The sequence below is a fragment of the Pinus tabuliformis genome, chromosome 7, assembly GCF_031772625.1.
Source record: "Pinus tabuliformis cultivar Carrire ecotype Pingquan chromosome 7, CPIR1, whole genome shotgun sequence".
Lineage (NCBI taxonomy): Eukaryota > Viridiplantae > Streptophyta > Pinopsida > Pinales > Pinaceae > Pinus > Pinus tabuliformis.
In genome coordinates, this window is record NC_142293.1 from 115,049,438 (window position 1) to 115,193,616 (window position 144,179).

Here is a 144,179-nt window from a genome sequence, read left to right on the forward strand (position 1 = left end):
GACACCGCCGAGCCACGGGGCCCTCGATCCGAAACGGTTCGGCGCAGGGGCTCGCCCTCTTCCCCGACTCGACGGCGCCTCCCGCCCCGCGGGGAGCCAGCGGAAGAACGGACGAGCGAAAATGAAAAGAAGAGAGAGAAGGGAAAGGCGTAAGTTCCGCGACCACCGGCGGCGCTCCGTGGAGCGCGCGCGGCCTTTCCGCGAACGATCCGCGGTTCTTCCAGAATTCGAATTCCTACGGAAGTGCATATGATCCACACCTCTTACCCCACTCTCCTCGTGTCATATCCGCAGCGGCGATGCGAACGGTCCTAGATTCATCGCCCACTGCCGCAAAATGCGTCGCCGCCGTTGCACTGTGATCCCGCCCCTGACTCCCGACCAGGGAAAAGACCCCGTTCTCGAATTTCCCTCGGAGCAGTCTTAAAGCGAGTCGCCGTTTCCCTCAGCTACGCTCCCCCCTGCCCCCCCTAATGCTCCGGCGATCTCTTCGCTCTCGGGCTCCCATTATAAATCGATATACAAGTAGCCCCACGTCGCAAAACGCCGCGCAAAAGAGGGGGGAGGGTGCAACACTAGGACTTCCCGGGAGGTCACCCATCCCAGTACTACTCTAGCCCAAGCGCGCTTAACTGCGGAGTTCTGATGGGATCCGGTGCATTAACGCTGGTATGATCGCACCCGCAAAGATCTCGCCCCCTCCCCCTCTTCAACGGACACCGCCGAGCCACGGGGCCCTCGATCCGAAACGGTTCGGCGCAGGGGCTCGCCCTCTTCCCCGACTCGACGGCGCCTCCCGCCCCGCGGGGAGCCAGCGGAAGAACGGACGAGCGAAAATGAAAAGAAGAGAGAGAAGGGAAAGGCGTAAGTTCCGCGACCACCGGCGGCGCTCCGTGGAGCGCGCGCGGCCTTTCCGCGAACGATCCGCGGTTCTTCCAGAATTCGAATTCCTACGGAAGTGCATATGATCCACACCTCTTACCCCACTCTCCTCGTGTCATATCCGCAGCGGCGATGCGAACGGTCCTAGATTCATCGCCCACTGCCGCAAAATGCGTCGCCGCCGTTGCACTGTGATCCCGCCCCTGACTCCCGACCAGGGAAAAGACCCCGTTCTCGAATTTCCCTCGGAGCAGTCTTAAAGCGAGTCGCCGTTTCCCTCAGCTACGCTCCCCCCTGCAAAGGATCAGACCTTGAGTGTTGTGGACTTTTTGATTGTTTGACACAAAGACATAAGCCAACAGGAGCCAGACATGAAAGGAAATGACTAGTATGACCTTCTCCATCATATTATGGCATGCCCATAGTGGAATGCAGCTGAGTGAATGGAGCGGGACACCTAAAAATGAAATGCATAAAGAGTTTTGATCTCTAACGAAGGACTGACCAGACCGACTCTAACAGAATGGTTGAGCCAAATCTCTCTTCATCCATTCAGCCCCATGCCATATTCCAAGCATGAATGTGGGATCTCATAGAACACATCAATCCAAAACCATCTACGGCTTCCAAAGGCCAACCACCTAAACCCATAAAACAGTGATTCCACCTCATAGTCGGACATCACGAAACCATCATCAGATTGGTCTCTACCCAAGCCTTCCAGAGCGTTTGTTCTAACCAAAGCTTCCAAGACTAGTAACTCAACCCATAGCTGTCACCTCAAACCACCAAGGGCTTCCAGAGTGTTTTTCCAACCAAGGCTTCCAAGACTAGTAACTCAACCCAAGTTGTTATAGGGCTTCCAAAGCGTTTGTCCAACCAGGGCTTCCAGGAATTAAAAATCAACCCAAGCTAAAGGAAAAATGAGAAGCAACCAAAACAAAACAAGGAAATAAACCCACAATCTCCATGGTTATCCAGGAAATGGCAAGGCTAGGCAATCATCCATGCTAGCGATAGATCATGACAAATAATCCACATGCATATGCCACGCATGCCAAAACTAGTGGGGAAAACATACATGCAACTCAGTACCTACAAGCCAAATCCATTGTAGTTGTTTATTCTGATGTCCTCTTACGCTTTCCTTCTCTTCCTTTGCCTTCTTGTTCCAAAACTCCAATCATGCCACACTCTCTAATAGTGCTCCAAGAAAATCTAAGTATCCAAGAATGAGAGAGAGAGAGAATAATGAGGGAGCTCTAAAACTGAACTGACAAAAGTCTGTTTACTGATCCTCGAAAGCCTTTTTATGAATGAAGCCTCTATTTTCCATTATTTTCCTTTATTTTCCTCGTCACATGCAACATGTGACCTTTCACCTCCCTTTTCTCCTAATTTCCATTATTTCCATAAATAAAATGCCAAAATGCCACTTTGCCACTCCAAAGCCTTTATCGTTGCCTTTGCCAATTTCTTTAGTGATAATAACCAAATGAAAACCCACACTAGGATGTCTTGCCCAACATTCAACTTGGAATAAGTGTCCCATCAACCGTGGTTATTATTTTGTCTTTATTAACTTTTATTACATGGAATTTTCACAAGGGTTGTTACAGAAACCTCCCCCTTGGGGGAACACCATCCTCGATGTTCAACAACACCTATAACCACAAGACTGTTGTAATTAAAACATATTATCGATGGAGCTTTATAACTTAGCTCATTGTAGTATTTACAATGATCAACCTGTTGAGAAACAAACCAACATGAAAACATAACAAACATAACATCATAATGACGTCATACCCATAACACTTATTGGAGCTTTATAACATAGCTCATGGTAGTATTTACATCCATATACATATGTACATATACCAAACATCACCAAAGAATGTACCAAAACATATACCAAAACTACTTTGCCTCAACCAGAAAACAAAGAAGGATACATAGGCCGCATTTGATCTGCCATCTCCCACGTAGCTTCATCAAGCCCAAAATGCTTCCATTGCACCTTAACTTTCTCGATTGCTCGGTTTCAGAACATGAGAACATTTTTCTGCAAAATACACTGAGGCTTCGACTGGAATTCTCCATCTGGTTCCACCTGTAATACAAACCAATCAATCACATGATCAAGATATTTAACATACTTCTTAAGTAATGACACATGGAAAACATCATGGACTTTCACTGTCAGAGGTAGTGCAAGTCGATAGGCTACTAGCCCAATCCTCTCAATAATAGTGAAGGACCCACAACACTATGGTGCCATCTTGGCACATGATCCAATCCATAAGGAACTCTTATTTGGTTTGATGCATAAGTACACCTATTCCCCAACCTGGAACTCCTTGAACAACCTATTCTAATCTGCATAGCATTTTTGCCTATCCTGTGTTGCCTTTAGATTCTTCTTTATAACCTGCATTTCTTATTCCATGTCTGCCAACATGTCCGATTCAATTAACACCTTGTTAATAGACCACTCCAAATGATATGAGTATTGCAACTTCGCCCATACAATGCCTCAAACAGACTCATCCTGAAAGATTCTTGATACCCATTGTCGTAATCGAACTCTACCAGTGGAAGATACTCTTCCCACTTTCGTTGTTGATGCATCACTTACATCCTCAACATGTCCTCCAATATCTTGTTGACCCTCTCAATATGTCCATTTGTCTGCAGATGATAAATTGTACTGAAGGCCAACTCTGTGTCCAAACCTGCAAACAGCTCTTTCCAAAACTTGGAAGTGAACTTTGCATCCATGTATGACACAATATTCTTCGTAAAAACATGCATTCTAACCACATCTCTGATGAATACCTATGCTACATTGCTAGTTGAGAGAGTAGACTTCACTGGAATGAAGTGTGCAACCTTTGTCAACCTCTCCAAAACAACCATGATGGAATCTTATTTTCTCAGTGTCCTCGGCAAACCTGTGATGAAGTCCATGGAAATGAACTCCCATTTCCATTATGGAATCTCAACCGGTTGTAGCAGTCCACCTGGATACTTACACTCTGCCTTCACACGCTGACAACCACAAACTCTGCTACATCCTTCTTTAGATTCGACCAATAATAAAATTTCTTCACTATTGTCAGTGTCTTCTGATAACCTAGGTAACCTGAATATGGTTTCGCATGAAACTCTCTCAAGATCACCTTCTTGAGCTCACTGCTATCCGACACATATATCATGTCTTTGAATCTAACTATTCCATCTGTTGTAAGGCATTAGTCCACATCCTATGCACCTGCACTTGTACCTGTACCACTACTTGTACTACTACATGTACTTGGACCTGTACTAGTACTACTACATGTACATGTACTTGTACCACCACATTGTTGGACATTGGATAAACCAACACTCCCCGTGTGTTTCACAACATGGACTAACCACCTCTCGTGGATCCTTATCTCTAGTGATGTGATCATTGAGTAACACCTGTGGGTTTTGGTCTAACGACAATAGTGATTCCCAACAAGTGGTATCAGAGCGTAGGTCATGAGTTCGATACACACGGACTCGCGTTGGGGGGGAGATTCTTGGACATTGGATAAACCAACGCTCCTCATGTGTTTCACGACATGGACTAACCGCCTCTCATGGATCCTTATCTCTGGCGATGCAATCGTTGACTAACACTTGTGGGTTTTTGTCTAATAGAAATTGTGATTCCCAACACACATGTACATGTGATCTGCTGCAACCTGTACATAATATCCATATACCTGACATCCTGTTGACCTGCCTGCAAGATCCTAACCTGTAAGTCTATCCCATAGGAGCTCATAACTGCTAAGTGATTTACCTGTATCCGCCTGCTAAGAACATCTACCAACCTGTTCTCTTTACCTTTGATATATTTGATCTCGAAATCGAACTCATTGGTCATGGCCAACCACCGAGCCTGCCAACCATTTAGGTTCAATTGATCTAATAGATACCACAACCCACTGTGATCACTCATGAATGTAAACCTCTTGCCCAAAAGATAGTGCTCCCACATCTTCAATGCATGTATGATCACTGCCAACTCAACATCATGTGTGGGGTAGTTCTGCTCGTGCTCATTCAGTTTTTGTGATTCATAGCATACCACCTGTCCATCCTGCATAAGGGATCCACCAAGTCCCTTCTTGCAAGCATTTGTGCATACTAAAAACTCTTTTATCCAGATCTGCAATATTTAACACTGGTGTATGTGTTAACAATTGCTTAAGTTTCTCAAAACTAGCCTCACAATCCTCTTTCCATCAAAATTCTTGCATTTTCTATGCAATGATGTGATAGGATAAGAAATCTGTGAGAAGTTCATGATGAACCTCCTATAATAGCCTGTCAACCCCATGAAAGATCTTACCTAATATACATTCCTACGAGCTACCCACTCCATGATGGCCCTTATCTTTTCTGGATCTACTGTAATGCCCTCCTTGGAGATAACATGTCCCATGTAATGTACCTCATTCTGGAAGAAACTGCACTTGCTAAGCTTAGCATACAATTGATGCTCTCTCAACAACCTCAACACTGCTGCTAAATGCTCGACATGCTCTTCCTCATTTTTAAAATATACCAATATGTAATCAATGAAAATATTAACAAACTTACCCAAGTACGGATGCAACACACTATTCATCAAGCACATAAAAGTAGTTGAAGCATTAGTCAAACTGAATGGAACTACAACAAACTCATAATGCCCATACCTGGTCCGAAAGGTTATCTTGTAAATTTCCTCCTCTTTGATGCAGACCTGATGATATCTGAATCTCAAATCAATCTTCGAGAACACTTTTGCTCCCTTCAATTGATCAAACAAGTCACCAATCCTCAGTAATGGATACCTTTTCTTGGTGGTCACTTTGTTCAACTACCTGTAGTTAATGTATAATCTAAGAGTACCATCTTTCTTCTTCATAAACATTATCAGTGCACCCCAAGGCGATATACTTGGCCTAATGTATCCCTTGTCAAGCATCTCTTTCAGCTGCAACTTTAACTCTAACAACTCAGGTGTGCTCATCCTGCAAGGTGCTTTTGATGTCGGAGCTGCCCCTGGCGCCAACTCAATAGAAAATTCTACTTCCCTATCAGGTGGAAACTCTAAAATATCCTCAGGAAATAAATCTTGGAACTGTTATAAAACTAGGTACCTGCTCAAAACATCTGCATCCTCAACTTCCTTACCTTTATCACTAGAAATGTGCACTACAAATATCACAAACCCTTTCCTACGACTACGCTTTGTCTGTGTAGTCATCACCATCCTAACTGATGTGGCTTTCTTCTTTCCCTATAAGACTCTGGGTTCTACATTGTCATCTAAGCACTCAATAGTTTTTTCATAACCTTGGTTCTATGAAGGTACAACCAATCCATGCCCAACAACATATTGTATGATCCCAACGGTAATACATTCAAATGTGTTGTGATAGGCATACCATTCAAATAAAATGCACAAGCTATCACCCAATGATGAACTCACTTCTTTGTATCTATAGCCAACTACACTAACCAAGATTATGCATGCAATTTCTTTCTCAAACCACACTTATCCACCAAGTTATGACTAACATAGCCACAATTAGATCTAGAGTTAATCAAAATAGAAATAACTTAATCACAAAGATTACCATCCATCTCAATGATAGATGCTTGATGGTTTGCCTATTTGTTATCCAATGCTAGATAGATACAAGGAACACTCTGACAAACATCCCCAACAGTTTGTGCCTCCTGCGCACTATATATCTGAGGCCTACCACCCTAATTTTGTGGATAATCTCTCCTGCTATGATCTTTGCCACAAGTCCAACACTCTATAGGCTTCCACCTCGAATCCTTATTCTGTTCTTCTGATCAAAATCCCTGTCCTCTGTCAGATGCATTGAACTTCTTTGATGGCGCTGCATTCTCTTTATTACCTGTGCCCTGAGGTCTTACTTGCTTCTTGTCCCATTTTCCTTTGTTCTTTGCATTACCTTTCCAGTCTGGTTTAGTCTTGGATCTGTGCTTCAATTGTTCATAGCAATGCTTTAGCTTTCAGATGACCTCCTCCAATGATCCAAGCTCATCGAACTCAATTATGTCTTTGAATGCCATCGGTGTTGGTAAGGTAAATCCCCTCTGCGGACAGAGGCGATCCCACTAGCCTATCACAGAACTAGCCACAAACAAACCACGCTGCTACGCAAGTTCCTAGTTATGCATCAAAGGTGAATCAAGAAGACTAACCTGGAGTCCAATGCTATGATTGAAGCAGAGTTGATATCCTCGATCCCTTGCTCCAACAGATCATAACGAATACCTGCACATGCAAAGGAAGAGACGGATACCAACATAAAAACTACCAAGGCACAACTATATTTCAGTCAGAAAGGAAATAAATCAACATATCATCATGACAGATAATGAGATTGGAACTATAATAGCAGTCGCTCATCAATTAATAAACAGGAAAAGTTACAACCATTGTTCTGACGTCGACCCTTCTCCTAGCTGGGTGAGTAACTATATGTGTCTTGACATGCATCTCCTCTCCAGCAGCATAACCTCTCTAGCACTCATTAGCATTCTCTCCATGACCAATAATCATCACTACTATAACTCAATTACCAAATCACTAGCATAACACTAACACCAACACTCTCGCACTAGCTTGTCCAATGCATAATGACAAGCTTATATAGATGGAGAAGGGAGGAGGATGCGATGAACCGGGACACCTTTCGCGGATTTAGCAAAAGCCATAAAGATGGATAAAGCTCGACAAAAGACTGATTTTCTCTCCTCAGAAAAGCTCCATGTAATGAAGGAAACAACAGTCGGACGTGCATTAAGGCAAAAAGCATGACTAAATTTGGTTGGCGCGACCGTTGCTCTGAGACAGAGCGCCAATGGTCGCGCCCCCTTTTGAGGATCTCCATCATTGGCACGGGTAAGATATTGTGGACTTGCGCCAATGGAAAAAGAGCACTTTTTAGGGATGATCTGCAGAAGGTGTCTTCAGGGAACATGGAGTACATACTCAGGGGAACATAATGCAAGTGTTTTTAGACTTTGTCACTTCTTATAACTCCCAGGATGGGTCCTCCAAGGTACAACAAGAGAAGTAACAGAGATGGTGACAAATTACTGTGTAACAGATGCCCCCTAAAGCATGAAGTCCGAGAGGTGGAGAGGGGTGAAATGCTTTACAAGAACACACACAGAAGAGCACACAAGAGCACATATAGTTACTGCCGCCGAGGAGCTGTATTAAGAGACATGACTGATAGTTCAATTACAAGATGTACGTGGTATGGTCGCAGCCATCCATAAGAGAGTACATAAATAATCTGGATCCATAGTATGGACGCAGCCATCTGGTTAGGATCAATGAACTGACTCAGGTATGGTCGTAGCCATCCAGTGAATGAGTCAAGTACCAAGAATCACGCCTGGATTACAACAGACACAATCCAGGGTCTTGCGCTCCATCTCGACCCGAACAAGAGTACAAGTCCAAGCATGTGAATATATGAGCTGAAGTCGAACATGCATGAACATCGCCTGATTACCAGTCAATGATGGAAACTGTTAACAGACGCGAGAGGTACCACCAATAATGACAATGGCCCTCAAGGTACTATAGGTACAATCTACGGCGTGTGAATCAATGAGCTGAAGTCGAACACCCGTAGAATCATTCAATCGGAGGCCAATGATGAAAACCTCACGTCGAATACGAAGAACCTGCCATTGAGGCATGCAGGCTCCAAGGCACCGGAAGGGAATCTCTAGGTCAACTTCCTGGATAATGAGCTGAAGTCGACAGGGAGTGACCTCGATCGAAGGTGGGCCATAATGTTTCCCACATCATCGACACGAGACAGAGAGATAATGTCGTGAATCAAGATCGTGCGAACTATCAGAGGGAGGTTGTTTATTTGCAGAGGTCAACTTCTCTTGAACATATCGGCGGCACATTAACGGAATTGGCAGTATTCGACATCAATGTATCAAAGGTCATTATGACGAGGCAATGAGTGAATGAGAGGTCAAATAGGGTACCCAAATCCATGGAAGCAAGTGAAAGATATGAGATGAAATATCCCCACCCTGGACACGAAAGCAAAAAGTGCCATGTTCAAGAGCGACATACTGCCGTTACGGTAACAATTATGGTTCAAAAAAATTTATTTTCCCCCACCATTTCTGGCGAGTACCCCAGTTATTTTTAACAAGCTTGATGGGGATAGCATATGCTTGTGTTGTGACAAAATCCGATGTCATTAAGTTTTAACGAGTCTGACAAAGGAAGAACTCGGCGTCTTTTCTTGTTTAGAGAGTTTGAAAAGACAGCAGAAAAGGAAACTCCAGGGATGTCCTTTTTCGTAAAGTTGTGTCTCTCGGGCCCGAAAAAGTATAAAATAATACCCGAAAGAACCGCCCGATCATTACGATCGAGGAGTACTTTTCATGATTAGTGACTTCGACCTGAAAAAGTAAAAAAGTGGTCAAAACCACGTCGTTTCGTAACCACTAACGAGTTTGAAATGACAAAAACCCGGTAATCTTTTTATGTTTTAACGGTCGACAAAAAGAACTTAAAACGACCGCCCCTTATCACCATTTAACGAGTCAAGAGGAGGGACTCGGCAATCTTTTCCTCTTTAAATGGTCAGAAAAGAGCTGAAAGCGGACCTCCATTTTTATTTTCTTTAACGAGTCAAAAAGGGAAAAATACTCGGCAATCTTTTCATATTTTACGAGTCATAAAAGAGCGTAAAGGCGACTCGTCCTAGAGGAACGAGTGGTATAAAGGGTAGCAACTGGTTCCGGTAATGGTGGAACTGCTCAAAACATGTAATGGTCAAGAGGCTGGCTAATAAAACCACTCATCGCTGCGGTTCCTCAGGAAAGGATAAACAACCAAGTGAAAGCATATGATCGGCCAAAGAGATGGTGGCGATGGAACGAAACAACCAAGGCTCATCTAGCAGAATTTAGCGGATAAACGGCAACCACGAGATGTAAATCGGGTATGGGTTCATTTTTACACAAGCTTGAACCATGGAGAACTCTGCTTGGATTCGGTTTCATGTTTACACAAGCTTGAAACGAAAAAACTATGCTTGTTATAAACTTGCATGTCCCCAGCATGATAATGCAAATCGAGGTACATGCCCCCCAAGCTTCATGGCATTCACGGAGTGGATGGAATGAAGGTTCACTCTCGAGATCTGTGAAAGACTCGACTTGTATTGTACGAGATCTTAATCAAAAGACTCGATTTGGAAAGGGAGTTGTTTCATTTTTTAATGAGGTTGACACAGTAAAAGAACTATCCTCATAACCCTTGTTTCATTTTTTAACGAGCTTGACACAAGACAAGGAACTATGCTCTGCTAGACCTAGTTTCATTTTTTAAGGAGCTTGACATAGGAAAACGAACTATGCTCCGCCACCTAATTTCATTTTTTAAGGAGCTTGACACAAGAAAATGAACTGTGCTCCGACCGACCTTCATCATAATGAACAGGAAGTCGGGGCTTCCAAGAGTGCCTCTCCCGGTGGGAGGTCAACAACTCGGAAGTCAGGACCCAATGCCCCCAGGACACTATGCACGGTAGCGGCATTGCTGGATACAGGCACGGGATAGGTGGCCACGTAGTTGATCTGCGGTGGGGCAGATGCAACTGGTGGATAAACACCAGGAGGGGATGACGATTGCGCAGGGGGGACCCGTGGACTAACGAACGATAATTGATCGATAGTCACAATTCTTCCATTGTGTGGAAAGCAAACCACACGGAAAAGTGAAGAAATGAGGGCCCCCATGGCATAAACATAGTCACGACCAAGGAGAAGATTGAAATCTAAAGCACCTTGGGTAACCGATACGTCTATATAGACGGTCTTGCCTCCCAAAGTAATAGGGAACTTTGGAAGGATCCCTAATGGTTGGCTAGTTCCTCCGTCAAAAGCAGTCAGATTCGATGCTACGGGCACAAGCTGTGGGGAACCCAAAGCTTGCCAAGTAGTAGCAGACATAAGACTAACAGATGCACCCTCATCCAAAACAGTGCCAGGTATTGCCTTGTCATAGGCGTGTATCGTGACCCAAAAAGGCACATGAGACGGGAGGCGGAAGGTAGTCAAACGTCTCCAGTCGAAGGAAGCGACTGAACTAATTGGTGGGGGAATCGTATGATTGCCCCCCTGCTCGGGGGAGAGCGCAGTAGGACTCTCAGATGTAGGGGTATTTCCAGATGTAGGAGAATCTGAGGAGACGAGAAGAACATGAGTTTGATGCTCTTCCGAAATAGAGTGGTCGGCGGGTGGTGAACTCGAGTCGACGCTCTTTCCGACCAATGGTTGGTCTGGAACAGGCTTGGCAGAGCCAGATTCAGGAAGAGGAGGCTGGACAAGAGAGGAATCTTGGTTGATTGCGAAACCAGAGATTCTGGGTTCGATCCCCAGCGGAGTCGCCAATTTGTTGGTAAGGTAAATCCCCTCTGCGGACAGAGGTGATCCCACTAGCGTATCACAAAACTAGCCACAAACAAACCACGCTGCTACGCAAGTTCCTAGTTATGCATCAAAGGTGAATCAAGAAGACTAACCTGGAGTCCAACGCTATGATTGAAGCAGAGTTGATATCCTCGATCCCTTGCTCCAACAGATCATAACGAATACCTGCACATGCAAAGGAAGAGACGGATACCAACATAAAAACTACCAAGGCACAACTATATTTCAGTCAGAAAGGAAATAAATCAACATATCATCATGACAGATAATGAGATTGGAACTATAATAGCAGTCGCTCATCAATTAATAAACAGGAAAAGTTACAACCATTGTTCTGACGTCGACCCTTCTCCTGGCTGGGTGAGTAACTATATGTGTCTTGACATGCATCTCCTCTCCGGCAGCATAACCTCTCTAGCACTCATTAGCATTCTCTCCATGACCAATAATCATCACTACTATAACTCAATTACCAAATCACTAGCATAACACTAACACCAACACTCTCACCCTAGCTTGTCCAATGCATAATGACAAGCTTATATAGATGGAGAAGGGAGGAGGATGCGATGAACCGGGACACCTTTCGCGGATTTAGAAAAAGCCATAAAGATGGATAAAGCTCGACAAAAGACTGATTTTCTCTCCTCAGAAAAGCTCCATGTAATGAAGGAAACAACAGTCGGACGTGCATTAAGGCAAAAAGCATGACTAAATTTGGTTGGCGCGACCGTTGCTCTGAGACAGAGCGCCAATGGTCGCGCCCCCTTTTGAGGATCTCCATCATTGGCGCGGGTAAGATATTGTGGACTTGCGCCAATGGAAAAAGAGCACTTTTTAGGGATGATCTGCAGAAGGTGTCTTCAGGGAACATGGAGTACATACTCAGGGGAACATAATGCAAGTGTTTTTAGACTTTGTCACTTCTTATAACTCCCAGGATGGGTCCTCCAAGGTACGACAAGAGGAGTAACAGGGATGGTGACAAATTACTGTGTAACAATCGGTAACCCACTAGTGAATCTCTGAATCTTGGCCTTCTTTTCCTTGAGGTAAGGCACATACCTCAGTAGCTCCAAGAACTTGCTAGTGTACTCATCATCTGTCATAGATCCCATCTTTAGCTCATAGAATTAATTTTCCTTGTCATCAAAGTATCTCTCCAATAGATACTTCTTCTTGAATAGCTTCTCAAACTCACTCCAAGTCAAGTCTTCCTCATCTATACCTCTGACATTCTTCACATATTCCCACCAAATGCCTGCTTTACATTTGAGACTGAATGTAACTACTTTGGCTTTCATGTTCTCTAAATAATCATGTAACCAGAATAACTTCCTCATGCCAAGTAACCATGCCTCTCCATCCTGTGGTTTCTTCGTCTCTCCATCCAAAAATAGGTGGCTTTGCTTTCTTAAACTCATCTGGAAAGTATCCCCTATCACTCCTCCGGTAAGGATGATAACAATGACGATCATAATGCCTATCTGAACCAGAACTAGAATAGTGCTTGTGTCTATCCCCTCTCCTATCAGGAGTGTCCAACAATCTTCCATCTCTCACTATGTCATCTCTATCTGACTTATGACCACCACATGACCTACTACCATATGCCCCATTAGTTATTTCCTCCTGCTCATGGTTGATCCGACGTGGAACCTGTCATTGCAAATTTGACAAACTATGAAGTATCATTGCATTTACCTCTGCTTGTTTCTCCTGTGACTGTATGATTCTGTCATTTTCTGGCTTATAACTCCTTATTTCTTCCTTTAAGATTCTCAATGTGTCTGCTAGATCAGAATAATGCCCAACACCATGTTGCTCATTTGATCCGTAGGGAGACTCTCGGGAACTGTAGTCTACCATCTTCGTAGTCATCTTTTTTATTCTTCCTGCAAGGTACATCATGTTAGCTAAACCAAAGTATCTTACCATAGTTCGGGGAGGATATCTCATCTACAAGATCAACCAATCAGCTTAATGCATGTATAACATAGTCACAACAGCATATAGAAATATAACTCGTAAGCATATAACCCTATAGCCATCATTCTTGTTAGAGTCCAATAACTGTTGCATGACCATGTCAGCCACACATACCATGACCTCATGCATGACGACATAATCACACCAACGTATGTGGACAATGCACAACCATAAACTTAGGCGATACACCAACACATATATGAACAACACACAAACATAACCATGGACAACACACACACATAAACACATATGATCAAGCATAAACGAGAAATACTTGTAACAACATGTAGCAACATCTAACCAAGCATAAAATAATGATACATGTAAGAGACATATAACGACATGTAATCAGTCATACATTCATGACAATGCACTCCACAATAACAACATCAACTTTCACATGGCAACATCACTACAAACATGATCAACACCATGCTAATGCAACAAGCACATGGTCTCACAACACAAGACACACTCACGCAACTGACATGCATGCATGACCAACACCCTGCCCATCCAGTCTGAGGGGTGAACTTGGCTCTGATACCACTTTTTAACACCCTCCTACCACATCTACCCAAGTAACCATACAACTAGGGTAAACATGTGACGAGAGCCCACTATGATATGATTCAACCTCCTAAGTCACATCAAGGAAGTGGAATCAACAAAAACACACCATACAAACCTTCAACATCAACATTAGGACCCTCAAGAACCATCCCAACCTTTCTTCAAATCAGTCCCTGGGTCCCACTGAGATTTTAGACCACTTGTCCCTCGGATGCTCCCATGTTATAGGCATGTCAGCGTTTACGAGGCCCTAGGCGCTCTAATGACAAGGCATGCCAATGTCTAAGGAATATTTTGCTTAGTGTTGTGCCAACGTCCCTGGGATTTGAGCCACTTTTTCAGGCCCAGAACTGAAGGACACCTTCAGAACAGAAATATAACAAGGAGACAATGAGGCAAAAGAAAATACTTGAACAAGCCCTTGACAGGACCCCTACTAGCCATGACATGCATTTCGTCAAACATATCACGAATATGTAATCTACAAGTGTAAATAACATATTTAAGCATAAGGGTCTCATACTTAGCTGAGAATCGCTAAGAAGCATTGATGCCTCAACACATTAGCTGCCATTTCATCCATTAGGTCATAGATACATTGTTCATCCATTTACAAGTAAAAACATGATGAGATCCATACATATATATTTTCATAAAAACATATGCATAACCAACATAATAGCAACAAAAATACCAAGGAAATCACAACCATATAATCCACATATAAACCAGTGTAATACTCATAGAAATACAAGGAAAAATAACCTCATATTATTAATGATGCAAAATCCAAACCCGGGATGGGACTTCCACATTCCACCCTACCGTAGAATGGCTGAGCCAAATCTCTCTTCATCCATTCACTCCCGTGCCATATTCCTATGAAAAATCCTCAAACCGGGAATACCTACTACAACAACTGATGATATTTCTCCTACTTGTTAGATTTACATGAACAAGTTATTTGTAGTTTCCTACAGCAAACATCGAAATACATACACTATAGCCTACACCATTAAAATAATATGCCGAAACAAGAAACTGAACAATAGAGAAAGATACAACACAAATGACAGTTGTTTTTGGACAAACGTCTCTAGAAAAAACCCAATGCGAGAAAACCCGTGCAGTAGATCTGAGGATTTTTTATTATTATGCTGAAGTTATTTTTGAATACAATCTCTAGATGCCTTGCTGGCAATCCAATACAAAGAATATCACTCGGCATAAGAAATTAGTGAGATTACCTCACTTTACACTACAAGTCCTGGCTGATCCGGCATCTGAACCAACGACTCCCCGACTACTTCTGCGCTGCCCCTGCTTGGGCCTGCGTCAACCTTTAAGGCAATGTGTCACCTTTGTTGGGAATTGATTTTCCTTCTGGAGCTGATTCTAGCTCTCTTGGCTAAAAAACGCCAGCCCCCTCAGCAAATTCGAACTTCCACATGGGGCATGCGTGAGCCCTTCCTGGCTCTACGTCACCCTCTCTGGCCTCTGCACTGCCTCTTATGTGTGTCTCTCTACCTCTCTACTGAGTATTCTTGGCTTCATAGAAGATACTTCAGCCAAAACTCCCTCTACCCCTCTCTGTGCGATCACTACAAATCATTGTGTTGCCTCTAGCTTCAAAAATTCAATCTGACTGATCAATTCTCTGTGTGTTTTCCAAATGACCCTCAAGCCTCCTTAAATAATCTTCTCATTGACATTCAACGACTCAGATTAGAATCCGATCAATGGATAAGATCATTTATGCTTGATCCTCATCTTATTTTAGAGTTACACCCATAGTTAGATTAATTATTTTTATTTCCTAAGTTTAGACTTAGGGACCCATTAAAAATAATTAACTAATTTATAAAACTGTCTCCGGGTGGAATTTCCCAAAACTCTTTCTTAGTTCTTTGGAATACATGTGCCTAAGCCTCCTTACAAAATTTGAGACTTAGAGCACATCCGGTGCTACCAAAAATCAACACCCCCTCTTAGCGAGGAATGTGCTCTAGTAATGCCTCATACTGAAGCATCACCCCAACTTCATAACATCATCCTCTACGCTGCTTATGCTGCCCACCAACTACTATGCTGCTGCTGCAACTGTACTGTTGTTGACACTGCCACTGTCAACACTGCATCCGTACTACAACCCCCTCTTAAGTGCTGCATCTGTGTTGTTGCTAGCACTGTCACTGCTAACACTTCATCTGCACTGCAATTGAAAAAACATCCCAAAATTTGAACAAGTGCTCAGCATAGATGCATCTCGATGTTGAAGATATGAATGTTGCTAGTCCCATGTTATCCCTCTGAAGCCAATGTGCTGCTGCTACTACTGCTTTGTGCTTCCTTGCACTGCTGCAACTCTGCACTACACTGCTCAGACTTGGCATTCTAGCCACTCCATCTGTCTCTCCAACACTCCTCTCCACCAACTAACACTGGTCCATTCTTCTACTTCTGATCTGGGCTCCTCTAGCAAGTAATTCATCCGAGAGGTGGGCTCCTCAAGGATCCTGCCCATCTATAGCTCTTTCAAACTACAACTCTAAATCATCCCACCTCCCTCGTGGAGGTATCTCAACTTTCATGGAAAACTCCTCCTCCTCGATCTTTGTAGGTGCAACCTTCAAATCATGCTTCTCATCTTTGTCCTTATTCCTGAGAGGACACTGTGTTGCATAATGACCCATTTCACCACACCTTAAGCATTTGATCTTCGAGACATCCTTCTTCTGCCTCCGCTGCTCCTTCTGCCCCTTAGATGCAAGGGCTGCATTTTATTTCTCCTCCTTGGGCTTCGACCCATTATTGTTGCTTCCTTCAAGCTTACACTTTGCCAAGTCTCTCCTGAGATCCTTTTGCTTAAGAGTTTCCCACATATCATCCCAATTTGGCAAAGTCACCCTGCCCAGGATACTCTAGACAAAGACTTTCCACTCATCTAAGACTGAATTGAGGGCCAATCTAACCAACTCAAACCCTAAGGGTGTAGACCCCATGGCTGCTAACTCGTCCCGAGTCTCTTGAAGCTTCATGATGAACGAATCTATGTGCTTCCCATTCTACATCTATGCAGATCTTAATTTTTTCTCTAAGTACATCTTCCACTGCTCAAAAGATCCTTGATATAGCATTGCCAAGGCATCCCACATCTCTTTAGCAGTCCCTCTGCTAGCGATGTGATAAACTACATGATCCTTTACTCCATCCAGGATCATCCTCTTTGCCTTCTCCATTTCTGCTTGGTACTTCTTCAGCAGATCTTGATCTGTAGGCACAGCCGGCACGATGTCGACATAGGTCTTGAGAGAATGCTCATTTAGAAGGAATGACATCCTTGCCTTCTAAATGACATAGTTGTATGCTCCATCCAACTTGTCCTGATCTCTTAGCCCACTAGTTGCCATCTCTGCCACGAAAATGTCGAATTGCTCCTCTCTTCTCTTACTATTGTTGCTCAACCAATAAGAAAACAAACTTCTTGGCGGGAAGTCTACTGAGGAAAATTTCCCTCGTTATGCTTCTCTTTTCTCTTCTGATGTCTTTCTACCTAGAAAAATGACCTGCAGAAAAACTACGTCCCACCAGCTCTTCCTGATGCTGAGGCTCAGTGCTGCTCCCTCTGCCATGACAAAATTTCGATTTGGAAGCCCTTCCTCTTTGTCAATTCACTCAGAGATAGGTTGCCTCGAAAATTTAGCCCTCCTGCCTTAGACTGCACAAACCACTATGGGGATTGGAACTGTTGCCTCCTACACCTATTTCAATCTCCTTTTTTACTCAACGTTGGGTTCTCTGGCACTGTTCTTCTTGCTTCACATGAACTGTTCTGATACCAAGTGAAAATTCCTCAAATCGGGAATCCCTATTGTAGCAACTGATGATATTTCTCCTACTTGTTAGATTTACATGAATAATTTATTTGTAGTTTCCTACGACAAACATTGAAATAAATACACTGCAACTTAAACCATTAAAATAATATGCTGAAACAAGAAATTGAACAATAGAGAAAGATACAACACAAATGACACAGTTGTTTTTGGACAAACATTCCTTGAAAAACCCAATGCGAGAAAACCGGTGCAACAGATCTGAGGGTTTTTTATTATTAAGCTAAAGTTATTTCTGAATACAATCTCTGGATGCCTTACTAGCAATCTAGTACAGAGAACATTACTCGATAGAAGAAATTAATGAGATTACCTCACTCTACACTGCAAATCCTTGTTGATCCGGCAACTGAACCAACGAGTCCCCGATTACTTCTGCGTTTCCCCTGCGCGGGCCCGCGTCAGCCTCTAAGGAATTGTGTCACCTCTGTTGGGAATCGATTTGCCTTCTGGAGCTGATTCCAACCCTCTTGGCTCAGAAACATCAGCCCCCTCAACAAATTTGGACTTTCGTGTGAAGGCTTTTGCACTGCTCTACGTGGCGCCTGCGTGAGCCCTTCCCGGATCTGCGTCACCCTCTCTGGCCTCTACACTGCCTCTTCTGTGTGTCTCTCTGCCTCTCTGCTGAGTATTCTTGGCTTTGGAGAATATCCTCGAGTCAATCTGCCCCTCTCTACGTGATCACTACAAATCATTGTGCTGCCTCTAGCTCCAGCAATTCGATCTGACTAATCAACTCTCAATGCGTTTTGCAAATGACCCTTAAACCTCCTTAAATAATCTTCTTATTGACATTCAATGACCCATATTAGAATCTAATCAATGGATAAGATCATTTATGCTTGATCCTCATCTTCTTCTAGAAGTTACACCCACAGTTAGATTAATACCCATTAATTATTTTAATTTCCTAAGTTTAGACTTAGGGACCCATTAAAAATAATTAATTATTTTAATAAAACTGTGTTTGGGTGGAATTTCCAAAAACGCTTTCTGGTTTCTTTGGAATACATGTGCCCAAGCCTCCCTGCAAAATTTGAGACTGAGAGCACATTCGATGCTACTAGAAATCAACAATTCCAAGCATGAATGTGGGATCTCATAGAACACATCAATCCAAAACCATCAAGGGCTTCCAGAGGCAACCACATCAACCCATCAAACAATGATTTCACCTCACAGCCGGACAACACAAAAAATCATCATATTAGTCTCTACCCAAGGCTTCCAGGGCTCTAGAGCGTTTGTTCAAACCAAGGCTTCGAGGACTAGTAACTCAACCCACAACTGGCGCAAGGCTTCCAGAGCGTTTATTCAACCAGGGCTTCTAGGACTAGTATCTCAACCCACCAAGGGCTTCCAAATCATTTTTCCAACCAAGGTTTTTAGGACTAGTAACTCAACCCAATCTGTTACAGGGATTGCAAAGAATTTTTCCAACCAAGGCTTCCAAGACTACTAACTCAACCCAAGCTGTTACAGGGCTTCTAGAGCATTTGTCCAACCAGGGTTTCCAAGAACTAATAACTCAACGCAAGCTAAAGGAAACATGAGAACCAACCAACAAAAAAACAAGGAAATAAACCCACAATCTCCATGGCTATCCAGAAAATGGCAAGGCTAGGCAATCCACTGTCAATCAAGGCAATCCTCCATGCCAGTGACATATCATGACCAATAGTCCACATGCATATGCCATGCATGCCAAAACTAGTGAGGAAAACATACATGCAACTCGGTACTTGCAATCCAAATTCGTTGTAGCTATTGATCCCGATGTCCTCTTGCGCTTTCCTACTCTTCCTTTGCCTTCTTGTTCCAAAACTCCAAGTATGCCACACTCTCCAAGAATGCTCCAAGAAACTCATAAGTATCCAAGAATGTGTGTGTGAGAGAGAGAGAGATAGAATAATGAGAGAGTTCCAAAACTGAATTACAAAAGTTTGTGTACTGATCCTCAGAAGCCTTTTTATGAATGAGGCCTCTATTTTCTTCATTTTCCATTATTTTCCTTCATTTTCCTCCTCACATGCAACCTGTGACCTTTCACCTTAATTTTCTCCTAATTTCCATTATTTCCATAAATAAAATGCCAAAATTCCACTTTTCCTCTCCAAAGTCTTTACCATTGCCTTTGTTAATTTTGTTAGCCATAATAACCAAATGAACACCCACACTAGGATGTCTTGCCTAACATTCAGCTTGGAAAAAGTGTCCCATCAACCGTGGTTATTATTTTGCCTTTATTAACTTTTATTACATGGAATTTTAACGAGGGTTGTTACACATTCGTATTATGTATATATATTGCAACAATAGAGACTAACTTAAAATTGACTAAGAGTCATCTTCTTTAAATATAAAGAGATAGATTAATAACTCAAAAATCTTAAAAACCCTTATACATAACCAATTAATCAGTTTTTGATGATTTTTTTAAAATAAAAATAACAAGCAATTATACTAAGAGAAAATACTCAATAATAATGATCTTTATTACTAATTAAAGATAAAATCCAATAATGTTTAATAGTCTTAATAACAATGTTTAATACTCTTAATACTAATGTTTACTAAGAGTAGCACAAAATGCTAAGAAGTTAATAAAATGTAGGCATAATCCCTAACCGAAATGAGGTCATAAAGCAAGTTTGCCACTAATTCCTATAAAAATGAAACCTTGAACTAAAATACCAATCACATATGAACAATTTATGGTTATATATGATTATATTTTAGCTCAGATATGGTACTCCAAGAACCACCCTAAATCAGTTGCCATTTACTGCGACACAATTATTGACCTTTAAACAAAAATAAATCAAAACAATATTTATTATTATTATCTAGTGGTTGACCTTTCAACAAAGATATGCAAGTTGATAAAAGAATAATCATCGTGAATGCTCGATTCATTTATTCTTCTTTCACAAATAAAACAAGTAGTACAAGTAGTGCTCTCAGGAGGTTTACCAATTATTTGTCTCCCTCTTAGTGAGGGAGACTAAGAAGAAAGTTTGAATACTTACGCAATCATTTTTCCTAATTCTTCAAGAAGCTATATTCCTGCATAAGCGAAAGAAGAAATGATGGAGTTTCAAATTCCAACCTCCGTAATCCTTATTAGTAGGGTCAACATATGAATCTGGTAGTACAAAACATACTCGAGGCAACCCTGTTAAAGATAGATAACAAATAAATCACATGTAAGTCAAATATGCAGCAAAATTAAAATTCAAGGGATACTGAATTTGCAGAAAAACACTATATAAAAGGTTTCTCAATTACAAGTACAAACATCTGAAACTTCAATGACCATCAAAGAACAGTTACATGTTGCAATTGGGCTGTGATAAATTGTGCTCTTCTAATGAAATACACTTAAAAATGAGCTTGCACATTATACATCTCTTTATGATTGTAAGTTTTTTTTTTTTTGTTTTTTGTTTTTGTTTTTTTGTTTTTGTTGTTGTTGTTGTTGTTGTTGTTGTTGTTTTTTTTTTTTTTTTTTTTAGAGGGAAAAGAGATTCATATTACAAAAAAAAGACATAGTTTCAAGTTATTTAATAGTTATTGAACTAATTAATCCTTAAACAAAATCTTGAGAATGACAAAAATTTCCATGAAGTAACAGACTTTTAGCCTTCAATATTAATATAATGGTACACCATTAAATGGTAAAAATAACCTAGAAACCAAATAACTCTCTATGCAGCCATATATCTATATGAAGTTTCGATACTATGTGATATGCCTCGGACATGTGTAAAGAGTAGCAAACCAGGAAGAGCGAGAGTAAGTCTTTCAATCTAGCACATAGATGAGAAATGTTGAAGACATATGAACCTGGAGCAAAGACACTCAATATATTGAGTCATACTTATGGAAAAAAAAAAACTCAGACTGAATTAGAGAAATGAGGGGTTCAAAGTATAAATTGGATATATAGATACAAGGAAAAGAAAAAAAATCAGAGAATGAAGTAATGGTTACCTGAACTTGAAGAACACATCTCCTTCAGTGCTATCATCCTGTAGAAATCACAAAAGAAACCCAAGTAATTATAAGGGATAAAAGAGATAATTAAATAGTGCCAGAGAACAATTTGGCGAAATGCCACAAACCACTGCTAGCGTAGAGGGTAATAAAAGTTAGGGTTGATATCAAAACCATAGGTACCATCTTGAAATCAAAAGAATACTCTTTTATAGCCTTCAAGACATGACTACGAGTAACGAAAAAGTCCACGAAAAAAAGAGAGGAGAAGATTCAATCTACTGGCTAGAATTAAAAGCAAAATCTTCTCACAACCTTGAATGACGCATGAGGGAAAAAAACTCCATAATTGGATATGACCTCCATTCTGTAGGAAAATGATAAAATAACAGTGACATTAACTTACCCAATATGCCCTTAATAAAAAAATACTTGAGAGAGCAAAAGTAGGTATCGCACTAATACTTGTTCACAATGAACAAGACACATTATAAAAACCCTTGGAATTCAATGAGATACATAAAGTAGAGAGAAAGTAAAATCTTGAGCTAAAAATATGTTGGATGGAGAATTTACCCCTTTGTGCTGGAATGGAGAATTTCCCCCTTTTTGGAAGTGCTCGTCAAGAAGGATTCAAGAACCTCTTATCATCATCCTTCATTTGCTTGCAATACCCTTGGAAAATTTGCAGAAATAGGTATGAAATGGTTTAAAAAAAAGAATCACAATATAAAATAAACAAGGAAGAGCTATTGTGAAATTTCCATTCGATTAAGTATTGATAGTTGTATACATTCCTCTGTGTAAGAAAATCAATAGATGCCCATAAATCGATTTAACATTTGTAACAAAACAAGCAATGGCACTGAGGGAGATATGGCGAACATAGCAGAGGAGAGCGACGCCTATCTACAAGAACAAATGCCAAATGCACAAATGAGATAGAAGTTAGGGTTTTCTGTCCTTTGGTAAACTCAGGAAAATCTCCTCTGTTCGATTGCAGTTACAAATCTAGGCTGCCCATAGTGCTTGGAGTAATGGTGCCATGTGAAGACACACGTTATCTATTATGTGGCTTATTCTAATTGGGACATGTATATTCATAAGAACTTTACCATACATGGGTGCGCATATTAATAATAACGAATAATATTAGTTTAAAATTAATAATAAAAAAAAATAGTGTGGGAAGATGTTCATATCTCAAATACGAGTACTAATTTTGGATGAAATCATATGAAATCAGTGCACGGAAGTATATTTGATGACCTGTCCATTCTACTACATACCAACGACTCAAATTTACGAAACAAATTTTAAGAGCACCTACAGATCTAGACGGTTCATATTTTATAACTCACTGGGGGAGATTAGGCGATCACATGTCATGAAATTAAAGCATAATCTCTCTGTGTCAGGATCTTGTCATGTCACATGTTGTTATCTTTGTTTGCTAATTGGCCACGAACCTATTTCCGACCATGTAATTTATTTTATTTGTTATATAAAACAAGAACCGAAATACTTTGATGGCACATAACAAAAAAAAAGAATGTAGAATGTAATCATGGCAAAATAAGGGGTGAACCAATCATATTTGAAATAAATATATTAAAGCAATATCTAAAAACAATAAAATTCAATATCTAATGTTAAACTATAGAGAAAAGTGCAATTTTTTTGGTCAAAGCAAACTAATAGTTGGTCAAGCAAAAAACTCAACACAGTATATCCTGCCTACAACACGGATAATAATAATATGGACTTATCATTGTTTAATGGTTTGTTTACAACTTATAAATCATGCTTAGTACTCCATGCTTTTCATCCATATGATATGCTTATTTTTCCATGTTTTTAGGTGCATGAACTCTAAAAAAAAATAAAAAAATTAGCTAGCTCATTATATTATGTTGTCTTTGCTTGTGCAATGTAATTTTTTGCATTGTCTTAATCTTCTATCAAATTTTCAAATCCTATGATTGGTTGAACAAATTGTAACATAGTTTTTTTTTTCCTCTTATCGAATTTCAAAACAAAATTACAAATCCTGGTATAAAGGTAGGGACTACCTTCTTTGCAGCTATTTCCCTTGTTTATATATTAATCTCTACGCTAAACCAAAATAATATAATGAGACTTCATGAGATGTATAATATTTGAAAGAATTGCAAGTTTTAGATGGAATTTCATAATAGTTTTTTGTTTTTCTTTTTTATGATATGTAAACTATTAATAAGAAAAAAAAATTGATTGATTCTCAAGTGATAATAACTTGTAGGAATTTACAGGGTAAGTTCCTCAGACAGAACACCAAAAGGACACCGCTCACAACCAGATCGCTGATCAATACACCAATATTTTGACGTGGTTAAAACCCTCAAAGAGGGAAACAGTCCATGGCCTGAGCCAACGCGGCCACTTCAGGCAATTTATTAATAAAAGAATGAAAATTTACATATGTTTCTCTCATGCACGGATTACCCTACAAATGACCCTCCATGCGCTTTAAATAGAATTCATGGACCAATCGGGTGTCAAGCCACGGATCAAGTGTCGGTAATACCGAGGAGAGAATGAACCGTCGGATCACTACATATCGTGACCGTCGGATTGTAAGTTACAAAATGTACAACGGTAAAGAAACACACTTTACCTAACTCTATACCTAACTCTACACTAGACCAAGTTGTACTTAACTATTTCCTATGTATCGGAATATCCTAACATCCCCCCTTAAGAACAACTTGGGATAGGATTGAAGGATTTACAAATATGACACAATAGGAGAAGGAAGGAGGCACTAGAGCCTATCCCCCCTTAGTGACAACTTCCTGAACTCCAACCATAAATCGAAGTTTAGTGAACTTCGCCTCTGTGAGAGCCTTTGTGAAGATGTCTGCAACTTGATCATCTGTTGAACAATATTGCACTTCAAGAACATGGTCGTGAATGAGCTTTCTGATGAAGTGCATGTGCAGTTCAATGTGTTTGCTGCGCTGATGTTGGACTGGATCTTTGCATAGTTGAATGGCACTTTGATTATCACATCAAAGTGTAGTCGGATGCTGCTGCTGAAATCCAAACTCTGACAGGATCTGACGAAGCCATAAGGCTTCCTTACTAGCTTCTACGGCACCACGATACTCTGCTTCTGCTGATGAAAGAGAAATGGTAGCTTGTTTCTTACAAGCCCATGTAATAGGTCCTGAACCAAGAGTGAACACATAACGGCAGTAGACTTCCGATCATCAGGGTCACCAGCCCAATCGGAATCAGTGAAACCAACCAATAGAGGAGCTGCTTCGGCACTGTAATGAATCCCAAACTGAACTGTACCTCGAACATAACGAAGTATTCTTTTAGCTGCTTTCCAATGACATTCACGGGGGTTTTGCATGAACCGAGCAACAAGGCCAACAGCAAAGGAAAGGTCAGGACGAGTATGGGTTAGATACAAAAGTTTTCCTACAAGTTGACGGTATAAGGTAGCATCAACTTCAGGAGAATTACAAGTGACTGAAAGTTTGACTCCAGACTAAAAGGGAGAAGGGGCTGGCTTACAGTCTTCCATGTGAAAATGACGTAGAATATCACAAGCATACTTGGACTGGGAAAGGGAAATACCCTCCTTGGATTGCAAGACTTGAAGACCGAGAAAATAGTGTAAGTGTCCTAAGTCTGTCATTTCAAATTTCCTTTTAAGGCTAGACTTCACATGGTTTATAAGGTTGGGATCACTACCAGTAAGGATAAGATCATCAACATAAAGAACAAGGATGATAAGAGAGTTGCCCACTTTCTTGGTGTAGACAGTATTGTCAGAATGACACCTAGAAAAGCCAGATTCTAAAAGAAAGCTATCCATTTTGGCATACCAAGCCCGAGGAGCTTGCTTGAGACCATAAAGGGATTTCTTAAGTCGACATACAAGGCTGGAGTCTGTTTGTATGAAGCCAATGGGTTGTTCCATATAGATTTCTTCATGCAAGTCCCCATGCAAGAAGGCAGATTTAACATCCATCTGATGGACTTCCAATTTGAAAGAGGCAGCAAGGGAAAGAACAAGGCGGATAGAGTTCATTTTGGCAACAGGGGAGAAGGTTTCAGTGTAGTCAATGCCTTCAACCTGTGAAAAACCTTTAGCAACAAGACGAGCTTTATGTTTATCAACTTTCCCATCTGGTCCATACTTGGTTCTGTAAACCCATTTGCATCTAACAAGTTTTCGTCCCTTTGGTAGAGGAACAAGATCCCATGTATCATTTGCCAATAATGAATGATATTCTTCATTCATAGCTGCTTCCCAATCTGGATGGCCTGAAGCTTCTGCAAAGGTGTCAGGATCATAATTTACTGGAGCTTGAGCCAGTAAAGAAGAGGCTCTCTCGAACTGAGAACGTGTGCGTCGCTGATCTGTAGGATCACCAGCAAGATCACCTGCTGCATCTCGAGTAGCACGAACCCATTTTGGAAGCTCAGGAGCTGAAGGAGGATCCTGAGATGGTGGGGGAGGAATGTCATCCTCACTTTCATCATCTGAAGAAGAAATGTTTTCAAAAGTAGAAGAGATAGGGAGAGGTGGCACAACCGTCGGACTAGGCTCGCAGGCCGATATATTTTCATCAAATTTTACATCTCTTCTAATGATAACATTTTTGGACTTAAATGGAATAAGTCTATAGCCTTTGACATCTTCAGAATATCCAACAAAAGTACATTTTTCACTCTTAGGTTCTAAAGCTTTATGCTTTTCATCTGGAATATGGGCCCACGCTTCACTTCCAAAAACACGAAAGTGACTTACATCTGGTTTGATTGAGCTCCATGCTTCTTCTGGAGTGATATTCTTTAAAGCCTTAGTAGGAGTGCGATTTATTATGTAATTTGCACAGTTAATTGCTTCTGCCCAAAAACTAAGACCAAGTCCTTTAGATTGTAGCATACAATTAGCCATTTCCTTTAAGGTGCGATTCTTCCTTTCAGCTACACCATTTTGTTGTGGAGTATATGGAACAGTATGTTGCATTTGAATTCCATTCTCAGTGCAATAGTTGATGAATGTGTTTTTAACATATTCTTCGCCATTATCAGATCTTAACTTAAGAATTTGATGTCCAGATTGTTTTTCAACAAAGGCCTTGAAGGCCAAAAAAGTGTTAAATACTTCACTCTTGACTTTTAAGAAGTATACCCAAGTGTGTCTGGAGAAATCATCAATGAAGGTTAAGAAATACTTGCAGCCAGAGAATGACACAACTGGAAGTGGACCACATAAATCACTATGCACAAGCTGTAAAGGGGCTGAGGCGTGCCAAGAGGCACGTTTTTCAAAACTGTCTCGATGATGTTTTCCGAGTACACATCCGGAACAAACACCATCTCTGCAAGATACCATAGGAAGACCTGTCACCATATTTTCTTTACATAGATGCTGAAGGGAGCGATAGTTTAAGTGACCAAATCGCTCATGCCAAAGTTTGCTCACTTCATCGTTATGAGCAACAAATACTGAGGGAAGATTTGATGACCCAAAGTTGTGAAACTTATACAACCTTGTAGAATCATCAGCAATGCCAGTAGCCAAAATCTGTTTAGGATCTCTTAAGTCCTTGATTACAACATCATGAGGTGAAAATTCAACGATTTTACCTTCACCTGAATGAGTTATCTGATATACAGATAGAAGGTTGCAGGATAAGGTTGGAACACATAATACATCATTAAACTGACCATTGTCTAGATGAATAGTTCCAGTCCCTACAACATTAAGAGATCTATCATCACCAACATATATATTTTTGGTGTTACAATCATTTAAAGAAGAGAACATGGCTTTGTTTTTGGCCATGTGATAAGAAGCTCCAGAATCAATGAGCCACTCATAAGAATGAGAAGAAGAAGATACATTTAATGCATAGCCAGACCGAGATGCTTGACAACCACATGCAGAAAGTGCCATTCCTGAAGATGAAGTTGAAGTTGAAGATTGCCCCAAATGGATGTTATGCTTCTTCATTGCTGCTTCCAAGGCTTCCATCTTCTTAAAGCATTTTGATTCTAAGTGGCCATCTCGATTACATGCAATGTCTATCAGTCTTCTTCCCTTTGTTTTTATTTGTCTTATCATTTTGTTGAAATGATTTTTCATTTTGGGGCTGAAATTGCTTAGGACCCTTGTTTGGTTTAGGACCATTCTTTTTAGGATATGACTTCTTAGGATTCTTTGAATTTGGTTGCTGCTGGGCGGCTAACGCTTTCTTGGAAGAGTTTCCAAGATTAAGAAGACCAAGGTGTAAGAGTTTTTCTTGTTCTCTTATTAAAGAATCACAAAAAGAGTCAAAGGAAGGGGGCTTGTAGTCTGTTCCTTGAGAAATGAAGGCTTCTCTTGTAGAATGGAAGGTGGAAACAAACACAGAGTAGGCTGGTCCCAACTTTGTAAGAATGGAATAGATAAGGTTACTATCTTCTTTCTTAACTTTAACACCTTCCAAAAGATATCTAAGAGTCTTGAACTTGGACAAGAAATCTTCAATGGAAGAAAAATTATTATGGTCCAATGTAAGCAACTCATTTTCAAGTTGATGGGCTCTAATTTCATTTTTAATCCCAAAAACTTTATTGATTTGTTTCATTGCTTCATCAGGAGTATCAATTTCTGTAATATGGAATCTAAGATCTGGAGAAATAGACATCCCTATCAATCCACGTGCTTGATCTTGCCTATTTTTCCATTTAGCAGTCTTATCTTCATCCTTCGGTTTCTTTTCTTGGCCTAAGGCTATTCTGTAGAGACCTTTACTTCTAAGTAAATCTTCAATGTAAGCCAACCATTGGAAGTAGTTGGTGCTGTCAAGGGTAACTTGGTATTGACTTTCCATTTCAATGGAAACTGAAGCTAAAGATGCTGAAAATAAGTGTTCCAATGGATAGATCTCGAAAAATTAGGCTGGTTTAAAAAAACGGCTCTGAAAACGGCTTCCGGATGAAGAAGTTATGGCTTTTTGAAAAAAAGTTGTTGAAGTTGCCGACGAAGTGCGGGAATGTGCGGAAATGAAAAAGTCCGCCCCCACAAAATGGAGACTTGAACCCAAGACCTCTACTCTCTTAAAATAGTTTTGAACCAATTTATCTATACAAAAAATTTGAGAGAGAGAGAGAGAGGGGGGGCTTTGGGTTGCGTGCTTGCTTTGAGAAAGCTCTTTTTCCCTACAAAACAAAAAACACAAAACCCAACACGGACATGCAAAGAAAACGAACCTTATGGCTCGAAGTTAGCTTTAGCTGAAAAACTAAATATTTTCAAAAATGAACCTTGCGGCTCAAAGTTAGCTTTGGCCGGAAACTAAATATTTTCCTCAATGTTTTTGATTTTCCGAGATCACCCTAAGGCGCAGGGAAAAGAGCATACGCATGAGAAAAATCCTTCCTTTTTGTTTCTGATTTGCCCAGATCGCACAGAGTCGCAGGGCAAAGAGCATACGCAGAAATGAAAGGTATAGATCCGGTAATAAAAAGGCTAAATAAACCGAAACCGAAATAAACAGAGAGAAAATAACAGTAAACTGCAAATAAACACTGTATACCTCCAGATCTTAAAAATGACACAGCTAGGGCTACCGGAAACCTTTTCGTGTGAAACGAAAGGGGTTCCTCACTGGAACAGATGCTCCCAACACAACAGAGCAGTCCTCTCGGCCCGAAAGCAATCAGAAACACCAGATCTAGGAAACGATAGTCGGATGCAGTTCTACCGGCTTCAGATTTGGATCACCAACGGACGCGGCCCTCAAATAACTCTGATACCATGTAGGAATTTACAGGGTAAGTTCCTCAGACAGAACACCAAAAGGACACCGCTCACAACCAGATCGCAGATCAATACACCAGTATTTTAACGTGGTTAAAACCCTCAAAGAGGGAAACAGTCCACGGCCTGAGCCAACGCGACCACTTCAGGCAATTAATTAATAAAAGAATGAAAATTTACATATGTTTCTCTCATGCACGGATTACCCTACAAATGACCCTCCATGCGCTTTAAATAGAATTCATGGAACAATCGGGTGTCAAGCCATGGATCAAGTGTCGGTAATACCCAGGAGAGAATGAACCGTCGGATCACTACATATCATGACCGTCGGATTGTAAGTTACAAAATGTACAACGGTAAAGAAACACATTTTACCTAACTCTATACCTAACTCTACACTAGACCAAGTTGTACTTAACTATTTCCTATGTGTCGGAATATCCTAACAAATAACTCACGTGGTGGGGAGGTAAGTTTTGCATTTTATATTTGAGTTCAATTTCCAAGTAAATTTATCTTATTATAATAAGATTAAAAGTATCCATGAGGTGTAGATTAGTAGGTTTGTGTGGTTTAGTTCTTGCTAGGTCTCAGGTTCAAACCTCATTAAAAGGGATTGTGGATGGAAACCACTTTGGAGGAATTAAAACTATTCCAAAAAACATTCATGGGTTTTCATGGTTTAAAAATAGATGTTTGAGAAATCACTTTAAATTCCTTTACTCAAATATTGATATATTTAATATATGAACAATCAAATATTTAATAAATTATAATTTAAATCTTTTAAATATCTCAATCATACAAAGTGTGGATTATCATGATTTATAAATCACTTCAAATTCCTTAGCTCAAATTTTGATATTTTTTAAATACATGAACACTCTAATTATGAATTTTCATGATTAAAAAAAAAGGTTTTGCGCCAATAAAACAAAATTAAAAATAATAAAAGCACATTAAATTCCTTTGCTCAACTAACTTCAATACACCTATAGGCATTTCTATTTCAACTCATTGTGGATGTGGGCTTGTAGATTTTTTTTATTTTTTTTAAATGGATGGAAAGGATTTGATTTTTTGTTTTTTGTAAGTCGAAGAGTTTCTATTAATAAAAAACATATACAGAGATGACAAAATGCATGTGGTCTCACCCCAACTAGGTTTGTTGACCAATATGATAACCGTACAACATACAAAAAGTGAAATGCCCAGCTGAGAGGTCCATAGCCTTAGAGGCCTAACATACCAGAAAACTAGAAGAACAAGAAAGACACCAGTGATCATAATCAATTGCCTAAGGTAATTGAAGCAGGATTATCTGGCCCTGTACTTGGAGGAGGAGGAGGGCAATACATGCAATTGACATGATGCTCAAAGTCAGCAAGCCAAGTTTTCAATTTTTCAACTTTCTCCGTCAACAGATTTTGCCCACGCCAGACAACCACAACCCTTTCACGAACATGGCACTGGAAGTATTGGAATTGTTCAAGTTTTGCCATGACAAACTCACGCTCCTCCCTTCGGGCTCTATCGAGAGCTTCTAACCGCGAAATGACAGATTGAACCAGCTCCTGAATCACCATGGAAGTCCTAGAATTCCTGGAAGGAACACGACCTGCTGACCTTAGACGACCTTGACTGTTGCACTGACCTTGAGAGGCCATAGCACGACTGCGACCCTATCCTCTGCCACCTACACCAGTGCCACGACCACCCTGAATTAACATACTGTTGCTTCTGCTCATCATGGAGACGGTCAAAGATCTGCACCCCCCAAAGGTTCCATGACCCTGATCTGAATAAGAAAATTAGTTTTATTGTGCTAAATTCCTCTTCAGAATATGTAAAAGTGTTTAACGATTCATGGGGTTAATTGCAAGTTTTAACATGAGTTTTTGAGTGCTTTTATGTAAATTTCATGTATAAATTAACATAAACAAATGATTGAACAACAACATATAACATACATGAACATCACCAAAACAATATCACAACAACACATGATGAAGGAGTTCACTCGCCTAGGCTACGTCTCCTTGGTCCAACTTCCAATGGCTTGGCCCTCTCTATTATGCTCAAAAGTGTGAATACATCAGTTTACAATGCTCAAATAGCTCTAAAACCCGTTCCAATGGCTCCAAATGCCCAAAAATGCTTGTTTAGCCTCTTTTTGCTCCTGATTTGATAAAAAACTGAAGAAGTTATGACTTCCTCAAGTGTTTATGCTAATCGCACCTTAATTTCCCCAAAATCTGGCACCATCCTACAAATTTGCCTCCAATTTCACTAATCGAGCATTGATTTCGCCTAATTCCGAGCAAAATTGTTGAACACATTAAATGTCCTATAAGGCCTAAAATCCGAAAATTTTGGACATGTGGGGGGCCACGTGCCTAGGGCTAAGGCCAACGGCCCACCCCCACTAGACAAGCCCCCACTCCACTCCATTATGGTCCCGTGGGGTGGCACGCACCCAAGGTTGGCCCTTTCCCCGGAATGCGCCAAGTTTAAACATTAAATATGTGCCGCCAACCATATATAATAAGAACTAATGTATGACATGTTGGTAGGAGGCTTGGAATTATTGCTTGGAGGTCGCGGGTTTGACCCCCGATCGCTGCTGCTTGGACCTTAACCTGATTTTTGGTGGCCCTCGGGCTACCATGTGGCAGCCCCTGGCTGGGCCACGTGGTAGCCTATGATTGGCCACCAACCAAACAATGAAACTCATCCAAATTGCACCAATAATATTGTGCCACTTGGCACCACACCATTCATCAGAGGTCAACAATCACTTACATAATCACCCTGCCATGTAGGCATGCCTAGTTAGCACCACGTCAGCAATACAAACTGCTAACTGGGTTGTCTGCATTTTTTTTAAATTCGCGTGTTTAGGAAAACGAATAGAACATGTTTATGGGAGCATACAAAGTCTGTTTCACGCGAAACGAGTTGCGCCAAATTCAAGTTGATGAGCACTACACAGTCGTTCAGGTTCCACACTGATCCGACAACTTTGAATTTTGAGCAAAATTTTTGACCACCTGATTAGACCCGCATGCCCAACACCACGTACTAAACTTGCGCCCCGCTTTGAGCTTTCACCTCCCACATTCGGTGTGCCACCCTGAGCACCTGCTGGAGAAGATGAGCCTTCCACCTTTGCTTGGGCCAGGGCACGCGATGAGGGAGGACTAGGCTTCATGATGTAGTCCAGAAGGAAGCCCAGACCCCAGAGGCAATATCCAAACTGAACCAAAGGCCACCAAAATGAACCCAACACCTCACATACAAGAATTAGGAGCTCCAAAAAACAACCACCTTCCACCAGAGGCCAAGCAAACCCTGCCGCAGACTAAGAGGGGAAGATAATCCAACACAACAATTTACCCCACGAGAATTAACCACGAGACAAGAATTGAGTTAGACTAGAACAAGCGAATAAATCGAGGACATAAAAGACTAGAAGGTGAATAACAAGCAGCTCACGAGAATAATTGGAAAAGAGGGTTCCCAGAATCCAGACCGACACCAAAGCCGCAAGGCAATTCCGAAAGGGGGTTTGAAACTGGTAACCCCAAAAGGGAAGAACCACAGGACAATAATGCTCAAAGACCAACACCACCCATGAGCCAATTCTGCCACTCAAAAGGAAACAACACCATTAGGCGACTCGAACCCAATTAAACAAGCGAAAGACACCAAACACAGAAAACCCGAGAGGCACCCACTGAAAGACCAAGGCGAGAAGCCAAGAGAACGCAAAGTGACTAAACACAAAACTAACCAAAACCGCAAGCAACACGCCATCTGACTTAGGAAGGAGAGAGAAACTTTCACAATTTGTAGGAGGGAAAGAAAGTTTGTTGTATTAGGCCCATAGGAGGAGCAAAAGACAAACAACCAGCACCGATCTTTTCGAAAGAGATAGGGGCACAAAGGAGTGCACATCCCTCGGTGAACTAGAGAACAACCAAATAATTTTATGAATCATGCAATTTAACTGAGGGTGCGACGACACCATTGAAACACGAATCATAATAAATTTGTTGCACGCAGACAAGGGAGAGTTTTTCTCAGAAATGAGCCGAGAGACATTAACTACCGCGTGGTAGAGGCGCTAATGTCTTGTCATTCCCGCTTTAACCAAGAATCATCTGTCACATGACGGGTGGGTTCCATAACCTAAAACCCCATCGGGGAATGGAAAAGATTTGATTTCAACGAAATTTTCTTCGTTTGATAAATCCTTCTATGAGGGTGATTTCATTTACCGATTTCATCTTGAGCGTTCCATTTGATTTAATAATAATATTTTTTATTGAATTGATCAATCCACAGTTTTTGTGTTTTAATGGAGTTCCTTGGGTTTTCCATCTATAATATGTATTATAAGGTTTTATTTTTTCGCTCTTAATGGTTTTGAATCATAAGATGTATCCTAGAGTTTTGTTTTGCATAGCCAAGGTTAATTGTGCTATTTTTTAGGTTTATCACTGGTTTCTTCAGGTGATGTGTTAAGGCGAAGATCTAGGATAAGGAGCAATGTCTCATATTTGTTGGCAATCAGTTAGAAGATGGACGCACTCACCACGTAAACAAACCCTGACGAATTAATTATCCACGAAGCAACCACGCATTTAATTATCAATACATCTGTTAAAATAATCCAATTAAAATCTTCTACATTACTATGTATATAGCATTGCGCGTACATGTGCTCTCCAATGTTCATTTTATTATCAATATAGTTGTGTATTGGATCTTAGGTTTATAATAATATCAATAATAATCTTAATAATAATACATTCCTCTTTGAAATTGTATAGTGTTTCTGTGTGCATGTAATTAGGCCGATAGGCCTTCCTTTGAAAGGGACCTTTCGTCGTCCTTTTCATTCTGACGCTGACACCTGGCGAACTGACAATTAGCTTCATCTTTGTGCAGGATTGATTCTCATGTGACACGCGGCGTCAAGAATATCGCGGGCATAACCGCAGAGTTCTGAAATATCGCGGGCATAACCGCAGAATTCTGAAATATCGTCGTGTGTTCATGGATAGTCATGAACGCGGTTCTGCGGCGATATTCAAGTTTATATTTACTTTCCCATTAAGATATTTGGCTTTGCGTGTAACTGTCTATATCGCATATGTAAGCTGTAAGGAATCAGAATCAATGGTGGCCTCTTCATGCATTTTTATTTGAGAAATTACAGCATCCCGAATTTGTTTCTCCAGTGGAAGATTATCATCTTTTCCCTGCCTCTTAATTCTTGTATGCTATTGTTTAAAAAATACGCCTTGTGTGAAATTTTCTCTTTTGCAAGCGGCCTGCTTGTAGCTTTGTGTATGGGTGTTTAAAAAAAGCTTTGCATTATTGCATCTGCTCTCTGTGCATAATCCATTCCAATTTAAGGAGGGTTCTTTCTGTTCTTTTTCCATGCTTTTTAGACCACCATGAAATGCATGTTTTAGAACCTTGTTCTTTTTCTGTTTTGGAGTCTCAGTTTTCAATTAAATATTTGTTTCTTACAACTTCCCTGTATTTCAAATATAACATGTGATGCTCTTTCTGTCGTTCTTTCGAGGTCTATGATTTGAAAACTAAACTGCTTGGGTTTGCTGCGATGCAGGTTTAAGTGAAGTTTACCATAAAATTCAAGCTACACTGCTGCATATGGTCTTTCCTGTAACAGGGGAGATAGGCGCAGGTTCTGTTTTTTGATATTGACCTGCCTTTTCCCACGAATTCCTGAGTTTGCATTGGTGTATGGTAGTGCCCAATTGCTCAAACCATGTATAACCTCCCCTGCTGTATTTATTTCTCCTGAATTCACTGAAAGAAGCGAAGGCGCAATAACTTGAGGCTTTTCCACTGAATCCAAGCTCATCCTCGTACCCAAAGAGTAGTGCCCATTTCCAACAGGTTGAGGGTCCTCCAGTAACATGGCTCTTTCCTGAAATAAGCTTCCTTGTGATGTCAGAGGGAGACCTACAGAGGTAGCACAGGAAGATGTCTGGATGGAATGATCAAATATAGGTCTTTGCAAAAATCCAGAACTTTGAGGCATTGAAAGAGGCCCCTCATTTAAGTTTCTCAAACTTGGCATTGAAACTCCTTCATTTTCAGCTCTCATTTCAGAAGATATGATAGGTTTGTTAGCAGAATAAGTATCATTAGATATTAAAGTAACTCTGATACCATCTGTGTTCAAGGCATTAATTTCATTTGAAATTGTAGGTGCCTCGGGAGTTTTGAAGTGATGAACAGTAGAGTGGCTCTCAAAAGACTTGGACGCCGTTGAACAAATATTAGTTTTATCTGTGATATGGTCTGTTGAATCTGATCCAGGATTCTTATTAAATGGCTTCAATGTTGCAGCAGCACCATTCTCAGAATCAGCACAGGATATGTCCATTTGCATAGATAAGTTGTGCCTCAGATTTTCTAAAGGTATGGATGATACTCTCTCCTTTAATGCATCCTTCACAGAAATAGGTTGTGCCTGTGAATTGCTTTGAGACCCAGTTCTTTTTCCCAGACAATCATCTGCATATATATCTGCATGTTCCCCTGAAAAACATGGATTTAATTCATATTTAATAGCTCCACAGAATTCAGTTGAACATTTATTTTGGCCAAGTGATTGATTGACAATAACTTCGTTGCCTATACCTTCAATTACAGCATCTTGTTGATCTAATGGTTGGTTACTCATAGATTCTAATGAACGTGAGGCAGCACCTATTAAATCAACAGTTGTATGTTTAAGCATGCAATGTTGCATATTTTCATCAATGGCAACTGCTCCACCTGCACAGGACATCTGTGAAGCTTCACAAATAGTGGAAACTGTGGAATCAAGCTGAGCTTGAATTTCATTTGGCAGTTCATCTCCGTCAGTCTTTGAAGAGGTTCCTAAACGGTTTGGCACATATTCACTGGCTGACATTGCTACTGACTGTAAATCAGGGCTTGCCCTTGGTTCCCCATCCAGAGAAGAGATTTCTGTTGCACAAAACTGTTGAGCTTTAAAGCTCACGCAATCCCCAAGCTTTATGCTATAAGCTCGATTGCTGGTGGATCCAGCATCATAAATAAACTCGTGAGATTCCCTGCTAGAATCGGGATTATGAGCTGTCTTCCAAACATCATCCTTAGTATCATCTTCAACGTTCATTGAGTCATGCATTATATATGCAACTTTTTTCATTTTCTGTGAACTAAGGCTACCTTTAAAATGTCTCAGTCGTTTCAGTTCCATATTGGAAAACCCCAAGCCAGACCTTTTCAAAGATAATCCTGCAGCTGATTGTGTTGATTTTGATAGTTTTAAGGTCTTCATATTTGAGAAACGTCTTTCTTGTGAAAAGTGCTCTTTTGATTTTATCCTTCTACCATGACTGTGCACTGATGATTGTGTTACATGTACAGATGAACCTGCCTTATTCTCCAAAAGCTTTGACGCTGCAACACTCCCAGATTTTTGAGAAATTAATGTTTTATCGACAGACAGCTGATGTGAGTCAGATGGATCCTGTCGTACTTTCTCAATTGAACTCTGATACAAAAAACTTACCTCTTGTTCACCTTGGCCCTTTTCTGAGGTAGGTGACTTTCTCAGGCTGACTGATGATTGGCCTCTTGTATCTGTGCATGCTGCCATCTTTTGGAAATTCAAGCTTGACAAGTTCTTCATCCTTTTAAAAGTATAAAACTCCTCAACTTCCACAGATGGAGTACAATTAATTCCCTGAACTTTTGTTGTCTGTTTTGCTCTATTTCTTTTTGATGGAATAATAAAAGGCGAATCATGTTCCTTATCAGATAAATGAGATATAGATCTTCGAGGTGACTCCTTCGATTCAACAACAGGTCCTTGAGAAAGTGTTAACCCCTCTAAATGACTCTTATCCTTGAGTTCCAACATATCCATTGGCACACCATGTTGCTCATTGCAATGCCGTTTTCCAAATCCTGCTAAACTCAATCTGACCAGCTTCTGCTTGAATTTCTTTGTTCTCAAACTTCCCTGTTTGTTTAAGCAAGTCCATGCAGATGCATTCACATAACTGCTGGGGTATGCATTCATTTAGGCGATTAGCTGGTGAAGCTTTTGGAACCTGAAAAGACAAAAACTAACATCGTTTTAAATAAAATTAACTATTCTCGCCAACAACATGGTGAACTCTTATACATGGATGCTCTGGATTCAGCCAAGCAAACATGATACCCTTGTCAGCGGTAGCATTTTGGAAGAGGCAACGATCTAGAAGAAGGTTCACGTAGCTTTGCCCAATGGCCATGTCCATTAAATGGTTCCCCTGTTTGCTTCTCACAAGACTCTCTGCAAATCACATCTGCACTAATTCCTGCACATAGATTTTTTCATTTTCCGCATACATGGCACAATATAGGAAGCAATTTTTGATGTCTGAATTGGATAATGCATCATAACACCATCTTAATAGTGGATAGAGTTGTGGTTCAATGCGAGGATGCAGAGTATCTGCAGAAGAAGAAGAATCTGCATTTTAATGGAAGATAAAGAAGTCTCCCATTCATCTACTCTGCTTTTTCCCCTCATTGCTGCGGCCACTAAGGTTATGGCCAAACCAAAACCTTTACACTTGTCTGCAATATTCTTAGCACACTCCTGTATATCCATAGGAGGAGCAGGGTTGTCTTTGAAAGCAATTCTTCTGAATAACATCCATGCTTCATCGTTAGAGAGTGGTTGTTCTAGCTGTTCTGCTTCATTTGTACACCCTTCTCTTTCATCCCTAGAGGCTTCTGCTTCATCCATAGACGCTTTTGCTTTGAAATTACAGATCTCTTTGTTGCTCTCCATTTCCATTTTCGCGTCTCAATATTGCAATTTCTGCAATTCCAAAATTTAGGCAAAATTCTTGTCCGTTTTATATAAAAAAATCAGCAGAAAGGCTTCCATTTGCTATGCGATTAGCTTATTCCCTCAGCGGGTCTGAGTTCGACCCATGAAGACCTGCAGGGCAACCTCGTTCCCGGAAAATCGTCATTGAACTGTTTTAGCTGTTTGCCAGGTCCGAGCCCCGAGTTTATGTCAAACAAGGCAATTCCCGTAACGCTGGTTTAAATATGGTAAGCAAGATAAATAATAATTTTCACATTTTTATTTTAGTAGCCAAACAAATGCAGACACAGAGACATGAAAATCTCCCTGTAGAGCACACGTGACTTCTCTGAGTGAGAGTAATTTTAGTTGAAAGACGTGACGATACAGAGAAGGGGTTGAAGGTTGTATGGGATAATAGAAGTCCGAGGTTGCCTCCTTATATCACTGTCATTCCATTTAAAACTATCCAACTCTAAGGGATTAGCATCATCCAAGGCCAACTGTTCTGCAGTACTGTGTTCCAAATCCTCCAGTGTGCGAGTAGGAGCGACAACACATATATCTGCCATTGAACGCTTCTTCCTTGCCTTCATTTTATGTTTTGTAAACTTGGAACTTACAGTTTTCTCCTTATTTGGTTCGACAGCAAGACAGTGGTCCATGTGAGCATTTAACGCCGTGTTAGAAGTTGAGGAAAATGTTCTGCAGACTGAAAGCTTGTCTGGTATTAAATTCAGCAAGAAAACTGATCATTCTGTACATAATTTGCTATATGATCTACCTATTTACAATGCTACACATATCCTTTCATCCCCCACTGAACGTAAAAGCACCAGATGCATTTCACAGACACAAAGGCCAAAACATGTCAAACTCAAACCAGAGAACTGATCCTTCAATCTATAAAAGGTCCTTTCTATTTATTTACATGGCTGGAACGTAATAGATCTCTGACATTTTCCAGATTAGGCCTGCATGCATGCACGTTGAGAACATTATTTACTGTACAAATTGTAGATACCCATCATATCACATTTTGACAGTTACAGCCAGTCAAGCAAACGATGGGTTTTCCTGCATATATTCTCCTCTTAGTCCACATCAATAGTGCAGAGATCTGCCATAGAGAGGTCCCAGGTTCGCCTCAAGCAGTTTGATAGACATTACAAAGTTACAGATGCCCGAAGTATCACTCACCAAATAGTTGATCATCTCTTTAGAACAGAGGAGCAGTAAGTATAAATGGACATGAGAAGCCCAGCACTGAACATCTCTACCTTGAAGATCTAGCCTCAAAAAGGGAAATAAAAACCCTCTGTTTATTCTTTTTTACCTGTCCACCACAATCAATTTCTTGCCTGACAACTTAGAATCCGAACCAGAGATGCAGCAAAGCAGCTTTACAACGTTGGTATGCCTAATCTTTCCTAGAAGCTCTATCTCTGCTTGAAATCTCTTTTCTTGGACAGATCGTGGGTTCTCGTTATTCCAGATCCTTTTCACAGCAACAATATTACCATTTTCCAGTGCCACCTTGTAGACTTTGCCAGCATGTCCACTTCCAATAACATGATACTCTGTCAATCCATTCAGAATGTCTGACACTTCATGGCTTGAGAAACAGTAGTACCTGTTGCCCTTTGTTTAGAGTTGGAGTGGCTTTGCTTGGGGCATAAAAGCCAACTCCACTTTGGTAGCATTTCATTTGCCATTTTAGGAGATATTGGAAGAAAATTAACATATATTGATGGACTGAAAAGTAAAATATATTTCTCATTTTATCATCTGAGATATCGATCACCTTAGGAATCTAGATTATGCACCATTTCTAAATTTCTGTCTTTAGTGAAATCTTTTGACTTTACTATGCTCTAGTCTAAATGTGCTATGAAATGGTCCTTTTCTGGCTGCTTAAAGTAGCAAGAAGGGAAACCAGTATTTTTATCCCAAAATCCAGCAAGAATCGTTTTGGTTTTGATGGAATTGCACATATCAGATGTTAATTTTTACAATCTGTTTGCAGTAGAAGTGTTAAATTTTTACAATCTGTTTGCAGTAGAAGTGTTAAAGGGTGCCAAATCCATTTCTGCATTAAAACGAACAATTTTATTGATTCAAACTTGCAATTTTGACAAAGATTGACTGGCTCGATTTGGCTGATGGCAAACTGGAAAAGGATAAAAACATAGTGTTTAGCCTTCTTCCTTTGATATTCCCCTCAAAACCACTTTTGTGCATAACAACAATAGAGAATGACAAATGTTACTTTTGTTTTGTTTAAGTTAGTCGATTGTGAAGTGCATTTCCATGTGTGGGTTTTCGTTCTACAACTAATGCTTTTGCATGGTAACTTTGGAAGATTGTAAGTGATTTGTTTTAATATTTGCAAATCACAAATTTCGCCACTTCTCAATTACCATGTAAAACGCTGTAATTTACTTTTTATTTAAATATGAATGGTTTGGTTTTGGTTTTGTTCTTTTAATATCAAATCTACTGGTACGGGATAGTCATCGTGGTTATTGCCTTCGTCACTAGTGAGCTTTATATATGCTTGCCTATCTATAGAGATTTCTTCCTTTTAATAATCCTATCGGCCTCTCTTTGTACCTTTTGGGACAATTGCTAGTTAGGACCATATTCATTGTATTGTAGTTTAGAGAAATAAACATTTTTTGTTTTTTTCTTGGGATGTATATAGTGTAAGTTAAAAAATAGTAAGGTTATGGGTTTTAACATTGAATTAACGTCCACGTAATGTTGGTTTTCTTTTCAACAATTTTTGCTTTAATTTGAAATTTAAAAGAATGATTATAATGATGAATGTTAAAAGAATTGTTGTAATGATGAATGTTATTTAAATTAATTTAAAAAAAATAATGGTTTTGATTATTTTAAGTTTTAAGAATGTTGAGAATAAGACAATTAGTTTTTTAATTTTTTTTTTTTTTTTTTTTTTTTCTTTTTTTTTTTTTTTTTTTTTTTTCTTTTTTCTCTTTTTTATTTTTTCTTTCTTCTCTCTTTTTTTTTTTTTTTTTTTTTTAACTGCGGTGGCATCATACTCGCGTTACACGGGGTCGAATCTCACCGGTTGCTACCATAACTTCTAGAAAGAAGCGCCAAACTCGCAAGAACGGCCATCGGTTAAGACGAGACTCGAACTCTTGACCTGCACAACGGCACAGATGACTTAACAGATCGTCCGCTAGCCACGAGACAAAACCTCTGCGGGCCTACTTCATATTTTTCAACTGCTAATATAATAATTAAAAAAAAATACGTCTATTAGCTTATATCAACCACATTTTATTAATGTGATTGTGCTATTGTACAATTTAAAAAAAAATAACTGTAGTATAAATAACAACCACTAACAAGTCTAATATGCAATGTTGTTGCTTAGTACGTGCCTCTTATGCAAAAAGTAGTTGATAACAAAAGTATAAAAATTCCCTTATGCCCATGCATAAAGATCTTATATTTTTTTAATTATTAAAACTTATGATTTACAAGGTTCCATTTTGTAAACGACATTATAATAGTTTAGATCTTCTTCAACTTTGAATTTGTGTTTCTACTTTATAATATTAAAACACATTTTCAAAAAATTCTACTTTATAATATTAAAAGGCATTTTCAAAATATTAAAACAAATAAAATTGTTAAAGTTTTTAAGTTGGGAGATTTTTATAGTTGAATTCACAATATTAAGATTCAGTGAGTGTTTAGTTAAGACAATAAAATTTATATTTTGCATTAAAATAATTTATAACAAAAATTTACACAACAAATTATATCAATTGGCTTTTGTTTGTTGTCTATATTCTTAAATAACTAATGCATTTACAAATGCTTATAAGTCTTTACTTTGCTTTATTTGACAACTTGATATTTGAAGGCCTTATATGGCTCCTACACAAGTTGCTCACAAAAATCAGCATAGATCCATCTTAAATATAGATTTAACATGAGCCGAGAGGGATCCAATTTCTTCAGGTGTAATTTTTTTTATGAACCGACATTATTTAAATGTTTTGTATAGTTATTTAATTTTTTAATTTTTAGATTTTTCATAATTTTTATTTTGGCGGACATGAGCAAAATTTCAATTCATTTTTGATGACAGAGAGACAACGTTACACATCATACTAGGCTGTAGAATGAGCCTTTCGGCTCAATCGAGCTAGCTATTAAAGGTAAGTAAAAATGTTTAAAAGAAAATTATTGAATATCATAAAAATCAAGCTAGCTATTAAAGGTAGATAAAAATGTTTGAAAGAAAAAACATTATATAATATTAAATGAACACATAATTAATTATGAAAAGACATGTTGACTTAGGGGCATACCAAAGAGCTATAAAGATTTATAATGGAGGGGACATTGTTTTTTCTTATCAATACATTATATTATTTTGAAATATGTTGTTAGTAAATGAATAATTAAGTTTTAGACATTTTATATTTTTATGAAAAAACAATAGAAAAATATTTATAAGTATTGAGAGACTTTAAGTTATTAATAGATTAGATAGACAATAAATGTAAAATTGAGACTATAATATCAGTTCCAATTAGAAATCAATTTATGAAGGTAAAAAACAATTTCAATAATTTTTTTCATCTATATATATATATATATATAATTCAACTCAAATGTTGATCATCTATCTAAAGAAGTTGTATTAATGTAGGAAGGGACTCAAATGCAACGAGCATTTAGAAGAAGAACTTAGATTGCATTTTTAAAAATAATACAAAATCGCAAATGTGTTTGTTGGATGTTTTTGTAGTTGTTGCATTTTTAAAAATAATACAGCTTGAGTGGGCCTAATGGTTAAGAGCATGTGTTTCCTCCTAAGAGGTCACAGGTTCAAAACCAGAGGGGGGAGCATCTGTATGCCTTCGTAGACTTAGCAGTCAAATCGCTGCCCGGAGGTGGGTCCCTTGTCCCACAAACAAGGGGGTCTCATACACCAATTTGGTGTCTGGCTTCGCTATGACCTTAAAAATGGATATTATTATTATTAATAATAGTATTGGAGTTCTAGTAGTAAGACTTAAAAGATGACCTTAAAAATGGATATTATTATTATTATTAATAGTATTGGAGTTCTAGTAGTAAGACTTAAAAGAGATTTCGTTGAAAATGTTCTATTAAACTTAAAAAAATATTTTATTAAATAGTGACATAATAATTTTGGATGTTTTTATTATTATATTAAGTAGATTATATATGTTAATATTATATATAAAAATAAATCTCTATATAAAGTAATTTCACATTTAAAATATCATATATATATATATGAAACCACAAATTTTTTTTATAAAATAAAATGTGATTGTTAATTTTTTTCAAAAATTTGAGTAAGCTTTATATGAAACCACTAAAAAAGAATATTATAAAATAAAATGTAATTGTTAAATTTTTTCAAAAATTTGAGTAAGTTTTGTAAATTAGTTTCAAAAGTTATACATTAATTTTTTTTTTTTTGCTTGTTAAGACTAACCTAAGTATCCACGAGGGATTTGAACGGGTGACCTATAGCAAGGAGTGCCTTAACAGCGCACCCATTCACCTTCAATCCAAAGCCCCGTGGGCAAAAGTTATACATTAATTAGAAGACAAATATTTAGAAATAAATTTTTCATAAATATTGAGATTTGATATGTGTATTATTTTTCATAAATATTGAGATTTGATGTGTATACTATTATGAAACTTTTTTTGTTTATTTTGATTTTTATAAATAATGAAATTTTCATAAATATTGAGATTTGATATGTTCCATAAACGCTGAGATTTAATGTGTGTACTATTATGACATTTGATGGGATATATAATTTTTTTGATTTTTGATTTTTAAAATAACTGTGATTTTATATAAATTTTTATTTTTAAAATTCTATTCATAACCCCATAAAATTAGCCATTTCATATATATAAATCAATAAGAAAATAGAAATTTAAATTTCAAAAATTATTTTTTTATTTTCAAAATATCCAATTTAATAGTTAATTTTTTTTCAAAACTTTCCAATTTGGAAAAATATTGTTTATTTTCAAAATATTCAATTTAATAGTTAATTTTTTTAAAACGTTAATAAACTTTCTAAAATTTTCAAAGCTAATTGAATGAATGATTTTAATGACGTCCACCAGGGTAAGAGACCTAAATAATAAAAACTTTAAGTCATTTTCATATTCCTTTCAATGTCGGATCTTCGGCTATGAGTCTTGACTAGAAGGCTAGCAATCTGATTGATCTTATCTTTGTCAAATAGATAGTGCATGTTCTTAACCTTTAGATTGTTTTCATATTGAATGTGGATATCCTTATACGTTGCACACTCCATGACAAAGTGCCATTCCGTCTCCACCACACCCTTATCACAGAAAATGCAAGTTCTTTCTTTCCAAATTTCCTTAGGGATCTTCCACCCGACCATTTCCTCAAATGTGCCATTAGCACCCTTGCTTTTCCTTAATAACTACTCCTAAATATGTTTTCTCACCATAGTCACAAGTTGAATTGAACTCTTTAATCTAGTATGCTTTTTTACGCCCTTTGTGATAGGTCCACATGACAATGCTAAATTTTTCCATCACAATTTTTTTTATTTCTTCATTAGTCTAGGACATTTATGCAATATTCCATTCACTCGACGACTTTTTGTTTTGCTTAATCCAAATTTTCTTCTTATTATCTAATCCTTTTTCCATGGCTATCTTGAGCCAATGGTTATCCATTTTTCTAATATTATTTAAATAGCTGAACTCCGATGAAAAAATGCCTGCTTCCGCCAAAATGAAAAATGATTACAAAAGTATATTAAGCACGACGCTTTTCCACGTGCCAGCACATTGCCTCCAGTGGTGCAGTTCGTTAAGAGCACAAGCGGCGATACTATAAAAATTCGAGCTGAGTTATTCGTGTCATAATACCATACACCTTTCGCTTGAAAATGCCAGATCTTCCCAATTATACCCGGAGTCCAAAGAGATAAAAAAATCACAGAGGAAACCGGAGGATTATTCGATTGGTCCGTCCAGGGATTACGAAGAACGTACAAAATCAATACGTTAATGGGGGACCAGGACACCAGTTCATCCGGGTAAGATTCTTCATATTATTTTTACTTTCAATCTCTCTGAAAAGACTCAGATGCCCTCTATTTCCATGAGTTACAATGCTAATGTACCCAGTAGCAGACCAGCCCATACTAATAGCATCCTAATTACATAACCTTAATATCTTGATTTTTGTTCGTTATTCTGGGTGGGCAATATTTTTCGACTCAGAATTTTAGGGCACGGAGAATGATGTTTAGGTTTTATCTGTCTTGAAGTTGCCATTGCCTAGTAAACAATATACAATATGACCAAGATCATAAGCCTAACTATAACTTTAATTGCTACTATATTACATGAAACTGTAAATGAGATGAGAGATGGGGCGAACCAAAATATGTGGGTCGCCGGTTTCGCTGACAAGAGAGGTTTTGAAGTTTTCGCTCCAAGGTATGGGGTTTCAGGTTCTACGAGGGCCCAAGACATGAGACATATGCAAGGATAATTTGTTTTTTTCACCGAGAATAGCAAGGTGCACTCTACATTGCAGGTGGAAGATACACATTTAAGGATTATTTAATTTTTGAACCGTGAGAAGCAAGGTGCACTCAGCAGTGCAAGTGGAAGAAATGACCTTCTAAACACAGAGGTTTATGCCGGGTTTTTTTTTGGATTCTTCATTTCACTTATTAGATCCAAGATTATGGATCTATGACCATACAAAAAAGTATAGTTACTCTCGTCGAATCTGAGAGTTTTGTTGGCCCACAGCTAAAGTTAAAGAAATTTATTAAAAATGAATCATATAATATCCAATAGTCTTAGTCTAATAGAACACATACAGATGGCTATCTTTGCTTAATACTGCGTAGAGGCAATGTCGATAATATTGGCACCATATTGTGCTCATTCAAAGAACTTCGAAAATAATAAAACCAAATCCTTGCGCATCAGTTTGTCGGTGATTATTGATCCTCGTAGTTAACATCCCCATTATTTTTTTCAACATCCACATTATTTTTCTCCCCTGATGATGAACCACAGTTGTCTACCTATGTGATGGATTTGGAAGAAATTTCTCATCTGAAATAATTCCCAACTACTGAAATTCTCAGATCTTTAATAAGCAACTAAAGCCTGACCCATTGCGTGGTTCTACTAAACGAGAAACGCTTAGGCCTCGGCAAAGAGGAAGACAGTTAACGTTGTGGGCCTTAACAGGCCTGAAACAGGAATTGTATTTTCACTGGTGGAAAATGGGATAGCCCTCTCTAGAATGGCCATTTCTGTTGCGATCCTGTTTCTGGGCAGTTTATCCCAGAAATGAGGCAGGGCTGCCATGTTTCTGGCAACCATGATTGTTGAAACTTTCCTTATTTTTTTAAAGCGTTTATTTGTTTAAAATGGAGGAATATTCCCAAGCATGGTTTCCATATAATGCCTAAAATTTGTGGTATTTTATATTTGTGTTTGATGAGTCACGTATGCCATGGACAGTCTTGGCTGTTTTGCTACAATGGCGAGGGCATCCTTTGTATTGCCACTTATTTTGTTGAGGTATCAATGCAATAAAATTGGTTTTTGGGTAAGTTTAGTTCCTTTGTTCTTCAATTGCCCTGGTTTTATTTGTATATAGAGGCCTGGTTTTCCAACATTTCCTATAATTGTAATCATAGTTACCAGCTGCGGCCGGGCCTGGCTCAGGTTTGGCCATATCCAAAATCCAAAATTTGGCCAAACTGAACCTCTGAACATTCCACACCAAAAATGGCAAAATTTAAAATAAAATAACCCACTTTTGTGTATGTTTTTGCGTTTTCTGTGATATTATAAACCTTACCCCTTTACATTACCCCCATCCCACTCTCCCTCCCTTCCACACCTCTAGAATGGAAGGTTGTGTCACTTTTATGGGCAGGAGGAGTACCTTGCCACCCCATGTATTTGCATTATGCATTCATCTACCCAGGCTGGCAAACTAGACTATCTTCCCAATAGCAGACATTCGCCTGGTCCCATTATCTTTCTGCTTGCCTTGAAGTCAATTATAAGGAGAACTATGGAAGAGAGAACACAGAGCTTAAGGAGGGAAAGAAGACAACCCACCTGTAATCACACTTAACCAGCAGGACGAAAACAGAGTAGTAGCTGGGAGAAGTTGGCCCTGGGTTAGAAGCTATTGAATTCCTGTCAGGACAAAACAAGGACACCGTAGAAGATGGCTTGGAACCAATGAAGGAGAAGATGCTCTAAATCGTAAATGATGCTAGTCCTGCAGAACCTGGATCTTAAAGGGAACAGACCTAAACAAACTTGTCAAGAAGAATTCTGAAAATATGAACGAGTGAATCTCAGAAAATTGGAAGTCAGTGTCCAAAATGAAGCCATTCTCATCAACAGCAGGTTTCATAGGATTTTGACTGATCAAGAAATTTGTGAGTCGTGGATAAAATAAATATCTGGGGACCTGGCAGATCTGAAAGCTATCACTTCAAATGATGGCGGGACTACCAGTGAAGACTATCTTTGATGGCACTTCTCTGCTCTTCACATGGAGAAAGGCTCGAGAGGAAAAGTTGATCCTCAATTGTCTATCAACTGCCTCACCTACCTCCAGATAAGTTTGCACGTCAGTCCGTTCTGAACCTATCTATTCTCTCTGTTAATATCAATCCTAAAGGTCAAGATTTTTGTGTCTATGTTATCCCCTGGGCCTCCAGGTTATCCTTGGCTGGTTTGTTAAATGGAAACTGAACAGAGGCTTATCAGTCTCCTGTCTGTTTCCTGGACTCATATCTGTGATGGGGATAATGAATAATGTGTAAATCCCTATCCTTGCTTTGTACTCGATATCACCTCTACAGGTGAATATACAAAGATGATTTTTTTTCTATGTTTATTTTACCAAAATAAAAAGGGTATATTTTTGAGATATTTTAAACTTCTAAGCAATGTGTTTACAGTTTATTTTCAAGTGTACTGCTCCGTATTTTTGAACCTGTCTCCACTGCGGTCTGTTATTGGCCTATCTGTTCTCTCTGTTAACATCAATCCTAAAGGTCAAGGTATTTTATGTGTATCTAAGCCAGCAAGACTGGTATTAAGAAACTTTAAAAGTCAGTTTTTGGTTTCTGGTAGCAATGGGACTCCAGGTTGTCCTTTGGCTGGTATGTTAAGTAGAAAATAAACTGAGGCTCATCAGTCTCCTGTTTGTTTCCCGGACTCATATCTGTGAAGGGGATAATGAATAGTCTGTCAATCCCTATTCTTGGATTGTGCTGGATGTCACCTTTACAAGTGAATATATAAAAATAATTCTTTTATATTCACAAAACAAAGTATCTTTCTGTGATATTTTGAATTTCTAAGCAATATATTTACAGTTTATTTTTAAGTGTAATGTTCCATATGTATGAACCTGTCCCCACCTGAACTTTTTTGAACCTGCAGTGTTCCCGAACTTTTCAAACTGGGTAACTATGATTATAATTCTGGTCAAGAAGCTGGGTGATTCTGTTCAAATCTAGGGAACCTCCTAGTGGCTTTCATCAATAAATTGCAGCAAAATGGTCTTTCATGGTGGGCCTGTTGAAAAAATATAATTAACACATGCCTTGCATTCTATGCAAGAACTTTAAAGGTCATTTTTCTCTTGCAAGGAATTCGTTGCATAAGCATTCAACAGAATATTTTGTAGTTGAGACTAATTTCTTTACACTATATTATCACAACCGTAAAATTGATCATATAAGCCTTTACTCGAGGCATGAAGATGTTTATCTTCACTAGTGCTGCACTGTTTCATCTGCCTTTAGATTGTTGCCTATTTGAAATGGGAAGTTTTCACATCCAGCTTATTTTGTTTCAGCTGATGACCTGGTTTAATCTGTGGTGGACTAGGAGAATGAATATAATTTATTTTTTGTTACATCAGGCTCAAGGTTGCGAACAAACTCTAAAGTCAAGTTCACTCTTTCTATGCAGTCATTACCTTTGGATCTGTCTGTTTAGCATCAGCTATGGCTTGTCATATCCAGGCCATTGACAAGAGACCTGTTGCTATATATTGGCCTGGTTGTTATGATATATCTATGATGTAAAATGAGCTCATGTTGGGAGAAAGTGATCATCACAATTCTCCCAGGTTTCCCTTTTATTCCTTTGAGCACTATATAGGGTTGACAACTGTTCATCGCTCTCAAGGATGGCTCTGATCAATACGTGGTCTTCAGGTTAGGGCCTTGCCATCTTATTTTGAGTTTTAGGAAGTTGGCAGTTTACTGAGTGACAATTGATATTAGATGTGAAGGTAGGCTTTATTTTGTGAGTTCAAATTTAATTGTATTAAGATGTGAAGACACAAAATGACTTGATTGTACTAGAGCTCAACACTTGGAGTCACAAATAGAGGTTTGTACTTGTAGTCATCACATTTTGTGGGTGACTCTTTCAATAATAAATTTGTTCAAAAGGTTGGACACTGTTGATTTGGGGTAGCATTGGATGTGCTCTAGCCATGAAAATTGGTGTAGAGGCTAAAGCACATGAGATCTCCAAGACCCAAAAATGGTTTGCGCAGATTCTACTCAGTTAAGGAGATATTAAAACAATTAATATTTTTAATGGAGTTTCTATGTCCAAATTTAAGAAAAATAAAATATTAATGGGTATTAATATAAAACCGGGTTAGAAGGTTCTAAATGACATGGATCAAGCCAAATATAATCTTTAGCCGTTGAAGAACCAACATAAAAAGTATAAGAGGAGGCTTGAGGGTCAGTTGGAGAATACACCAAGTTGATCAAGATTTTGATTTTTTGGGGCAGCGTTTGCTGAGGAAGTCGAAAGAGTGATCAGAATTGCAGCTGAGGGGCAGTGAATACAGAAGTAGAGAGACAGAGATAGTACTAGTAGGATCAGCCCAGAAGCCGGGAGAGAGGGGCGCAGAGCCAGCTAGGGCTCACACAGAGGCAAGTAGGAGTTGCGCAGTGCCTCAGAGAGCCAGCGTGGGTGACGCAAAGGCTCTAAGGGCTGACGTAGTGCCTCTAGAGGCTGACGCAGGGCGAGCTAGGGTGACGCTGGGCAGACGCTGGGCCAGAAAGGGCTGACACAGTCCCTAGAGGCTGATGTTGGGGTTTTCGTGGGGTAGATTGGAGCTAGGAGCTGTCAGAGTGTTTATTTAGGGTTTCAGCCGGAACATCTGTCTCCGACTAAGAGGTACTACTTTCGAGATTATTCTCTGTTGGGTGAGCCAGTTTTGGTACCCAGATTGTATTTTGAAACTGCTTAATAATTAAAACCATCAGATAGCTGCATCGGTTTTCCCGCATTGGGTTTTTCAGGGGACATTGGTCAAAAAACAACGGCGTCACTTGTGTGCTTGTTTTGTTTCCTTCAATTGATGATTTGTAATGTGTTGAACATGTACTTGTATTTATTTTTAGTATTTACATGGTAAATAACTTGTTAATTAATCAGAACAAGTAGGCAAAAATAAATCAGAAAAGTACATGAAGGGTTTCTAACAGTTAGACTTAGAAATTCCAACAGAAACTGTCAAATCCCCTTGAGCATTGCCTCATTCTATAAAATGGTACAGGTCCATTTTTACATGGTGCCAAGGATGAACTTTGAAACGAAGGTTGTTCAAGAATATGAATAGTTTCCCTAAATAAAATAATCCTCAAGGGGATATGACAGTTACATAAAGAATCTTTTAATCAAAGAAAGTAACTTCATGAAATTCAGGATTATTCTACCCCAAGGTCAATGAGCACTTACCAAACTGACATGCCATCGACGTAAATGTTTATGTTTTAACCAGCTGGTCCTTTTCTTGTTTTTCCTTCTCAATTGATGGTCTTTTTCTAACTTTTATTCATAACAACTCTTATTGTAAATGTTCGTGTTTGTACCAGCGGGCTCATCTTTGAAACTTAAATGGTTGAATCTTTACCTTTTACATGGTTTATTGAATGTTGTTGACGTGTAAGAGTTAGTTCAGGATAAGTTGAAGAGCACTTTTATTCAGCAAAATACCTTTTATTATTCTTCATTTTCAATGGATTGTCCTTACCTACCTAAAGGCGATCATACAAATAACACAAGTCACATTATTAATTGTATGAGTGGGACAATTCATATGTATATAGGCAATTCCATTTTTTTGGTTCAGTTGTAGCTCTAGTAGACATAACTATATTTGTTGTCATCTTAAGGCTAATGCTTATATTCACAATAAGTTTCATACTTCTAACATTATGTTGTCTAGCGAAACCATAATTTAATACAACCTATAATAACCCCTACGAGCCCATGAAACACAAATATCAGCCCAATGATACATAAACAAAGTTACAAACACAAATGTGAAATGGTAGTGTGCGTATTTGATTCCATTAATAGACACTATGGACCCATTGTTAGTTTTTGTAGCTCGGACAGGTGTTCTAGTCTCAGTAGGTGTCAATGAGGCTAAGAGCACAAGAAAATTAATCATCTCCAAGCCCAGTAATTGTTTCTAAGGGAAAATGTCTTTAATTAGATTATTAACCAGTTTTTAATTATTTTCCTATGTCTAACTTAGGGTAAAAGGTTAATTAATTAGTATTAATTGAGTCAAGTTGATTTCTCTCTAGTGACTACTAGAAAAGATGTTTGATGGAGTTAAGATGATCTTTGCCATCAATCGGGATTAGATCTTGGCCTTTGAATTCTCAATGAGAATTATAAGAGGAAGTTGATGGGCATTTTGGAGATTATTCGATTGAGTTGAGGTGCAATGATAGCGTGTGGTTGACACTAGCGAGGGTTTCAACAATGATTTAGGAAAGATTTGCTGGACAAATTTCTTCACAGTGATTTCCACTTCAGAGAAACAAAAGGAGGTCGAATTATTTCTACAGAGGGAGGCCGACTTTGCTAGTGCGAGTTGCTAGAGAAAATTGCTAGAGGCAGTGTGAGTGGCTCGTGCGAGTTTTTGGAGCTAGTATAACTTGCAGGATCGATTTATTGGAGGCAGTGTGAGTTGCTGGGAAGGACAATTTGCGTTTCCAGTTGGTTAGTGCGAGCACAAGGAGGAAGTGCGAATTCCTAGTGTGAGGCCAAGTTCATTTGCAGAGGAAGATCTTGGATTTTCCAGATTGATTTGGTCAGTGAAGATCAATTGTGCTAGAGCTTTGCCATTTTATGGCAAGAAGTTTATGTAATTTTCAATTTCAGATTTGCTGAAGAAATGATAAAACCCTCGTCTGCAGAACTGGTTTTCCCCACATTGGGTTATTTCTAGGGACATTCCTCCAAAAATCTCGATGTTTATTTTATGTGTGGTTTTCTCAGTTCCTTTTAAATTCTATAATTGGTGAATATTGTGGTAGTGTTTTTATTCATTATTTGTAGTAAATTTTTGCTGAGACAAATAATATTTAAAAGATAGGAGAATAATAACTAGATAACTGCAACAAGTCCAGTTCAAAGCTAGATTTGGGAATTTTCACATGGTATCAGTGCAGATTTGAAGCGTAGAAGATTATTTGAGTAGCTTAGTGTAGGGTGAAGGAGAGGAAATCGAGGGTTTGTAAAATCCAGTCCAAGTTGTTCTAGATTTACTTGGAGATTGCTTATTTTATTATGAGAAATTCAGAGAAATGGCTTCAGTTGGTTTATAGGGTTAGGTGAATTTAGAGGGAGCATCCAATCTTAGCATATGGAAATCCAAAATCCCATTAATCTTGGAGAACGGTTTTAAGGAGTATGTGACTAGTGTTGTAGCCGTATTGGCAAGTGCAACGCAACTCCTCACCTAGAAAAAGGCAATGTTCCACCAAGACTCCGGGATGGGGAGACGCGGGTGCGGGAAGGTGCACAGGGGGGACGTGTGGGAGTACCATCACATTTTAGGGAAGTTTAAGGGGGACGTGGAGGCGATGGTGTGCACACACACACACACACAAAATTCACATTCATATTCAATAATGAAAGCATAAACATATTGATCCATACATAATTGAATTAAATAACGAAATACACAGATCCATATTCATCGTTCATATTGGTACATACATCATTTATACTCATCATTGATCCGTACACCACGAGAGTCAATAATGAAATAAATTGACCCATATTCATCATTAATCATTCTAGAATCAAATTAGTACTTGAGTGAAATAGACTATAGTTGATACCAATGTTATCGGAATCGAACTGATGATCAAACTAAAAAACCCTCTGAATCGAGAACTGGTCGAAACCAGACCAAACCTGGTAAAAAAACTGGACCAAAATACTTGCTGACCAAAAACACATAAAATATTCAAATTTTAAAGAAAAACATATATATAATATATTCACATGCATCCATATGAATCCAAACCATTTATACACAAATAAGAAAAAGTTCTCATTTATATAACATGTAAGGGTGCAAATGACCAAAATAACATCAAGTGCAATCCATCTCTGAATCGGAAATACATAACAGGCTCTAGATGGCCTCTAACATCCAAAACAAATCATGCTACAAGAAATACCTACATATCATCAAAATCGTTACCTATATCGGGATTTTCGTCACCAGTAACTCCCTCTAAGCATTAAAATAAGATAGAAAAAACAATAACAATAGCATGTCAAGTCAAGATTTTGTTTAAGTGATTGGTACACTTTTAGTAGGGTAATTATAGAGGAGTTTGATAACCAATGCCACTAACATCAAGGTACATAGAGGGCTTGGTGCTCTTGATTAAATACCATTTCCTTACCCTCATACATGACAAAATCCAATGGAAACATTGCAATCCACTCGGTCCTGAAAAACTGTTAAGTCTGTTGGGTTTTGAGTGAGGTCTAAAGTCTACTTTCTCTATATGAAATCCAACGAGGTTGAAACCACTCTCAAACATCCCGAGTCATTTCATGGTAATGTTAAAAATTTAAGTAAAATGATGAAAATAAAAGATAAAGGAGAATGTCACTTTAATTTAAGAATTTGGCTTACCATGAATTACCTAGCAATAGTAGGGCCATAGGCTTGAATATTAGGCTTCCACACACATAAATTCTTGAAACTCAAAAGGGGTGCATCTGGGCATCCCCCTTTTCAAGGGGTGCACCCAAAAGCATCCCTTTTGGGAAGACGCATCCCCCACACTGGGGAAATGTTTCCCTAGGCGTCCTCCCATCCCAAGTGCGTGGGAAGTGTTGTCGCCTAAGATGCACACCTCAATGTGGGCAAAGTCCTCAACCCCACCAGGTGTGGTCTTTAAAGCACAACGCTCGGATAAGGGGTTGTCACCTATTCACAACTCTTTCCGTAAGCTCTCTCCTAGCTAAGCTAAGGGGGGTGGTCCCTAAAGATGATGATAAAAGAAAAACTTGTTGAAGACCACAAGCTCTAGGAGATAAAGGGCAAGGAAATTACCATTCAATGTAACTTGATTATAGATTAATGATTGATTTAGCAAGTATGAATATTATTGAGCATGTAAATATTATTGAGAGAAATCTAATGGAATCAACAAGATACCTAGCAAGATAAAATATGAGAGATCAGTGCCTTTAGATAATGAAAAAAAATAAAGTTACAATAGTTGCAAAATAAGGAAATGATGCTTCAAGTTACAAGATAGGCAATCCTGCAAGACAAGAGATGAGGTACAATATTGAGATATGAGCGATAGAAAGACTTGCAAGATAAATAGAACCTATACTTGCGAAATTAAGAGAAATGCTCCAATGCGAATAAAATGCTATTAAAGGACAATGAGCATGTAATTAAGATGACAGTATAAGAGCAATAGGAAACAATGCTTACACGTAAAATGAAATGCTTACAATTCAACTTGTACAATGAACAAATGCAAGATGAGACAATGTTATGTGAGTGTGTGAGATAAAGTGGTCTTGGTAAATTTTAATTATATGCCTAATCTATGGTGAGACTTCCCCTCAATTTCTCAAAACTTGGTAAGGATTGAGGTGAATTGCAAGAAGGCTAGGATGAGGAGGTGCTGAATCTGTGATTAACAATACTTGCCTAGATTTCAAGACAATCCATGTGCCTTCGTTCCTACAAGGGCTCGATCACAAGAGAACTGTGAGGTCACGTGTTTTAACCTTTGCTCCAAACTCAAATTTATCAAATTGAATGAAAGTTAGGGAAGTATCCTAAAATTTCTATCAACCAAGCTTATGCTTGGAGGTAAATTTTAAAAGACGCAAACTAGATCCAAAATGCAAATTAGGAATGAGATCTAAACAAATGCTTTAATGAGATTAACACTTAGAGTGAAATGCTTCAAAAGTGAAATGTATTAAAATTCACCAATAGCAAGTACCATTTCACTTATATGATTTAACTAGCAACTAGCACTTTAAGTACAATTTATTACATTATGCCAATTACTAGTGAAGCAAATGAAAAATTAATCAATGAAGCAAATGCGAATTGGATCTGTGACGAAATCAAACAATTCCAATGGAGATACCAATTAGCAAATTAGATCTAATTATTGAAATGCAAATCTAATAAAATAGCTAGTGACTTCAAGGTATGAGATTTAAAACTAACAAATTAGATGTTACGAACTATTAAGTGCAAAATGAACAAGTTAGTAATGAGATCTAATTACTAAGTAAGTTAGTGATCAAATAGAGACCCTCGTACCAAAATTGGAGATGGGATACCATGGGGAAAAGGTCCCAAGCTCCCCCAAGGAAAAAATATTTTATTAAGATTACAAAGATAACCCTCTTAGGCAAATGTGAGGGTTTTAAAATTCTTAAGAAGGGCTTACAAATGAAATAGAACCTTGAAGGTTAAGACCCTTTCCTTATGTGAGGAATTTCACAAAGGTTGTAGTAATAATTTACAAATGAAGTATTCCTCAATAAATAATTTAACTCCAAAGATATGAATCGATTTTCCTCCAAATAAATTTCTTTCAAACAATTTAATTGTTCAAACTCCAAGAGGAAAAATGCAAGGGTTTAATGTAAAACCCTCTTATGCTTGTGGCTAAGAGGTAGGAATGCAAATTTTAATTTGTCAAACGTCCAAAAATTTTCGATTTCCCCTTCCAAAGATTTTCGCTTAAGCTCTTTGACTTCCAAGGGAGAAGAAATTTGTGCATTAGATGAAGGAAAAATCTTGCGGCTAGGAGGTGGAAGCCTCAAAATTAAATTTTAAGGTCTCAAGCCTCAAAATGCTTGATTTCTTCAAATTGAACGAGGATAACACTCAAAATTTTTGTTGAACTTTCCACAACTCTTCGCTCAAGGAAAAGGACGAAAATATTTTGTGTATGCAGCTAAAGGGAAAATAAATCACAAAATGTAGACAGTTTCCAAAAATATTAAATCTGAAACTTTCCTAGCCTCAAGTGATAAATCGATTTGAATTTCTCCTTGGAAAAATTTAATTTGTTCAAACTCTTGAGGGATTTATGCCCAAGAAAAAGAAAAGGCCTCTCATAAGCTTGCGGCTTAGAGATATAGGCTCCAAATGTAAATGACCTCCGAAGGAATTCGATCCTGAATTGATAGGCTTCCAATGATAGATCTTTGCAAAACTAGACTTGAAATGGCCTTTCAGACCCTATGCGTTTAGGATTTGAAGGTAGATCTGCGAAAATCAAGGGTTTTATCCATGAGTAAGGTAGATTTTAGCTTCCAAAAAATATTTTCCTTAGTTTTCAGAGCATCCACCTGCAAAAATTATATTTATGGAGAAATCCAAAGATAAAAACCTTCCTCTTCAGCTAGATTTGCAAGAAAGAAAAGAGAAAATCCAAGAAATCTCTCTCTCTCTCTCTACACACACACACACACACAAGAGGGTTGCAAAAAATACACAAAATTATTTACAAAATTTACAAGAGTTGATCTTGATCTTGATCTTCGCCCCTTAGAAAGCAAAAATAAGCTATTAAAAATAACAGATCTATTCAGTAAAGCACATTAGAAGAGAGATAAATATTGAAGGGAATAGTTTTCACAAGCCATGGCCAAGAAACCCTTGCAAAATTCTTCTTTATACAAGTCTTTAAAAGAGAATAAAGTAGGTTCTTCCACTTCTATGCCTAAGAGTTGGCTGGTTTAACTGAAAACGTCCCCCAACGTTTGAGTTTTGATTTAATAAAATAATTTCTACACAATTCCAAAATAGATTGTTAGATCCATAAGTGGTTAGAGAAAACAATGAAAAGGAAGTTCTAAGGGTTCAACCGAAAACCCACTAGGATGTCCAGATCTAGAGTATTTCTCTAGGCCAAATACCAATGCAAGATAAACTATACACAATAAATCTACAATAGCAAATGGAAATAACAATTAAATTATTACCAGTAGAATATTAAGCACAAAATAAAAAAAAATCATCACCATAGTAATGGAAGAAGAACACCACCAAAAATTACCCCTCTCAGTTTTCTTTCTATTCGGGTGGGACTAAGATGGACTAGAGCTTTCAGCGAGTCTAGGTACCATTAGGCTTACTAACTACCCATCAACCCAGGGAGCTAGGTGCGTATCTAAGGTCAAAACTCCAAGACCAATGACACCCTCCCTCTTCGGGATCTAGACATCAACACATAGGTTGACCCCATTATATGCTTCATCTCTCCCTAATAAACTAGATATATCCCTTTATCCAAGCATGCTTCTCGAGCATTCATCCTTCTTTATGGAGATATTTACCTGTTCAAACACAAACCCCAATCAACAATAAACTTTCAAATATACATATATAAGTAAACACAAACCTTCGGGGTCCTCAATCATCCTGATGCCACTTATATCAAGTTATTCATATGCAACTAGTCGGAAGCTTTTCTTCTTTCATTTCTTCAGCAACATCAAGACATCCTCAATACATTGTAGTACTTTCATTCATTCTCCAATTTCTTCTTCAAGGTATCATGACTATCGTAATATGCCCTCCCTCTTAATTGGGGAGATGTACTCTTTTCTACTAACCATGCTTCCTCTTAACTTGGGGAGATCAACATCGGAGAACCTATCATGGCTTCATTCCTTTTTACAACAAGGTTATCTTGATCATCTTCATGCTCATCATTATCATCTTCAACTTATGAATATCTTGAAGATTATGTACCTGCAAATCTTCAACAACAAGTACAACCAAATACATATACAGAGGCATGAAGTTAACTATATCAAATTTATGTCAATATAATGGAAGCATCAAAATAATCAAATACTTTAGACATCAAATACCTAAACTTAGTTAGGTTTATAATCAACAAAAGTTACATACTCAACTTCTAGACTACATCATCAAAACTTAAAGCAATTCAATCAAGATATCAGTCTCATTATATCTAGGGCCTCAATATTATTTTCAAAGATAGATGATAAACTCTACCATGATTTATTGCAAACCCTAGATTCCATCTTCGAGACACAAAGCCTTAGATATCAGTAGTTAGTAACAATCCTACCATGCATCTAAGGTTTCAACAATGTTAGACTCTACTAGGGTTTGTTTGCAAACCATAGATTTTATTATCAAAACTAAATCATATCAAAAAACAATATTATTATATCCTAGAATATCAATTACTAGGGCTTTGTTACAAACCCAAAATTCACAATCTATGAGCATCAATAATTAGGTTAGCATACTTGCAAATAGATATCTAGGATTTCATGCACTAGCAATACACCCCAATATCAATATATCAGAGTTAGACATATAACAATTTTGTTCAGGCTAGGGTTTTGATTAGATAGACGAACAAATACCTAGGGATTCATGCATAGGACCTTGTTATAGATATTATACATGTTTAGTTCATAAACCCTAAATTACCAAACCCTAAATATCTAGGGTTTCAATACAATTCCAAAACATCAAAAGAATAGGAATTCTAGAATCCATCAACAACCCTAAGTAGACTAGGGTTTCAATATTAACATCGACATACCCTTAGGTTAGGGTTTTTACAATGAACCTTTTAGGATTTCACAAAATGATAATTAACGAGGGTAGATTCAATCTAATGATTAATCACCTTAACAAGAATCTTTGTGATTCAAAACCCTAGACATAACGATGTCAGTAATGTAAATAAAATTTAAATAGAATGAACATACCATTTATGAAGAGAACTTTATAACAAAGTTTATAGTTTAAGACATACCTCAAGTTGTTCCTTAACAAACCTTGTATGACATCAATTCTTGAATGGCTTCCTTTGCAACATAACTTCTTTCATGCTTCAAGTTTATCCTCTGGAGTTTCCTCCACAACTTGTGTGTATTCTGTAGGCTCTCCTGACCAAGGAAAATATAAAGAAAAGGTTATACAATACAAACACATATTGATAAGAGAGGGAAACCAAACATAAAAGACAAGGAGTAAGATACTTATCTTTGATAAAATGGTGAGGGCTCCCTTTTAATCCAATCTTGAGGGATACCTAGAACTTTATCAAAATAAAAGGTGTTCTAACATGACCTGTTAGACCTAGAAATTCTAGAGATCAAAACATAAAGGAAAACAATTCAAAAATTAGAATAGAAGGATATGCAAGGGATAGTGTCCCTAAGAATCCCTAGCAAATAAGTTTTTGACTTCAGATTCTTCCATCTTGTTCTTCTTTGGTGGTCCTTCATCAGCAACATTCAAATGTTCCCTTTCTCTCTTCTTATTACTTGGATTTTCTGGACAATGGCTTTTGTAGTGACCCATCTTGTGACAATTGTAATATTCAATCTTGGATATGTCAACTTTCTTCTTTGGTCCTTCGAACTTCTTGAAGGTTCCTTTCTTCTTGTGATGAGCGGAATAGGCATTGAGATGTTGTCTTTTTCATCCTCCTCCTTCTTGCTTACTAACGATATTTTGACTTCTTTTTGACTGCATGCATTCCACATTTGTTCGGATGTTGGAGTATCCTTCCAACTGTTAATTCCTGATGCAAAAGCACTCCAAGATTTTAGTAGACCTAGAAGAGCAGTGATTACAAACTCATTTTCTGGAACAATTCCATCTATTGTTTGCAGTTCATCTTTGATTCTAGATATCTTTATAAAGAAGGATGTCACATTATTGTCCTTTGTCATCTTAATAGTTCTTAATTCATTGTTAAGGCTTGCAATTTGACCAATGTTCTTGATTGTGAATAACTTGGAGAGAGCCTCATACATTTCTTGAGCGGAATTTATGTTGGATATGTATGGAATTAGGTTATCCTTAACTCCATCCACTATAAGGTTCATAGCCAAGATTTCAATTTCTCTAAACTTTGCTTTTTCTGCTTCACTTGATTCATCTGTAGGCTTCTTGATTTTTCCTTGAACGAGATCCAAAACTTTGTTCTTTTCGAGAATGAGGTCTATTCTCTTTTTCTAGGCCCTGTAGTTGGAGGCCCCTTCTAATTTGTTTTCTCCCTTCATTGAGTTTGACATAGTTCCTATAGATAGTAGGCTTTTCACTATATATGATCCCCTTGAACTTTCCTTGATCTCTTTTTCCTCAATAGATCTTTAACTTGCCTTTTTCTTCCTTCTTTACCTTAGCTCTGATACCATGTTAGAAAATCGAAAAGGCAGAAAGATTTTCTCTGGTTGATAATTACTTGTGATTTCTTTGAATTATTATTATAATATTTCTTATGTTCTTCTTTTATCTTAGTTCATCAAGCAATTATCATAAACAAAACATGAAGATCAAGGACACCAGATGTAGGTGCATAGCCAGGGAAAAACCCCTATATAGGGGAAAACCCAGTTAAGAACTCTTCCTTCAGTAATTCAAATGAGATAGACCAAGACCCTAGACCAAAAGACCTTCCTCCTCCACCAAGTCAACTCTTCCTTCTAATAGATGATCTCTTCCAAAGTTACCAAGTGCCAACTTCTTAAATGCAGCTTCAACCCAAAATTTTGACCCTCAGCTTCAGAACTTCGACCCAGCTTTAGGACTGCAGTTTTGATCTAGCAACTTCAATAGCTCCAACCTAGTAGCTTCACACCTTCGACCTTGATGCAACTTCACAGCTTCGTTGCAGCGTTACAACGTTGATGCAGTTTCCCAGCTTCGATGTAGCTTCACAACTTTGATGTAGTTTCTCAGCTTCGATGCAACTTCAGAATTTCGTTGCACATGAGAGAGAGAGAGAGACCCAAAAACTTCGATTCCAACTTCCTTCTTGAACTTCACAATTTTTCTGCTCCCAACTATTGCAATTCGAACTTGTGTGGGATGTGCTACCAAATGAGTTGAGTTGCTCCAATATATAGTGAGTTTGTGAGGTCGAATTTCCTTGTTGAGGCCGACTTGGTGGAGGAGGCTTAATTGACCTATTTTACAATAAAATAAATTTCTTCTTTGACAAATAAATCCCAAGAAGGGTTCTTTACAATATGACATGGACAATGACACTTAACATAAACCCTAAAAGCCTTCAATGGAGGCTTTCACCTAAAAACAATTGACCCAAGCAACGTTACAACGTTGATGCAGTTTCCCAGCTTCGATGTAGCTTCACAACTTTGATGCAGTTTCTCAGCTTCGATGCAACTTCAGAATTTCGTTGCACATGAGAGAGAGAGAGAGAGAGAGAGAGAGAGAGAGACCCAAAAACTTCGATTCCAACTTCCTTCTTGGACTTCACACTTTTTCTGCTCCCAACTATTGCAATTCGAACTTGTGTGGGATGTGCTATCAAATGAGTTGAGTTGCTCCAATATATAGTGAGTTTGTGAGGTCGAATTTCCTTGTTGAGGCCGACTTGGTGGAGGAGGCTTAATTGACCTATTTTACAATAAAATAAATTTATTCTTTGACAAATAAATCCCAAGAAGGGTTCTTTACAATATGACATGGACAATGACACTTAACATAAACCCTAAAAGCCTTTAATGGAGGCTTTCACCTAAAAACAATTGACCCAAGCATAAAACCCATGCTTTAATAAGTCAATTTATTTAATAATAAAATTTCTTTTTCTTTCTTTTGATAAATACATTTCATTATGACTCATGTACAATTATGAAGATTGACACTAGTTAGATTCTTCAACAGTACGCACCAACCAGAGAAGGTGATATGCACATGCCTTTACACGTCTATTAGGAGGATTTATCACAATACTTAAGTGCAGATTTGGAGGGACTTTGCCTCCATTCATCTCATCCATCTATACACTTGGCAAGCCTGTGACTTACATCAACCAACAATGAGTAGGTGAAGAAGGTAGTACATTGGGCAATTAGCTAATCCTCATTGCCACGTACAACAACCTTACAACAATCATCTTGCCACTTGGAAATTCATTGGAGCATTGAGATCTCCACCACATCTCCACTTGTCATTGGGATTTTCCTTCGGATCATCTCCCATTTTCTTATTTACTTGAGCCTTTTGCTCTCATTTTGATCATTGTTATGAGCTATTGTGCTTGGGGAAGCTCTACTCTTATATACACTTGTTCTCAATTCCAGTAAAAGACTTTGGGGTTCATTCATGAGTTGTTGTTCCATTGGAGTAAGATGATTGACTCACCATTGGTATAATTTCTTTTGCTCATGCTTATGTTATTTCTATATGCTCTTGTAGTTTTGTTAATGTAAATCTATCTTGCATTGACAATTGGTTTAGGAATATGCTCTTGGTGTAGAAATCTTTAGCGATTTTCCAATAAATTTCTAGAGTATTTTTATCGTTGCTTATTTGCTAGATCTATATGGGACCAATGTTTGATTGAAGTTTTGTAGAGGAAAATCTTGTTGGATCAAATATCAAGAGTGAGGGGAAGTCTTTGGAGAGGCCAACCTACCCTTGAAACATTCTCCAAGGAGCTCTGATTGGTTCTTTGAATTCCATAGTTCATCTTACGAAGTGATTTTGTGCAAGGGCTCTTTTTGGACATAGCTTGTATACAAACAAATACTTCTAAAATTTAAATCTCTTTAAAAAATTGTGCTTTCATTGATTTATTTAGCTATTTAAAAGCATTTCCAAACTAGGCAAGTGATGGGAGTGAACCCCATCACTTGATTTGGTTTTGTACACTATTTTGTATCATACTTGTTCATCTTACATGCTCTCTTTTTACCCTAATTTTGTCTCGGTTTTGTAGCCCATAGTTGAATTTTTGACACGTGCCTTGAGGAAAGATTATTGAAACTCTAACTAGTTTTATTGTAGGATCTCTCGAGCATTCAAGATCCATTCTAAGGAGTCCGTGGACACTAGAAGGAGTTGCAAAGAAGGATAGGCCGTGAGCACTTGGGGAGATTGTAATTTTTTGATTTTAGAAAGACTTCATTGCCTTTTGAGGTTGCTATAGTTTAGAGGGATATTTTAGCTATTCCTAGCTCAATCCCCTTCATCTTTTGGGCAGCCCTTTAAGAGACTTTTACACCATTGTAATATCTTAATAAAATATCTCTTTTTTCTTGTGGGAGCTTGGGTTTACCCAAGGCATCATTTTTTCTCATTTAGAAGGAGGATTTTGTGTGGGTGGATTAATTTTGGCATCTGATCTTTTCTAACTTCCCCCTTTTAGCTCATTTTGCATGCTTTAAAATTAACACAACCTCACCATCACATTTCGATTTCCAAGTTAAATCTTGCTACAAGTTTCATTTGATGCTTTGCATTTCATTTTGTTTTGAATTACAAGTTGATATTTTGATTTAGAGCAACTCACTCTTTACATGCAAGTATTTGGAGTTAGTCGCTGAACAGCTCGCATTCTTTGGGATAAAATTTCCTCACTATAGACTCATTTGTTATTTTGCTCACTTATTTTCCAAACATAATTTACATGCAAACATTGTATTCTTGACCCCATATCATTTAAAACTTGCTAAATATTATTGGTCATTAGCTGAAGCATTTAGTTGGAGCAAACTTGTAATTTTATTTACTTATGAAGTTTATGATTATATGTCTTGAGTGAAAATTTTCAAGTTATATCATTGTGAGCATTTCCATTAATTTGAGGCAATTCCTCTTTTGCAAAGCAAACTTACTTGCATCAATTTAATTCGCTTATAAGCTAATTTATTTTATCCGATTGAAGTTACTTTTGCAATTTACTTTGAGCATTATCTCATTTCCATTATTTTGAAACATTGCAAATCTTTTTGAGAAAACTTACTTGCATTACATTTAGGCATTTTAGCATAGTTTGCATTTTAACTCAATTAATCTCCAAACATAAGCTTGGTTGATAAACATAATAGGGAAAAGACTTTCTTGGAAAATTCTTCCAATTGGTACGATGTAATGTAAAGAGTGTGTGACCTTGTAATTATGAAGGTGGTTTGTCCCTTTGTAGAAACAAAGGCACAGGCTGGCTCGTAAGACTGAGGGGAAGGGTATCATTGACGACACCATCTTGTCCTCAAACTCTCTTTCTTACAGTCACCCCAATTTTTACCCTTAGACAAGAGTTCAAGAGGAAGGTCTCTCACTTAGAGTAGGCATTTAATTTGAAATTAACCAAGATAATTGCGTCTAACCTTAGTTAAGTGCATTACATGTTAATTCATTTTACTTTTCAAGCTTGCAATTTATTTATATACTTGTCATGATGAAAATGTTTTGAATTGATTATCTCATTTTAGCAAGTACCATATGTTTCATTTTGTAAGTAAAGTTTTAGCTTATCTTCATTTTGCAAGTTGTTTTATATTTTGCTTCTTTACATGCTTATAATTGTGAATGGTTATACTTTGAAAACATTTCTTTGAGAGCAATTTTAAATCTTGCAAGGGATATCATCTTTTCTAACATCCTATTTGATTGACAGGGTTACTAGTGAAATATTTCATTTTTAAAAAAAAATGTTATTTACTTTGAAGCAATATTTAAGGCACTGGTTTTGTATGTTTATCTTTGATTTATGTGTTGATGGTTATTGAAGTATATTTCATTTCATATTGCTTATCATATTTGTTGAAACTTGCTCGTAATCTCAAAGTATCCCATTGACTTTAACATTTCCTAGAAACCTCACATCACCTTTTGACTTTGTTTTTCATTTAGGGACCATCCCCCTTAGCTTGCCTAGAAGAGAGCTTAAACAGAGAGAGTTGGGAATAGGTGACAACCCCATCTCTTGATTTTGCCACCAACCACACCTTGTGGGGTTAAGGGATTTTATCACTAACTTAGGTATGTGTGCAAAGAGACAACATCCTTTGGCGCTATTCACCACTATGTGTCAACGACCCATAGCAGTACAACCTTTTTTTTCGTAAAATGAATAGCGTTTGATTGACGTGCTCGTGTCGTTCAGCTATCATCATCAGCCTGATCATCATGTTATAATGTAAACCAATTCTGCATGTGTATAATGTAAATAATCTCAGCAGATCCGTATCGTGTATGTAATTGCCTAGGTAAACCTACTTTTCTGGTGATTATCTACATTCCGGGAGGTTTTTTGTCTTACCGATCCATTCTCGAATGGTCGACAAAGTTTTCCTTCAGCTTTACTCCAAAGCTGAAATGGATTTTGTCATTGGGAACTTAGGCGAGTCCTAGTGTTCTAAATCGACTCTATGTAAAAGTGATTTGGGAATAATCTTAACTATTTGGTTAGGTTATTTTATTACAAATTGCTTGGTCTGCTGGATTATATTTGTGTCGCATAAATAGGTAGTCTGTGAAAGTCTTTTTCAAATGGGTTTTCCCTCTTATGATGTAAAAATATGAAAATTATGATATAAAGTGTGTTGAGGGTTGGAAAAAATAATTTATTCTCTCATAGGTTAATTAATTAAATTTTCTGGCCAAAAAATTAAATCCTAAGCCATAAATTTAATTAATTCTAGGTCCTAGGTAAATTTAAATTCTCCAAAGGCAAAATTCGTTGGTCCTTGAAATTCAAATTTTAAAGGGTCCTGGGACTAAGGTAAATTAATTATTTTTCTAAATTTTAAGCCTTTGATCCTTGGGGTTAAGTCAAAGTTAAAATTTTGAGGAAATTAATTCAAAAATTTAATTTTTGAAATTATTAAATGCATTTAATTGAAAAATTCAAATTTCCTCAAGAATTTAAAATTTCGACGGATGAGATTAAAAGAGATTTTGATCCTCATCAACGGTCAAGATTGTTTTGACAAGGATCACTCGAATTAGCCGTTGGAGGATTTATATTTAAATAGGAAGTCATTTGCCAGTGAATTGATCCGATCTCTGAGTCGTGTGCTAAGTGAAAAGCTCACTTGTAATATTTTCTATGAATAATAAACAGAAATGGGTAGTCTGTGAGGGTTTTTTTCAAATGGGTTTTCTCCCTTATGATGTAAAAATATGAAAATTATGATGTAAAGTGTCTTGAGGGTTGGAAAAAATAATTTATCTCCTCATAGGTTAATTAATTAAATTTTCTAGCCAAAAAATTAAACCTTAAGCCAAAAAATTAATTAATTCTAGGTCCTAGGTAAATTTAAATTCTCTAAAGACAAAATTCGTTGGTCTTTAAAATTCAAATTTTAAAAGGTCCCGGGACTAAGGTAAATTAATTATTTTTCTAAATTTTAAGCCTTTGGTCCCTAGGGTTAAGTCAAAGTCAAAAATTTAATTTTTGAAATTATTAAAATGCATTTAATTGAAAATTTTGAATTTCTTTAAGAATTTAAAATTTCGACGGATGAGATTAAAAGAAATTTTGATTCTCATCAATGGTCAAGATTGTTTTGAGAAGGATCACTCGAACTAGCTGTTGGAGGATTTATATTTAAATAGGAAGTCATTTGTTAGTCAATTGATCCGATCTCTGAGTTGTGTGCTAAGTGAAAATTTTTCTTGTAATATTTTTTATGAACAATAAAGAAAGACTTTGGGGTTAATTTTCACCGGTGTTACTTTTCATGGAAATACTGTAAGATGTATCATTTTTCATGCATAAATTTATTTTTAGCCATTGATGATAGCTTCTGAAAAGTGATTTCAGTATAAGTATCTTGCTCAGTCGCTGGGGTTTAAATGATAATTTAAGTTTTGAATATAATAGCAGGTATTTCTATTTATCTGAATTTTATTATCGTTTTCGCGCTATATTTTGATAGTTGAATTGACTTTTATAGGAAAGTCTTGATTTTTTTTAGATCATCGGGCGTTTGCGGAAGCTTTCAGTTGAACTAGTCAACTCCCGATTCATATTTTCTGAAGAGCCTAGCTTGATTTGATCCCGGGCTTATCATAAAATTTTTATTGGTGATGCATAAAGGGTTTTGGGCTAAACATCTCCTTTGAATTTTGTTTGTTTGTGTTAAATTGATAAATTTGATTGTTAAGAGCTTTAGATTATCAGATCTAGGAGCGGAGTTGGACTCACACTCGCCAGATCTGGTAGATCTGCTATTCCTGCGCATAGATCTGTAAATTTTTTAATTTTTCTGACTTGGGTTTTCGGGGTTTTATTTTTTTTTGTATATCTGGGTTTTGGGTGTTTTTATTTTTAGGTACAGGTTGCAGATTTGAAGGTAAGGTTTGATTTTAAAGCTAGATCTAGGCCCTGGAGGGTAAGATCTGGTCTCGAAATCATTTTCGCAGGGATACTATCCATATTTTTTGCAGTCCAAAGGTTTAAATTTTTATTTTAAATTTGGAAAAAAATCTAATAAGTGTTTTATGATTTGAAGGGTTTAAAATTTCCTAAAAAATTCACAAGTTTTGGAAAGAAAGTTTTAAACAGAACTTCTTTTGGGAAATTTTTGGGTTTTTTCTACTGCGTGGGGTTTTTGTTTTGCAGTCTTGCTGAAGAAATTTCGAATATTTTTAGGAGAAGGCCACAACTACAGATCTGTAGTCCTCCATTCCTCCTACGTTGCCTTATTCTTCAGATCCGCAGCCCTTGTTGCCCTTACAACTGCCTCACTCTTTAACCTGTAGCCTTTTCATCACTCCTCCAGATCTGTTGTCTAACCTGCTCATCGAACATTGCTTCCCTTACTCTGTCAACCTGCACAGCAACACCCTTCGCGCGTTAACCCTCTGTCCCTTCTCGCAGTTTGCTGTCGTAGCTCCCTTTCCCATTGCTCACCCACGATCTTGCTACCTCCCATTCGCGTCCATCCCTTAACTCGTTGCACGCATTCCTGTCCACTGCCATAGTTCCCCTGTCCCAACCCTTCGTTGACCTGTTCTTCCTCCTCGCCGTCGAAACTGTTCCACACTGCCGCCAGACCTGCAAACAAATTGCGATTTCATTTTTTTTTTTTATTCTTTAACTTTGTATATTCGGGGTTAGGTTAGGTTTGATATTTTTTTAGGTTTATGATTTTTGTTTTGTTGTGATTCATTTTGATTTTGTTTATTAATCTAAAACATAAAAAAAAGACAAAAGTTCGATTTTGGTTTTATTTGATTTCTTCCTTTTTTTTAAATTTTATTTTACGTTGTTTCATTTTGACTTTGATTTTTTATTAAAATTCAAATAAAATTTAAAAAATCTAAAACAAAAAAATTAAAATCTAATTTTTTAAAAAAGTTCTAAACATTTAAAAAAACCTAAAAAGTTTATTTTGTGTGACTAGAAAATAAATCGAAATTAATTTTCACATTTAAAGATTTTAAATTTTTTATGTGGCCTCTGGCCCATTAAAAAATTTAAAAAACATTATTAAATCAGTTTGATTTGTTTTGGTCACATTTAAAAGAAAGATCTTGATTAATCATTTACCACATTAAGTCTTGTTTCATAAAACTTAGCACATTGAAAAAGTTTTCCTAAGGACTAATTAAATTTGTCAATCTTTAGTTCCTTCTTGGTGTTCTTTTTGTGTGTTAAGGGTAAAATCTAAAAGAGAACTTTTGTGGTATTAAGCATTTTTCATTTCTCTATAGTTAAACAAGCTTGAAATTTTTTATCTATGTTGCAGGAAACGTGGGGTAAGAGGGCGTTTCCGTACGGAAACGAGTACGAAACGCTGAAACGCGTTTGGTACGGCCCTGAAACGCGTTTCAGGCCGTACTGCCACGTTTCACGAAACTGAAACGTGGCCAGTACGGCCTGAAACGCATTTCAGGGCCGTACAACCCACGTTTCAGCATTTACTTGTGTTTTTTTTAATTTTTTTTATTTGTTTTCTAATCTATTCTTACGTTAGCCTAGTGACTTCTAGTTGCTTCCAGATGCCTGTCTAAAGTTATAAAAATGAACTTTTGCCCTAGTGTTGATATGCAGTTCATGGTAATGTTAAATTCTTAAAGTAAAATTTCATCCTTTTACTTAAATTTTTAACATTACCATGAAATGACTCAGGATGTTTGAGAGTGGTTTCGCCTTCATTGGATTTCATATGGAGAAAGTAGAATTTTAGATCTCACTGAAAATCCAGCAGACTTATCTGTTTTTCAGGATTTCAGGATTGGGGGGATTGCAATGTTTCCATTGGATTTTATCATGTACTAGGGTATGGAACTTGTATTTAATTGAGAGAACTAAGCCCTCTATGCAGGGGAGACTCCCAATAATCAAGAGAATGTAGGGTACTAGGATATGAAACTTGTATTTAATCAAGAGCACTAAGGTCATTCGACTATGTAGGAGGAGACTCCCAATCAAGCACGAGACAAAAAATTAGAAATTTCTGGTGGCTGATTTTGGATATTTCTATTTTCATTATGTGATTTTTCATGAGTAAATGTGATGTAAATTTAGATATTTATAGTTTATGCATTGACAATTCACAATTTTATCATAATGTAATAAATTAGAATGTATCATTAATGCTTTATGATTGCACATATTTCTTAAATGTCTTAATATATATATATATATATATATATATTCGCGTTTTCCCGTTTCCAAAATTTGGGGAGGTCGCGTTTCGTATCGCTTCCCGTTTCGGAAACTCGTACCCGTTTCCCCGTTTCGTGCAACCTTGTTTTTTATCCAAAGGTTAACTATAGGAAAGTGGTACATTTTCCTAGATTTGGGTCACAAAGCATAAATCATTTTAATTCTAGAATTGAAATTGATTAGCATTTAAATTTCATGGTTGTTTAAAGTATTTAGATCTTTAGAAATTTAATTGCTAGAATATCTTGCGTCTATTGAAATTGATCATCATTGCTTGAATGGTTTGATGTGTATTACATGTTAGATATATTGCGAATATTTTCAAGTAATTGTTAAAGTGCCCTGTCATGGAATTATAATAGGTCGCATATCTTTGTGTCTTAAGCTGAGTATTTTTTTGAGCATCTGTTGACATGGATATTAATTACAAAGAAGTTTTTGTTCTCTTTGAGCTATAATTGTATCAGAAAGATTTGAAATAAGCTTGTGTTTTAATTGTAATATCTTCAGGGGTTTACTTTTAAGTCTTCATCCATAAAGTGAACATTTAATTTTGGTGATTGAGGGCTTCTGCGACATAAAGTGTTTCTAATCCTCGAGTCTAACTTCATCCCATCATCTGGTGCATTCGCATATAAGTTAGCTTTGCATAAATAAAATTTACTTCCAAGCATAAGCTTGGTCGATAGAGAGATAGGTATCCATCTATCTTTGCTTGAGAAACCTGCTTTTAATAGTACTAAAAACGGTGACTTTGCATTCGTCGAAGCCACAACTCTCTGCAGCGCCGGAGGCACCGGGTATGTTAGATTTTCAGGAGAGGTATCGTTAATCACACCTTAGTGTGCTTCCCCTTATCTTCTCTCTACCAATTACTACGAAATCAGGCTCAACACATAAAGGATTGAAGGATTCACATTTAAGTAGACATTTAACTAAAATTAACCAAGATTCTTGCATCTCACATTAGTTTTAGGATCTACATTTCATATAAGATAGTCATTCATCTAAGCAGCAGTCGCTAATCGATTACTTGGTCTTAAATTTCCCTAGCAAGATCATTGACTCCATAAGGCACTAATATCAATTGTTTAAAATCTAATCAAATCTTCTAAGTTTTGCTAAATCTTAATCAAGTACTTGATCGCTTCACTGTATCTCCCGAACTAGTTGGTTCCCAACAAGTTCTTCTTCATTCCATTTTTCCATAAGTCTACCCCCCTTAGCCTGCTGTAGGGAGACAACTTAAATGAAAATATTGGGGATCAAGGTGACAGCCCCTGATTTGAGCTGTTGTCGTGGTGCTTAGACATTCTGTGCGACAACAGGCGCCATTGCCAGGGACAAGTCTTCTTGTACCTGGAACACGACTAAATTTTGGTTTTTGCATGTTGGATTTTAGAGTTAGATCCCTGGTCAAGTGGTGACTCCACTTATTTCATTTTCTGCAAGGATTTTTGCTTGAAGCCTTCTTCTTGTAGACTTCTTACTAATCTTGGACAAGAGCCTCTCTCTGGTATCCATTTGCTCTTTCAGGGTCAAGTGAGCATGACATCATGAATGATTTGTTCACCCCTTGTGATTTTACTAACATTTCAAGCTATCTGAATTTTATTCCTAATGAAGCCATTGAGGCTATTGAAGAGTTGCCTAGTTTTGTAGGTAACAATGCCATTAGTACTGAAATTCACCTTAGGAATTTCCACCTTTGTGTGAGAAAATGGTGCCATGATATTAATCATGAGGACGTTAAAATGAGACTTTTCATGTTTTCATTAGATGACGATGCTTTGGATTGGTTCATAGACTTATCTACTAACAATTTTGATTCTCTAGAATGAATCATTGATGCCTTTGAAGAAAAATATGGACATGGAAGAAAGATCAAAGTGAAAGCTCAAGCAAATGAAAATGATAAGGATCTCATCAAGGAGTTGACTCAAATGATTAAGGATATGCAACTCAACCAAACTCAACTCATTAAGGCCATAAAAGTCAATCATTCTGATCAGATGACCTCTATTCAAAATCATTTGATTAGAATCAAAGCAGACCATGCTCAAGTAGTTAAGAACATGGAACTCAATCAAACAAGATTAATAGCAGATCATGCAAAGGAAATGAGTACCATGGAGGTTAATCATTCTAGTCAAATGGCCGCTCTTCAAAACAGGTTGCTCGCCATGGAAGAAAAACAAGTACAGTTAATCAACACCAAGCAAACAAATCATGCCAAGAAAATAAGTGTTATGAAGGCTAATCAAATCACTTTTTAGAATAGGTGGGAGGAAATGGAAAGCTTACAGGTACAAAAATTCCAACTTAGGTCAGATGACGAATGGGAGGAGAACAAAGAAACATATCATAAGCCTCCCAATCCACTGAAGCAAGCTTCATCTTATTATGAGGAAAGCATTTATTCCATTGGAAAATGGCTAATTGAAGGCAACCTGGATAGAAAGGAAACTGAGGGGAATCAAGTTAATACTTATGAGAGTGATCCATCACCCATGTCAGAGCAGATGCAAAATGGAGAAAGGTGGGTCATGGAAGTCTTGGATACTTCAAATTTTCTATCTGAGCATTTTCAAGATCGGGCAGAAACGTATACTTTGATTGCATCAACATCAACATCGGTCTATTAAGAAAAAAAGAAAATAGCGAAAAGGATTTGATAAATCTGATGGCCATATACAACACAGTGTTGGGACAGATCAAAGTCCTAAGATATTCAAAATTGGACAGGGCACATCAAAAAAGCAGCCCATGGATCTTCTTGAAAGTAAGCAAGTTCTCAGCATGAACTTCATCGAAGACATCTGATGCCATGAGGCATCTCTATATTGTATTTCTAACTTTATTCTTTGCTATTCCTATTAAGTAGTTTTCATTTCCTAAATAATTTTGTTGTTTATGCTTCTAGAATAAAATTTCCATTTATGTACTTCATGTGTGTATTTGATTTCATATGATGATATTTTGAACGAACGCTGTTGATATATGTCTTTTGTCTGTGAATGCAGATTCTAGGTTCTTGCATGCTATCACTTCCTATGTAGCACGCATCTCCATGTGGAGCCAAATGTTGACCACTGAAGTGTACCTAAAATATTTTTTGAAGACTCCATGCCCGAGGATGTGTCAAAGGCTTCATGTACCATCACCATGTAATAGACTTAGGGTGTTGGGACTCTATCAACATGTGATTACACCTTGGAGTGTTTTTTTTACTTGGTTAATTATTTTTGCTTTTTAGCGACAAATAGTTTTCTAGGTTTTTTCACTCACCATATACCCCAAATCCGGGGTGACAGCTTGAAGGTTGAGCCCCTAACGCATCTTAGTGTCTAAAGTCAAGGTAAATTACCATCCTAGGTCATCTCTGAAATTTCACGGAATTTGACTAAGTCTAAGTAAGATTTGTAACAATTAAAAATTCCCTGCAAAATGAGATTTTTCAATTAATTTCTATGTAAGGATGTAAATAAGTGGCCTTAGGAAATGTCTAGAGTGTGCGACTACTCAAAATTCATCCTTAGAGCCCCAACATTATCTTAGGACTCACTTTGAGGGTCAAAAAACGAATATTAGTCCTTCAAAATCCAAATTTTTTAATGTTAGTGGCAAAAGTGAAGAAAAAAATATTCAATAATTGGAAAAATTTTAAAACTTTTCCAAAGTCAAAGAAAGTCAAACAAGTGACATGGCATTTCCAATGAAAGTAAAAAATGATGTGGGAACTGTTGACCCCTACTGGTCAACTACCCATGCAGTGCACCCCGTTTTTCTTGACAGAAAGAAGCAGCACCTGATCAGCATGTCCGTGCCATCCTGCCATGATCAGCAGTTTGATCTTTTTGATTGTAAACCCAGTCTGCATGTATTAACTGTAAATAATCTTAGCAGACATGAAGTCATGTATGTAATTTGCCTAGGTGGACCTAACTTTCTGATGATAATCTACGTCCCGGAAGGTTTTTTGTCTCACCGATCCACGGATCGGCAGAGTTTTCCTTCAAACCTGACCCCAAAGCCGGGATTGATTTTGTCATTAGAACTTTAGGAGAATCCTAGTGTGTTGATCTGCTAGATTATCGTTGTGTCGCAGAGATGGGTGTTTTGTGAGGGTCTGTATTAAATGGGTTTGTCCCTTGAGATGTAATTTTGTAAAAGTCATGATGTAATGTGTCCTGAGGGTCGAGAAATGTTTTAAATCCCCTCATGAGTCCTAAGTCCTAGGTCCTAGGTGATGTTTCCGAAGGTTTAGTTCAGTGATCCATTTTAAAATGAATTAAAAAATTAAAAAATGAATAAAAATAATAAAATAATGAAAAATAATAAAAAAATTAAAAAATCAAGCAAAAACCCTAACTAATAAAATAATAATATTTTAAGTTAATAAATCGACGGATGAGATCAAGAGATGTCTTGATCCTCATCAACGGTCGAGATCATTTCTACATGGATCACTTGAACTAGCCGTTAGGATCATTTCCTTTATATAGGGTCTTAGGGGGTCATTTCAAGTCATCTGATCTGTGAGTCTGTACTGAAAGCTCTCTTGTAATCTGATTTCTGATTAATAAAGAAGACTTTGGGGTTCAAATCGTGTTGGTGTTGCTCTCTTGAATTGCTGTGAGATCTTTAATTTTCTTTATATTTCAGTTTTCAGCCATTAATCATAGCTTGTTTTTAGAGTAGTGTGAGCACAGGTATCTTGTTCACCTGCTAGGGTTTGAGGGCTGCTAGGGTTTCTGAAATAATGGCAGGTATCTCCATTATTTCTTGAGATCTAGCAGCTTTCTCTCTCTCTTTGCTGATGGTTGCTTGAGATGTGCAGGAAAACATTTTTTGAAGGAAATTTTGTGGGCGTTCGGGGAAGTTCTCGGCTGAACCAGCCAACTCCCGCAAGCACTTTCTGTGCAGAGCCCAGCTGATTGTTCCCTAGGTTAATCATTTAAAGTTTCTTTTCTGTTTTACATTGAGAGATTTTCTTTATGTTCACAGTGAAGTTCAAATTCCTGATATTTCGAAAATATTACTGCTGTTATTGCTAAATCTGGCATTTCAGGGGCCAAATCTGTACATTAATAAACTGTTCTAGGGTTTTTCTGATCTAGGGTTTTCCAAGATTCTGCTTTTTTTTTACAATTTTTTCATTAGGGTTTTAAATTTTTGTTTATGTATAATATAGGGTTTTGTCCTTTTTCTTCAACAGGTTGCAGGATATTCTCTAAAATTTCGAAGGGTTTTACTTTGAATTTTCCGCATATATCTGCAAAGGCCATAAGATCACGATTCTTTTATTATCCATTTGATACGGCCTGGAGGAAAAGTGCAATCGTTTTGATCTCAGAATACATGGTGCAAGATGAGATAGAAGGTGAAGTTGGAACGTGTGGTGGTTGGATCATTGGTGTGCAGCTCGATCCCTTCAGGCAACGATTCTCTGCATTCTAAAAAAAAGAATCATGCCGTCCTGTCTGGAGATGTAACACATACAGTGAGCGTTTCTGGGCTCCATTCACATGTCAGTATGTTGGATGAGCAATTTCTATGCTAAAGCCGTCAGCAGAGGAAGGTTTTCTCTGCATATGCATGAGAAATCGTTTTTTTTATTTCTTTTCTAAACGTGACTGCAAATATAAGCCGTCCGTCCTCTTCCTATCACCGCAAATACACCTGCAAAATGCTCAGAAATTCACCGCCGAATACGTTAAGGAAAAGCACAGATCAGTTGTCATACGTAATCCGTTTCCAGAAATCGCATATTTTTTTTTTTTTGTGAACCGACGCGCAGTCACATTTTTGTGGTCTCAGCGTGATCCTGTCATGAATTTCTCCCTTCAGTTCACGTGGGCTGACACGAGTTTTCTGTGAAGAGATTTTTGGATGTGCATTGTTCCCCATCGAATGCAAAAGGTATTGCCTTCGGAACCTTTGCATATTGTTTCCAGCGTGAAACCCTCCAGACGGAAATAGCTTCCCTAACGCAGACAAATCGACCATATATTATCTCGGGGTACTGCCATTCTCATGCCGCAGGTATCGTTTCAGTCAAACGCATATCATTTACATAACTGCGGCTAGGCTTCGATTTTTTTTCAGCGTAAGTTTAAAATTCGATTTTGTTTTATTTAGTTTAGAAATTAGCTTTAAATTTTCGATTTATGTTTGTTTAATTTAGTTTAATTTTAATCTTAGACTTTAAATTTTGTTTTATATTTTAATTGATGTTTAGATTTAGCATTTGTTTTTTTTTAAGTTTAGTCTAGGGTTATGCGTAGTTTTAATGTTAGACTTACATTTTGATTTTTATTTTAATTAGATTTTTAATTTACTTTCAGTTTAGGATTTTAGACCTTTTTTTTGATTTTTTGCTTTTAAAAAAAAATAAAATATAAAAAATAAAAATGTTTTTGTTAGATTTTTAAATTTTAAATTTAATTTCTTGTTTAGTTTAGTTTTAAAATTAAATTAGTTCCAGAATTTTAATTTTTTTTTTTAGATTTATTTTTAATTTCCATAACATTGAAAAATAAAAATTGAAAAAAAATAAAAAAAAAAAAATAAATTTAAAAAATAAAAATATTGCGGAAATTTTATTTTGCCAAGTTTCAGTGGTTTTTATGCTATATCTTTTATGCTGAAGATCTAAATTTTTTATCCGAGATGCGAACCTGATATCTGGTTAATGGTTTATGATTCGTGGTGTTTTAAAGCATTCATCTTTTCAAATTTTCAGTTGCCGGGTATCGTTTTGGTCATATGATTTAGCTGATGATAGATGGTTGCTATTCATGGTCCATGTTTCTATATCATTTAAAAAGTAATCATTTAAACATTAACTCCACAAGGCACTGGTCTGCTAAATTAACCAAATCATCGCGTGCTTTTTTACATCGTGTCTCGTGTCTCCCAACCAACTGGTCGACAGTTGGTCTCATCATATCAGAGGGTCTACCCCCCTTAGCCGCGGGAGACAGGCTTAAACGGAGAGACCGGGGATTAGAGTGACAGCCCCCGGTCCGAGCGTTGTCGTGTCAGTTTGCGCGACAACATTTTTGGCGCCGTTGCCGGGGACAGAGTTTTTCTGTTCCTGGAGTTTCATCGACATTCATCTTCTCATCTTCTCATCTCTCATTGGAGCTGGCAGATTCAATATTTTGGCATCTTTTCATCACATATCAGCAGCATCTCTTCGGTGTGTTTCTTGTTTGGGTGGCGACTCCATTTTTTATTTTTTCCCAGACAAGAAGCCTCCCGCATATCTGTTTGTTGGTTACTTCTTGGATCTTAGAATCAGTTTTATTGTTCAAGTGGCGACTCCACTTCTTTCATCTTTTGATTTTCTTGAGCAAAGAGCTAGTTCTATCATCCATCTGATCCCTTATTGTTCATCATGGATTATTCATTTAAACCATGTCATTTTACTGATAATCTCCATGATCTTCCGAAAGAGGCCATTGGTAAATTACTTAAGTTCTCGGGTGATGATTCGGTCGCTGTTAAAAGGCATTTAAACATGTTTACTTGTGTAATGATCTTATACTGTAGATTTCCTCAATATAATAATGAAGATTTCAAGATGCGTCTATTTGTCCGTTCTTTAGAGGGTGGTGCCTTGAATTGGTTTAATAACTTTCCTAATGATTTTTTCACTTCTTTACAAGACATTCTCAATGCTTTTAAAGATAGATATGATAGTCCAAACAGCTTGCCTTCTACTTCTAAAATTGTTGTACAGAAAGAAAGTAATTCAGCTGTTGAAGAAAGATTTCAAGGTCAGAATGTGTCATCCACCGGAAATATTGCAGATCATCATAGTGAAAAATCAGGGATAAATGACAATGAAAAGGAGGAGCAAAAGCAAATAATACAAGATTTAAAGATGCTGGTGAAAAATCTGGAAAGCAACCAAACTAATCTTATCAATGATGTTAAAACTTTACGCACCCATCTGGAAAAACGTAATAAGGAGATTGAGGACACGCAAAATCAGCATGCTAAGGAAATTGAGGCCATGAAAACTAAACATGAAACGGAAATTGGAAACATGCAAGCGAATCATGAAGAAGAAATAAATTCCATGCAGCATTGCTTGATGAACATAAAGGAAGAAAATGTTAAAGTAATAAAAGACATGGAAGAACATCATGCCAGACAAATTAGTGCTATAAAGGTTGAACACTCTAGACAGATGGATGCCATTAGAATACAAGTTCAAAAGATTCAACAATGGTCAGATGATAAGAGAAACCAGGAGCCTTCTCATTTGCCGCAACAAGTTCCATCTTACTATGAGGAGGTCATTAGGTGGATAATTGAAGGTGATCCAGATAAGCTTAAAAACGATAAAAATCAGATGCAAGACACAAAGGGACTTAGCATGCATATCTTACACACTTCATCTGATAGTTTCGAAACAGAAAGTTCCAGATCATCAGTAACTCATCCTGCCAGAAAGAAGAAGCGCAGGAGGAAGAAGATTAGACGAAGATTTGATGCATCAGACGGCCGCGAGCTGCTTGATTTTCGGATAGGAAAAAGTCCTACCATATGCAAAATTGGACGTGGCACATCCGACAAGCAGCCGACAGATTTGCCTGAAAGCAGGCAAATGCTCAGTATGCACTATATTGAAAACATCTGATGCCGTAGGGCATCCTTTGTATCGTATTTCTAACCCTACTCCTTGTTTTTTCCGCATTTTCGTTTCTGTTTTAGATAGTTAATAAATGAAGAGCTTTTATCTTTATTGTGCTTAACGTATATGCTGATTTTTGGATGGACGCTACTTATTTTTGTGTTGTATGGATGCAGATTCTGGATTCTCACATTCCTGCAAGCAGCAACGTGTCCCCAAGTAGAGCCAGATGTTGACCCCTACTGGTCAACTACCCATGCAGTGCACCCCGTTTTTCTTGACAGAAAGAAGCAGCACCTGATCAGCATGTCCGTGCCATCCTGCCATCATCAGCAGTTTGATCTTTTTGATTGTAAACCCAGTCTGCATGTATTAACTGTAAATAATCTTAGCAGACATGAAGTCATGTATGTAATTTGCCTAGGTGGACCTAACTTTCTGATGATAATCTACGTCCCGGAAGGTTTTTTGTCTCACCGATCCACGGATCGGCAGAGTTTTCCTTCAAACCTGACCCCAAAGCCGGGATTGATTTTGTCATTAGAACTTTAGGAGAATCCTAGTGTGTTGATCTGCTAGATTATCATTGTGTCGCAGAGCTGGGTGTTTTGTGAGGGTCTGTATTAAATGGGTTTGTCCCTTAAGATGTAATTTTGTAAAAGTCATGATGTAATGTGTCCTGAGGGTCGAGAAATGTTTTAAATCCCCTCATGAGTCCTAAGTCCTAGGTCCTAGGTGATGTTTCCGAAGGTTTAGTTCAGTGATCCATTTTAAAATGAATTAAAAAATTAAAAAATGAATAAAAATAATAAAATAATGAAAAATAATAAAAAAATTAAAAAATCAAGCAAAAACCCTAACTAATAAAATAATAATATTTTAAGTTAATAAATCGACGGATGAGATCAAGAGATGTCTTGATCCTCATCAACGGTCGAGATCATTTCTACATGGATCACTTGAACTAGCCGTTAGGATCATTTCCTTTATATAGGGTCTTAGGGGGTCATTTCAAGTCATCTGATCTGTGAGTCTGTACTGAAAGCTCTCTTGTAATCTGATTTCTGATTAATAAAGAAGACTTTGGGGTTCAAATCGTGTTGGTGTTGCTCTCTTGAATTGCTGTGAGATCTTTAATTTTCTTTATATTTCAGTTTTCAGCCATTAATCATAGCTTGTTTTTAGAGTAGTGTGAGCACAGGTATCTTGTTCACCTGCTAGGGTTTGAGGGCTGCTAGGGTTTCTGAAATAATGGCAGGTATCTCCATTATTTCCTGAGATCTAGCAGCTTTCTCTCTCTCTTTGCTGATGGTTGCTTGAGATGTGCAGGAAAACATTTTTTGAAGGAAATTTTGTGGGCGTTCGGGGAAGTTCTCGGCTGAACCAGCCAACTCCCGCAAGCACTTTCTGTGCAGAGCCCAGCTGATTGTTCCCTGGGTTAATCATTTAAAGTTTCTTTTCTGTTTTACATTGAGAGATTTTCTTTATGTTCACAGTGAAGTTCAAATTTCTGATATTTCGAAAGTATTACTGCTGTTATTGCTAAATCTGGCATTTCAGGGGCCAAATCTGTACATTAATAAACTGTTCTAGGGTTTTTCTGATCTAGGGTTTTCCAAGATTCTGCTTTTTTTTTACAATTTTTTCATTAGGGTTTTAAATTTTTGTTTATGTATAATATAGGGTTTTGTCCTTTTTCTTCAACAGGTTGCAGGGTATTCTCTAAAATTTCGAAGGGTTTTACTTTGAATTTTCCGCATATATCTGCAAAGGCCATAAGATCACGATTCTTTTATTATCCATTTGATACGGCCTGGAGGAAAAGTGCAATCGTTTTGATCTCAGAATACATGGTGCAAGATGAGATAGAAGGTGAAGTTGGAACGTGTGGTGGCTGGATCATTGGTGTGCAGCTCGATCCCTTCAGGCAACGATTCTCTGCATTCTAAAAAAAAGCATCATGCCGTCCTGTCTGGAGATGTAACACATACAGTGAGCGTTTCTGGGCTCCATTCACATGTCAGTATGTTGGATGAGCAATTTCTATGCTAAATCCGTCAGCAGAGGAAGGTTTTCTCTGCATATGCATGAGAAATCGTTTTTTTTATTTCTTTTCTAAACGTGACTGCAAATATAAGCCGTCCGTCCTCTTCCTATCACCGCAAATACACCTGCAAAATGCTCAGAAATTCACCGCCGAATATGTTAAGGAAAAGCACAGATCAGTTGTCATACGTAATCCGTTTCCAGAAATCGCATATTTTTTTTTTTGTGAACCGACGCGCAGTCACATTTTTGTGGTCTCAGCGTGATCCTGTCATGAATTTCTCCCTTCAGTTCACGTGGGCTGACACGAGTTTTCTGTGAAGAGATTTTTGGATGTGCATTGTTCCCCATCGAATGCAAAAGGTATTGCCTTCGGAACCTTTGCATATTGTTTCCAGCGTGAAACCCTCCAGACGGAAATAGCTTCCCTAGCGCAGACAAATCGACCATATATTATCTCGGGGTACTGCCATTCTCATGCCGCAGGTATCGTTTCAGTCAAACGCATATCATTTACATAACTGCGGCTAGGCTTCGATTTTTTTTCAGCGTAAGTTTAAAATTCGATTTTGTTTTATTTAGTTTAGAAATTAGCTTTAAATTTTCGATTTATGTTTGTTTAATTTAGTTTAATTTTAATCTTAGACTTTAAATTTTGTTTTATATTTTAATTGATGTTTAGATTTAGCATTTGTTTTTTTTTAAGTTTAGTCTAGGGTTATGCGTAGTTTTAATGTTAGACTTACATTTTGATTTTGATTTTAATTAGATTTTTAATTTACTTTCAGTTTAGGATTTTAGACCTTTTTTTTGATTTTTTGCTTTTAAAAAAAAATAAAATATAAAAAATAAAAATGTTTTTGTTAGATTTTTAAATTTTTAATTTAATTTCTTGTTTAGTTTAGTTTTAAAATTAAATTAGTTCCAGAATTTTAAATTTTTTTTTTAGATTTATTTTTAATTTCCATAACATTGAAAAATAAAAATTGAAAAAAAATTAAAAAAAAAAAAAAATTTAAAAAATAAAAATATTGCGGAAATTTTATTTTGCCAAGTTTCAGTGGTTTTTATGCTATATCTTTTATGCTGAAGATCTAAATTTTTTATCCGAGATGCGAACCTGATATCTGGTTAATGGTTTATGATTCGTGGTGTTTTAAAGCATTCATCTTTTCAAATTTTCAGTTGCCGGGTATCGTTTTGGTCATATGATTTAGCTGATGATAGATGGTTGCTATTCATGGTCCATGTTTCTATATCATTTAAAAAGTAATCATTTAAACATTAACTCCACAAGGCACTGGTCTGCTAAATTAACCAAATCATCGCGTGCTTTTTTACATCGTGTCTCGTGTCTCCCAACCAACTGGTCGACAGTTGGTCTCATCATATCAGAGGGTCTACCCCCCTTAGCCGCGGGAGACAGGCTTAAACGGAGAGACCGGGGATTAGAGTGACAGCCCCCGGTCCGAGCGTTGTCGTGTCAGTTTGCGCGACAACAGGAACCATGTGGGGCACACGACATGAAATACAACTCAGGTCAAAGCAAGTCAAAGGGTAGTCAACGACAGTCAACAAAGTTCCATGTTGAAGTTCATGAGACGCATCAAATTGTTAAAGTTCACCTTTGATTTAATTTAAATCAAGTTTGTGATTCAAGTGTAAAGGTAAACTAAGTGAGTGGGAAGGGACCCCACCTCACTATCTTTGATCTACATATAGCCAACAAAGGGGATATGCACATGTAAATTAAAAAGACCACGCATGCCCAATCAAAGTCTACACGCAATTTTCAAAGGAATGTTAGCATAGATTTTATGATTTAGTTAATGCATAAAAATTACAAAAGGTAGCAAAAAATCCACGTAGGCAGCAAGACTCCACACACATGCCAAAAGGAACCTCCACACAGATTGGTGGACAGACAATGAAGATTTTTTAAGGCAGAAAATCAAGGAATTAGCCCCACCTTTACGTTGGCATATCACAATAAATCTTAACACATTTCCTTAAGTCATATCTAGCTACACACAAAGTTAATTAGAAGCAAGATTTAGTTGATAGTTCGATTGGAATTTGCATAGCAGATTTGTTGAAGATTTGACATTTCATTTCCATAACATGTGACAGAACACAGAGAAGTACGCACCAGCCAAAGAAGGTGATATGCACAGGCCTGTACATGTCTATTAGGAGGATTTATCACAACAATTAAGTGCAGATTTGGAGGGAGTTTGCCTCCATTCACCTCAACCAACTATACACTTTGCAAGCCTGTGACTTACATCAACCAACAATGAACAGGTGAAGAAGGCAGTATGTTGGACAATTAGCTACTCCTCATTGCCACTTACAACAACCTTACAACAATCATCTTGCCACTTGGAAGTTCATTAGAGCATTGAGATCTCCACCACATCTCCACTTGTCATTGGGATTTTCCTTGGGATCATCTCCCATTTTCTTATTTATATGAGTCTTTGGCTCTCATTTTGATCATTGTTATGAGCTATTGTGCTTGGGGGAGCTCTGCTCTTATGTACAATTGTAATAAAAGACTTCGGAGTTCATTCATGAGTTGTTGTTCCATTAAAGTATGATGATTGGATCACTGTTGGTATAATTTCCTTTGCTCATGCTTTGATTTATGTTATTCCCATATGCTGATGTAGATTTGTTAATATAAAACTATTTTGCATTGACAATTGAATTAGGAGTATGCTCTAGGTGTAGAAATTTCTAGCTATCTTCCAACAAATTTCTAGAGTTTTCTGATCATTGCTTATTTGCTAGATTTACATGGACTAATGTTTGATTGAAGTTTTGTAGAGAAAAATTTTGTTGTATCAAATATCAAGCGTGAGGGGAGGAAGTCTTTGGAGAGACCAACCCATTCTTGACACATTCTCCAAGGAGCTCCCATTGGTTCTTTGAATTCCATAGTTCATCTTACGAAGTGATTTTGTGTAGGGGCTCTTTTTGGACATAACTTGTATATAAACAAATACTTCTAAAATTTAAATCTTTTTAAAAAATTGTGCTTTCATCGATTTATTTAGCTATTTAAGAGCATTTTCCAAACTAGGCAAGTGATGGGGTTCACTCTCATCACTTGATTTAGTTTTGTACACTATTTTGTATCATACTTGTTCATTTTACATGCTCTCTTTCTACACTGGTTTTGTCTCGGTTCTGCAGCCCATAGTTGAAGTTTTGACACATGCGCCTTGAGGAAAGATCATTAAAACTCTAATTAGTTTTCTTGTAGGACCTCTTAAACATTCAAGATCCATTCTAAGGAAGTCGTCGACACTAGGAGCTGCAAAGAAGGATAAGCCTTGGGCCTTTGGGGAGATTGTAATTTTCTGATTTTTGAAAGACTTCATTGCCCTTTGAGGTTGCTATAGTTTGGAGAGATATTTTAGCTATTTCTAGCTCTCATCTTGTACAAATCCCCTTCATCTTTTAGGCAACCCTTAAAGAGGCTTTTACACCATTGTAATATCTTAATAAAAGATCTCATTTTTCTTGTGGGAGCTTGGGTTTACCTAAGACATCTTTTCTCCTCGTTTAGAAGGAGGACTTTGTTTGAGTGGATTAATTTTGGCATCTCATCTTTTCTAAGTTTCCATTTTTTAGTTCATTTTGCATGCTTTAAAATTAACACAACCCCACCATCACATTTCGATTTCTAAGTTAGATCTTAGTACAAGTTTTATTTGATGCTTTGCATTTCATTTTGCTTTGATGTACAAGATATTTTGCTTTAGAGCAACTCACATTTTACATGCAAGTATTTGGAGTTATGTGGCAAGTTTGATTTAGTTGCTTAACAATTTGTTTTCTTTGGGATACAATTGCCTCACTAGAGGCTCATTTGTTATTTTGATCACTTATTTTCCAATCATACTTTACATGCAACAATTGTATTCTTGGCTCCATATCATTTAAAGCTTGCTTAAGTTTATTGTTCATTGGCTAAAGCATTTACTTGGAGAAAACTTGCAATTTCATTTACTTATGAAGGTTATGATTATATGTCTTGAGTGAATATTTTCAAGTTATATCATTGTGAGCATTTCCATTTATTTGAGACAATTTCTCTTTTGCAAAGCAAACTTACTTGCATCATTTTAATTCACTTACAAGCTGATTTCCGTTTTCCAATTGAAGTTACTTATGCAATTTACTTTGAGCATTATCTCATTTCCATTATTTTGAAGCATTGCAAATCTCTTTGGGAAAACTTGCGTTACATTTAGACATTTTAGCATAGTTTGCATTTTAACTCAATTGACCTCCAAGCATAAGCTTGGTTGATAAACATCACAGTGAAAAAACTTTATTGGAAAATTCTTCCAATTGGTATGAAGTAAAGTAAAGAGTTTGTGACCTTGCAATTATGAAGGTGGCTTGTCCCTTGTAAGAACAAAAGCACACGCTGGCTCGTAAGACTGAGGGGATGGGTATCGTTAACGACACCGTGTCCTCAACCCTTATTTCTTACAATCACCCCAATTTTTACCCTTTGGAAAGAGTTCAAGAGGAAGATCTCTCACTTAGAGTAGACATTTAGTTTAAAATTAACCAATATAATTGCATCTAACCTTAGTTAAGTGCATTTCATCTTAATTCATTTTACTTTTCAAGCTTGCAATTTATTTATGTATTCGTCATGATGAAAAGGTTTTGAATTGATTATTTTGTTTAGGCAAGTACCATATCTTTCATTTGGCAAGTAAAGTTTTAGCTTATTTTCATTTTGCAGGTTATTTTATTGCTTCTTTACATGCTTAGAATCGTGAATGGTTATACTTTGAAAGCATTTATTTGAGAACAATTTTAAATCTTGCAAGTGATATCATCTTTTCTAACATCTATTTGATTGACAAGGTTACTTATGAAACATTTCATTTTTTTAGAGCAAGTGTTATTTACTTTGAAGCAACATTGAAGGCACTGGTTTTGTATGCTTATCTTTGATTTATGTGTTGATGGTTATTGAGGTATATTTCATTTCATATTTCTCATCATATTTGTTGAAGCTTGTTCATAATCTCAAAATAATCCCATTGACCTTAACATTTCCTAGAAATCTCACATCACTTTTTGACTTAGCTTTTCATTTAGGTACCACTCCCCTTAGCTTGCCTAGGAGAGCTTAAACGAAAAAAGTTGGGAATAGGTGACAACCCCATTTCTTGATTTTGCCACCAACCACACCTTATGGGGTTAAAGGTTTTTTCTCACTAACTTAGGTGTGTGCAAGGCGACAACAACACAGTTAAAACTTTTTGAAGGCTACATGCTTGAGGATATGTCAAAACCTTCATATACCATCAAAATTCATATATCATCAGAGTTTTTGAACTCTAACTTCTTATTCTCATCCTTTTCTATGTTGTACTCAGATTCCGCAAGGCCTATGCGGATAATATAAAGTGATGTTAGTGTGATGACTTGAGTCATGTAATAAGCTTAGGTAACGTGAGACATTGTCATCAAGTGAGTTTACTGTGGAGGTTTTTTACTTGGTTAATTATTGGATACTTTTGGGCACAATAATTAATTGAGTTTTTTCCTCCAAGCATATCCCCAAAGCCGGAGTGCGGCTTAATGGCAAGACTTTGGGTGAGTCTTAGTGTCTAAAGTCAATGTATGTTACCATACTCAATCACTTGTAAAATTTTGCAAAATTTGAATAGGTCTAGGGGTCAATTTTTCAATTTTTAAAATTTCCCGCTAAACAAAACTTTTAATAAATTCTGATTGTAAAATGTAATAAGTGATATCTAGAGAAGTTGTATGGGGCATGTGTGTTCAAAATTACATCTCTTACCCTTAACTTTCTACTAAGACACATTTTGAGGGGTAAAAATTAAGTTTTAGACCCTCAAAACCCACTTTTCCTAAGTTTAGTGGAAAATGTGGCAATAAATTAGCCCAACAATTAAATAAATGGAGAAAAATAAATATCCATACATGCTAAAATGATGTGGAAATGAGGTGGAAATTCATTTAAAGGTCAAAGTCAAGTTAGAAAATGATGTGGACTCCACCTAAGCCACAAATCAAGGGAAATTGAATTTCTTGGAGGGGACCGCGAGTTCCACTGGGCAAATTGCATTTTTTGAGGGAGATGGCTCGACTTTCATGGATGAGTCACCCACTTGGTGGGCTTTGACTTGAGTCACACCAAGATGAGTGGAGAGTGGTCTCCCACTACTCCGCTCTAGTATACACATGTTTGTCCTCCAGAACTGCGTGGAAGCCTCCAAGGATCGCATTGGGCCAACTAGAGAATTGCATGAGGATACACTTGGCTCCGCCACTCAAGAGTTCGATTTTGCCTTGGGATCTTTTCTAACTCCACTTGTCACATGGTTTTCTCATTGGGATTGCAGGGGTGCTAACCATAACTTGTATACAAGTCAAGTTACTTTTCAAATTCAAATCATTTTTCTTAAATCTTGTGCTTCATTGTTTCAAATTTGCTATTTAAGAGCTTGATGACGGCTAAGCAAAAATGAGAGTTTATTCACACTCTTTAGCTTTAGCCCTTGTGAATTAGATTGTACATATACATTTCATTTTGTTGATTTTCCACTAATAGCTGAGTTGTCTTGCAACCCTTGTTTGAAGTGTTTGCTAACTCCTTTTGTGGCAGATTTGAGGAGCAAGTGTTTGAGACTTTTGACAATTTTTTGTAGGATCTTTGACCATGAGTTAGCAACCCCAAATCAACAAAGCCTTGAGCCTTTTGGAGAGTATTTTTTGGCATAGCCAAGTTTCATTTGAGGGCAACTATTTTCCTTGACAAGGCCGTGGACTAGTAGAGGCATAACCTCTCTCCATTGGTGTTAATTGTAACATCTTTTCATGATTGATTTGTTGATGGAAAAATATCCTTGAGATTTTCAGATTTTAGTAGATTTCATTTGTGATCTTGTTTGCCAAGTATCGCTCATTTCAAGGAGGAGATTTAGCCCTTGTAATTCACACTTTTGTAAAAATCCCCCTTTGCTTCATTTGGCAACCCTTTTCTTGTGAGGGAGCTTGAGAATTTCCCATTATTAATTGTAACATCACTAATAATAAAACATTATTTTATTGTGAGGGAGCTTGAGAATTCCCATGGCATCCCGCCTCCTTATTTGGAAGGAAGACTTCTCTTTTGGGTGGATTCATTTTCTTAGCTTAGTTTCTAACTTGCATACTTTTGTTCTTGTTAATCTAATCTAACTTTTGCATGATTTAAATCATAATTTCAACAAACAACACTCACAAATTTTTAGCTTTGCAATCAAACTTGCTATTTCATTTGCTAGATCTCTTGTGTTGGGCAATTAACTTTCATGGTTGTTTAAGCTACAACATTTACAAGTCTTTTTGGGCAGCTCATTTTATTTGCTACAACATGTCACACTCAAGCATTTCACATTGGCAATTTTGATTGTTCTATTGTCATTCACTTAACATTTGCTTCACATGTTTTGTTGATACATGCTTCACTATTTTTATGTCAACTTGTGCTTGAATGTCATCTTAAACACATTGCTCATTGATATATCCTTTTGAAGCATTTCCATTTACTTGGAAAAAATTTGCAAAGTTAGCATTTACTTATTTTGGGCAACTTGTGAAGCTTATATTTCACATGCAATTTACTTTTACTTATTGTTCCCATTAAGAGATATTGGATACATTGAAAATTTTTCTCTCCGTTGGGAAATAATAACATTTAAGCATTTCTTTTAGGCATTCTAATTTAGGCTTGCACATTTAAAACTTACCTCCAAGCATAAGCTTGGTTGTATAGACATAATAGGACAAAGTTTTCCTTGAAAATTTCTTCCATTTGATACAGAGTAATGTAAAGTGTGTGACCCTGCAGTTATAAAGGTGACTTTGTCCCCTTGTAGGAACGATGACACACATGATTTGTAAGGATTAGGGCAAGGGTATTGTTAACGACGAACTTAGTGCCTCCTCAACCCCTTTTCCTTGCAAGTCACCCCGATTTTTACCCCTTGATAAGACTTGAAGGGAGAATGGCTTTTTTAGAATAGACATATAGATTAAAATTAACCAAGATAATTGCATCTCACATTAGCTAGTTTGCATATCATTCTAAGTCACTCTCTGTAGCCCACTTTTAAATTTTCTTGTAAATTTATTTATCTCATGTACTTGTCATGATGGATGATCTCATTTTCTTGATGTAATTATCTCTTGTTGTTGAGTATTTCCTTTAGCAAGTGCACATCTATTTACATTTTGCAAGTAATACTTTTGCATTCATTGAATCTCATTTGCAAGTTCAAGTTGTCTTTCCTTCAAAGTATCATATTATAAGTAGTCTGGATTTTCATCTTGCCATCTTTACTTTACTTGCCAAATTGCTATCACATGTACTAAATGTTTATGCTTATTATGATCTAGAAATGATGTTATCTTTTACTTGACCATTTCTTTACAAGAACAATATTCCATTTGTATCTTGCAAGTGATATTTCACGAACATTGTTCTCTTTTGCAGGACTACTTGTCATTTTACTTTAAATGCCCATTTGAGCAAGTATTTATTATTTCATTTGAGTAATTATTTACAAGGCACTGGTTTACATTCTGATCTCTAGGATGTTGCATTAATTAGCATTGAATATACATCTTTATATTGCTCATATATTCACAAGCTTGTTGATAATCTTGAAGTAGTTCCACTAACCTAAATCTCCTTAGAACTCACATTTCATCCACTAACTTTTATTAGGGACCACCCCCCTTTAGATTTAACTAGGACAGAGCTTTAACAGAGAGAGTTGGTAATAGGTGACAACCCTATCTCTTAGTTTGTCACCAAGTTACACCTTGTGGGGTTGAGGATTTTTCCCACATTAACTAGGTGTGCAAGTAAGACGACAACACCACTAAGGGCAGAAAAGGGTTTTCGCTCAACTCTCACTAAATCACCCGAGGGTTTCCATCCTGGGGCTATTAGAGTAAACCTCTCACACAAAGACAATGCACAAATCCAATATGTCCCAAAAAGATCTCCTCCTTTTAAAGATCCAATAGATAGATCTCCATGTTGAGAAATCTATAGGGTTGCAATTATGATGATTTCTCTTAAACTTGATAATTGCTTGTGATGCATTTTTACTTTTTTTTCTTGATTATTAACTTCTTCTCTTATTATTATGTTATTCTTATCATCAAACAACTACCAAAACAAAAAGATTGACAATACACAATACACGATATAGGCTTCAAGCTAGGGCCAAAATCTCTCCACTTGGAAGAAAACCCACAAATTTCTTCTCTTCTTATAGATTCTTCAAATGATGAATTCCAAGACCTCTAGACCAAGACCAATACCCTTGCAAGACCAAGCTAGACCTTCTTGATGATGTGCTTCTTCTATCCAAGTCAAACCCAGTCAAATCTCTTCCAACTGCACAACATTGATTCCCTACTACAAAATTTCAACCTCTGCTGCAGGTCTGGAATTTTCGGCTCTTGCAACAGTTACGGCTTCCACATGTGTGAGCAATTTCAAGGTTTCCAAGGCTTCCTTTGACCTTCGCTTGGGTTCCTTCTCCTTCTAGGGCTTGTAGGTGACCTAGGGGTCCCTTCCTTAACCTTCTTTCTGCAACTTTCACAACTTCGACCTTGCAGATGAAAAACCCTAACCTTCCTTTTGCACTTGTGAGAGAGAGAGAGAGAGAGAAATAGTCGAAGAAACTCGTCCTTCATCCTTCTATCCTTCTTCGCTTGCCTTTCTTCTACTTCTCCTTCGTTTGGATGATGAGGAGTGAGTGTCCATAGGAGGTCGTGTTCCCTCCTATATATAAGCTTCCATGGAGGATGACATGCCCTAATGAGGTTGTCTTCTTAGTTGCCAGATCGACTTGGTCTTGGAGGGTATTTTGACACTTTTAAATACAAAAATAATTCTTTTGGCATGTTACAATGTGCCCAATTGGGTCTTCTTCATATGACAATGACTCTATTGACTTCTTGACACTAGGACAAACCCTAGAAGCACTCAATTGGTGCTTGACCTCTAAATAAAAGACACCGAGCATGGAACCCATGCTACAAAAATAACAATAATAATTTTTCTTTCTTTTTTACAATATACAAGAGTCAAGAAAAGATTTCATATTTGTGAAGACCAAACCTAGTTACACATTTCAACACTCCCTCTTAACTAGGGAGGTATTTATAAATGGTAATTGGACTTTTTCAAACTAAAGAGATCTCATAAGAAGAGTTGGATTGGTAAGCCATCTCATAAGCTATCATTTTAGCTCATCTCTTTGCATTATACCAACCAACATTGTTACATAGCAAGGCCTTGACTAACTGCTCTATCTCTCCACAAGATTAGAGCACAATGCTGGTGAGACCAATGACTGATAGTCAACATCATCATTGTCTCTCAAAGCACATACCCCACCCAGGTGTTCAAAGGGTATGTCCTTTTAGGACAATTCCTGTCTTAGAATAACACTTCCTCAAGGAATTTCCTCTTCGACTACTCTTACCTATTGGTTACCTCATCCTTAAAGAGTATCAAAAACCAAATGCTTACCTAATCCTCTATTCTTTTTTCACGAAGTGAAGACAAGAATGATGTGTTTATCTCTCCCTCTCAACTAGGGAGGATATACCAACTAATCCAAACTTGACTGTCAAATACACAAGCTTCTTATTAGGACGAGATTTTGTCAAAATGTCAGCTACCTGTTCATAGGTGGAGATATATTGTAGCTGTAACACTCCATCTTGCACCAACTTTCGCTTGTAAAGATACTTGTTATTTATGTGCTTTGTCTTCCCATGGAACACTTGGTCTTTAGACAACCTTATACAACTGGTGTTATCACAATGTATAATCGTAGGGTCCATCGGTCCTTCAAACAAGTTGGACAACAACTTCCTCAACCAAACAACTTCTTTGCTTACTTCACACGATACAATGTATTCAGCCTCAACACTACTCAAAGCAATTGACGCTTGCTTTTTACTTAGCTAGGATATCATGGAGGATCCCAAACTAAAACATCCTCCAGTAGTGCTTCCCCCATCCATTTCACTACCTCCCTAATCAAAATCCGTATATCCAATCAAGTGGACATCATTCTTTCTATCATACTTCAGGCAATAGTGGATTATTCCTTGCCTAAGAAACCAATTTCGCTCAAAACCTCGGTCGTGTCCTGAACCCTACGAATCAAACATGATTTGATGGGACACGTGTCCTCCGATCATGTCTGATTTGTGTTATTCGATGGGACACGTGTCCCTTGGTTGTGTGTAATATTCCTAATTAGCCATGGCTGATTGGAATATTCGATTTTTGCTCAATTTGGCCTTCTATAGTTAGTTATGAATAAAAAGGTGAGTAAAGGGTGACATAACTCACTTTTGGAATAAAGTCACTCCCTAGTAGCACAATGTTGTAACTTAAAAGGGAGCCAAGGGGGCCAAAGGACCACGTAGAGGAGGGGCCCACGTAGACACTTGGAGGGACTGCGCAGATGGATAGGAACACGTGGCAAGAGATGGCTACGTTGGAGGAGGTGAGCCTTAGGGTTTGAGAAGGGCCAACGCTATAAAGGAGAGAGGAACCTCCTCATTTTGGCATTCGATTATGTGCATTTGAGCTAGTCACTTTGACTTAGAGCACGCTGGCTGTTTAGCCTGTCTGCAGCACTGTTTAGTGCATCGAGTGTCTCTGTTCGGAGATCTCACCCTTAGCCTCGGGGGACTTCGAGTGCCTGCTCGGGTAGGTAGTTTCATTAGTCTTTTGCTGGAGGTTCGGTCTTTGGATTTGAGGAGGAGCTGAGCATTTGAGGACTGCCCAGTCTTGAGAGAGAGGGACGCAGTTCCTTTTGGTGGGAGCTCTGGATTGGGGTTTTGCGGAGGATTTGAGCTGAGAGATTGAGCAAGGGATCAACCCTTGCTTATTGGAGGATTTTGGCAGAGTTTCGGGCAGAGTTTTGGAGGGTTCTATTCAGTGGCAGCGTAGAGCCTGGAGGGACAGCGCAGATCCCCAAGGGGGTGATTTTCGGGGGTCAGCCATTTGAGAAAAGCTTTCTGGGTTTATTGAGCAGAGGTTGATTCCAGAGTTTCAACATTTTCTGAGGAGGGGAACAACCCCAAATACTCATTTGGTTCCAGTAGTAGCAGCAGCACAACAGTTCTCTGGCAGTTTGGACGCAGTTCAGAGAGAGGCCATTCCTTTACTATTCTGAGTGTATTTCTTCACTTGCCGTGTGCAAGTCGAGGTGCCATCTTTCTGATCACCTCCTGTACTCTTTCCATTACTCAGTATAATAAAATGGCTTAGCATTTCTCTCTGCATTTCTTGAGTATCTGCTTGTATTCTGTGTTTATATTATTGTATGTTGCATTACTGTTGTTTATATCACTTTGAGCTTCCCGGTTACTATATCACTTGTACGTATTTGGTTGGAGTTATTGGGGTTTTGGGGAATATCCCTGAAACGGGATATTACATCGTGTCCTGACTCCCAACGTGTCCCGATTTTAGGACACGACTCCCGATTTTGGGACACGAATCCCCTAGGAAAGTGTGCCGCGTGGCCCATGAAGCCCACTTTTGGCTCATTTCTCCCTCATTGTTTTGTGTATCTCTTGCTTTGGGTGTGTTAGAGTGACTAACAAAAGGTTTGGGAGCATTTTGGAGGTGATTCAAGCAACATGTAAGTGCATTTTGCTTCTATTTTTTTTGCATTTTTATTACAACAGTTTGCATGTGCATTTTTTCTTTATTTTTTTACATCATTCATGGCTCAATTAAGGGAAGCAGGGAAGGGGCAAAGGAAGGGGAAGAATGTCCCCATTGGTGATGCCCCTCCTGTTCCAATTTCATCAGGGTCTGTAAGTGTTCCCTTAAAATGTTGGGGGAAGAATTAATTTAGAAAGACAACAGGCTCAAGAAAACAAATATCCCTTGTGGAAGTATGTCACAAGAGAGCAAGGGCTATGCAACAAGTTGAAGGGAGGAGACAATGTTGATTGGAAATACAATTATTGCAACAATCATTTCATGAGCACTTATTACTGTGTGAAAGTTCATTTGTTGGCCTTACCAAGTTGTAGAATTGCAACAGGTACACGTGTTTTTAGTTAAGAGGAAAGAAATGGAAAAAGAGTCCAATGTTGGTGTGGCAAGGGTGGTTGCATCATCTAAAAAAACAAGAATGATGATCCCCTTCCATTCTTGACGAAAACAACAAATTTCCATTTGAGAATTTTGGTGGGGGTGTGGGTCAAGCAACACAAAGAAAGTGTTAGGTCCCTACACTACTAGTGTAACCCCTTATTGTTATTAGTGCAACCCCCTTATTGTATTATTGTGCCCATATAGTTCCCATGTTATTATTATGCCCTATAGAAGCCCACTATTGTTATTATTGTGCCCCTACAATATTATTGTTATGTAGGCTCTGATTGTATTGGGACTCCTTAGACTCCTATATATAGAAAGGAGGTCTTGTCATTTGTATCATCTTCTTGTCATTTGTATCATCCAAGAATTATTTATTTGTGTGATGGAAAGGGGGTTGCCCCCTCGAAGAGGCTGATTTTTAAGTCGTTGATCTATCTTTTCTATTTTTTTGTGAGTTGGTTTTATGACATTTGGTATCAGAGCTTTGGATTCTAGGGTTTCGTTGCTCCAAACAGGTCATCGTGGCATTTTCGATATAACTTTTCTCTACAAAGTTTTAGAAGCAAAAAAAAACCCATTTGATCCGAAATCGTTCTGAACCTCGAGTTTGAATTTCAGATCTTGTCTTGTTATATTTTCGGAGATATGATCTGAGGAAGTTAGGGTGTTTGCAAGCTCCAAAATTCCATTGCAAATAGGTCATCGTGACATTTTCGCTATATTTTTTTTCTACGAAGGTTTAGACTTTGAAATTAAAATCCATTTGAGCCGAAATCTTGATGAAGCTTGGGCCCAAATTTCAGATCTTGTTTCACTATATTTTCGGAGATATGGTCCAAGACATTTAGGGTTTTTGTAAGCTCCCGAATTACATCCCAAACAGGTTACCTAGGAAAAATCATCATAACTTTCTCTTTGAGCATCAGATTGAAATTTTGTAAAATGTTACAGAAGAGGACAACCTGTAGTTTTTTGTGTATCGATTTCAAGTCCTAAGGTTGAAACAATGAGATGTGGCACTTCGTATAAGTTCGCACTACTGAACCAGTCTATAATCAGGTCATAGTGGGAGATTTAACATCACTCTTCCTCGGAGAATCCAATCTTGATTAGACTTACGGGGTTGGAAAGAGGACTCAGAGGGCTACCCTAGGACGCAATTTCAGACGTTGGAGATACGGAATTACAGAGATACAACAGATTCAATATCGAGCTCCTACAAAGTGAAATTTTTTAAAGTTTTGCATAAGTTTGGCTGAAAAATTAGTTTGAAGGAATTCAAAGGGCGTGGAAGCTAAGATGGATGGTATAGATGGATGGCAACATGGAAGATTTGAAGACAGTTTAGACAAAGTTGCTACAAGAAATGCTTACTAATGGCGAAAGGGTAGTAAATGAAACTCAAGATGAGAACAAAAGAAATGTTAATCATGATTTCATAGACTCTAACGTTGGATTGAAGATCCACCATGTTCCAAAGATCGATATGAGGAAGTTTGATGGCAAGGATCCAGTAACATGGATACTACAGATGGAACAATATTTCGATCTTCATAATGTGCAAAACACACAAAAGGTACGCATTGCAACTTTATATTTGGAACCAAATCAGTTTGTATGGTATTGATGGTTTTGCTCTCGTAAATTGTCACTTGGGCAATTTTTACGGAAGAAATGATAGCACATTATGAGGATACAAAAAGCAATACTTTTTTTAGTCAATTGATAAATCTCAAACAAAAGGGTTCAATGATGGAGCACATTGAGGACTTCCAAAAATTGAATACAAGGATAAAAGATATTCCAGAGGAGCATAGGATTGATGTGTTTATAGGGACTTTAAAAGATAACATCTAACATGAGGTTCACCTTTGGGAACCTGATTCATTGGAGAAAACATTTAGGTTGGCAAGAAAAATAGAAAGCAAAATTATGGCAACAAGGAAGCCTACCACTCACAACTATAAAGATGGAAGTGTTGTTTCTCCTAGCCTTTCACCACCTACAAGGTTGACACCACAACAATTGGAAGAAAAAAGAGCAAAAGGGCTTTGTTACAATTGTGATAGAAAATACACTAAAGGTCATAAGTGTGCTGAGAAGAAATTAATTTACATAGATGGGGAAGAGGAGCAAGAAAATGAACAAGAAACATCAAAAGAAGAGGATATACACTAGGAACCAATCCCAGAGAAAGAAGAAATGAATCTGACCATATCTTGTAATGCATTGACAGGAATTACCACTCCTCAAACTCTCAAGATAGAAGGGCATATCAAGAAGAAAAAGGTAATAGTGTTGATTGATTCGGGTAGTACCCATAATTTTATTCATTATAAGATAGCCAAGGAATTGAATTGCTTCCTATATCCAGCACCAGAGTGTCAAGTAATGGTTGCAAATGGAGGAACCATAAATTGCTCTGGAAAGTGCTATAATATCAAGCTATCCATGGGAGAATATGTCTTGAATAGTCCAATGCTTTCCATTGTAATGGGTGGTGCAGATGTTGTACTAGGAGTCCAATGGCTACAATCAATGGGTACGATAGCTTTTAATTTTCAAGAACTTTTCTTTAAATTTTATTGGGAAGAAAAAGAAGTTGAATTAATGGGTATCGAAGGGAAATCGAGAAAGATAATCAACTCTAACAGCATGACAAAGCTTCTAAAGAAAGAACAACGGGGTGTAATTGCACAATTATGTTCACTAGAGGTTCCCACATCGAAATCATCTATTTCTCCAGATCTCCAAAACGTTTTGGACAATCATTCCAAGGTATTTGAGACTCCCAAAGGCCTCCCACCTATTCGTGATCATGATCATGCTATTCATTTGATTCCAGGAAGTGTTCCCCCAAATACCATGCCTTACAAATATCCATATGCCCAAAAGAGTGAAATTGAACGTATGGTTGCAAAAATGCTAGAGGTTGGTATAATTCAACTTAGTCAAAGTTCTTTCTCTGCTCTAGTGGTATTGGTACACAAGAAGGATGGATCATGGCGCATGTGTCCAGATTATAGGGAGCTCAACAAGCTTACTATTAAAGATAAATTTCCCAGGTCATTTCAGATATCCTCATAAAGTATGAGGCTATTCCTTCTTCTTTCGATATCCTTAGCTTTTGGAGTTCTTGCCTTGGAGAGATAACTTCTTTTGCTGTGCTTACATAAAACAACTCTACTAATTTGGCATATATTTTTTTTGAGGTGTCTAGTTTAGATGCATATGGAATGAGGGGATCCTTGATAGATTCTATGAGAATCCTTTGAGCCCTCACTTCCCCTTTCATAAACTTCGCAAGTGCTTCAACATCTTGCTAGTTTGGTGATAGAGCATTTGACATGTTCCATAACCTCATTGTCAATGAGATTCAGATCTGTCCTCTTCTTCCATGCAAGATAGTTTGAATCCCCATCCAATTTGTTGATTTCCTTGCAAAAAGATATTTTGACAGATTCAAACATAAATATACTTACTTGTGAAGATGCTTCTTCCACTCGCTGCCTCATTGAATTTGATGATAATATAGACGATAAAGAACTTCTCCTTGATGAGGATAGATCTCTTCAAGAATGATCCTTGACCCCCCAAGGAGGGAGATCACTTTAGATCCTTTGATGGTGTTGTCCTTGTTGATGATGATCAATGATGACTTCTTGATGCTTCTTGGATGATCTTCTTCAAGGATGAAATCCTTGCTTCAATGAGAGGAAATTGCCTTAGAACCTTTTGAAGATGACAACATCCTTTGATTTCCTTGAATGAATAAACTTCAAGCTATGTTGATTTGTAGATCTCTTCAACTTAATAAGGGTCTTTGTAGTCTTTTGATGATGGTTGGAGGTTCCCACGATTTCCTTTTGATGTAGACCTTTTGTTTGATCCAGGGTTTTGTCACTTCCTTGTAGATTTTGACTTTGCTGATGATCTTCTTGGATTTGCTTTGATGTCTTTCTTGAGATTCGATCCTTGAGCGTCCCTTGATAAGATGCCCTTCCTTGGCTTTGTCACCTTAGCTCCAATACCATGTTGAGAAATCTAGGGCATCAAGATTAGGTGATTTCTCTATTAATGATAACTACTTGAGTGCTTTTTTACTTCAATAGATTAGGATCTTCTTTTAGTTAGATTATTATAGCGTTCTTCTTCATCAAACAACTACCAAAGCATAAAGAGACAAGAGACACATAGTGTAGGCTGTCAGCGAGGGCCAAAACCTCTCCCACTTGAGACTAAAACCCAAATGAATGCTTCTTCTTATAGAGACGTCAATTGACGAACACCAAGACCAAGACCCTTGACCTATTTGCCACACCAAGACCAAGACACAAAGCTTCCTTCTCTTGTGCCTTGATTTCCTTCGCTTTAGTTGGAGGTCTCTTTCTTGGCAACTCGACTTGTAATGCACCTTGATCTTCTCCTTGATTTGACCTACGAGTATCAAAACAAGAACTCAACTTCTTTTACAGTGGATAACACCCTTTCCTCGCACGTGTGGGGTAGATTATCCCCAAAACAGATCAGAAATTGTCTTAATGATGTTTCTCCTTCCTTCGCATGGATATAGGTCTCCTTCTATGATCCTCACACTTCTTTATTGCAGACTTATCCTTGATTGAATTGCTTGCTTCCAAATGGGAGTCGAGCTGCCTATATAATATATATAGCGATTTGCCCATGCATATAAGCAGACTTGGTAGGGATCTAGGCCGACATGTCCTTTGGAGAGGTTTCATTATTCCTTCTTGAAGCCGACTTGTAGGAGGTGCTTTTGCTTGGTCTTGGAGGGCCTTCTTATTCATTTAATGACTCATACAAAAATGTAACATGCCCAAGAAGGGTCCTTCATACATTGCATTGACTCAATTTGACTTTATGACCAATCCTAAGGGCTCACAATGGGAACCTTTCCTAAAAATAAAATTCCTTGCTCATGAAACCCATGAGACAAGCATTACAATAATAATTTTATTTTTCTTTGCATCAATTACATAAAATCACAATAACACATCATTATAAAGACCGAACCTAGTTACACTTTTCAACAAGATTGAGGAAGATGAAAACTTTGCCCTTGTTGGCAAAGGGAACAAGGCCAAGGGCTTGAAAAATCTAGGAGGGGCCGAGTCCATTTCAGCAGGAAAGAAGAAGAAAGATCTTAGCAATGTGAAGTGCTTCTCTTGCTATTAGTTTGGGCAGTACACGAAGTTTCCAAACAGGAAGCGGGGATCCAAGAAGGATGACAAGGTAGTAGTATCAACAGAGGTGGAAGAGTTCACTTCTTAGTTTGAGGAGTTTTCACTCATAGCTTGCATGGCAAGCTCAATGGCCAGTAGCGTGTGGTATATGGACAATGGAGCATCTTGTCATATGACCAGGAACAAGGGTTCTTTCAACTAGTTGACAGAGAAGGATATGCAATTTCATAAAGAGATGGGAGTTGATGGCAGGTACCTACAATAGGGCGTGGGTATTGTTAAGTTTGAGAGGGAGTCTGAGAATCCTCTCTACCTTAGAGATGTCGTCTACGTCCTAGGGTTGAAGAAAAACCTTGTTTCGGTCTCAACCTTAGAGAATGAAGGTTATGAGGTTATCTTCAGCAGAGGAAAGGCTTTCCTCAAGCCCTTAAACTTTGGAGCCATGAAGCAGATTGGAGCTAGGGTGAAGAACGTCTACAGGTTACAGTTCGAGACAACCGCAACCTTGAGCAACAAAGAGATCATTGTGCATAGATGTGACCTTGTGTATGGGTCACTTACACCATGGAGTGTTGAAGATTTTGAGGGAGATTGCTACAAGGTTACCATAGTACAATGTAGATCAACATGATGTGTGCAAGGGCTGCACACTTGGCAAGTATGCCAAGACATCCTTTTCCAACCGAGACATTAGGGCCAAGAGCATCTTGGAGTTGGTACATTCGGATGTATGTGGACCATTTTCCTCTCCATCCATGATGGGATGGTTGAGCGCAACAATCAGAGCATTGTTGGAGTGGTTAGGGCTATGTTGCATGACCAGGGGCTACCTATGTTTCTTTGGGTAGAGGCATGCAACACTGCAATCTTTTTGTAGAACAAGAGTCCACATAGGGTGCTAGGCAGAGTCACACTAGAGGAGGATTTCACAGGCAAGAATCCTGACGTGTCTCACTTCCAGATCTTTGGCAACCTTGATTACTACCATGTGTCTTATGATAACCGGAAGAAGGTGGAGCCCATAGTAGAGAAGATTATTTTCGTGGGCTACAACGAGACATCTAAGGCACATAAGGTGTTTATTCTAGCACCCAAGAAGATGGTGATTAGATGTGATGTCAAGTTCGAGGATGAAAGGGCTCTCAGAAAGTCCTTGGAGTGTGAGTAGGGTGTAGCACAAGAGGAACAACAGGCTCTCGAGCAAGAGGCTCAGCCAATTTCTCAAGCTTCATCACAACCAGTTGTTAGGCAGGCCGACCAACACGCAGTTGAGGAGAAAGTACAAGAACAAGAGGAGAGAGTAGAGTTAGAGGGGCCCACTCAGCCAATGACTCCCAGTGCAGGGAGAGGACGAGCCAGGTGGGCAAATCAATTGATTAGGGAGGCTCATGAGAGAGTTGGAATCCCTGCTCCACATTCAGACGGAGAAAACAACCACAAAGATATATGGGGTACATGGCACTTATGAGTGAGGTGATAGACTCAGAGCCTTCTTGTTATAAGGAGGCAACTTCTTAGCAGGTATGGCAAGATATCGTGGTGGAGTATTCCTCTATCATGCAGAATGACGCCTAGGAGATTGTGCTAATACCAGTTGGAAAATTAGTGGTGGGTTCATGTTGGGTATACAAGATTAAGTATGCAGTTGATGGGAGTGTGGAGAAGTGTAAGGCTAGATTTGTGGCCAAAGGGTTCTCTAAGGTCAAAGGGATAGACTATGATGAGATGTTCGCACCAGTGGCTTGATATTTGTCCATTAGGACTGTTTTGGCGATTGCAGTGTAGATAGAGTGGAAGATCCACCAAATGGACATGAAGTCAGCCTTCCTTAATGGAGTTGTTGAGGAAGAGGTATATATTGTGCAATCTGAGGGGTTTTAGACTTTCAGTAGAGACACACGTGTGCAGGCTGAAGAGAGCTCTTTATGGGCTCAAGAAGGAATCGAGGGCATGGTATTCCTCGATAGACAACTACCTTCTCGGTTTGGGCTTCACCAAGAGTGAAGCTGACCCTAACCTATACTATATTGTGGTTGAGGGCCAACCTCTCATTCTTGTGGTATATGTTGATGACTTGATATTGACAAGGGATGAGGAGCTCTGTTGTGATTGCAAGAAAGATCTTGCAGAAGAGTTTAAAATGAAGGATATAGGGCTTATGCACTATTTCCATGGATTGGAGGTTTGGCAAGGTGATGGGGAGTTATTCTTGGGATAAGATGGGGATACGTAGAAGATTCTCAAGAAATTCCACATGTGAGATTGCAGGGCCATGACGATGCCTCTAGTCACAAACTAGAGGAAGGTGGATGCTACCAAAGGTTAGCATGTGGATCCCACTCTCTATGAGCAGCTCAAAGGGCCATTGGTGTATCTTGTGAACACATGACCAAACATTTGCTTTGTAGTCAACTAGTTGAGCCAGTTTATGCTTGAATCGACCAAAGTGCATTTGTTGCTGCCAAGCATGTGTTGAGGTATCTCAGGGGCACAACAAATTATGGGTTGTTGTACAGACAAGTTGATGGAGTGAGTCTTTAGGGATTCACAAATGCAGATTGGGCAGGGGGCTTAGTAGACAAGAAGAGCACTTTAGGTTGTGCTTTCAGTTTTGGGTCAACAGTTGTTTCTTGGTTAAGCAAGAAGCACAAATCAGTGGCACTGAGCTCAACTGAGGACGAGTACATGGCTGCCAACTTGGCAAACTTGCGAGGTTATTTGGTTACGGAAGCTACTTGTCGGGTTGTTTAGTTAGAGGTTGGAGTCCAAGGTCATAAACTGTGATAATCAGAGCTTAACCAAGCTCTCCGAAAATCCAGTATTTCATGACTGCTCCAAGCACATTGAGATCAAGTAACCACCATATCAGAGATTGTGTTCAAAGGGGTAAATTTAGAGTTCAGTAAATAACTACAGAGGAGCATACAACATATATCATGACCATGACATTAGCAAGAATCAAATTCATCTACTTCAGAGATAAACTGGGTGTAGTAGATAGAACACCTTCCTCTCTAAGAGAGAGTGTTAATTGAAGTTAGAGATGGAAGGGTTTTGCTAAATTTAGAAGTGCACTAAATTTGGTAGTGGAACCCACAAGTGAAGCTAAGGTGCAATTATACTTTCACTTAATTTTGACTTAGGAAAATTCTAATTTTCCTATAGTCAAAAATTAAATTGATCTCAACAGTTTGGCTTGAGTTAATGAGCTAGTTCGACTTGAGTTTACAGGCCAATTCGACTTGAGTTGATGGTCCAGGTCAATTTTATAAAAAGGAAAGGGCGTAGACTAGGCTATCATCATTACGCACTAGAGACTTATGTGTTTTAGCTTAACAAGAAGAGATTCTAGTTTAGTGTGCTAGTGCAGAGAGACATAGGTCGAATAGCCTCAACATTTTCTCTAGCATCATGCTCACTTACCAAGGCCAAGTCAGCCTACGCAGGAGGGTCAAATAGCCTGTACGAGTTTGTACAACTGTGTATGCAGAGGTCGAGTTGGTTAGAAAGACGCAAAATAGTGCGTTGAGGGACTGCGAATTGAAGGGAAACTTTTCCCTATGTCTGTAATCAATTTTCTGAAATTGTTGCTGAGTAGAATAATAATAAAACACACAAGTTGGCAAGTTTTTCCCCAATTGGGGTTTCTTGGGTAAATTCTAGTGTATTATTTATTGTGTGCTTGTGTCTTTTTGATTTTATTTTCCACTTCTAGTATTTGTTAGAATACTCTACATATTTAGTAAGAGTTTGGAGTTCAGTTTTTAGTTTCCTTATCTCAATTTTTTTATTAAGTTAGTAGTTGGGTATTAGAAAGCTAACACCTTTTACTTTTGGTTGATTTTTCTTTGTATTATTGTTCGTATCTCAAAGGGTTAGAGCTTGCTTCGAATGATGTATAGTAGTTGTATAATCCCTTAAGGATGAGTCATTTCATTGCTCATCGGGGTTGGACATGCAAGGGTTCCTTTTATGATGTAATGAAGCAACATGTGCTCAGGAATTGGGTGTTGGCCATAATGAGTGAGTTATAGCTCATGCTAGGCTTTTTCCCACGTGCTAATGTGTATGTTCTGGCCATCTTTTGCATTTTAACATTCTTTCTTTTGATCTTTTGTCCATGATATGCTCTTTCTTTTCTTTTAGTTGCATCAACCTCCTAGGGAAAAGTTCCTTGCCCTCCCTAGGTATGAGGATGTATGGGTGCCAAATCCCACAGAACCAATGGTTAGTTGAACTTGAGAATGGATATAAGATAAGGGATTGTAGTGTATGATGGAAAGTGGCAAGTATGGAATGGGGATAGATGGAACTAGGTTATCTCAATTAGGGCTTCCTGAGTAGTGCCCCTCCTATACCCACTGGGCCATTAGGGGTCTCACTGGACCATGGTCGAAGATTAACCCCCCATTGAAGGTGAGGGAACAAGATCACGGTCAAAACCCCTCTTTCTAGTTCACACCATAATCCATATCAAATGCCCAAATACAAACAAGCATAAGCGCCCGCTTGCAAAATGAATAAAGTACTTTTTGATCGAAATCTCACCTTCGTTCATGTGTTCTTACCGGATGGATGAGAAGCATATGATTGATGCATGTGGCAGAGATATAATGGCACATCATCAGCTAGTGGTGGCTGTATGTAAAGAATGGGAGAAAAGTTTTCTCCTATATGGTAACCCATTTTGGTGGGTAATAGTACCAACGCCTGAGCAGGTTTTCTCGTCAAAAGACATCTTTGATCATTGAACCTGAGAGCAAGTTCCTTTTTAGTCCTGATACAAATAGCATGGCCTTTGCTTCCAACGTTCCTCCTGACTCTGGCTGGAACCTAATGGGTCCATCCCGCTTTACTACATAAATATGAATCATTACCAAGCTCCACAGATAAACATGAATCACTCTTTGTCAAGCTGCTAAATTGCTCCCATGCCTTAGTCATATGATGTGATGCTTCACTGTGCAAGTACCATGCACTCCTACTGATGGTGCTAGTAGAGAGACAAGAGAGCAATGAAAAAGTCATCCTTGAAATTCATTGCAAACTTATCAAGCTGAATCTCTATTGATGTTGTTGTCTGTTGCGACTTCCCCTTCCCTTTCACTCTCGTGGAAAATGAAGCACTTGAGCTTGCTCAAGTCCTTCTTCCCTAGTTGAGAGATTTGCCCCTTACTATTACCCTTGGAACCTTTCCCTTTGCCCTTCTTGGCCATGCTAGCCAAGGCTAGGTTCTCCTTTCCATCTCCTTGCTCGATGGCTTTAGACTCCACCCAAGTCTCTTCTTGGATGTAGTCACCTTAAAGCCTCTTCCAATTGGAAAGCTTTTCTTGAGCATAGATTCCTTTGACAAATGGTTCCTATGACTTGGGAAAACCATTTATTGCCACACTCATGAGATCTGCATCCTCCACTTTATCCTCACTGGCTGCAAGCTGATCCCATGTCTGGGTGATCCTCATGAAATAATTGGTAATGTTATTAGACATTGACATCTACATGGATCTGAGCTTGTTTCTCAAGATCATCTTTCTATTCATGTTGTAACTCTGGAAACACTAGAGCCTTCAACCAGGTGAGGGATCAAATGATCCTTCATGACATCCATGATTTGTTGGCGATTGGATCTCCTTATCTGTGATCTCCCAAAGGTCATTTTCCTTTAGCAGCAAGGTATTTCTTGCCTTCCAAGGCAGGAAGTTGAATGCCTTCTTTAGAGTCTTGTCCCCCATTATTCTGTGAGGACTCCTGATCTACACATAAACTGCAGTGTTACATGCGTCTGGCAATGAAACATGGGAAGATTCTAGTCATGTTGCATAGCCTTTGCAGAGCCCATTTTTTGCCATAATCCTCTACATAACCATTCTTATCTGACCCGTTTCCTGTGCAATGGGGGTAATTTGAAAAAGAGTCGACTGGTTATGTTGAAAACTAATCTGAATCCCTGGACTATGGACATTGTGATATTTTATCTTACCCTGGAAACCTTCCAATGCAGGAAGTTGAATGCCTTCTTTAGAGTCTTGTCCCCCATTATTCTGTGAGGACTCCTGATCTACACATAAACTGCAGTGTTACATGCGTCTGGCAATGAAACATGGGAAGATTCTAGTCATGTTGCATAGCCTTTGCAGAGCCCATTTTTTGCCATAATCCTCTACATAACCATTCTTATCTGACCTGTTTCCTGTGCAATGGGGGTAATTTGAAAAAGAGTCGACTGGTTATGTTGAAAACTAATCTGAATCCCTGGACTATGGACATTGTGATATGTTATCTTACCCTGGAAACCCGTGCAGCTATCAGCTTCTTTGATGTTAACGTCCTGTACCAGATCGGCGCACACAGCCTCTTTGGAGGAGTGATCCCTGGACCATTTGTAGACATTCCTAGCATAGACAATTCTGCTTCCCAAGGCTTTGCCTTGCATCTGAAACTTATTGTATTTAACAAGCCCTTTATTTTTTTCTGAATGGAAAAAATTTCAGATCAAAAAACTCCTCTTGATCCATTCAAAAACTGAAGGTAATGCCACAGAACCATGGGTGGTGCCAATCTTGACTTTCAATCTCTAATATCCCTCATCTACAGTCAACAAAATCGCTTTCAGGATTGAATATGGACCTGAATTGCACCTGCAGGATTGAATATGGACATCCCTGACCTCACTATTATGTTGAGTATGAAGAAAAATCCTGAAGCCATCCTTTCGTTCTTCAAGACCATTGATTCCTTATTCAACCTGTTGTCGCGCAGATTGACACGACAACGCTCAGACCGGGGGCTGTCACTCTGATCCCCGATCCCTCCGTTTAAGCCTGTCTCCCGCGGCTAAGGGGGGTAGACCCTATGAGATGATGAAGACCAACTGCCAAACAGTTGGTTGGGAGACACGAGACACGATATGATAAGCACTAGATGGATTTAGAAATGAAAAGACCAGTGCCTTATGGAGTAAATTTTTGATCGTTTAATTATCAGATGCTGCAACAATATAAACCATGCAGAGCAAGCACCTATCATGAAAGCTAGAACGACGCAAGATATCAGTTGAAACAATAACGTTCTTGCAATATCCAGTAATTTAAGAAAATTTTCAATAGATGCTTTAAACAATCATGCAAATCATAAATCATTAACCAGATATCATATTCGCGCCCAGACTTGAAAATTTAAATCTCAGCATAAAAGATATAACATGATGATTCCCGAGAAGAACTGGATCTGGCAAAAAGGAAAATTTTCCAAAATTTTTTATACTTTTTCAAATTTATTTATTTATTTATTTTTTAAATTTTAAATATTAAACAAAACCCAAAAATAAAAAAAAAATCTAAATTAAAATTAATCTAAAACCTAACTATATAAAAATTAAAACTAAGTCTAAAGCCCTAAAAAAAATTTTATATATGAATTTTTTTATTTTATTTTTCATATTACAAAACAAGACCTTATATTAAGATTTAATTAGGAACTAAACTATACAACATGAAAATCCTAAAAAAAATATAAAATTAAATCAAACCCTAAAACAATTTTAATACATATCAAAAACCTTTACAATTAAATAACAAAGGCCCTAAAAAAAAATCGAACCTATTTAAAATACATCCTAACATCTAACTATGCAAATGTATATCATAACAATATAACTTAACGCTGAACAAGATCTAATCGTAACAAAAAAAGCAAAATATCCTAACCCTAACTCATTAGAAAACGAAAAAGACTTACCACAAAGCTATGTAAGAAAAATTAAAAATGGTTGATGTTGACACCTAATCCGAAACGGATGAGGTGAAGCTGGACAGTCATCTAGAAGATGAACTGATCCGTTTTGTGTATGTATAAATAATAGTTGGCTAATGAATAAAAATATCAGTTCTGTCTTGCGCTCAATAATTTCTGGAGTTAACCTGGCCTGACATGGTATCAGAGCACAGGTCCCAAAATAGTGTAACTCCTGCTGAGCGCTGCATCATCCTGAGCGATTCCCTGACACTGCTGAAGACTGCGCCCTCTGTCCTGACATGGAGACTGCGCCCTCAGACCATGAGTAATTGATGTGCGTTTTTTTACCTGAGCGTTGATGCGTTCATGTATTCCCTGGAACGCTGCGTTGAAGCTCCGTTACCTATGCGTTGATGCTGTTGAACTGTGGTATGCTGAGAACTGAGGTATCGTTTTTTTGTAATGGTGACTGTGGTATGCTCAGAACTGTGGTATGCACAATGATTTTATGAAAACTGCGTTCAAGATTTTGCGTTTTTATAATGGTGGCTGCCTTCTTAGTTTAATGAAGACTGTGTTTTTATGAAGACTGCGTTCCACAGCCTTATGCACAATGATTCAAATTGCAACTGCGTTGAAGACTGATTCAAATTAAAATGGTGACTGCGTTTTTTATTGAAGCCTGACATGGTATTGTATTGAAGCTGCGTTGTATTGTATTGAAGCTGCGTTGTATTGTATTGAAGCCTGACATTGCGTTGTATTGAAGAATGGCTGCAAGCCTGCGTTATATTGTTTTGAAGTCTGCGTTGTATTGAAGAATGGCTGCATTGTATTGAAGCGTTGACGGAATATAGTGTTGCGCCTGGTAAAGAGACTTGTAGCTTCATAAATCCACGTGGTATCCGAAATAAACCCTGGAACCGTGCCTTGTTTTAACGTGCCTCTATGTGCATTGTTGTAACATATATTTTGGTTCCGGTTTCTCTGTATTGAACCTACGAAGGTTGGATCCGCATTAAAATTGGATGATATGCAACGCTAATATATGTGCTTTAGACTGACATGTTAGCTCTTCCCATTATGATATGATCTTCTCCGCTGGAAATTGTGAGGTACTGTTGTATGAGCCAGAGGTCTTGTTGAATTTGCTGTATTACTGCTTGGTGTAGGGTTTCTTGAGTTTGCTAAGTTATCAGTCGTTGAAGGATCTCTTGTCCACTGGAAATTGGCAGAAGATTGAATGTGTTGCGCTGTTTTTTTAACAGTTTTTACATTGATATATATTGAAGTGATATATGTTGAAGAGATCCCTTAGCGCCTTTTTTCTTTCTCAAAACACAGTAGTGTGGCAGTGATATAAGAAATGGTGATGCTGATGCAAATGTTAGAAGAAAAATAAAATGCATAAGGCTATGATATAAGATTTTTTTTCCAGCAGAAGTCTTGCTGTGGCATAAGAATTTTTTTTTCCAGCAGAAGTCTTTTATCAACAGAAGTTTTTTTTAGCAGAGATATTTTTACAGAATGCATTCAATCATTTCTATGGTCGGAATAGTTCTCACTGGCAAGGAGAACTATTCTGAATGGTCTCGGATGGTGAAACACACCCTCATCTACAATGAGCTGTGGAAAGGAGTGTGTGTCGGAGAAGAAGACAGAGACCCTGTGCAGCCCACATTAGACAAAGAACTCGCCATTTGGGAAAACAAGAACAACAAAGCCTATGCATTGATCGCAGCATCTGTAAATGAGGAAGTAAGTCGTCATATTTCATCCTATTCCACTGCCTTTGAAGCTTTACAAAAGCTGAAAGAACTCTATGATACACATTCTGCACTTGAAGTTGTTCAACTCATGATTAAACTCTTCACTCTTGAACTGAAAAATAATGATCCTCTTGCTCTTGCATCTGAAATAAAGTCTATAATGCATGATATTAAATCCACTAAGGTTGAGCTGGATATCTCTCTTATTGCCTTTCTCAAAGCACTCTATCCTACCTACTCTAATTATCTTGAGTCTTTACAAGCAAATGGAAACCTTAAAGATATAACCTTTGACTCTCTTGTGAAAAAGTTTGCTGAAAGAGAAAAAGCCTTTGGAAAGAAAACAGTCCCTGAATCTTCTGAAGAGACTGTTTGCCTTGCTCACAAAGAAAAGCATCCTGCTCAAGATTCTGCAAGAGGAAGAGGTGGACGAAGAGGAAGAGGAAGATACTTCAGAGGCAGGGGGGGCAGACATTCTCAAGCAGAAAAGGCAGATCTGCATTGCATTCGCTGCAAACGAAATGGATCACATGATGCCTCTACATGCAAGCTACCATGGGACAAGGTTGAGCAGAGAAGAAACCAACAGAAAGGTAAAACTGATGACACAGACAAAGGTAAAGCACCTGAATCCGCTCACTATATTGAGGCACAATGTAACATTGGAGTAAATGAAGACTTGTTTAATGCTTCACTTGCTTATTCGAAAAATGACTGGTTGCTTGATTCAGGAGCAACCTGTCATATGACTCATAGGAAATAATTTTTTGAAGATTTCACTGACAATGTTGATGGAGCAGTATACTTTGCAGATCAGTCAAAAATCAAGCCATCAGGGCTTGGCACAATCAGGCTTAAACTGCCTGGTCTTCCAGATTTTCTTCTGGATCATGTTCTATATCTCCCACAGCTCAAGAGAAACTTGCTGTCCCTGGTCCACATCCACCAGCAAGGTCACTCCATTCATATGTTTGATGGAAAGCTTGAGGTAAGAAAGGCATCTGACCATTCACTTGTCATGAGGGGTATAGAAGAAGAAAGACTTCTTAAACTGCAAGGAACCTCTGCTCATGCACAACATTTTTCATATATTTCTCATCATGATGAAGGTACACTTCCATCAAGTTTATTATGGCATGCTAGATTTGGACATTTAAACTATGATAGTCTCCGCTTGTTGAAGAAAAATGGTGTTGCTGGTTTGCCTACAATTCCTAGAAAACATAAACAATGTGATGCTTGCATTCTAGGAAAGCACAGCAAACAGTCTTTTCATGATTCACATTCAAGAGCACATAGGAAGCTTGAACTTATTCATTCAGATTTATGTGGTCCAATGCCTGTTCCTTCTGCAAATGGAAATAAGTATATCATGACATTTATTGATGATTACACCAGAATGTGTTGGGTTTATTTATTGAAGAACAAATCTGATGCTTTTCAAACATTCAAGAATTTTCATAAGTGGATTGAAAATGATGCACAATCTCATATTGGGTCTATTCGCACTGATAATGGAAAAGAATATACATCAAATGAATTTGAACACTATCTTCGCCAACATGGGATTAAACATCAAACAACTGTGCCTTATAATCCTCAACAGAATGGTGTAGCTGAAAGAATGAATAGAACAATTTTGAATATGGTACGATCCATGCTTTTCTTCAAAAATGTAAAGACAATGTTTTGGGCTGATGCTGTTCTATGTGCTGCATATATAAAGAATAGATGTCCATCTAGTGCTATAAGAAACAAGACTCCTTATGAATTGTGGTATGGACATGTTCCTTCGGTAAAACATCTCAGGATATTTGGTTCCACCTGTTATGCTTTAATACCAAAGGTACATAGAAACAAACTTGGTGCTAGAAGTCGTAAGTGTATCTTCCTGGGGTATTCAAACACATCTAAAGCATACCGCCTTTATGATGAAGTAAATAAAAAGTTTGTTTTATCTAGAGATGTCATTTTTCTTGAATCATCCAAATCTGACAGTGTTGTTGAGCGGCAACTTGATCGCTTGGATAGATTCACAAAACCGAAATCATTTCAAGAGTTTGATAATCAGATTCCACATCTTGAAGGGGGGATTCCTATACTAGATCAACATGTGGAATCTTCTTCTGAAGAACAATCTCCCCTGCATGACACTCCAACAACGGATGATGCTTTAAGTGATGTAATTGATAGAATTGGGAGACTCAATCTTGATTCAGACCCAACTCAATCAACAGAACAGCCTGGACCATCTCAGAAAGGTCCCCCAAAGTCGCTGACAAAGACACTTGAAAGTGTTCATCCTGATGAAATTGGAAAAACAGGAACCAGAAATTCAAACCGACAAGATGGAGGTGATGTAGATAACTCTAATTCACCTGTTGATATGGATGTTACTTATGATTGTGAATTGAACTTGTCTACAGATTTTGAACCAACTTCCTTCAAAGAAGCTGCTTCTCATGATAAATGGAAAGAAGCGATGCAGAAGGAGTATGATGCCCTCATAAAGAATGGCACTTGGAAGCTGGTTGATCCTCCATTTGGAACCAAACCAATTGGCTGCAAGTGGGTCTACAAGAACAAGTACAAAGCTGATGGCTCACTTGACAAGCACAAAGCTAGGCTTGTGGCAAAAGGTTTTGCACAGAAGGAAGGGGTCGATTATGAGGAAACTTTTGCTCCCACAGCAAAATGGGCCACCATCCGGACACTCTTTGCACTAGCTGCTCAGAACGGTTGGAAAGTCCATCAAATGGATGTAAAAACTGCATTCTTGAATGGAGATCTAAAAGAGAATGTTTTTATGTCCCAGCCTGAAGGATTTGTTGTGAAAGGACATGAACACAAAGTATGCAAACTTGTGAAGTCCTTGTATGGCCTCAAACAAGCACCACGAGCCTGGTATGAAAAACTAACTGAGCATCTTCTGAAACTCAACTTCAATCATTTTGATCTTGATGATGCAACTTTATTTGTCAAGAAAGTTGGCAAAACAGTTGTATATCTTGTGGTATATGTAGATGATCTTTTAATGACAGGGAACAATGAAAGCTATATTGCATCCATAAAGAAAGAATTAGGAAATTTTTTTGAAATGACTGATTTGGGCTATGTTCATTACTATCTTGGCATTGAAGTAACCCAACACCCAAAGTCCATATTTCTTTCTCAAAAGAAATACATTGGAGATTTGTTAAACAGATTTGGCATGACAGAGTGCAATCCCCTTTCTACTCCAATGGAACAAAACTTGAAGCTCACATCTATTGAAGGAAAGGAATTTGAGGATGCAACAAAGTATAGACAGCTTGTAGGAAGTCTCATCTACCTCACTACTACCAGACCAGACATTTCATTTGCTGTTGGAATCCTCTCCAGGTTTATGCAAAAGCCTTGTGAGGGACATTGGTCTGCTGCAAAAAGAGTTCTAAGGTACTTGAAGGGAACTCAAGACCTTGGAATCAAGTATACACAGGTGGACGACTTCAACTTGATTGGATACTCTGATTCAGACTTCGATGGAGACAAAGAAACTGGGGTATCTACTTCAGGATATGCTATGAGTCTTGGATCGGGAGCTGTCTCCTGGAGATCACGCAAACAATCCGTACCAGCAGATTCCACAACAGAAGCAGAATATGTGGCAGCAGCTGAAGCAACGAAAGAAATTGTGTGGCTCAGGAAAATTCTTGAAGATTTGCAGGTAAAACAAATACAATCAACTCCACTCATGATTGATAACACCTCTGCAATAAAGTTGGCTAAGAACCCAAAGTTCCATGATCGTACTAAGCACATCAATACTAAATATCATCTGATCCGACATCATGTTGAGGCCAAAACAATCCATCTCCGTCATTGTTCCACAAACGAGCAAATTGCAGACATCTTCACCAAAGCGCTTGGAAGAGAAAAGCTTGAAAGATTCAGAACGATGCTTGGACTCACCAACATCCCTTCAGATTAAGGGGGGGAATGTTGACACCTAATCCGAAACGGATGAGGTGAAGCTGGACAGTCATCTAGAAGATGAACTGATCCGTTTTGTGTATGTATAAATAATAGTTGGCTAATGAATAAAAATATCAGTTCTGTCTTGCGCTCAATAATTTCTGGAGTTAACCTGGCCTGACAGTTGATGTGAGCACAGGTGACGGAGATGCGTTTGATAGGCCTGCGGGAATATTGCAGACGGATCTGGACGGCGGTAAGAGCAGCGATAATACGCAGTGGATTCAAGAAATCACGTGGCCAGATGATGAAGACGCCGGACGGATTGCAGCCATTGAGGATCGATCAGAATATTGACGGATTTTGGATTGGCGCCCACGTTGAAACCAACTGTTTGTCTGCGTGAAGGACGACTCAGGACGTGCGCAGATCCGCGGGATTTCGATGGAGAAATGATGGCGGCAACAGGAGGAGATCACCACTTTGACTGAGCCAAGAAAACATCATTAAACGCATGCAGGCCTGAGCGCTTGTAAATGGGAATGACCGTCCTCAAATCTGCTGCCTGAGCAATCCGACGCTGAATGGTTTTGATTTGGATATGATTTGTTGCCTGGCGCAGGGTAGATCACATCGAAAAAGACTGCGTCCTCTGACGTTTTCACCCGCTGTCCTTGCGTGAATGCAGCAACAAATTTTTGTTGATGCCCACACCGAAACCCTCTGCTCGTTGTGAAAGCTTGATCCGAATAGAACTGGTTAATCCGTCGTTTCACTCGAAGCCTTTAGTGCTGGATACAGTAAATGCATTTTCCTTTATTGCCCTTCTTTACTTGAGCATGTCAAAATCAGCCTCACGTGTATTTTGAAGTTTTCTCTTGACGGCTATAAAGCCACGGCGTAGGAGGAAAAGCACAGATTTTTGGCAGATAGGATGTTTTCACTTGGGTGACAGGACAGCCAGAACCCTTGAAAAGAAATATGCTTCCTTCTATACGTGATTTTTGGGCCCTGATTCTTCGACAGGCAGTCAAGCAAATGGGCAAGCATTCAACACTGCATCTAGAGAAAACTTCTACCAATTTTGCAACCTGAAACAGACCAGATCACCCAAAAATGATATATACATAAAACCAAAACTGAAAACCCTAATTAAAGCTGATTAAAGCAAAAATTTGAAACCCTAGATCAACTTGACTAATTTACAGATTTTGGCCCCTTAACAACCAGATTCAGCAATAAGCACATAAATATTTTAAAGAATAAAAACTTCAGGTTTTCACTGTGAAGAACTTCAGAAAATCTCTTATGCAAATTAGAAAAATAAACTGAATGATAGACTCAGGATCAAATCCAACTGGGCTCAGCAAAAAATGCTTGCGGGAGTTGGCTGGTTCAGCCAAGAACTTCCCCTAACGCCCGACAATCTTCTTCAGTAAGAGTTTTCCTGCACAGCTCACTTCAACCATCAGTAAAGAGGGCAAAAATGCTGCTAGATCTCAAAAAGTAATGGAGATACCTGCCATTACTTCAGAAACTGTAACACCACTCAAACCCTAGCAAGTGAACAAGATACCTGTGCTCACAATACTCTACAATAAGCTATTATTAATGGCTGAAAAATAAAATATGCAGAAAATTAAACAATCTCACAACATTTCCAGAGAGTAACACCAGCTAGATTTGGACCCCAAAGTCTTCTTTTATTAACCAGAAACAGATTACAAGAGAGCTTCTTCAGTACAAGACTCACAGATTCAATGATCTGAAATGACCCCTAGCACCCTATTTAAAGGAAATGATCACAACGGCTAGTTCGAGTGATCCATGGTGAAATGATCTCGACCGTCGATGAGGATCAAGACATCTCTTAATCTCATCCGTCGAAACTGTTAACTTATTATTAAAAATAATATTTTGCATGCATTCACTCAAAATGTTATTATTTTATTATTTAGGGTTTTTGCTTTATTTTATAATTTTTTATTTATTTCATTTTTTAATTTTTATTTATTTTATTATTTATTTATTTTATTTATTTTCTTAAATGGATCATCGAACTAAGCCTTTGGAAACATCACCTAGGACCTAGGACTTAGGACTCATGAGGGGACTTAAAACATTTTCCAACCCTCAAGACACATTACATCGTGACCTTTTACAATTTACATCTTAAGGGGGAAAACCCCTTTATCATAGACCCTCATAAATCACCCAGTTTCTGCGACACAACTATAATCTAGCAGATTAACACACTAGGATTCTCCTAAAGTTCTAATAACAAAATGCATCCCGGCTTTGGGGTCAGGCTGAAGGAAAACTCTGCCGATCGTAGATCGGTGAGACGAAAAACCTTCCGGGATGTAGATTATCATTAGAAAGTTAGGTCCACCTAGGCAATTTTACATAAACGACTCATATCTGCTAAGATTATTTACAATTCATACATGCAGACTGGGTTTACAATTAAAATGATCAAGCTGCTGATGACTACAAACTGGCACGGACACGTCGATCAGGCGCTGCCCCTTTTGCGAAGAAAAGGGGGTGTACTGCATGGGTAGTTGACCGGTAGTGGTCAACACAACCAATAGCCAAGTATACTTAATCTTTAATATGTATGTTGACGTATTTTTCAATGTACTTTTAATCTCTCTTTATTTTGTGGTATTTTTTATTTTATTTGCAGTCCACATTCATATTGTCTCATGTAGCTTGTAACTGTGGTCTTATATAAATTATGTGTTGTCTCAAAGCTGTTTACATGGCTGCAGATTTTGGTTTTCTTTTCCCTCTTGTCAAGAGCCTGTTATTATTTACTTGCAGGATACCTTTAGATCCATATTTCCTTTCCACACATCTTCCCCTGAAATCCTAAAAGTTTGGTCCAAATGGTACAATCTTGACATGATTTACTGCATGGGGAAAAATGCTCGATAGGTTCTCTGGATAGAGATGTTTCATTTATTTAGAGATTTGTTGTAGGAATTAGCATATTGTCCCCTGGCAGAAACATACCCAAAGGGCTGAGCTTTGCTGTGAAAACCTTTCCCAAGTTCTTTGATAAATCTAGTTCTCTCATATTTAAGGATTTTATGATCGAAGGAAAAGTATCAAACGTGTTTTGAACTAGTCTCATTTTTTATACGCTGCATCGAGTTATCAAACCTTATATGCTTCATACATACCTAAGTTCTCTCTTCCCTCTGTTTATGTTGATTGATTGAAACTGAGGAACATTTAAAGGTTGTCTTTTAAGCTCATCTGAAGAATATCTGATTTTGTATTCAACTATATCTAAAAGAATCTCTTTTGCCAACCTGCCATAATTTTTTGTGTGAATTTTAATAGTAGGTATCAAATTGTAATTTTTAGGGTGTTGTTAAATTTTTCAGGGCTGCATTGCACAAAACGTACAGCCCCAGAAGAATTTGCAATTGCATGGGAATATTTTTCTAGTGCTACACTGTTCTCATTTGTTGGATTTACGTTGGCAGGTTGAACTCCTATCATGCAATTATTCCAGGACTTCCTGATGATTTAGCATTGAGATGTCTGGCAAAGATATCTCATGGATATCATGGGCTGCTAGAAGTTGTGTGTAACAGATGGCATTCTTTAATTAGAAGCTCTGAGTATGCTCGTGCCAAAGCTCAAGAAGGCTGGTGTGGTAATTGGCTCTTTGTGTTAACAGAAGAACAAATCAAGGGTCCATGGAATGCATATGATCCTGAAGCTGATAGGTGGCATCCTTTGCCACCAATTTCCTGGGTTTTCTCCAATTACAGGCACCGTGGATTTTCATGTGTTACTGTAGCAAAGAAATTTCTAGTGATCGGTGGGTACTACACTCCATGTGACACTCTTGGTCAACTGAGAAGGTTTACTGCAACTAATGAGGTTATACAGTTTGATCCCTTTTCAAAGAAATGGAGCAGAGTGGCAAGTATGAAAGTTGCACGATGCAACTTTGCATGTGCTGTTATTCATGAAAAAGTATATGTGGTAGGTGGTTGCAGCTTGGCTCATGCATAAGTTTATGACCCTGTTGAAGATAGGTAATCCTTTAGGCAGCTTTCAAAGATTTGGTTGTCTGAAATTTGAATGGTGTTCCCTTTCCTTGACTCTTAATGAAAAGCATCCAATTTTGCCGATGACAATTTCTCCTTTTCTTGGTATTCAACTCCCCAAAGGTTTATGACAGGATTGCTTGTCTGTATTTACCACTATTTCATCAATATGTCTGCCTGTATGTACTACCATTTTATTACTTTTCTTTCAAGCTTTGTTTCAATATGGCAATGCTTTGTGTAGACTTTGGCTTACCAGACATACTTGAAGAATTACACTTTATATTTCTCTGAAACTGTGGGTTTTATACTGAAAGATTATACAAGTTCTTTTGTGCAGCTGGCAGGACATTCCACCTTTTCCAAGTGCACGTGAGGATTGTGTTGGCTTCTCCTGTGGTGGTTTATTTTATGTTGTTGCTGGAGTAGATAATCGGGCAGAGCAGAAGACTGCAGTAGTTTTTGATCCGATTGAGGAAAGTTGGTATTGCCATCAAAACTTCTGGCTGTTTTTTCGCCTTATGTCGTGCCCTCTTACAACAGTTAAGGATTGTATCTATGTTATTGATGATTGGGATGGAAACAATGTAAAATTTCGGGATGCAGCAACTGGCTACTGGATTACTATAGGGCCAGTTCCATCTGTGCAATTTTCTGATCTTTCTCGTGCACTCAAGGGCTTTGGCTTTGGCCTCATTGGATTTCAAAATGATCTCTATGTTTTGGGGGGGAAGGTTCTCAAGTGGGAACCATCTGATGGCCACTGGCGAAATGTTGAAGTTGTCAAACTAAATGTTGTAAGAGCCTGTAAAATAAGTGGCACACAACCAGAGTGGCGGGATGTGAGACCCATAAGGGGGTCCCATGGGGCTGTTGTTGGCTGTGCAGTTTTGGAGGAGTGAGTTATTTTCCAAGCTTAGATATCTGGGTCAAAGAAGTTACCTCAACTTCCACTCAGATCACTTCTTTCTGTATATCTTTTTCATGATTGGTCAATTATGGAAACATTTTCTAAATGAAAAGGTTGGGGTCAAAGTTCAGGTTTGACTCTGATTAATTCTTCCTGCATATCATTTTCACTATTCATTGAATGCAGTGTCGTTTTTAATCTATAATTGTATGAAGAGCCAATTTTACTGAATACCATATAAGATGTGTGCAAAAGTAAATCTCACTTGTTTGGGTCTCTGAATTGTAAGCTATGCAAACTTGGAATATGCCGAATGCTTGAGGTCTCCAATGTTACCAAAGTTGTTTCCCCGTTTCTTAAAAGTTTTGACAAATGATGTTTATTTATTTATTTTGAGACATTATGTAACTTCTGACATTTCAGTGAGTCAACGCAGGTAACTCAGCTTGAGGAGTCATAGAAGTTTTTGACTAACTATGACTAATGTTGAGATGTTTCTAAAAATGGAAATGCTAATATTTGGACATTCCTAACATTAATCAGTATTCAAACTAAAGCGGAAGGAACCGAGTCCCTTAAACACCAGTTTGAGCAGTGCTTAACAAAGCGTAAGCTATCAGAAGTTGAATAAGAAATTGCAAGTTCATATCCCCATGCTACATATTTGAATAGTTGGATTGAATCTTTGATGTAGTTTTGCACATATAGAGTTGGACTGTGTCACTTAGTTGGCAATGGAGTGACAGTCTGGCAATCATGAGGTGACATTAAGAGATCAAGCCTGGAAGCCTTTCATACACATCACTTATTGGTAATTGGCCTTGATATTACAAACAGAGCCAACCGCACATTCCTTCTGAGTGATAGTGAGCCAAGAGAATTTGCACCTAGAATTGCATTGAGCACAGAAAGAATCAGTTATGGAAATTGAGCACTCAACATTTTACGTTGTGTGAGACCTGACATTTGTTGACTCATCGAGAATGGAAAATTTCCATTGCATTGTCTTCTGGTTTCTTGTATGTAGGTTACATGGAGAAATGAGCCGAATAATCATTTTGGAACAAAGGCTTCACAGAGAATAAAGGTCCAGTAGCCTTACGGAAAGCAGAGTTTAGTGTTGCATACAAGTTGCACCCAATATTAGGCCTTGCAACTGTTAGAAGAATAGAGATCAAAATTAAATTTTGTGGAGGATCTATGTTGGTGAAGCGACTGGGCTATAACTATAAGTCCCTTGTTTATGGAAACCAGACGCTAAATGGTCAGTGTAGTTAAGCAAAGAAATAGATGGAAAGCTTGATCGGAAAAAAATTGAAGTGGCCAAGGGTAAACCTTAGTCACCATCCTCATAGCTTGAGAATTGCCACACTTTTCCAATCTCCTCAATAATGAGATACACATATTTTGTTGGCTCATTGAGAATGGCTTGAGAATTGCCACACTTTGCCAATCTCCTCAATAATGAGATACACATATTTTGTTGGCTCATTGAGAATAGGAAATTTCCATTGCTTTGTCATCTGGTTTTTTTGTATGTAGGTTACATGGAGAAATGAGCCAAATAATCATTTTGGAGAAAAGGCTTCATAGAGAATAAAGGCCTAGTAGCCTTACGGAAAGCTGAGTTTAGTGTTGCATTCAGGTTGCACCCAATAGTAGGCCTTGCAACCATTAGAAGAATAGAGATCAAAAGAAAATTTTGTAGAGGATCTGTTGTTCTCTTTCCAACCTTTTTCTTGTTTTGTATTCGTGTCGGATGGTTCCATATTCACCCAAGTGTAGAGAAGGACATATACACTTAGATTGGCAAAAGGGAACAAAATTGGGTGCTAGCAGTGCACTAAACGCCCTCGGGTAAAAGACAACATCAGAAAAACGTTTCTCTTAGTGGGTGCAACAATTGAAGAGATGGAAGCAAATGGAAAGTGGGGCCCTTGCTTAAAATTCGAGTAGTTGTCAGGCGGATCCTTGTTCATCTCGACTTGATCAACCCCTAGAGGCATTACGGGGGGGGGGGGGGGGGGAGGAACTGGCGCGACTGATATGTCGGTGCCACCCCTCAGAAGAGAAAAGTCAACAAAGCCGATCAAGCAGATCAACAACTCAGATTAATTCTGGGGGGCCTCGGCTCGATCCCGACTCCCGCTCGTCCACCCGCCATGCCATATGCCAAGGTGCCGTCAATGTCAGCAAGTGAGCGTTGCGGTAAATGGTAAAGCTATCCCATCCATGTGTCAACCTGATACACTCCCAATTGCTTTCTGCCACGTGTCACCCCCTCATGGCTCACTTAACGTCACTTTATCATTTTCTTTTGCCTATAGGAGCTCGACTCTTTAGCCGTTTGAATTTAAAATTATACTTCCTGCAGTCGAGTCCTCTTGTTGCTCCACTGGTCTATGATGTCATTCGCCTATTAGACATGTCCAGAGCTCCCTCAACGCCGTTCTTTCGAATTTCACTCGGTTAATCAGGTAACCCACAAGCCTTCTACTTATAATTTTATCCTCATGCTCAAAATGAAGAAACCTGCTCCTAAAACTCCTAAAGCACAGGAGGCCAAACCCTCATCCAACATTGAGCCACTCATGGACACAAAGTCTCAAATCTATGACCCACCATGCCCCTACCACCTGTTGGACCTTCAGTTCGACATGTATGACCACCATATCAAGGGAGAAGACCCTTTTAGAGTAGTGGAGTCAGGATTGTACTACCAAATTGCACCATATGTCTATCATTTTCCAGAGTTTGTTTCATGGCTTGCCGCATTGTATGTCAAAGATAAAAATTGCTTTATATCATCCACTAGAGTGAAAATCTTGGAGATAACTCCATAACTAATTCAAAAAGCTCTGGTGTACCTAGTTTCCCCTGATTCTGAAAAATTCCCAGAAACAACCATGTTCTATAGTTATAGTGCCCTCTCAGTTGGGGAACAACAAGCTTTCTTACAGAAGATTTTGGCTCCTGGCCACCAATCCTTACCTGTTGCTGTTAATTTTAGGTATGTTCTATGCTGAGAGGAAATTTACTTCAATTTTCCATATTAGCTCAATATCAATTCCAGATTAGCAATCACATTTGGTATGATAGTAAAATGCAGATAGAACATAAACATAAATAGCAGAAGACAAGCCAAGACAAGAGGACACAAGATGTGGCGCCAGCTAGGGACAAACCCCAATGTGGGGAAACCCTTAAATCAATTCTTCTCATGTTCTTTAATAGTTCAGAAGAGAGAGATAGTACTTATACATCAGAAGTCAACATTTTGACTTGTCAAAATAAGAGCAGAGATCTTCTCTAGGAAGATGACACATGAGGTAGCAGATCTGAATACAGGGGATTCCATCACCATGCTGCGCGCATCATTGTGCTACACTTCATTACACTATGCTGCACTCATCATATTGCATCCAATCATCATTGTGATGCACCCAACATGCTGCACTTCATCATCATTATGTTGCACCATTCATGCTGCATTTCATCATCACTATGCTGCACCATGCTGCGCTTTCATGCTGCACGTCATCATCACTATGCTGCACCATTCATGCTGCACTTCATTATCACTATGAAGTTGATCTAATGAGGGCACTAATCTCAATGGATCAGCTCTTAATAAACCCTTGCTATGATGCTATGGCCTATGGCCTAGCACATAGCAATTCTGAAGTAAAATCATCAACTCCAAGGAGCAGACTTCAACCCTTTCCTTTACAGTAAAGTTGTGGCTTATCAAACAGTCCTTAGGACATGATTATACCAGCTCCCTTCATCCCATAGTCACCTACAACAAACATGTATTAATGCTGTGATAAGATATTTCCTTACAGCCACCTTTGCTGTGAACATATCTATTAATGAGTGCTTCTTTAGGACTACTTCAGGCTGAGCATAAGGACCTCCATTTACAACATTTTAGGGCTTCATCTAAACCATATATAACAACATATTAGGATCATTAATAGATGCGGATTAGGGCTTCCTTCTAGGTCTCAGTAGAGCCTCCTACATACAGCGTAAGAAGCCTCCTCTTGTCTGCGGATAGGGCTTCCTTGACAACGGATAGAAGGTGATTTATAGACCTGCGTTTAGGGCTCCTTTAGAGCTTGACTTGACAGCAGATGAAGTGTCCCATAGACTGCGGATTAGAGAACCCTTTTAGGTTGTGCATTGTAGCTCCCTTAGACAACGTTTAGGGCAAGGGTTCTTCTCTAGGATAGCAGCTTGATCTTTGCAGCTAAGGCTCATCCTTACTGCGGCTAGGGTCTCCCTTTAGGACTACAGCTAGTGGTGAATAAAACCCATCTTCCTCTGCGGCTAGGGTCTCCCTTTAGGACTACGGCTAGTTGTGAATAAAACCCTTCTTCCTCTGCGGCTAGGAGCCTCCTTTAGGGCAGCGTAGGTGCTTCTCTTCAATGAGATAATCCTCCTCTAAGACAGCGTCCATAGGGTTGGCTTCATTGACTGTAATAGGGCAGCGTAGGTGCTTCTAGAAGACCTTTTTCTTCTCCACATCTAGGGCTCTTTATGGCAGCATTAGGGCATCATTAGGCCAACATATATCCTAGGGCACTCCCTCTAGATCTCTTCTTCATCAAACCCAAAACAAAATGAAGAGAGATCACAAGAGTGTGTGTATCAAAGTGACTTGAAGGCCACCTCTATTTATACTAAAACGTGGAGGACAAGTGGGGGTAATTTGGTTGCTGGCCGACCTTGACAAATTGTCACATAACACAAATAAATTCATATCTCCATGGATACATGTCGGAATCGAATGATCTTTAGATCAATCCTACACCTCTCGACGAGAGGAATCTAAGAAAAATACTAGTTGCCATGAATAAGAAGACCCACATGGAGTTTCGCCCTAGTTGCCAATTTTAACACTCCCTCTCAACTAGGGAGAACTCCATCTGCCAGACTGTACTATCTTTGCTATCAACGCAATGCCCTGCACTGCTCTGCTGAACTATGAAGAAGAAGAAGTGATCGAGAATGTATCATACCATCCTCTACTGACCCGAAGTTAGTCCCATATAAAAGAGAGTGTCATACCACTCTTATTGACTTGAAGTCAATTTCCAATAAAGAGAGTGTCATACCACTCTTACTGATCCGAAATCAGTTCCAAATAAAGAGAGTGTATCATACCACTCTTACTGATCTGAAATCAGTTCCAAAAGAGAGTGAGTTATATCACTCTTATTAACCCGAAGTCAGTTCCAATTGATCCCAGATCAATATCATCCTAGCATAGGGAGTACGGTAGTTACATGATGCGTCCATCGGTACTACTATGGTCCCTATCCTCATTTCCCTACTCATTGGCCAGATGAGAGGTACTTCCCATGAGTCCTAGAGTGCATGGGTAGGATGTTTCAGCAGGAGAAGGATGAACCACTCATCCTGCCTACATGTCACCATGGGGTATCCCAGGGGAAGGCTGAACCACTCACCCTATGATTGTATCTTGGCAGGAGAAGGATGAACCACTCATCTTGCCTACATAGTAGACCACTAGGGGAAGGCTGAACCACTCACCCTATGGTTGCTCATTGCTCTAAGAAGTACCCCCAAGCCCCCCGGAGCTCCTAGAGCTCAATGTCCATATTATATTGGAACTTCAGGAGAGAGTCTCTCCACGACTCCTAGTCATTCTCGGAAAGTCAAGCATTTGACTTTTCCCAGGGGCTTCATCAGAATATCGACGACCTACACATCAGTCCCAATGTGATGGAGCCTTCTTTCTCGTCGTTGTACCATATCCCAGATAAAGTGGTACCTGATGTTTGTACGCTTGGAGCGATCATAGAATACGAGATTCCTCAACAATCAAATCCCCCTCTGGTTGTGACAGAAGATCACGATGGTATCCAGCACGTGTCCAAACAGCTCACTGAAGAGCTTCCTCAACCAGGGAGCTTCACACGAGGTCATACTCGTAACTATGTATTTGGCTTCAGCGGTTCTGAAAGAAACCGACCTCTGCTTCCTGCTCATCCAGGATATCAAAGCAGAACCCAAAGAGAACCAACACCCAAAAGTGCTCTTGCGATCCTCCACACTGCCTGCCTAATCAGTGTCAGAATAATCATGCAGCGTCACATTTCCGACAATGTATCTCAATCCATGAGAGATTGTGCCCTAAAGATATCTCAAATGATTCTTGGCACCAATCCAGTGAGGCTCAACCATATATGAGCTCAACATGCTAATTGCAAGACATATATTAGGACAAGAGTTCACCAAGAACATCAATGCTAGAATGAGTTTATGAAACTCAGAGGCATTTCCCAAATCAGGACTGACATCACTACCACATAACTTCTTAAAGTTAGGCTTCATCAAGGTAGTCACGGGCTTGTAGTTCACCATTCCAAATCCGGAATCCAACTCCCTCTTACTTTTGCAAATGAGAGGGTCTGCACCTGTTAGAAAGAGGTCGTCCTCATAAGGTACCAATATGAGAGGTATATCATTCACAACCTTAAAGCATTGGTTTGGATTGGCTTCATTCCTAGTGAATCTCAGCTTCATCAGATAGCTATCAATCCTCTCATACCAAGCCTGAGGTGCTTACTTCAAACTATAGAGAGCTTTCTTCCACTTGCATACATGAGATTTCCGATCATGAATCTCTAACCCCTCGGGTTGTTCCACATCCATGGTCTTGCTATTTCAGGAGGGGAATGGTTCCCTTGTAAGATTTCCTTCGGTACATATCGGACATGTACCTCCAAGCTCTTCTTTGAATTCAGGCATCCCTATCACCATCTGTGTCACATCGGGTAGGGCCTTACAATGAAGATGAGCAGACCTCTGGTGCCATTGAAGAGATGTGTCACATGACATGGTCCCCAATGGACTTCCTGCAACTTGATACAAATTGCCAACCCTGAACCCATGAGTAAAAGTATCTTGAAAATTCCATTTTCAAACACATACTTTTCCATCGATGAATGCCACCTTGAAACCTTTGACTTCCATTGCTGAAATGGACTCCAGGTTCTTATTGAGATCAGGTACATCAAGAAATTCTTGTAAATGAATCGTGTTACCTTCATTTAATTGAAGGGTAGCATTCCCTACACTCTTTCCAGGATAGGTGGCATTGTCTCCAAGAATAATCTCCAGGATTGTCTCCTCTATCAAATTAGAGAGAGCTTCCTTGTATCCGATGGAGTGCCTTGAAGCACTACTATCAATAAGCCAGATTCCCAAAGAGTCCGGAGGAGAAGTAGTGGAGGGGGCCAATATAAGTTAATGCTCCTTTTGCTTATCAGAAACAACATTTGATTCTTCATACATGGAGTTCCTTGCTTTTTTGAAGAGTCGGCTATTTCCTTGATGACCTACATTCCTTTTTCCTTTGCCATTGTACCTGTCATTCCTCTGATCATTGAAGATGCCCCTAGAATGATTGTTATTTGGACACTCCTTCGCATAATGGCTAACCTCATTGCATGCAAGGAAACTGTGTTTCCTTCCACCCTTAGATTCATAGTTCCCATTGAAGTGACCTTTAGGTAGGCCACCAGATGCTTCCGCTCACCACTCTGATAATCTTCTTTGGTTTGACTTCACCCTTTGTGAATTTGAAGTGGGATGAGGAACCCACTGAGTCTTTTGACCTTGTCCAACTGTCTTCGGTGATTTTTCTCACTCTTGCTTGGGCTTTGTCTTCACCTCAACTCTGATTCCATGTTAATTTTAGGTATGTTCTATGCTGAGAGCAAATTTACTTCAATTTTCCATATTAGCTCAGTATCAATTCCAAATTAGCAATCACATTTGGTATGATAGTAAAATGCAGAGAGAACATAAACATAAATCACAAAAGACAAGCCAAGACAAGAGGACATAAGATGTGGCGCCAACCAGGAACAAACCCCAATGTGGGGAAACCCTTGATCAATTCTTCTTATGTTCTTCAATAGTTCAGTAGAGAGAGAGATAGTACATATACATTAGAAGTCAACATTTTGACTTGTCAAAATAAGAGCAGAGATCTTCTCTAGGAAGATGACACATGAGGTAGCAGATATGAACACAGGTGATTCCATCACCATGCTGTACCCATCACTGTGTTGCACCCATCATTGTGCTGCACTTCATTACACTATGTTGCACTCATCATACTGCATCCAATCATCACTGTGTTGCACCCATCATGCTGCACTTCATCATCACTATGCTGCACCATTCATGCTGCACTTCATCATCACTATGCTGCACCATTCATGCTGCACTTCATCATCACTACGCTGCACTTTCATGCCGCACTTCATCATCACTATGCTACACCATTCATGCTGCACTTCATTATCACTATGAAGCTGATCTGATGAGGGCACTAATCTCAATGGATCAACTCTTAATAAACCCTTGCTATGATGCTATGGCCTATGGCCTAGCACATAGTAATTCTGAAGTAAAATCATCAACTCCAAGGAGCAGACTTCAACCATTTCCTTTATAGTTAAGTTGTGGCTTATCAAACAGTCCTTAGGACATGATTATACCAGCACCCTTCATCCCATAGTCACCTACAACAAACATGTATTAATGCTGTGATAAGATATTTCCTTACAACCACCTTTGCTGTGAACATATCTATTAATGAGTGCTTCTTTAGGACTATTTCAGGCTGAGCATAAGGACCTCCATTTACAACATTTTAGGGCTTCATCTGAACCATATATAACAATAGATTAGGATCATTAATAGATGCAGATTAGGGCTTCCTTATAGGTCTCAGTAGAGCCTCCTACATATAGCGTAAGAAGCCTCCTCTTGTCTGCGGATAGGGCTTCCTTGACAGCGGATGAAGTGTCCCATACTCTGCGGATTAGAGAACCCTTTTAGGCTGTGCATTGTAGCTCCCTTAGACAACGTTTAGGGCAAGGGTTCTTCTCTAGGATAGCGGCCTGATCTCTGCGGCTAAGGCTCATCCTTACTGTGGCTAGGGTCTCCCTTTAGGACTGTGGCTAGTTGTGAATAAAACCCTTCTTCCTCTACAGCTAGGAGCCTCCTTTAGGGAAGTGTAGGCGCTTCTCTTCAATGAGATAATCCTCCTCTAAGACAACGTCCATAGGGCTGGCTTCATTGACTATAATAGGGCAACATAGGTGCTTCTAGAAGACCTTTTTCTTCTCCATGTCTAGGGCTATTTATGGCAGCGTTAGGGCATCATTAGGCCATCGTATATCCTAGGGCACTCCCTCTAGATCTCTTTTTCATCAAACCAAAAACATAATGAAGAGAGATCACAAGAGTGTGTGTATCAAAGTGACTTGAAGGCCACCTCTATTTATACTAAAATGTGGAGGACAAGTGGGGGTAACTTGGTTGCTGGCCGACCTTGACAAATTGTTACATAACACAAATAAATTCATATATCCATGAATACATGTTGGAATAGGATGATCTTTAGATCAATCCTACACCTCTCGACGAGAGAAATCTAAGAAAAATATCAGCTGCCATGAATAAGAAGATCCACATGGAGTTTGGCCCTAGTTTCCAATTTTAACAGTCGCTGACTCTTTTTCTGTACCTACATTTACAAAAGCCGTCCAACCCATTCTCACAGTGATTGCCCAATTGTTTGGGGAAGATGATGTCACTAATGTCACCAAAGCTACCATAGGGTTTCTGAGAGTGATGATGCATCTAGACCATCTTTTTGATATACCTTCTTTCCTAGCTAAATCCATCAAATTCTAGTTGCACCATTTTCCTATCACTTCATTTTTTAGATACTACTCCATTCTATTTTATTTGTTCCTATACACCCATGTAGATGAATTTGAATACGTGGGTCTTAGTCTCGTGGATTCACGCAAACAATGAAAGTTTGTCTTTGACTGGGATGTTGTTGTCAGGAAGAAACCCAACAATGAGGGTTATTCTCAATTCATATCCACTTATATGTCTACTGCATACAAAATCATCCATAATGTCTCTTCCCCAAGGATTTTGCCTCAGCAAAAAGAAATCCTCCAGCTTAGTAAAGACACCAGGGTGGGTGATTGGTACTTATTCGAGGATTTCAATGAAATTAGGGTTTATGGGTGTGAGCTCCCTCCTTACCGTTTACCTATTTTTATGCCCATGATAATCTTTGCCCTAGAATTCATTAGATATAGTTTACATTGTTAGTTTGACAACGAATTAGTAACTTTGGGTAAAATGTAACTAGATAGTTTTTACAGTTTTATACCGAAATATTAGTTATGTAACGACAGTCGATGATATAAAACTAACAAATGCCCATGAAATGTAATGTGCGGAGATTCATTGTTGAATAACAAATTCCAATCCATTCAGTTTCTTGTCTTGGTTATTCTGTTGAAGTTTCTTTGTTTTTTCTTCATTATTCTGTTATTTGTACAACAAGTGGTATCAGAGCCTAACAGGGCCGAGTGATTGGGCGTGAAGGCGTGAAGACCCTGCCTGCGTGAAGAAGAGTCCAGAACCTGCGTTGAAGAAAAGGCAATCAGCCTGCGTGAGAGTGGTTTGATGCTGTCTGCGTGAATGGGCGTGAAGACCCTGCCTGCGTGAAGAAGAGTCCAGAACCCGCGTTGAAGAAAAGGCAATCAGCCTGCGTGAGAGCGGTTTCTGCGTGCCAAACCCTCTGCCTGCTTGTTGCTGCGTGAGAGCTTGCGGCCAGTTATCTGCCTGCGTGAGGAGCACGTGTAAGAAAGGAAGAGTGGTTGGCCTGCATAAAGATTGCAGGGAAAAATCCGGAATCTGCCTACGTGAGGAGGGAACCTCGTCTGCGTGTGTGAAGAAGCTGCGGTGTCCAGCGTTCTGCGTAAAGGCAAGCGCTGTTCTGTGTATTATCGATCTGCGTGCTGGATCTGCCTGAGCGTGGGTGGTTTGCCTGCGTGCTGCGTGAACAGTCGAACTACCTCCGTTGCCAAACCGCCTGCGTGGAGGAAGGGTGTCTGCCTGCGTGCTGCGTGAAGTCCAGAACGCCTGCGTGGAGGAAGGGTGGTCTGCAGTCGCTGTTCGCTGCCAGTTGCTGCCAGCAGGATCTGCGTGCTGGATCTGGGTATTTTTTTTTTTGAATTTTTGTTTCAGAATTTTTTTTTGAATACAGTGGTGAATGTGAGATAGTGAGGAAAAGAAGATAGTTTTTTTTTAAAGGAAAGGAGAAAATAAGTTATTTTTTTTTTTAAAAGGGTTTTCTTTGAATTGAAAAAAAACAAAGGTTTTTCCCTGAAAAATATTCAGCAATTTTTTTTTTAAAGAATTGAAGTAGGGAGAGTTAAAACTTGGAAATCCTTTGTTGGCTCCTTTGGTGGCATTGGATTTTTTTTTTAAAAACCCTAGACTGAAGATTGAGAGTCTTAGACAATGGCCAAGATGTCGAATGCAAAATTCGAGGTGGAGAAATTCACCGGAAAGAGCAATTTTGCTCTTTGGAAACTGAAGGTTAGGGATCTGCTTGTGCAACAAGGGTTGCACAAAGCATTGGATGGGGCAACTAAGAAACCTGCAACCATGACTACTTCAGACTGGGAGGACTTGGATGCCCGAGCTCTCAGTACCATCCGGTTATGCCTAGCGAATGAAGTTCTCTTCAATATTGTTGAAGAGACTACGGCGTCAGGATTGTGGGAAAAACTTGAAAATCTCTATATGACAAAATCATTAACCAACAGAATTTTTCTGAAACGACAGTTATACAGTGTTCGAATGAAAGAAGGTTCAAACATTGCAGAACATTTGAATGTTTTTAATACACTAATATGTCAATTAATAGATATGGAAGTCAAAATACAGGAAGAAGATAAAGCCATAACCTTGCTGTATTCTCTACCTGAATCATGGGATCACTTCGTAACTTCAATCAGCTTCAGCTCTGCTGATTCCTTGAAGTTTGAATCAGTCGTGGGAGCTCTCCTGTCTGAAGAAGTACGAAGGAAATCCAGCACTGAAACAGCTACATCAGAAGCCATGGTCACTAGAGGACGCTCAAAGGAAAGAGGAGAAAAACCAAGGGGGTCTTCCAGATCGAAATCAAAGGGAAAGAAGTGTAAGGCAAAATGTTGGAACTGCGGTAAAGTTGGACACTTGAAGAAGGACTGTTGGAAACGAAAGGAATCCGAAAACCCGAAGAACGAAGCGAATCAGGTCGATTCAGGTATGATAGACGAAGTTTTATCTGCTGAAGAATTATGTATGATAGATGAAACTTCACCTGAATGTAATGTCTCTCAGGGTTTTGATAGCTGGCTGTTAGACTCTGGTGCTTCGCATCACATGTGCCCACATAGAAATTGGTTTACCTCGTATGAAAATGTAAACGGTAGTTCTGTGTTTATGGGTAACAATGTGTCATGTCAGACTGTTGGGATGGGAGATATCAAGATTAAGATGTATGATAACACAGTTAGGACATTAAATAGTGTTAGACATGTACCTAATTTAAAGAAAAATTTAATCTCTTTGGGAGTGTTGGATTCAAATGGTTATAAGTTTACAGGTCAGGATGGCGTCTTGAAAGTCTTTAAAGGAGCCCTTGTGGTTATGAAGGCAGAAAAGGTCGGAAATCTTTACAGGTTAAAAGGAAGTACTCAGGTCAGTGAAGCAGCGGTTGCGTCAGAAAAGGAAGAAGTAGGTACTCGTCTGTGGCATCAGCGTTTGGGTCATATGAGCGAGAAAGGTCTTCATATACTGATGAAACGTAAATCTCTTCCCGGTCTGAAATCCTTGAATTTAGATTTCTGTAAACATTGTGTGTATGGAAAACAGTGTAAACAGAGATTTAAAGTTGGAAATCATAATAGTAAAGATGTTTTAGACTACATTCATTCTGATATGTGGGGGCTTTCCCCTGTTGTGTCATATGGAGGTGCATTGTATTTTTTAACGTTCATTGATGATTACTCCCGTAGAGTTTGGGTCTATATGCTAAAAAGGAAAGCTGATGTATTAAATGTCTTTAAACAATTTAAAGTAATGGTAGAGAAAAGAACAGGCAAATCTATTAAATGTCTAAGAACTGACAATGGTGGTGAGTTCACTTCTGTTGAATTTGAACAATACTGTAAGGATGAGGGCATTGTTAGAAATAAAATTGTTGTTTATACTCCTCAGCAAAATGGTGTTGCTGAGCGTATGAATCAGACTCTTATGGAAAGAGCCAGAAGCATGATAAGCAATGCTAACTTGCAAAAGGAGTTGTGGGCAGAAGCAGTATCTACTGCTTGTTATTTAGTTAACAGATCACCTTCAGTAGCAATTGATTGTAAAATTCCTGAAGAAGTTTGGACAGGTCAGTCTTGTGACTATTCACATTTAAGGATATTTGGCTGTGATGCTTATTCTCTTATTCCGAAAAATCAATGTTCAAAATTAGATCCAAAGTCGAAATGTTATGTCTTTGTTGGGTATGACTATGCAGTGAAAGGATATAGGTTGTGGGATCCTACATTGCGGAAGATAGTCATTAGTAGAGATGTAACATTTGATGAATCCTCTTTGTTAAAATCAAATGTTGAAAGAATTGAACAGGAACAGGTATCGCCGAGTCAACGAGTTCAGTTGGAGGCTAGACCTTTCAGTGACAGTCGAAAGGAAGGAGAGACTTCTGGAGAAAAAGGTGTTGAAGACACAAAGGAAGCCGTTGAAGCTTCTGAACCAGTGCAAGTTTCTGAACCAGTTCAGTAACCAGTCGCTCTGAGAAGGTCTACAAGGGAAAGGAAAACTCCCAAAAGGTATGAAGATTCTGCTTCATCTTTTGCTTTGATTACTGAAGATGGGGAACCTTCTTGTTATCAGGAAGCAGTAGATGATACAGATAGCGAGAAATGGAAAATGGCAATGGAAGAAGAAATGGACTCCTTAGCCAAGAACAATACCTGGGATCTTGTAGAGCTTCCTGAAGGGAGAAGTGTTGTTGGATGTAAATGGGTCTTCAAGCTAAAACGGAAAGTTGATGGACCTGGGATCTTGTAGAGCTTCCTGAAGGGAGAAGTGTTGTTGGATGTAAATGGGTCTTCACGCTGAAATGGAAAGTTGATGGAAGTATCGAAAGGTATAAGGCGCGACTGGTAGCAAATGGGTATTCTCAGGTTGAAGGTATAGACTTTCATGAGATTTTTTCTCCAGTTGTAAAACTTGTTTCTATACGTACTGTGTTGGCACTAACTGCGTTGCTTAATCTTGAGTTAGAACAGTTAGATGTTAAAACAACTTTTCTACATGGTGATTTGAACGAAGAGATATATATGGAACAACCAGAAGGTTTTGTATGAGGTCGCAACAGAAGATTAGTTTGCAAGCTCAGGAAATCATTGTATGGTCTGAGGCAGTCTCCCAGACAATGGTACAAGAAGTTTGATTCCTTCATGGTGAGCCAGAACTTTATAAGAAGTGAGTATGATCATTGTGTGTACTTCAAAAGTTTCAATGGCATATTCATTATCTTAGCTTTGTATGTTGACGATATGCTTATTGCAAGCAAAAGCATGGAAGAGATCAACAGGTTAAAGGCTCAACTCTCTAGGACGTTCGATATGAAGGATCTTGGAGCAGCAAAACATATCTTGGGCATGGAGATACACAGAGACAGAAAAAATGGTAAGCTTTGGTTGTCATAGCAGAAGTATGTGGAGAAGGTACTTGAAAAGTTCTCTATGAATAATGTGAAACCTGTTAATGTTCCTTTAGCTTCCCATTTTAAGCTTTCTTCGGTTTTGAGTCCTAGAGCTGATGAAGAAAAGCAGTATATGTCTCATGTACCATATGCAAACGCTGTAGGCAACTTAATGTATGCGATGGTATCTACAAGACCTGACATTTCACATGCAGTTGGAGTTGTCAGCAGATTCATGGCAAATCCAGGTAAAGAACATTGGCAAGCAGTGAAATGGGTGCTTCGATTTCTAAAAGGCACAGGTGACCATTGCATCGTCTTTAATGGTAGTGAAGGATTAGTCTGCGGATATGTAGATGCTGACTATGCAGGTGATTTGGACAAAAGAAGATCTATTACAGGTTATGTATTTACTCTTGCAGGTGGAGCAATTAGTTGGATGTCAAAGCTTCAAGAAACAGTTGCGTTGTCCACTACCGAAGCTGAATACATAGCTGCTTCAGATGCCAGTAAAGAAGCAATCTGGTTAAAGGGTCTGCTCGATGAGATTGGAAGGACGCAAGAGAAAGTGAATGTACTTTGTGACAGTCAAAGCGCTATTCACTTGGCTACAAATCTTGCTTATCACAGCAGAACCAAGCACATTGATGTAAGGTATCATTTTCTGAGACATGTGATCGATGGCGGAAAAGTAGCTCTTCAAAAGGTCCATACGCGAGAGAATTGTGCAGACATGTTCACAAAGCCAGTTACAATAGAGAAGCTGCGGTGGTGTTTAGCTTCTCTTGGCTTGCAGAAAAGATGATGAATGGGCATGGGCAAGAAATTAGGAAAATTGTTGTCAAGGTGGAGTTTGTTAGTTTGACAACGAATTAGTAACTTTGGGTAAAATGTAACTAGACAGTTTTTACAGTTTTATACCGAAATATTAGTTATGTAACGACGGTCGATGATATAAAACTAACAAATGCCCATGAAATGTAATGTGCGGAGATTCATTGTTGAATAACAAATTCCAATCCATTCAGTTTTTTGTCTTGGTTATTCTGTTGAAGTTTCTTTGTTTTTTCTTCATTATTCTATTATTTGTACAACATACATGTGGATCAAATTCACTTTATTCCCACGAAGAAAGGCTATATGTTTAAATTGGGCAAAGTTTATAGGCCCTTCCATTGTAAATACGAGATAAGATTTTCAGTGAGTTGAATATTTGTTAAGGGAACTGAATTTTGAAATGGGAGACATTTGGCATTATGACCCCCATGGTATTATTTCAAAGAAAAGGAAAAGCATTAATGTCTCAGCCTATGATCATGAATATAGGAAAGCTAACTTTGATTCGTAGCCTATTAATACAGAGATGGATATTGGGACTCCAACCGCAAAGGACAAGGCACAAAAAAGGAATGTAGATGAAACTTTAGATGTGGAAACGGAAGATGTTCACTCCAACAAAAGGGCCAAAATCCAAGAAGTGACTGACGAAGAGATTAAAACCAGGTTGACTGAGACAAAGGTGGATAAACCTCGCTTTAAAGTGACCTTAGAAGACCCACTTCAAGCTTATGTGTCTTCATCTACATAGGTAGCCCTTCTGAATTCCGCTGGGAACTCAACAATGACAGGGTCTAGTTGGGCTACAGGAAAGGCAATAGAGGAAAGTAACAAGAAGATCAGAGAAGAGATGCAACAATAGTTGTCATCGCATTCGGTCCCTTACCAGACCAGACTCTTGGTTGCCATGGACCTGGAGAGGAACCAAATGAAGTTTTCGTTACATCATCCCTTGGCACAGTCCCTTCCATCAGGCTCACAATTTAGGACTGTGGATGTATCTTTGGACCTGACTAGTGTCCCTTTGCCGGACAAAATTAACTTTCATAGGCAAGTGGGAGAGATGTTTTATACTGAATTAAGTCAAAATGTTATGACCATTAGTAAAGATGAGAAGTTGTTGGAGAAGGCTACCACGAAGCTAAACCAAGTGAGAGCTAATTCTAGAGCTTTGCATTTACAGAATGAGAACTTCAAAGAACTGATTGTCAAGCGAGGAGTGAACCAAGGAGACAAACATGTTATAGAGACTCTTATCTAGAGCTCACAGGCTGAGATCCAAGATGCCTGCGAGTGAACATGTGCAGTCCAGAGAATTAACACAAGTGGAAGAAGAAAAAGAGATTATAGCCAAGGCGCTGATAGACCGGAATAACGAAGTAGTGGCCCTCAAGCAATAAGTGGTAGAGCTCCAACAGGAAATTGACTCACATATTTGTGCAGTATTTGTATTGGAGAATCCACAAAACCCTACTGAGTAGCTCACTAAGACCCTCACCGAGCTGCAACTCTTTGAAGGAGAACTCAAGAAAGTACAGGTGGATTTGGATAGTGCCAAGCATGACCTTGCACAAAAGGAGAAACAATTGGAGATTGGAAAGACTAATGCAGAGCTAATCAGTAAAATCTACAGACAACAAACCAAGAAATCGTTGAACTGAAAAATACGCTGAAGGGTAACATATCCTCCTCCAGGCCAAACAACTGATATGGGATGAAATAATAACATAAGTGAAAAATAAATGGGAGAATATAACCCTAGTGGCAGAGAAAAAATTGCAATCAAGGACCATGACTTCTTTATCCTAGCTGGATGTAAGAAATGCTAAGACAACTAAAAAATTTGTTCAATATGTTGTTGCACAAAGTGTCCAGGGACCGCGACAATGCTCAAAATAAGGGTTGTCACTCTAATCGTTACTCCGTTTAGACTCTCCTAGACAAGTCATGGGGGGTAGTCCCTAGGGGTAAATGAATGAGGAAAACCTGTGGAACACAAGCTCTAGGAGACTTAAGGCTGAATAACTTAATGAAAATGAGACAAGTTCTGATTAACTGAGTTATTTATATATATCAACTGAGATGAATAAGGCACAACCACAAGATATAAATGATTTTTAGATCAGTGCCTTAGATGTTCGATTAACCATGAACCTACTTGAAGAAACAAAATCAAGCTAATTTTTTAGAAAACTAATAAACAAATAATACACACTCACACTCATAAGATAAATATAAGACATATAGGAAAACCAGACATGGCGGAAAAGGCTCCAACCTTCAACTTTCCTCACATTCTCATTATTAATCAATCAAATGTACAAAGAATGATAATAGTACAAATAAATACATGAGGAAGTTGGTCTTAATATAGTACGCCTATCTTGGACACTATGGTTGAGAAAATATCTCAACAACACACTAATCTAGTGGCCTAACTAATTGGAGAGAATCTCTCAACCAACTAAGCCTAAACTGACTCTTAACCATGAGGAACAAACTTAATCTAGAAAGGTAGGATTAAATCCTAACTTTTATGTTTTTAACTAATTTAATTATTTGGACTTAGAATTCTTTTTAATGTGAGAGTGAGGCTAACAAATAATACACACTCACACTCATAAGATAAATATTGTTTTAGTCCTTTGCTTGCAATCAACATCCGTTGTCCACTGACAAAATATTGAGAACGCCCATTGGCTGATGACGTTGAAAAACAACTCACTGTTGTTTGAAAACTGCTCACGGCTGACTTTGTTGTCGATTGCCCACTGACAAATTTTGTTGATGCTTACTCGTTGATGAAAATGCCCACTGGCTGCTTCGCTGATGTTGTTGAGACTTTTAGTTTGACAACCATTGAAAATGCCCACTCGTTGCTTCGTTGATGTTGTCGAGACTTTCAGTCTGACAACCACTATCAATTTCATTGACATTTTCCCCCCTTTGTCAGCTGAAATGAGAGACAATTTTCTTCAAATTATTTATGAACTCCTCCATTTCAGGTGTAGGAGTGGTTCACTAGTGTACTCCCTCGTTCAATTGCACGAGAGTACCATTTTCATTTTTAATGTTGGCTGCAATATGTGTGAGTGAATTCGATTGTAAAACTTATACAATCTTTTGACCGTGGATGACCATTCCCAGGGATCAATCCATGAATAATCGATCTTCAATCTGCTTTATTGTTGTTGTTTGTTGCATTGTGCTGATGAACAATTGGACTTGCCACAATGGTGACAAGGATGGAGATCAAAACACTGATCTTCCAGATGACCGATTATTTGACAATGAAGGCATTTTGGTTTGACTTCAACTTCAGTTTGCGCACATCTCTGTTTGTTTGCAACTTTCTCATGGCTTGTTGATGTTATTTGATCAAAAAACCCTGCACTGATGAACTTGATCAACTTAGAATAATCGGGGTTATGCAAGTTGTTGGCATCTTTGTCACATCCTAATCCTCGTCGATTTTTGTTACTTTGAAGTTCTTCCCATGGTGTGATGATTGGTTTGGAAGAAAGTTGAACTGGATCAGGGACCACTTCGACACTTGAAGTTGGTTGGATCAGTGACTTGGAATAAACATATTTATCTCCATCTGTACGGATGAAAGACTTGGAAACATTACTCTTCTGTTGCAACTCATCTCTTTGAAGTTGTGACCCTAGTTGAAGGAACTCAATCATTTCATGTGCATGTTGAAGGTGCACTTGAATATCAGCAAGAGTTGTTTTGCTAATGTTCACCATGTCGTCAGTTGATGATAAAATCAAATTGTTAAGAATTTGGGACAGTTGAATGTGTGTCGCCATGTTAGCTTGCTCACTTTGAATTCAGGCTCGCTTGTACTGTTGCTGATTGCTGATGCTTTAAACACTTGCTAGAGTTTTATAACTTGGTTGCTTGAACTTTTGATTTCACGCTCGCTTGATGACGATTGCTTTGCTTGAATGCTTCATTGACACTTTGTGAATGCTTCAATCAACTTCACACTGATTCGTTTGTTGTAGATGTCGTGCTTTGAACTTGATTTTGACACGCTCGCTTGCTTTGTTGTTTAATGCACTTGCTTTAAACACTGGCTTGATGTGATGCTCACTTGAAGAATAGAATACACTTGTTTGATGATGATTGCTTGTTAGATGGCTTGCTTGAACTTGCTTGATTGATCACTGACACTTTATGCTTTCTTGAATGTACTCATTGAATGCGCTGATTTTAAAAAGAAAGGGTGTTGAACACTGTCGAAAATACACCGAAGAGACAAATGACAAGTTCAACCTTGATGACTCATTGGAAGACTTACTTGACCTAATGTATTCACCTTAACAATTCAAATTAGGGTGTCGGTTACAACCGATAATGCACCCATACAATTCAATTAAAAAATGTTTATCTGCAAGTGATACAAAAAGTGTTGATGATGTTGATGTCATCTTGGCTTGAAATGCTTGATTTTTTAGAGTCCTTAACTTGATTGCTTTGATTACATGATGTGGAATGTGCTTGCTTGGAAGATCATCTTATCAAATTGATGATGTGACGCTTTGTGCTTGTGTACTTACACTTGATTTCAAGAGCTTGATTAAGCGTTTTTATACTTAAGCTTCCCTATGTGCGTGTAGTTGTTTAAGCATAATACAAAGAGAGCATTTTGAGAATTTGAATACAAGTCATGCACACACATTCATTACACACGGTGTACCTAAGATCCCCTTATTCAATTTTGGGCGGATCTAGAACACAAGCATCACAAAAATTATGATTTTATTAATCACTGGAGTACATCATTATTCAATGTCACAACTTTGTTGTGGAAACTTCTCAATGAGAATGTCACACTTGCAAACTTTTGGAAGCAAATTGTCTTCAAAAACTTCCTGCACTGACTCAATCGCTCTCAAAGTAAAATATTACTTTGAATTACAACAATGAATTTCTCTCAAACAAATTCACTTATCGCTCCAAACACTGAATATGCATCTTATGACTTCACAAAAGCACTTATGACTCCATTACATAAAAAATTACAAATACTCCTTATCTCTCCAAAATTACAAAAATCACTTCTTACTTCTCACTTCAAAAACACTTATCACTCCAAAAATATTACAAAATATACTCCTTATTTTTCCATTACAAATATATATAAAAAACTTTATGATCCACCTTATCCCTCCATTAACTTTAAGCTCTTTTCTTTTAAAACTCCCATGAAAAGAATTTTATGAAGTTCATTTTAAATAAAAAATATAAGTGAATTTTACGCTAACTTTAAAATGTGAATGAATCTACTTTTTAAAGCACACATCATGCTTTGAAAAAAAATCCACATCCTTTGACCGTTTAAAATAACTCACCATTGGTATGAAGTTCTCTCGAGAAATTTTTTTGGGCACACAATACTTTACGCACAGCTTAATAGCAACCATCTTAAGCTTCCATGCAATTCTTCCACGCTTCTCACCTTGGTCTTCACACGTCCTCAACAACGTGTATGCTTTGTTTAATTTGAGACAACACCAATTTCCATCTATCCGAAGGAAAATTTGTCCAAGCATTCACAATGCTTGCTATTCCTGCTCCACGGTGGCTATGCTCATGCATCTCTTAAATCCGACTATATTACTCCTCTTCCATGGTGGCTCTTTTTCAAGGTGGATGGATGGTGACCATGTCGAATGACATTGAGGCAGTGTCTGGCTCTCAAGCCATTGTGCAACAACGTTTTTAAGTAGGCTATAGAGTTAGAAAAACAACTCTGTTTTCTAATTGATTCCAAAGGTCCCTTGGGTGTTAATGTTCGGGGCCTCCGCTGCAAGATACGTGATAGTTATGAAGCTATCATTTTAGAGGACCATGATTTTGAAGAAAGTCATGATGTTGAATAAGCTCTTTTGGAGGATCCATTACAAGAAAATTGAAGAGTTTCGAACGAGAATTCGCAAAAGTATGGCTGCAACCACAACTACCTCTTTAGGGCCAACTATTCCCATTCTTGGAGCTAAAAATATCACAAGAAGTGAGCCTGTTCACAAGGTTTTGGCAAGTTTTAAGAGTTTCTTGTCTGAAGCAAAAGGATTTTACCATGAGTTGATTTTGAAGCTCAGGGCAAAGCATGGACTTCCCTAGGGCTTCTTCTCCACTGAAGAGATAAATTGTACAAACAAAAAAGAAGTGCTACAGATTTGAAAAGATGTCAGTTATCATGCCATCGCTGCTTGATTTATTTGGGTGATCTTGATCGATACAAAGAACTACATAGAGATGCAGATGGGAAAAACCATGATTGGTCAGTTGCTGCTAATTATTACTTGAAAGCGATTTCTTTCTGGCCAGCAAGTGGGAACCCTCATAACCAGCTTGCTGTTTTGGAAACTTATGTGGGGGATGAGTTGCTCGCTGTATACTGCTACTTTCGAAGTTTGGTTGTCGAGATGCCTTTTCTGGGAGCACGTGACAATCTGATTTTACTGTTTGAGAAGAATCGACAACATTACTTTCAACTTTCTGCTTCTACCAATGAATCAACTTCTCAAGCATCAAAATTTTCTGAGAGTGCAAAGACAAAAGGTGAGAGGACACTTCCAATACGTGATGGCATGAAATTTGCTACAGAAATGGCGAAGAGGGCTCCATTTTCTAGCCTTTCACACACAGTAGAGTTGTCCAGGGACATTTGGTGGAACGAGGTGGACATAGCTGGTTGGCTAGATGCCTTTGCAGCACACCCTCAGATCGGTGATGGAAAATCTCTCAAGGGCAGATGGAGTAAAGGAGAGCAATCAACGACTTTAAGCATGGAAACTAACTCAACTTTGCAGAGTGCATTCAACAATAGTCCACCTCAGTAGTCAAAAGGTCGCCGATTGAACCAGATCTAAACAATTGCTCTCTGTCGAAGCCTTTGGAGCTCAACGTTAGGGAAGGCCTCGTTGTTTACACGCAGCAGGAGGTCAAGAATTTGCTGCAGAGGATCAGCGAGGGCAACCGTTCCATGGGCGGACTGACCTTTGTTACCAAGGCCTTCGGCATTGCAGGATCAAAATCTGTTGGTTCTGTGCAGTCCGAGTTCAATAAAAGAGCACCCAGAATTGGATTCGGCATACATTAGACATCTCAAAAACTTGCTAAACTCGCAAAATTGGCCAAAAGAACATCAGTGTTTGACGATCCAACTGTAGAGATCCAAGAACTCACAACTGTTATCAAGTAAGACATTACTGCATTGAATTCTGCAGTTGCAGACCATTGTAGCAGATCAAAAAATGAACCAATTGAGGCATCATAGAGAAAAAATGAAGCTGAACAGGTTAGCACTGCTAAAGGGAAAGACAGTTTAAATCCAAATTGTGAACAAAATCCTGGTGTAGCCTGAGTGAAGTTCTTGACTCTGAATCTGCTCCATTTTCGTTTTCAAATCAGAGGACAACTAGAGAGGAATTTCCTCTGCATCTCAACGTCAGTTTTCTATGCCGCACTTTGACAAGAGAGATGCAACGTCAGTTTTCTATGCCGCACTTTGACAAGAGATGTAGCTCGCAGGTGGCTTTCCCAGTGGCTAACCTCCCATCAGAAATGATGCAGTCATTCGCACTGCTTACATCTCTCACGCACTTGGAACTCAAACTCAACAACACTTTGAATTCCACAATGTCGTCCTGAAAAAAAAAAGAAACCCAACGAAGGATGGGGGGACAGGCACTGAACTGTCCGGATTGGTTTAATTCCCGATATTTATTGTGCTTAGCGAAACAAAGAAATTAAGTGGAGCGATTATCGCAATTCACAACGCTATGAAATTTATTTTAGGAGGGCATTCATGGTCACCCAGTTAAGCAACGCGCAGTGCTATCAGGAAATCAAAAAGAAGTGTGGGCTGTTAACTCGCCCAAACCCTCGCTTCGCAGTTTCTTGATGTGTCTTCCTCTCGAAGAAATCTCAGCTCCAATCCATTCTCCAATCTCCAAGATCAAAAACTGACAAGCTAACCAATTCTCTCAAACCTTGCTTAGATACCACATGTAAAAAACCAATAAACAAATAATACACACTCACACTCATAAAATAAATATCAGACATATAGGAAAACTAGACAGGGCGGAAAAGGCCTCAGCGTTACAACATTCCTCACATTCTCATTATTAATCAATCCAATGTACAAAGAATGATAATAGTACAAATAAATATATGAGGAAGTTGGTCTCAAGATAGTACTTCAATCTTGGACACTATGGTTGAGAAAATATCTCAACAACACACTAATCTAGGAGCCTAACTAGTTGGAGAGAATCTCTCAACCAACTAAGCCTAAACTGACTTCTAACCATAAGGAACAAACTCAATTTAGAAAGGTAGGATTAAATCCTAACTTTCATGTTTTTAATTAATTTAATTATTTGGATTTAGAATTGTTTTTAATGTGAGAGGGAGGCTAACAAATTTTGAATTTAGACTTCTGTGATCCATAATAATTTTAACAACATCTTTCGATAAAAATCACATAAGAGATATTTTCGTCGACGCGTTTCGAACTAGCCAGTGTGGTTCATCTTCATGACAAGATGAGGAACCAGATCCAAGCGTTGTAATAAATAGATGTAGAGCGCTGCTAACTAGCCGTTAGGGAGTAACAACTAGTTTGATTAAAAACAGAAATTAGAAATTAGGTTTTGATAAAAAAGAGTAAGAGAATTTATGAATTAAACTCTTATTAATATTATATTTTTTTATGAAATAATATTGGGATTTTAATAAAATAATATTATAAACCAAGCAGTGAATAATAATAATAATAATAAATTTTTTATCCCCTTATAACCTTATTATTATATATAATATTCTCATAACTATTAATATTAATAGGTTTAGGGCTAAATATTAACTAATAACTAAATTTAGAATATTATAAATTAAAGAATTAAGAAGATTAATAAATATTATTTTAAAATAATTAGTAATAATATTAAATAGTAAAACTAAAAATAAACATATTAAAAATCATAGTGTTAAATAAATAAATAAATACATTTTTTTATCCCCTTATAACCTTATTATTATATAGAATATTCTCATAACTACAAATAATAATATTAATAGATTTAGGCCTAAATATTAACTAATAATTAAATTTAGAATATCATAAATTAAATAATTAGGAGGATTAATAAATTTATTTAATTTCTACATAAAACTATTTCTATTAACAGAGTAAAGGTAAATTTACATCATGATCGAAGTCAAGACCTCTGCTTCAGTAGGAGGCATAACTATTCAAAAAAAACATGTGAAAACTGTCTAATTTTGTGACCCACGCAGGGGACCGATCTGAGATACATATGATAGTGCAAAAATCTCCAAAAAACTAAGAAACACCAAAGATCCCAGAAACTATCAGCCTTACAATCATGCCCAGTGGTGAGGGGCGCACAACCAAAAGAGGAGGCTTGGGTGGACGAGCTAATCATCAGGGGACTCTTCTATAATACGACACCAACCAATATCTGGCAGATCCTCTGCTTGAGCCGCGTTCTGAGCAGAGGGGCCGGGTCAACCATCATCGCATCCTGAGCTCTGCATGTCTGTTCATTTGCCGCCTGCCGAGGAGCATTTTCAACATTCAACTGAAAGGAAGAAGAGGGAGCCGGGATTGCCCTCGAACCCCCTGGCTGAGTCCTTGTATCTTCGGCTTGGCTTTCTTCCTGAAAAACCACCGTGAAATAGGCAGTGATCCTGGGTCTGTTCAATGCGCTATCAAAGGTGAAGATGGCGGAACCAGAGGTTAGGACAGGCCCGGGGCGGGAGTTGATGGCGCAGGATCTCCCTTGTCTGCTTCGAGTTAAAGGGCGATGCCCCCCAGACAATTCACTGGAAGACGATTCGGTTGGAGCGCGCCTCGGTTGACCTCTACGACAGCCCATCCTTGGTCGTAGACGAGGCATCTTGAAAATAACAACAGCCGAGGTCCAAGAATGCAGCACTCGAGCACTAACCAACTGTTGGCAACAACTTTGCCTTCTAACCGAACCGCCTTTGCTGAGCTTGAACCCGTCCTCCTGGTGAGCCAAACCTGGTTCAGAGTAATCCCTGCTTGTATCCGAAACCAATGACCAGAAAAAGAGATGAGTTACCGAGATTTGGAAATGAAAACAACAGTATAGAACACCGAAAAGAAACACTGAGAGGAGAAGATTTTGCTTCGCTGAGAGGGTCGAGCCAAGCGACAGAGGAACTCGTTTCCCCTCAGGCGACCTGAAGTTCGATGCGAGACCGGAGGCGAGCGAGAAGAGCAGATAAACCAGCGAAGTTGCCACCTCCCCAGGACCTCCCCTGACCTTATCATTCTTTGTCACGCCTCGGGAGGCTCCTCCCATTACCTCTGCATTGATGGAGCTCGCCTTCTGATGCAGGCTGGTGCGTGCGGAGGTGGTATCCATAACTCTGAACCTGATGTGCAAGCCGAACCGTTTGTAATAGAATCCCATAAACCGATCTTTGCGCTCATGCCATGCGCCAGATGCCGTATCCCTTTTACACTTCTTGTACTGGTCAGGCAGGTGGCGATCTGCCTCGCCCGAACCCTGTCCCGTCATTTTAATATTCACCGCAAGCACCCGCATCCGGGTGATTAATAAATATTATTTTAAAAATAATTAATAATACTATTAAATAGTAAAAAAACAAAATCAAATTTAATTAGGAAGAAAGAGTGGGAATCCAACAATTGTTGATA

General features: G+C 38.4%; 1 non-coding gene and 1 pseudogene across 2 annotated transcripts; one reads left to right on the plus strand and one right to left on the minus strand.

Moving 5' to 3' along the window:
• Window positions 1–564: 564 nt before the first annotated feature.
• Window positions 565–683, minus strand: LOC149245984 (5S ribosomal RNA). The gene has a single exon (XR_016268171.1). It is a non-coding gene; the product is annotated as a 5S ribosomal RNA (ribosomal RNA).
• Window positions 684–45,474: 44,791 nt separating this feature from the next.
• On the plus strand, window positions 45,475–118,139 carry LOC149245985 (F-box/kelch-repeat protein At1g16250-like; annotated as a pseudogene). The gene is made up of 3 exons (XR_016265550.1): window positions 45,475–45,696; window positions 116,499–117,059; window positions 117,412–118,139. The product of XR_016265550.1 is annotated as an F-box/kelch-repeat protein At1g16250-like (transcript).
• Window positions 118,140–144,179: the final 26,040 nt, after the last annotated feature.